General features: G+C 41.0%; 6 protein-coding genes and 4 non-coding genes across 16 annotated transcripts in view; 5 read left to right on the top strand and 5 right to left on the bottom strand.

Annotated features, from left to right (window-relative positions):
* Nucleotides 1-29,756: 29,756 nt before the first annotated feature.
* On the top strand, nt 29,757-86,882 carry m1ap (meiosis 1 associated protein). Of its 3 annotated transcripts, XM_076881905.1 has the most exons (13): nt 29,757-29,838; nt 29,949-29,999; nt 32,158-32,421; nt 32,599-32,796; nt 36,964-37,138; nt 73,669-73,824; nt 74,793-74,952; nt 77,683-77,824; nt 80,043-80,112; nt 80,209-80,351; nt 82,052-82,167; nt 82,402-82,456; nt 84,161-86,882. In XM_076881905.1, exons 3-13 carry the CDS (start codon nt 32,164-32,166, stop codon nt 84,392-84,394), a joined length of 1,707 nt encoding a protein of 568 aa, XP_076738020.1. In that variant the 5' UTR covers nt 29,757-29,838; nt 29,949-29,999; nt 32,158-32,163; the 3' UTR covers nt 84,395-86,882. The 3 variants fall into 3 exon arrangements, with proteins under 3 accessions (XP_076738020.1, XP_004554364.1, XP_004554363.1); XM_004554307.3 differs by having other exon boundaries at nt 29,763-29,999; nt 80,043-80,106; XM_004554306.3 differs by having other exon boundaries at nt 29,763-29,999.
* trnaa-cgc (transfer RNA alanine (anticodon CGC)) lies at nt 33,417-33,488 on the bottom strand. Its single transcript has one exon. It is a non-coding gene; the product is annotated as a tRNA-Ala (tRNA).
* trnaa-ugc (transfer RNA alanine (anticodon UGC)) lies at nt 53,165-53,236 on the bottom strand. The gene has a single exon. It is a non-coding gene; the product is annotated as a tRNA-Ala (tRNA).
* On the top strand, nt 55,815-55,886 carry trnaa-cgc (transfer RNA alanine (anticodon CGC)). The gene has a single exon. It is a non-coding gene; the product is annotated as a tRNA-Ala (tRNA).
* Nucleotides 56,259-56,330, bottom strand: trnaa-ugc (transfer RNA alanine (anticodon UGC)). The gene has a single exon. It is a non-coding gene; the product is annotated as a tRNA-Ala (tRNA).
* Nucleotides 86,883-94,611: 7,729 nt separating the features above from the next.
* Nucleotides 94,612-110,573, bottom strand: dok1b (docking protein 1b). The gene is made up of 5 exons (XM_004554308.3): nt 110,200-110,573; nt 99,041-99,361; nt 97,850-97,949; nt 97,573-97,745; nt 94,612-96,934 (listed from the first exon to the last, which is right to left on the bottom strand). The coding sequence occupies exons 1-5, from the start codon at nt 110,254-110,256 to the stop codon at nt 95,576-95,578; spliced, it is 2,010 nt and encodes a 669-aa protein (XP_004554365.2). The 5' UTR covers nt 110,257-110,573; the 3' UTR covers nt 94,612-95,575.
* A 1,748-nt stretch (nt 110,574-112,321) lies between these two features.
* nagk (N-acetylglucosamine kinase) lies at nt 112,322-115,083 on the top strand. 2 transcript variants are annotated; one of them, XM_004554309.4, is made up of 10 exons: nt 112,322-112,464; nt 112,861-112,945; nt 113,138-113,236; nt 113,322-113,463; nt 113,770-113,880; nt 113,953-114,065; nt 114,146-114,233; nt 114,328-114,425; nt 114,509-114,587; nt 114,695-115,083. In XM_004554309.4, the coding sequence occupies exons 1-10, from the start codon at nt 112,436-112,438 to the stop codon at nt 114,895-114,897; spliced, it is 1,047 nt and encodes a 348-aa protein (XP_004554366.1). In that variant the 5' UTR covers nt 112,322-112,435; the 3' UTR covers nt 114,898-115,083. The 2 variants fall into 2 exon arrangements, with proteins under 2 accessions (XP_004554366.1, XP_004554367.1); XM_004554310.3 differs by lacking the exon at nt 112,322-112,464 and having other exon boundaries at nt 112,861-112,967.
* A 692-nt stretch (nt 115,084-115,775) lies between these two features.
* On the top strand, nt 115,776-119,628 carry LOC101476152 (uncharacterized). Of its 3 annotated transcripts, none has more exons than XM_076882728.1 (8): nt 115,776-115,916; nt 116,624-116,722; nt 116,913-117,101; nt 117,197-117,256; nt 117,468-117,599; nt 118,582-118,650; nt 118,759-118,934; nt 119,026-119,628. In XM_076882728.1, exons 1-5 carry the CDS (start codon nt 115,893-115,895, stop codon nt 117,519-117,521), a joined length of 426 nt encoding a protein of 141 aa, XP_076738843.1. In that variant the 5' UTR covers nt 115,776-115,892; the 3' UTR covers nt 117,522-117,599; nt 118,582-118,650; nt 118,759-118,934; nt 119,026-119,628. The 3 variants fall into 3 exon arrangements, with proteins under 3 accessions (XP_076738843.1, XP_076738842.1, XP_076738844.1); XM_076882727.1 differs by having other exon boundaries at nt 118,582-118,663; nt 119,026-119,627; XM_076882729.1 differs by lacking the exon at nt 117,197-117,256 and having other exon boundaries at nt 118,582-118,663.
* A 1,998-nt stretch (nt 119,629-121,626) lies between these two features.
* Nucleotides 121,627-133,993, bottom strand: paip2b (poly(A) binding protein interacting protein 2B). Of its 2 annotated transcripts, none has more exons than XM_004554315.6 (4): nt 133,761-133,993; nt 124,526-124,692; nt 123,723-123,905; nt 121,627-123,634 (listed from the first exon to the last, which is right to left on the bottom strand). In XM_004554315.6, exons 2-4 carry the CDS (start codon nt 124,679-124,681, stop codon nt 123,578-123,580), a joined length of 396 nt encoding a protein of 131 aa, XP_004554372.1. In that variant the 5' UTR covers nt 124,682-124,692; nt 133,761-133,993; the 3' UTR covers nt 121,627-123,577. The 2 variants fall into 2 exon arrangements, with proteins under 2 accessions (XP_004554372.1, XP_004554371.1); XM_004554314.6 differs by lacking the exon at nt 133,761-133,993 and adding an exon at nt 130,230-130,427.
* Nucleotides 133,994-141,005: 7,012 nt separating this feature from the next.
* The window catches only part of hspa12b (heat shock protein 12B), an 18,125-nt gene continuing 15,480 nt past the window's right edge, over nt 141,006-143,650 (top strand). Inside the window, exons 1-3 of the mRNA XM_004554316.4 lie at nt 141,006-141,464; nt 142,754-142,817; nt 143,392-143,474. Coding sequence (XP_004554373.3) covers nt 142,772-142,817; nt 143,392-143,474 — 129 coding nt within the window. The 5' untranslated portion in view covers nt 141,006-141,464; nt 142,754-142,771. The remainder of the gene's footprint in view (nt 141,465-142,753; nt 142,818-143,391; nt 143,475-143,650) is intronic.

The following is a 143,650-nucleotide window of genomic DNA, read 5'->3' as shown; positions in this document are numbered from 1 at the left end:
GGTGTGTCTACAAAAGCCTCAAGAAGTGGCACCAACATTCTCACTGTTGCCATTAGACTCAATTACTGTCGGTATTACAGTGCACAATATCATAAGACGAGAGGACGAGTAACTCAAGTACTTTACTGAATACAGTTTTATTCTAGTATTTTAGTTTTACGTTCTACCTGTATGCTGCTAACTTTTGAATATTAAAGTTCTAGTTACTATATCTACTAATATATGATCTTGTATTATTTTAGGCAAAGCTACCCAGAAGTGTAGAAGTAATTAAAATACCTCCAACATTAAAGCCACATTAAAGTCATGTACATATTAACAAACTGGTCATTACCAGTAATCCAATTTTTGAGTGAGGGCACTATACACTATACGCTATATTAAGATTTCTGGCCTTTTATTCTGATATTCTGGGTTATTTTGCATTTATGTCTCCTGATACATGATGCAGTTTATTTATTTGCTCGTACTAAATAACTAATACACAGCCAAAAAAAATTGCTACTCAGTGGATCATTTGATAGAAAAGACTCAGGTTTGATGAAAAGCAAAGCAGCAAAAGGGAGAGGAAAATATGACACTTTCCAAAAACAACGCTACAAATAATTGGCAATATCGCTCCATGTCTGTGAGGTATTTAACTGTAATAACAGTTTGCTAAAAGTTTGGGACATACATTTTTTTGAAAGATTTTCTGTTTTCATTTATTTTGGAGGACCTTCTGCTTTCATTGAAATGAATGAATTGAATGAATGCAAGGCCTCGTCATTTTTGTCCTCGACAAAGTGCCACACGGAGCTCCACAGGAAGTGGAAAAATGGCATTTTCAATGGAGAGACCACACTCGTCCTCGAATCTCTCATTTCTACATTGTTCTTCTTTCTTTTTGCCCCCTCTCTACTCTCCACCTTCTCTTTCTCCCTCTCTCTTTCTTGCACCGAGTCTTTCATGTTCAGATCAGAAGAGCCCGCCACTTATCACGGGAGTCTAGAGAGGCTCTCCTATAAAAGCTGGCGTCACATGCCTGATTTAACAGGGCACACACAAAGAGTCCTCTATCTCTCCTTCCTTCCCCTTCTGTAGGATATCCCTCTCTCTTCCTTTATCAAACACATTTTCTCCATACAGGAATAATGTCGCTCACACTTGGACTCTCACACACACATATTGGACTGCCTCGCCTCTTGTTCTGTCACAATGGGATTAGTGGTGTGATTCTTCCACTCCTTTTAAGTGGGCACACCACCAATCCACTTACGATAGACTCGGCTGAATACTGAAAAGACTGAAAAGGGGGGAACGAGGAGGGAAGAAGTGGACTCGAGAAGACATGGACAAGAACGAAGGAGTGAGCAAAAGAAAAGGAAAGTGGATATGAGTTAAGGAGGAAAGTTAGAGAAGATGAATTGTGCTTTGTGTTTTAAAGGGCGCACACACTTTTTAGGGGATAAAACCCAACTTTACTTCAGAAGAAAAGAATAAAGGGAGGGCATCGAGAAAGACGGGAAGGGGAGACTGAAAGAGAACTGGCAGCACACTTATTGGCAGAAGTGAATTAGTGACTGCATAACTCTTAACAAGCGCGCGCACACAGACACACAAATGAACCTGTTGCCAAGGTGACAGGAGGCAGCAGAGGCCTCCCCGCAGTGTTTCATACAGTGATGTCATCGGTTGCCGCCAGCACCGGGTGGGCTCTTAGCCAATAGGACAAAGGCACCAGAGGGCGCAGACTGTCCTTGTGTGTGTATATGTGTGTTTTTTTTCTTCTACTTCTTTTTACGAGATCGTTGTGTCCTTTCATCAGGTGCTCCCTCACCCGCCCTCTCATTTTCCGCACCTCTTTTTTTTTTTGACTTGTTCAACTCGGTCAGCGGGCGGCTGCAGAAGTTGAAGCTTTAGGTCTTTCAACCTCTGATGAAAGTGAAGCTGATTAGTCTGGCCGGGAGAATATTTCACAGCGGGAGGAGGCTGCAGTGATTGTTCCACTCGAGTTAGGGAAAGGCTCGAGATGCAAGTTTGTTTGTTTCTTTAGTTACCTGCTCATTAAAGCATTTTTTTCTTTTTTCAAATCAGGCTTCACTGTGAGGCTGGAACACTCAAGGAAAACAAGACTGTTGCACACATAAATTACAACAAAAGTCTGACGCATTTATGGCTCCAGATAAGAAGTGATCCCACCAATTTTCAAAGAACTATTTGTCAGCCCTGAGCCTCATCGAACCAACAGTTGTTCATGTATTTTGTTCTGAAAGTCGACACTCGAAGGAGCTACTAAATGTATCGCATATCTATTTAATGGTTGTTCTTGCTGTTCTTTTCTTACTTATTGATCGCACTGTATTGCAGGCTTGATGTTCACTTTCCCAGCACATGCAAGATGAAAGAGACCTTCTCCAATTCCGAGCCTTACTTTTCATTACCTGGCTGAACTGTATTTGAGATTGCACATATCTGGCTGGGTTAATCTGACATTTAACAGTTATTAACCTGCAAACTCCCTGGGACCAAGTCTGAGTAATCTCAGTTGCACATATTTAAGAGTTGGAAAGATAACTGGCAGGTAAATTCTTAGTAAGCCACTGAGTTTCATGTGTCCTGCTTTAAATCTGCATGCCCTACACAACCTGCCTCTTAGCCTAGTTGTTTGAATGTTGTGTGCTGTGTTTGAGGACTGTTGTTGACCTGACACTGTCTGGGGTTCAGGTGCGAAAGAAGTTGCAAAAGTACAAAGGAGTTCATTGTTCCTGTTGACTACTTTTTTTTTCCTGCTCTGGTGGCGTGATTGTCTTTCTTCCACTACATTCGAGTCTGCAAGAGCTGCTCACTTTCTGCTGTCAGAATCCTAAAAGCTCACTTGTCAGGAGATATTTCCCTTTTCTTAGCTGATCTTCCCCAAAGAAGTAAAGTAGTCGGATGCTCTTTCTTTTTCCACTGCAGCACAAGAATATCATTTTTTTGGTGATAACACTTTAATGGCTCTGGTGTTTCTTCGTTTTGATGCATCCAAATGAGACGGAAAGCTGATTATAATGCAAATGAACCTATTGCTAAAAGTATCTCTTTATTTGGTATTATCTTTGGAGATTTTCTTGAACAAGTACGTGCCCTACTCATCCATTATCCTGTTTCATTTCAATATGTTTTTGCTTTAACCTTGTTTTATTCTTTGTCTTTATACTGTCTGACCCTCTTTCCATGTGCTCTTGCTTTCTGTAATCTAATTTCATTTGTGATGACTCTCTCCTCTTTGTAATTATCTTGCGTCTCTACTGTGCTTTTTGTCACAAGGGAGAAGAACAGCTAGTGCTGTTTTGCCTTCCTGCCCCAAAGCTGCAGCCTACAAGGACTCGACAAAGTAGATAAAAACATTCTGCAGACACAAGTAGATAAGAAACCTTTGCTATAACGAGGCTGTCCATTAAGCAAGCTAGTGTGTGTGTGTGTGCGTGTGTGTATGTGTGTGTGTGTACCAGGTCAGTGAATGGAACTGTTGGGGCGAGACTGATTGCTAATTATTGCGTTGGATGTTGGCGGCATGTGGAGAGAGGAGAAGATAACAGGTGGAACAAACAGCAGAGAACTCTGTCGACGTCGTTTCCTGACACATGCACACAAGCCATGAAATTCAACATGTCCTCCGATGACATGATCTCATCAAAAGAAAAAACACGTGAGCTCTGCTCCGGAGTGTTTCTTATTTAAAGGAATAAAACTTACTTGCAACCAGAAGGTTGGAATTCAAGTTTCTTCTGCGACCCGGTTTATCTTTGTTTTTACTTGCTAGCTTGTTCGGTACAGACAAAAAAAGTTTGGTTATTACTGAGCAATTATGTTTGAACGGTATAAAAAAGTGTGACACAGTTATCTCTCATTTGTTTGTGCAAAATCATTTAAGGTCTGGAATTTGAAGTATTTTAGCCATTGCCATTTAGGCTTTTTTGTTTCTTGTTTGGTTTTTTTTCTTTTCAGTTATTAGCTTTAACTTAACACTGGAATGCTAAGTTAGCATTAATAATAATAATAATACTAATAATACATTTTATTTATAGGCGCCTTTCAGACCCTCAAGGTCACCTTACAGTAGCATGTAAACAATACCATAAAAAATGGCCTAAGACAGATCAAGTGTATGCAACAGATGGGCTTTGAGTAGTGATTTAAAAGTGGTGAGACAGTGTGTGGTCCGGAGAGCAAGTAGAAGTGAATTCTAAAGTCTTGGGGCAGAACAACTAAAGGCTCTGAGTCCCGTGGTAGTCAGGCGAGCAGGTGGAACTGACAGAAGGGAAGCTCAAGAAGAGCAGAGTGTACGAAGGGGTGAGTATGTATGGAGAAGATCAGATAGATATGGAGGAGCAAAGTTATGAAGCGCTTTGAAAGTGAGAAGCAGGATCTTGAAATTGACACGGAGGTGAATTGGGAGCCCATGGAGCTGTTTAAGAACAGGTGTTATATGTTCACTGGATCTAGTTCTGGAAATAATACGAGCAGCTGTATTTTGAACCAACTGCAGTTTATGGAGGGATTTATGAGGTAAACCATAGAGAAGAGAATTACAGTAATCCAGACGAGATGTGACAAGAGCATTGACAAGTATGGCGGTACTGTGTGGTGTGAGTGAGGGACGAAGACGGTTAATATTACGGAGATGAAAGTAGGAAGACCGAGTGATATTATTTATATGTGCTGTGAAGGAGAGAGTGCTATCGAGGATGACACCAAAACTCTTAACCTGAGGGGAGGGTGTGACAACAGAGTTATCAATGGATAACGAAAGACTGGTTGGAACTGTAGTCAGTTTTGATCTGGTGCCTATTAAAATTAATTCTGTTTTATTGCCATTAAGTTTAAGAAAGTTGTGAGTAAACCAGACCTTGATTTCACTTAAACAGTCAGAAATGGATGTGGGTGGGAGAGTAGCTGTGGGTTTGGAGGATAGGTAGAGCTGGGTGTCATCTGCGTAGCAGTGAAACTGGATGTTATGCTTCCTAAAAATATTACCTAGGGGTAGGAGATAGATGATAAAAAGTAAAGGACCCAGGACAGAGCCTTGGGGTACACCGGAATTAACTGGAGTAGATACTGATCTGTGAGGAGTAATTGAACAAACTGTGAGCGGCCAGAGAGATAAGAAGTAAACCAGGCGAGTACTGTACCATTGATGCCAATAGATGCTAATCTGTGAAGGGAGATGCAGTGGGAGATAGTATCGAAAGCTGCTGTAAGGTCAAGGAGAATGAGGATGGATATACTGTAAGTCCAGAATCAGCTGCAAGCAAAAGATCATTGGTGATTTTTACTAGGGCTGTTTCTGTACTGTGACATGAACGGAAGTCGGACTGAAACTGTTCGTACAAGTTATTTCCAATGAGATGATGATGAACCTGTGCAGCCACTATCTTTTCAGGAATTTTTGCTAGGAAAGGGAGATTTGAAATTGGCTTGAAATTATTTAGATTGGAGGGATCTGAACCATTCTTTTTCAGTATTGGGGTTATTATTGCAGTTTTACGAGAAGGAACAGAACCAGATATAAGAGAGGAGTGTACGATATTAGCAATCAGTGGGGCAAGCGACGGGAATGAGAGTTTGACAAGATTTGTCGGCAGTGGATCAAGTTTACATGATGATGACTTTAAGTTAGTAATTATGGAAGATAGCTGAGTTATTGTGGGAAGTTCAAAACTTGATAGAGAGGATGACAGCTGAGAAGGACAAAAAAATGCAGATAGAACAATTGACCATTTCACAGGACGAGGGCAATTGTTGATGAACATTCTCATTCTTGGAGTAAAAAAAATCCATAAATTTGTTGCAAACTGTGGCAGAGTGTGTATGTATGGCAAAGGTATCTGGGGGTTTAACAATATTATGCAATGTAGAAAACAAAGTGCGAGTGTTTCCTTCAGCAGATTCAATAACAGAGGTGTAGTAAGCAGATTTAGCATGATGAATAGCTTCTTTATAGTGTTGTATATGACTGAGATACATGTCCTTGTGAATAGTAAGTCCTGTTTTCCTGGTGAGATGTTCTAGGCGGCGTCCAGTAGCTTTAAGTTGGCGAAGTTCAGATGAGTACCATGGCGCAGAGCGAGAGAAAGAAACAGTTCGAGTTTTTTGGGGAGCCAAGGTATCTAAGAGGTTGATAAGTTCATTGTTATAGTGAGATACCAGGTCGTCTATGGAAGCTGAGGTATCAATGGTAGGTAAGTTATTAATGCCATGGGAAAGAGCTGATAGATCAATGCTCCTAATATTTCTAAAAGTAATTGAGTGGTTTTATTTACTTTTGTATAGTGGGAGACTGAATAAAACTAATTTAAAGCTAATGCTAGCTATTTTGCTAGATTTTATATGTACAGTACACAAAGCTAATTACCACTTATTATCTGTTAATTTGTGCGAATAAATAATTAAAATGGTGCTATAATTTCATCAAAAGGAAAACTGGGCCACAGACTTCTTTAATGCTTACTCCAGTTAGCTGAGTCGATACCTAGCTATGTGCCAAAAGTGGCTGTTCCCTCAATTGTTCTCTCCCTTAGGTACAGACTGAAACTGTTATTTGTATCGGTTTGCAAAAAATTTTATAACTCATTTTAAGAGACAGAGTCTACTTTTCATTTCATTTCATTCTTTTCATTTTCAGTTGTTATTTGGTTTAGCACGTTTCATCACAGAAAAGTTTTTTAACTTTAAAACACAGTTGAGCCAGAATAAACACTTTCACAAATGACCTATGGGGTTGTTTTCACTGGGAAGACGGCATTGTCAAAACACACTTTCAAAGACTATTCTAATCCACTTGCACGCATTACAAACATTTGCAGTTTGTGGTTCTTGGATTTTCAGGCCTTGACTGTTTTTACAGATTTACTCAGTGAAATCCAGATTGGATATGTTTTCGTTAATGGCTTTTTCAAGGGCTGTCACCTCCAGCAAACTGTATCAAAGCAAACTTTCTTAATCTGGTACGACATCAGCTTGAAAGACACAAACATGCACTTGCTTTTTAAAGACTCATTTGTACATGTGCAGTTGATACTTGTTGTTAGCTTTCTCTAACATAAAGTTTTTTTGTTGACCTCTCTGGCAACTCCCAATAATATTTCCCTCTTTGCTAAGCAGAGACTGGAGAGGCAGGTGCTTCTTCATTTTTCAGTGTTAAAATAGGGTGAGCTGAAGTTGATTAATTCACTTTGCTTGCTTCCCTGATACCTACTGTAGCCATAACAGTTACTTTAGAAAATCTCAAAACTGACAGCAGATCATGGTCAACCTGAACCTACAAGTTTATCTATTTAGAAATAAAAGTACTGTTTTCAAACCCTGTTTGGTCTTTGTTGATTTTATTTGCCTACTGAAGGAAATATACATTTGCAGATCTCTCATTTAATGTCATTGCAGGGTGTTTCACTACCATGATTTTGATGTGCGTACAATTAGGCCTACACTACATAACTATTATGTTAAACCTTTGTTGGGGCACAGGCTCCACATTACCCAGATCACACTTTTTTTTTCTTGAATCCTTAATTTTTTAAGCAGTAAAATATTACCCTCAACTCCTCTTTTGGCATCCAAGTCTGTGAGTTGATTGTAGCTCAACCGTCACATCTTGCAATCATATCTCGCTTCTGATTCCTGTTTTGCACAGAAACCCTGTCAATGGAAAACTACATGACTGCAGGTTTGTACAAGACACACTTCTAACCTTGTATTTTGGGTTGAATAGTGTTGCTTTGAAATTGAAAGGTTTCATAAAACTCAAATGCATGATTTTACTGGTGATTTTCACACATAACAGATCACTACTGTGCCTGAGTAAATAGGGTTTAAATTTTAACAACCATTAGAACTAATTAGCTAACTACATGGCAACATCTCAGTGCATTTAGAGATGCAGACATGGTCGAGACGAGCCGCAGAAGTTCAAACTAAGCAGATCATAAAGGTGATTTAAGTTCTTTGAATGTGTCATGGTTGTTGGAGCTGGTATTACAGAAACTGGTGATCCACTGGGACTTTTCCTCACAACCATCTGTAAGGGTTTACAGAGGATGATCCAAAAAAGAGAAAATATCCACTGAGCAGCAGTTCTCTGGGTGAAAATACCTATAATGATGCCAGAGGTCAAAGGAGAATGGCCAGGCTGTTTTAAGCTGATAGGAGGGCAACAGTAACTCAAATAACCATTCAACAAAATCATGCAGAAGAGCATCTCTGAATGCACAACACGTTTAACCTTGAAGCAGATGGACTTCAGCATGAAGAGACCATAGGAGTGCCACTCCTGTCAGCTAAGAACAAGAAACTGAGGCTACAATTGATTATTTTATTTTTTTTCATTGAAACTGCAAGAAGGAAACTGGAAAAATAATACCTGGTCTGGTGAGTCTTGATTTCTACTGTGACATTCAGATGCTAGGGTCAGAAATTTGGCATAACAACATGAAAACATGGGTCCATCCTGCCGCGTTTGGTGGAAGGTGGTGGTCTTATAATGTGGAGGATATTGCCACACTTGATCCCCTTAGTACCAATTAAGCATTGTTTAAACACTACAGCCTACTGAGCATTCCTGCTGACCGTGTCCATCCCTATATGACACATGTGTCCAACTCCAGGCCTCGAGGGTCGGTGTCCTGCAGGTTTTAGATGTGTCCTTGATCCAACACAGCTGATTTAAATGGCTAAATGACCTCCTCAACATGTCCTGCAGTTCTCCAGAAGCCTGGTAATGAACTAATCATTTGATTCAGGTGTGTTGACCCAGGGTGATACAGTGGGGCAAAAAAGTATTTAGTCAGCCACCGATTGTGCAAGTTCCCCCACTTAAAATGATGACAGAGGTCAGTAATTTGCACCAGAGGTACACTTCAACTGTGAGAGACAGAATGTGAAAAAAAAATCCATGAATCCACATGGTAGGATTTGTAAAGAATTTATTCGTAAATTAGGGTGGAAAATAAGTATTTGGTCACCTCAAACAAGGAAAATCTCTGGCTCTCACAGACCTGTAACGTCTTCTGTAAGAGGCTTTTCTGTCCCCCACTCGTTACCTGTATGAATGGCACCTGTTTGAACTCATCATCTGTATAAAAGACACCTGTCCACATCCTCACACAGTCAGACTCCAAACTCCGCCATGGCCAAGACCAAAGAGCTTTCGAAGGACACCAGGAAAAGTATTGTAGACCTGCACCAGACTGGGAAGAGTGAATCTACAATAGGCAAGCAGCTTGGTGTGAAAAAATCAACTGTGGGAGCAATCATCAGAAAATGGAAGACATACAAGACCACTGATAATCTCCCTCGATCTGGGGCTCCACGCAAGATCTCATCCCGTGGGGTCAAAATGATCATGAGAACGGTGAGCAAAGATCCCAGAACCACACGGGGGGACCTGGTGAATGACCTGCAGAGAGCTGGGACCAAAGTAACAAAGGTCACCATCAGTAACACACTACAACGGCAGGGAATCAAATCCCGCAGTGCCAGACGTGTTCCGCTGCTGAAGCCAGTGCATGTCCAGGCCCGTCTGAAGTTTGCCAGAGCACATGGATGATACAGCAGAGGATTGGGAGAATGTCATGTGGTCAGATGAAACCAAAGTAGAACTTTTTGGTATAAACTCAACTCGTCGTGTTTGGAGGAAGAAGAATACTGAGTTGCATCCCAAGAACACCATACCTACTGTGAAGCATGGGGGTGGAAACATCATGCTATGGGGCTGTTTTTCTGCCAAGGGGACAGGACGACTGATCCGTGTTAAGGACAGAATGAATGGAGCCATGTATCGTGAGATTTTGAGCCAAAACCTCCTTCCATCAGTGAGAACTTTGAAGATGAAACGAGGCTGGGTCTTCCAACATGACAATGATCCAAAACACACCGCCCGGGCAACAAAGGAGTGGCTCCGTAAGAAGCATTTGAAAGTCCTGGAGTGGCCTAGCCAGTCTCCAGACCTCAACCCCATAGAAAATCTGTGGCGGGAGTTGAAAGTCCGTGTTGCTCGGCGACAGCCCCAAAACATCACTGCTCTCGAGAAGATCTGCATGGAGGAATGGGCCAAAATACCAGCTACTGTGTGTGCAAACCTGGTAAAGACCTATAGTAAACGTTTGACCTCTGTTATTGCCAACAAAGGTTATGTTACAAAGTATTGAGTTGTATTTTTGTTATTGACCAAATACTTATTTTCCACCCTGATTTACGAATAAATTCTTTACAAATCCTACCATGTGGATTCATGGATTTTTTTTTCACATTCTGTCTCTCACAGTTGAAGTGTACCTCTGGTGCAAATTACTGACCTCTGTCATCATTTTAGGTGGGGGAACTTGCACAATCGGTGGCTGACTAAATACTTTTTTGCCCCACTGTATTACCAAACCTTGATATTCTGTTTTATTATTCACTGACATCCATTATTCTTGTTTTAGTCCATAATTAAAATGATCAAAATTCAGATGTTTTATTCATATTTCTTAAAAGCGCAGTTCCACATCACACACTAAATAAAACAAGACGCATTAAATAAGTTAATGAAGCTTTATTCGTAGCTTGTAAATGACATGAAAACAAACATTTAACCTCCGGTTTTCTGTTACAAGAATCCAACACAATTATGGTATTTGTCTGGCAATCATCTACTTAGATGATGGATCTGCTTCAAAATTCAATAGAAGACATGAGTTCATCTTTTGTGCTCATTCCAGAAATCCGTGCATTTTGCCAATGCAGCAGATCACATAAGTGAGGAGAAACTGAAGTGGATTCTTATTTCCTGATGTTATCAGGTAATGAATGTTGAGATGTAAAACTGCAGCTGACAGACTTGCTTCAGCCATTAAACACTGGTAAGGGCGAGCACAGGCAGCATGCTCCCTGTCATGAGGTGGAAGATCATTTGATGAACAGGAAACTGGAAAGTTGGGCGTGTTCTTAAGACGCATGAGAACTTTTATATAATCCAGTTTTTTTAACACGCACAAAAAAGTCAGAATCTGAATCACACGTTTGTCATATGATAACTCCAAGTCTTTGCAACCCACAAACAAACAGAGATGGAGTAAAGCTTCTGGCACAACAGATGATGTTTCATGAAGTTAAAAGGGAACACAGGGTTCACTGAACGGTAATTAGAACAGCCTCCTCTTGACAGAAATCAAAGGCACCACGAAAGAAAACAACATCATATGACAGGGAACACAGCTGCAATAATATTTGAGCTGCATCAGCAGGACCACAGTTCACCGGAGATAGCATGATTCACAGGGACAGGCCTTCTTTTTTCAACACACAGGAAGAAGATAAATATTGATTAAGATACTTTGCAGTCGATGTCACTGTTAGTCTTTTTGCTGGCAAGTCATTTTAAATTAATTTTACTGCATTCTTCACAATACTCTAGTGTCTCATGCTTAAATTTAACGTTCAATTTAACTAAAGAGCCGCATACTGCATTTGACTGCAGATTCGGGCTTACAGACACATCAGCTTTATAGAAGAAACTCTTTAAGAGCTCTGAAGTTCCAAATGAATGTTGGTCCCCTCACTGACTGCATGGTGAAGACTCAAAGTTACATTTTAATCATAACATATAGAAATTAGCATATAAATGGTAAATGGCCTGTATTTATATAGCGCTTTACTAGTCCCTAAGGACCCCAAAGCGCTTTACATATCCAGTCATCCACCCATTCACACACTGGTGATGGCAAGCTACGTTGTAGCCACAGCCACCCTGGGGCGCACTGACAGAGGCGAGGCTGCCGGACACTGGCGCCACAGGGCCCTCTGACCACCACCAGTAGGCAACGGGTGAAGTGTCTTGCCCAAGGACACAACGACCGAGACTGTCCAAGCCGGGGCTCGAACCAGCAACCTTCCGATTACAAGGCGAACTCCCAACTCTTGAGCCACGATCGCCCTATATAAAGATTGCAAGTATGACATCACATTTGACCTCTGACTTCTCCTTCAAGGTCAATAGATTGATCTTAATGTAAAAGTGATAATAATGCAATCCAGAGCTATTTAAATTAACAACAGGTTTTCGAACTGACAAGATGTTGGGATGGAATTCACAGGCGATTAAATTTGTGATCAAAACCATTTTTAACTTGATCTTTATTATTAAAATTGAAACAAATTTTACCAAACAATGAAAAGAATGCCACACTCATGCGTCAACATAAACAGAAATAATGATAAAAGTAATAACATTCAAATTTATGTATATTAAATCGTAAATTAACATTTTAATAATTAAAGTTTATTAAAATGAGTTTCAAGCAGCCTTCACTACTTGCTGATTGAGATCACAGTCATTGTGTGTGTTGTAATTATCCGTGGTACTAATGATTCAATGGCTGTATGACTTTGTAATTAATTTGTGAGTAAAATGCACGACTGCGAAATAGAATGTGTCACAGTAATTGTTTTATCTCAGTTAAGTTGTGTTTATAATGAAATCGCAAGCAAAAGTAAATCAGAGTGTATTTCCCAGCTTTACAGATGTTACAGATGTTGGGAAGGAGCAATATCAGTGATGCCTGCAGCTGTAATTTTGTATGCACTGCGCTTTTTAAAAAAAAATCTTAATAGAAATTTTACAACAACTTCTCAGTTTGCTTGATATGCATTTTTGACTCTATTTTCTTTTATAACACATTCAAGAAACAAGAAGAAACACTGAACACAAAGTTGAAATGTAGGTTGATGGTGCTGATTGAAAAATTACAGGACTGTGTATCAGCCAACCCACACATACACACACACAGAGGCCCACACACATACACACTCACTCAAACTTGACACACTCATTTCCATGTTCCTGTAATTAAGACAAAGTGCCCTATTAGTTTTCCATTAATGGCTGGAACAACTATATGTCCAACCAACTGATTGGGTCTATTCATTTTTTGTTTCTATGGTAACAGACCTACTGAACCTCATTCAACATTTGATTAACAGAGAAGACTGCTCCATAATGACGTCCACTATGACCTGCCTCTTCCACTGCTAATCAGAGCAAAATGAGCACTCTAACGATTTAATAAACACAAAAAATTATCCGAAATATTCAAGCCACCTTTCTGCCGCTCTCTGGCACTCTTTCAGTTCAGTGTGCATTTTTGACATGAGCTGTCACAAGTTGTTACATGCACAGAACTGTCCTAAATAGCCAACCTTGAGATATTTTTTAAATTTTTTGTGATGAAAACATGCAACAAATTAGCCTGTTCAACAGGTGCATGAATAAAATCTGTTATTAGTGAGACGTGTTTGCATTAGTCTCAAAAATATGACATCTGCAACGGCATATTACAGCTTATTGAACCATAGTGGAGCTGCTGCCTGTGACAACCATCCATCCACCAATTATGTTGTCAGACTTAGGGTCACAGTGTCTGGGACCTTTCCCAGCTGGCACTGGGCCAGATGTGGGTGGGGTACATCCTGGACAGATCACATTTATTGTCTTTACATAGTACTTTATATATATTCACAATGCACACCACATTTATGAGAACTGTTTAAAGAAAAGAAAAGTTGGGCTTTTTGTCAGTTTTCCAGCTATAAATCATTCAGTTGACCTCAAAGACCCTGGTGGGTGTAAGCCACATTTCAATGGCTTGTTAACATGACCCAACTTTAGACCCCCACCAAGTTTTTAGCAGAATTCATTTGAAACTCTTCCAGCTGTTGTGTTTACACACAGAATGACACACACGCAAATGTTACCAAAAACATAACGTTTTTGGCTGAGGTAATTTTTTTATATTAAGTATTCGACTTACTGTGGCAAGGGTGGTGCTGTGAAGAAGGTAAAATAGCAGTTAGCCTGTTGTACTGATTCTACTCTGTATGACTGCAAGAGAAAAAGTCAAAACATGAGAATATCAGATAAGTTAGTGTATTTAATTTTTTAAAAGACAGAGAAAAGACAGATAATTGCGATTGCAGTGTGTACGTTTTAACCTTATTTAGTCCAAAATTCATAATTTTATTCAATAAACATTGCATTGACAGTAGCAATAAATATTTAATAGACTAACAGGCATCATAGTCTATACCCTCCCTCTGATTTATTCTCCGTCTGTGTGTGTGTGTGGCAAATAATAATATAATACTATTTAATAATACTGTTTTAGAACTGTTCCCCTCTATAAATAAGATAATAAAAATCATCAGAAAACACAGCAAGAACAGAAACATTAAAGAATAAATAAATGAAACATAGAATATAATAAAAAATGACTTGAAGTGAAGGAAAGTGAATCTAGTACATCATGTGTGGAGGAATTCGAAAGCATAAATCAGCTGAATCAGTCTTATCGCTGCACACTCACTCACCATATTTCAGTCAGAAGGGTTATTAAAACTGGGCAATTCACATCAGCACCAATCAGACTCAGGCATTCAGCTCTATCTATCTTGAAGCGCCTAGCCTAGTTTTTCTTTGTGGACTGAGCAGTTTTGAGCCCAGAGCAATTAAACAAACCCACTAGCTCTGTCAGCGAATGCAATGAATGCAGTGAATGAATAAGAAAAAAAAACAGCACTGAGGAGATTTTTTTTTTTTACCTTCCAGCCTCCATTCACTGCATCGTTTGCTTCTTCTTCTTTACCCCTCTTGTCAAGAAATGACTGAAAGAGTGATTAACTGCTGAAATCCGTCCACTGGCCTCCCCTCGCGCACATTCAGGGACACACACACGCACACAAAACTTCAAATTCATCATTCATGTTTTATGTGAGAGGGGGTTGAATGTGACGGGGTGCTATTTGGAGAGCCCAATTTCCATGACAACAGGTCTGAGGATTAGGGTGAAAAACTGTCATGCCAGAGCAATTGTCAGAGCACCTTGAATCAGAGGAGCACTTAAGAGTGAAGGGAAGGAGGAGAGGACGGGGGTGGAGATGGGAGAATTTGGGTCGGCTGGAAGGATCAAGGGAAGAACGAGGGAATGGGTAATGATCGTGGCAAATATCGCTTCACCCCCACATCTTCTCTCACTGTAAGTCACTATGGAAAACAGGTAAAGCCCTATAATGCCGATGTAAATGTATGCAGCGGTATGGTATAAACAAAGTGAAGAAAGATAAACAGCAGTCAGCGAAAACAGAAGAGGGAAGATGGGCAGGAAGAGGGGGAAAGGGTAGAGGAGAAAATTGTAAAATGTGAAGCAACTCTTTGTCGGTTAAGAACCCTAAAATAAAGAGCAAATGACATTAACCTCACACTGGTGTGCACTGTTCACTGGCCTCTGTGTCTTCGGTTTCAGTGCAATTTAATAATGCTGCTGGCTCATTTCCTGTGTCTTGATTGTTTTCGGTGTTAAAATGTTTTTTAGATATGACCAGAAATGTTTGGACGGTGACACAACTTTCATAATCTACCCTCCGTGTGACACCAAAAGAAGATTTCAAAAAGAAAAGAAAACAATCACACCGGTCCCTTTTCTCTTTTAAATTTAATTGGAAAATGATTTAAAAGCTGTTTCACGGCTACATGTTTTTTTATTCTTTCAACACGTGAGTGGTTAGGAAGGGCTGCCAGGAAAAAGACTCTTTTCCTTAAGAAGAACTGCACAGCTTCAGGTTTGCAAAGTTGCGTCTAAACAAGCTGCCTTTGCACAAACGAGACCTCAGTGGAGATTTTTTTGCCATAATGCACCACATTTGGCAAAAACCAAACAGCATATCAGCACCTCCTACCAGCTGTGAAGTACAGTGGTGGAGTGGTGATGATGTGGGCTTGTTTTGCAGCCTGATAACCTCAGAACAACAAACTCCTCTGAATACCAAGGTATTCCAGAGTGAGTGAGGACATATGTCTAACAGCTAAAGCTGAAATTGGGTCATCCAACAGGACAATGATCCCATGCACAGCAGCACCGATTGAACCACTGTTTTGAACTGTGCTTTGAACTGTGCATTAAAAGAATTCCTGCAAACCTCAATGAACTGAAGCAAGGCTATGAAGAAGAGTGGGCCAAAATTCTTTCACAACAATGTGCGAGGCCAATAAAGCCGTACAAAATACCAGTCTTTGCTGCTAAAAGTAGTTCTATAAGCAACTCAGTCATGAGGTGTTTTAATTTTTTCAAGACTGCATAGAGAAAGTCATCTTTTTCACATGTTCAATTCAATTCAATTTTATTTATATACCACCAAATCAAAGTCGCCTCAAGGCGCTTCATAGATACAGAGAAAAACCCAACACTCATATGACCCCCTATGAGCAAGCACTTTGGCGACAGTGGGAAGGAAAAACTCAGGAAGAAACCTCCGGCAGAACCAGGCTCAGGGAGGGGCGGGGCCACCTGCTGCGAGAGCTGCAGGGGTGAGAGAAGGAAAACAGGATAAAGACATGCTGTGGAAGAGAGACAGAGGTTAATAACAGATATGATTCAATGCAGAGAGGTCTGTTAATACATAGTGAGTGAGAAAGGTGACTGGAAAGGAAAAACTCAATGCATCATGGGAATCCCCCGGCAGCCTACGTCTATTGCAGCATAACTAAGGGAGGATTCAGGGTCACCTGGTCCAGCCCTAACTATATGCTTTAGCAAAAAGGAAAGTTTTAAGCCTAATCTTGAAAGTAGAGATAGTGTCTGTCTCCTGAATCCAAACTGGAAGCTGGTTCCACAGAAGAGGGGCCTGAAAACTGAAGGTTCTCCCTCCCATTCTACTTTTAAATACTCTAGGAACAACAAGTAGGCCTGCAGAGCGAGAGCAAAGTGCTCTAATAGGGTGATATGGTACTACAAGGTCATTAAGATAAGATGGGGCCTGATTATTTAAGACCTTGTATGTGAGGAGCAGGATTTTGAATTCAATTCTGGATTTAACAGGAAGCCAATGAAGGGAAGCCAAAACAGGAGAAATATGCTCTCTCTTTCTAGTCCCTGTCAGAAAGAGAGAGCATATTGTGCAATGTTTGTGCAATATAAATACTATGAGCACTCTAGACAGAGTTACAGTGAATTGTTGTGCTAATCTAGCAGTCCTCAACCCCCGGGGCAACCCCACGAGTCATTTGGTACCGGGCTCAAGTACGAATTTATGTTTTTCAGGGTTTTTATCAGTTTTTATCATTATTTTTTTAATTGTTTTTATCGTAAACTTGGTTAGCCTGGGTCTTTTCCTGTGTGATATGAATGAATCTTCTTTTTTAGGTATCGGTACTGATTTTATTTTGTTGTATTTATCCGCAGCATCTTACAGGCCGGTCCGTGAAAATATTGTCGGTGGCGCGAAAAAGGTTGGGGACCGCTGACATGGCCGAATACTAACAAGTGGACAAATCGCAGTATCATGCAGTCTACCCACAACATGCAGCTTTTTTTGTGTGTTACAGAATAGGGTACACTACACTACACTGCTACACTGTAGACCTAATGCCGTGCATTAAATCATCAAGCTCGAGGGCTCAAAAACCAATCTATTAGAGGAACAGCAGGAGCATTCGGAGCGCATGAACAGTTTTGCTATGGCACTTTATTGCGCATGCTGACAATGACCCGAAACATCTTGGCAAAGCGACCCACAGCGACTGAGTCAGTCCCCTGAAGTCAATCCAGTATCGAGTCGCATTTCGTGAGCCACTGAAAAAACGTAAAAGCAGAAAGACCCACAAGCAAACAACAGAAGACAGCTCCGGTAACAGCCTAGGAAAGCATTACAAAGGAGTAAACCCTTTTTTTTTAAACAATTTTCATGGCTTCAGGCAGACAAAGTATAAAAAAAAATTTACATTTCATTTTGTTCATGGTAATTTTGTCTGCTCCCTTGAAAATAAGTGACTGTGCATGAAAACGGCAGTAATTGTTCAATGGTTATTGCAATATTTTGTGCTCAGAACCTTGAATTAATGTGAGGAGTCTGCGCTTTGATTGCATCCTGATTGCTCTTTGATTTTAGTTCTAATGTAAGAAGAAGAAAATAAGACTATTAACATGCATAGCCAGAATTATGAAAATTGTGAAATGATCCAACAATAAAAGAGGGATAAAATGAATAAAAATGGCAAAGATTGTTTTTCAGTTGGGGAAAAAAATCAAAAGCACTGAATCCACACATTTATTCTCATCACACTACATTATAAGTGACATAAATCTGCGTATTAGTTTATGAATTTCATGTGATACAGTTGCTGGCTTCCCTCTTTAGCAGATGAATGTGAAGACAGTGTGATTTGGCTTTAATTATCTTTTTATTTTCCACTTTCATGACTAAAATATCCAGATTAATATGGTGTATTTACATGTGAGCATGAGTCTTCGTGCAACATGTACCGTTGCCACGTGTGTGCTGAAAGGAATGATTCCAGGTGGGTGGGAGATGGAAGAAAAACACGTTTCTTGCCTCAAACACGAACACGACCATGAAGAATTCTCAGCTTCAAAAAGTAATTTTAGGGATGCTTCATGAACCTGGAGGAGACTGGAGGCAGGTTATAGAAACACCTTGACATTCAAAATTTGTTTCCTTTGCTTCGCCTAATCTTGCGACGACAGAAGGATCGCCTCCTACTTTCATAGCCGCTTTTCAAAGCTGAGCCAGAGAGCAGAATCGCTTTGTGTGAGCACGTTGCATGCGGTTTTCTCCAGGGCAAATTGTCAGTCACTCCTCATAAAGTGTATAACTAGTTTTATACGTGTGTTAATTTTATTTTTACATTTGCAAAAACACTTCTCTTACCTTTGACGTGGTTCTTTCATGACACCGAACCTGCAGATTAAGAAGATGTGAAGTGTGTCATTCACACCGGGGTCTTCTGAGATGATCAGTTTTGTTTGCCACCAGGCTGCAGCTGCTCTTCAATTAGCTGTATTTGAGCAGATTTTGAAGATAGCAAGCGGGTTATGTTCATCTTAAAACATCTGTGTTTTTCTTTTAAGTGTATCCAACCTGTAGACACTTTTTCATAGGAAATATTTCTATGTCAGTACATCCTGTAACTTCCACCTTAGACTTAACGTTAGACAGTGACTTAAAATGCACATCTATCACTGAAACAGTGACTAAGGGAAACTTCTTGCTCCCTTGAGTAGTGCGTTGACATTTTTGAATACAGTGCATCGGTTCATTGCTCCGGGAAAAGAAAACAGGAAACAATCATTCATTTGTGTAAAATAGGAGAATTTAAGACGAAGACTGTTGCATGTTTGCAATATGCATGCGTACAACATGAATCATCAAATTATGGCCATCAGAGGAACAAGATTCATGATCGTGTTAACAAAGAAACCCCCTCAGGGCACTATGGATGCATCCATCTAAACGGACAATGACCTGATGAAACACAGAGAGCAGCGACATCGCCGCCATGATGCACTCAGCTCCAGTATCAACCTTTAGCTCGCACACGAGAGAGAGCAGGCAAACACTGATGGGAAATTAAACAAGGCCTTGTGCCATCAGATTAACAAGATGTGCTTTTAATTAAAAAGAAACCCACTTTACACTTAGTGGCTCATCTCACATTTGCTAATAAATCTCATAAGTGTCCTTTTTTATTTTTTTAATCTCCTTTCTAACTTAGTAATCACCAAGTCTTGCATTGATCAACAAATGCATTGATCAGCAGTGCAGTCAATAATGTAATGTGTGACCCTTAAAAAGTAAATGCAGAAAGCAAATCCATTAGTTTTAATGTATTTGCACGTCACACTAGCACAGCTGGGCCTGTCTATGCTGCTGCTGCTGCTGCTTCCCGTTCTGAGTGTGTAAAACAGAGTTAAGAGCAACAACAGAGTGGATTGTTCCAGAGTCACATGACCCATCAGGAGATTAAAAGGGAAGATGCGGTGCTGTTACTGTTACTGTACAGAGCTATACTGTACATACTGTCCCTCTGCAGAGATGAGATGGAAGTGTTTCCGGACATCTCAACATTACACGCGAGACACAAAGAAGATCAGCGTGCATTTGTTGCCTACATCAACAACAGAGAGGACGGTGTGCTCTGATTGTTGTCATTTCACCACATGCAACAGATTTCTATTACAAATCGTGCATCTATAAACTTCTGTGGTGAATTTTTGCAGATCCCGTGACGTAACCTACGTATGCGGCTGATGTAGTTGGCGAAAGTTATTGGTGTATCCATGCATTACATGTTAATTACTGTGTGGTCATGTCCCCGTGTTTTATATATGGTCACAGCCAATAGAAAGAAAATAAAACGCTGGCACTTTTTTCCTTTGTTTTTCGTGGATACATATTTTTGTTTTTTGACTATTCCAATATTTCCCCTCCAAGGAATATCTTGGTCCTTATATTGGGAGGACGATTGTTATTCTGTCACAGATACGTAAGGAGGATTTGGTGACACTGAACAGGCCCAATGTGTAGTTACATTTCTAGGCAGGTGTACGTTGTAGGTTACGTCAGTTTCAGTGGGTTTTGCGGTTACAACATAGCTATGATGTAGATTTCCTACTGAAGTATAAACCCCTAGTTTGTCACTTCCAACACAAATCTTAGCATCTTTAGCTCAGTTGTCTATACTTATGCACCCATTTAATGTAATTGTACTCACTAACATGTTGAAAACCTCGTCCTTTACTCTTACTGGTCTCACTTACTGGTGAAGTACCAACCATTCTCTTTCTGACTTTCATTACTATTCTTTCCAGGCTCTCCTAAACCTGTTTCCTACTCACTCTACCGATCATTAAAACAAACATTATAATCCACAGAGATTCTTGGCTGACTTCAACCTGTCTATCACCCTGGCAAACAGAGAGGGCTTACAGGCAACCCCCCGTGTAATCCCCCCTCCACCTTGAACCCATCTGTCACTCCTACTGCACACCTCACCACTGTCTCACTGCCTTCGTCCATATCCTGCAGCGCTCTTATCTGCTTCTCTGTCAGCTGAATTCTTTTCTGTGATACTGCGCCTCGTCTCTCTGCACTCTGTCATGTGCTCTCTCTAAGCCCACAACAACAGACCAACTCCTTCTGGCCTTTTCTATCCTCCTGTAGAGTTCTCCCATTAGTGCTATTTTTTCACCTTGGACAGATTACCAGTCTTTTGCAGGGCTAACACACAGAGACACACAACCACTCACACTCACATTCGCTTCTATGGGCAATTTAGATGAATCAATTAACCTATCCCCACAAACTGCATGTCTTTGGACGGTGGGAGGAAGCCGGAGTACCCCGAGGGAACCCACGCAAACACGGGGAGAACATGCAAACTCCACACAGAAAGACCCCGGCCTGATGGTGGAATTGAACTCAGGATCTTCTTGCTGTGCGGCAACAGTGCTAACCACTGTGCAAATGTGCTGCAAAAGGAAAACTTTTCTACTTTAAATGTTTGAAACCCAGTGGGCAGGAGGTCAGAAGATCAGCAATATATCTTGAAGCTGTATCAAAAGTAAGCAATACAATTTTAAAGTCAGCTCCACAATAATCTGGGATCTATAGTGAAGTGACTTTAAAACCACTCAGATGTTTTCTCTCCTGCTGGACTTGCTTATGAGTTTCTACATCTGAGGCTTAGTGAGGCTTTGCTGCATAATGCACAAGAGCACTCCAGTGATGTAACAAAGATTAAATGAATGTATGAATTGCTATTTTTAAATTGTAGCAAGTACATTATTTTTTTACAACAGATTTTTGAACCACTTTTTTCTTCAGGGGAAATATGATTGGACAAAAAGTTAAAGGTCCAGACTGAGGTGTTTTTCAAAGATAGGGGACCCCAATGGGAGAAATGTGATAGGGAAATAGCCCTTGTTAGCTTAGAAGTCAAAACTTTGATATAATGGTTATGTTAGAAGTAATGTGGTAATAATACACTTAAAGCGAATAGAACTGAGAAAGATGACCTGATAAGAATAACGTCATCTGACTCACGTCATCAGCCCTGGAGATGTTTATGTTCAGTCAAAGATGAGTCATCCATGTTGAACTCACTCAGGAGTTTTCCTCCAGAGAGCATCACTCCTGTTCATGTGGTACATTAGGAACACTAACTTATTGATGAGGCTGAGGCTCCAGTCACAGGATCATCAGGAGCTCCCTGTATTCAGCAGACAGCCTGTTTCCCCGCCATCTTTTCACAGCGCTGACACAATGCCCTTTGAAATGAGCTCCTGCCATTGGAAACAGACGTCATGAATCTGTTCCAGTACAGCCCAGAGGACGACAAGCAAGTTGTTAAAATAAAAACAATAACGGGAAAGAAAAGGCTGTAAAAACAGCTTTTATCATTACCAGCCTCTGGTAGCAGATCAGCTAAAGCTCTCCATCCATCATCCCATTAGAGGTGGGGGAGTGTCCCCTGATTTTCAAGAACAAATTAGATTGCTGCTTGATATGTAATGGATAATTGCATTTAGCAGCGATTTTAATGGTATCAGTTACATGCTGAAGAAGCAGGTGGAGAGCTGCAGAATTCACTGCTCCAGCCTTTTTAGTATTTTACCAACCAAAGTACACATTAAGTCCATTATGCACAAGAAGGAGAGAAAGTGACAAACAAAGGTTTAAACACTGGTTTAATCAGCCAACATTAAACCTAATTTAAACATGGGAAAATAATATTGTTTGTCCACTTAGAGTCAAGCACACTATCTGTATAGGCAGCACTGATCCTTACCTTTTAAGTCACGTGTCTCCGATTTGCATAAAAATTTTTACAGTCCTGCATTGGGACTGGGATCGTACTCAAATCTCACAGGAGCAGTCGGTTTCAAGCACGAGTGGGCGGCTAAAAATAGACAAAGTGTACCACGAGCCGTTTTATTAAGTTGTGATTTTCAACAAGTTTGAATGTATTTCTTTGAAATGTGGCTCAGGGTTTTCTTCTGTTTTAAAGCTGCTATTATTCACAATATTATGACATTTCCATGTTTGTTTGCACACGTATTTGCACTTTTGATTGATTGTCAGCCTCAGTGTATTTGCGATTCAAAGCTGCGGCACATGACTACTCTTGCAAGGCTGAAACGACCTTGTAATTTCCCAAAATTAGAATATTCCTGAAACTCCAGAATTTTGTTCTAAGCTGATATTTTTGTTTTCGTGATGAACAAAATTTGATGAAAAAATTGCATTTGCTTCATTTTTTGATTTAAAATTTCATGGTAAAATATTTTCCATATTTTGTAGTATTGTGAAATTGAACTGTGTACTATTCAGACATACTCACTAGTTATCTTTTGCCATATGAGGGCTGAAATGTGGGCCTTTTTTTTAACCATCCAATACTCATTTTTTCTATATATATGTGTCCCAAATTACAGATCACGATTCATGTTGATAATGAGAAAAATCAGTGAAAATTTCAGGCTTTATGTTTAAAAGTGCTCAAGTTACTCAAGTTCACACCTGAAACTTGGTCGATGGATGAGTTTTCTAAAGAATATATGTTGAAAGCTTGCTAAATTTCACAGCACTCAGTATATATGTTCAAACTTTGGATCATAAATTGCAGCAGAAAATATTCTAAAGATTTGCTGACTCGAGATGGAATGACTCTAGAGTCTTTTAATCGCAGCAGCTGTTTCTGAGGAGGTCTGGGATTTGTGCCCTTTGACCTCTGTATAGCCACCACTGTCATAACTCTTAAAGCCTTCAGGTTATGTAAAGCTCTGGAAAGAGTGCTGAAGGCAGCACTTGGTAGCACTTACAAAGACATTAGTAGTCCATGGTGACCTACTGGTAACATAAACTGTGCTCTGAGATTGCTCATGCTTTTGTCTTCTGTTGAAAACATCTGAGCTCGTTTGTTTCGGACTAAACTAGAGACCAACTGTCTCTCACATTTGATAATGGCCCTCTCCTCCTCAAAGAAAGCTGAATTTCCATTAGCCCTTTTTGAAAACATTCCCATCCAGGTAGTTATGCACCACTTTAGCTTATCCAGAGACCATATACAGTCAGCGCTAACCACAGTTACAAAAACACACACACAGTAAGCAGCTCTGGCTTTGTGCTCCACACACGGCCAAGAAGGATACCAAATGAACTTGCTTTCCCACTGAGATTAGTGCAAATGCTCAAAGAATTAAAGCTTACCATCTCTAAGCTCCAAGCACGCACACACACATATACCAGAACAGCAATTCCAATAATGCTTGTCAAGTAACAATAGGACTGGATTGGCTCCAAAACAGTACTCATGCAAATAAAAGAGCAGCTTGACTTGTCCTTAGTGGTACTTCTGAGAAAAAGCAGGAGATTGGTATATTAATGATTCCCTCAAAACGCCCAGTGATATATTTCTTTCTTTCTGATATATGATATATTTTATGACCTGAAAGACTTACAGAGGGAATACCGTCATCCTGAGTTAACGTTAATGTAAGAATGCTATTCTTTTGCAAGTCAGTCCCAGTTTCTTCTGAGGGCAAATGGCTGTAGGTGCTTTATGTAAATTCCTTCCACAATTATGCTTCCATACTCACACGTTTACACACATGTGCTCTACATGTCAGGTAGCATTTTGTTGCTCTTACTGTAAATGGCATCCCACGCGACCCTGCCGTGCATTTGAGCGCACGTCTTTATATTCTCAGGAAATATTCTGACGAAATCCTTCAGAATTATGATTACCTCCCTCTCATGTCTTTCGTGCCCTCGAGGAAGACAATCTAGTTTCAACAAAACAAAATCAAATCTGTGAAGTCCCACTGTGAGATTATATCGCCTGAGTCTACAAGAAAATACCTGCAGTAGTTCAGTGGAAGTCTGTCTTGTGCAATCAAGGATGCATGATCGATATGCTGTTCTAATAATATAAACAAGCAGATTTCACAGTTCCTGATTACTTGTTTTTCTTTAATGCAAAGCATAACATGCTGAAGCATGCTTTTGATTTGTACACTGAAATCTTTCAATGTAATAATTGCGGTGGCTGAGGGTTTTTGAAATATAGTTGTTTAAGAAAGAAGAAGAAGAAGTAGAGTGCAAAAATGGCTTCCCTGGCTTAATCCAAAGGGAATATAATCCAATAAGTATATAATAGGTATAGAAGGTGGATTATACAACCTTATATGATTATTCTGTGCACATTTTTCTTCTTCAGTTTTCATCCTGATTCATTCTTTCACCCAATAAGGCTGTGCCCTTTTTGATGATATCATTGTTTTGGGCAACTATTTTTCTCCTCCTGACATGACATGCAGCTGTTAGTCATCCAAATCACACCTGTTGGCAGACGTTAATTATTGCACGACAGACCACTCTCTGCTCAAGATAAAACATGCCTGAAACATCTTGCCCAGGAGGTGCCTAGGAAGCAAGCCTAATCAAATGCCTGAAACACTTTAGTTGGCTCCTTTGGATGTGGAGGAGTCAACGGGTCTATTTCGAGTCCTACCTGGATGACTGAACATCTCACCCTATCTCTAAGGCTGAGCCCAGGAACCCTTCAGAGAAAGCTCAAGATGTATATTTCGATCATTACCCAGAGTTCATAGCCATCGATAAGGGTAGGGATGTAGATATACTCAGCCTTCTCTTCATCATAATGGACCAGTACAACATCTGCATCACTGTAGATCAGGGGTGCCCAATCCCAAGCTGTGTCCCAAAACGTCAGCTGCATCCTTCGGAGGACCCGGCCTTCGTGGTCTACGTGGGCCGGGTCCTTCGAAGACCGAGAAGGCCGGAAGTGCGAGGCTGTGAAATGGGACAGTCAGATTTGCGTCACCGCTGTGTCGGTGGAGTTTAATAAACTCGTCCGTCTGCTCCTTGCTATCTAAAAATATAACAGGACACTGGCGTAAATTCTCGACCGTCTCACACTTCTGTTTAATCAGTTTTCTGTTTAACGTTTATTCAGCTGTGTGAAAATCCCGGAGGAACCTGATGAATTAATAAAGTTTTATTTAATCTAATAACGTTGATCACAGCCAAACCGATTTACTCCGGAACAAATAAAACACCGAAAAAGGGTAAAAAATTTAATTTTTAAGTTATCCGAGTGACTTATATATCATGTTTAACCTGAGTAGCGAAAGAGCAGGGGTCTGAAAACGATGAAGCCGGGAGTCCGCTGCTCTCGCCGGCTCGAGTGACCATTGAACCCCCCGGCTTGCTATCGAGCGGGTGGGGTACAGACGTCTCCGAAAACGTCGGCACACTTTTGCAAATATGCGATGTCTTGATAAACCAAGCAGATATTTGAAATTTACACAGCTACTTTCTCGCCTGAAAATATTTTAAAAGTTTATTTTGTGACCCAGAAAGAATAATAAGACTAATTTTAAAACTCAGTAGCGGCCGCCATTGTTGGCAGCTGAAATTTGGCTGGGCCGCGCTATGAATTCTGGGATATGGTGGGCCACGAAGGACACACCCGACCCATCCTTCAAATTCGGGGAAATGAAGGACGCATTTGTCGGCCGCATTTGAAGGAGTCGACGAATTGGAACAGCCTTCGTCGCCTAGCTGTGATGTAATCGGCCTTCAAGTGCGGCCTCCGAAGGATGCAGCCGACGTTTTGGGACACAGAGCCAGTCCTTGAGAGCAAGATGCATCCCTACTCCAACACAGCTGAATCAAATGGTTTGATTACCTCTTCAGCGTGCCATCAAGTTTGGCAAAGGCCTGATAACAAGCCATTCATTTGATTCAGGTGTGTCGGAACAAGGATGCATCTAAAAGCTGCAGGATGGTAGCTCTCGAGGACTGGGATTGGGAACCTCTGCTGTAGATACTGCAGCAATCTGTCTGTCAATCTTCACCTTTTAGTTTTTGGTTACAAATTAAATGTGTTTATATCGTACATTTAATTTTTAGCTTATATACTTACTTCACTACGTAGATGAAGTGGTTCAGCTAGCTATAATTGAAGAAAGACTGTGGCTGAGCTTGCAGCTAGGGAGCCCCCGAGTGCATGTTACATAAAGAAATTACATTACAATACAAAAGGCAGAATCCCTTGGATTCTCTGTCAGACCCACCTATTGCTCATCACATCTAAATTCACATCTGAAAACACTTCAGACTTCACTAATGCATGATACCACAGGGCTACATCCATCTTTTATTTACAGTCTACAAGCCTTTATGCTCTGCTGACTTTAGCTTTATATTTAGTGCACAGACATCATACAAATATAAATATCCTCATCTGAGTCTAGGCAAACTGATACTTCCGTAAATATATGTATGCAGCCATATTTTGAAGAGTATAATATAAATGGGCTAAACATTGATAGGGGTGTGGAACTAAAACAGGTATAATTTAAGCTGTTTCCAAAAATAATGTGATTTGTCCCAGTGCCTTTTTTCAGATAATTAAAAACCTAAGTTATGAAAATAGCTTCTGTCAACAGCTTCCATCTGACCCCCTTCCGCCAAAACTGCTAGGATGTAGAGGATTTTCTAATTTCATGCTCTTGTTCCCATCTTAGGGAATTTAACTAAAACCTCTCAAGGAAGCAAACAACTTAGCAGAACCGACTTAATGTTCATTTAACCTCAGTTGCTCAGTGAATAAAACTAAGACGGAAGTGAAATTCAAAACTGGGCAAAAACGAGCGAAAAGAGCAACTAGTGTGCACGAAAAGTGCTAAAAACCACCGGGCAAACTTTGCCTGATCCCCAGGAGTAAATCAAAAAGACACAGCGGATTAGTATGTTGGTGCAAAGCTCCTATTGACCTAGAAGTGTGTGCGTTCATCACAACAAAATTGGGAAGCAAATTCATGTGTGCATTTTGTGCACATGTGTGTGTGTGTGTGTGTGTGTGTGTGTGTGTGTGTGTGTGCTCTTTGTGTAAGACTGATTAAGCTCCAATCATATCAGTGCACCTAATCCCTTTACACAGACCCTCATAGTTCAGACTGACTGCTCAACATCCATCCCAGTCAAGCTCCTCACAGTGAAGTCCCTGCAACAGGATGCACAACATATACATTTAGGATAAAAATAGAGCTTTGAGCAAGGGCAGGCAAGTGGGATGTTGACAGGAGGTATAAAGAGTGACTGAAAAAAAAACCCTGGAAGATGGTGCAGGTGCGTGGGATATGAAAAGTTTAGCCAAAAAAGAAAAAGGCAAGATGGAGAACTGCCAGTGCCTTCAAGAAGCCACCGCCCAATGGGTGACATTAAGCCCTAATCAGCTGCTGACACGCAAACACACACATAGATATACGCACAGAAAGACAGAGTGTGTTTTCAAATCAGGACCGGCTACATATTTATCCCCAAATGGTTTTGCCAGGTGCAGTGGGTTGGCAGAAGTTAAGTTTATTTTATTTTTTTCCTTTTTTCCACCAAAAAACACACATACCTCTTATCTCCCTTAAACAGATGTGCATGTTCCAGTTTCTTCATGACAAACTCATATACCCTGGCAGTGACATGTTTCACTGGGAGCATTTGTGTGTGCCTGAGAGAGAGTGACGGGGAGCGAGAGAGAGACGGCGAGTATGACTGTGCACGATTGCAGCAGCTCTCATTTCACGACAGAGCTCTCACCAAAGCCTTTTATGCAGACCCCTTTACAAAGCCCCTTCATCCACGCATACACACACATTCATCAAAAACCTTGTATTCCATTTTCCAAGACTGCAGCTCCCTGCACATCTTGATTGCACCTTTACAGCTCGGACCGTCTGGCTCTCTCACATATAAACAGCCACAAAGTCCAAGAAAGCACTTGAATCAAGCAAACCAGCAATCAGGAACACATTTCCATGCCTTTTATTCTGTCCCTGCACTTTGTCTCTCATTGATCTTTTTCTGTATTCATCTACAAATGATGAATAGAAATAAACACAGAAGCGGGGCAGAACAAGATGCAAATGGGGTTTTTGAATTAACATTTCGAAAAAAGTTATGGGGATTTTTTTATTCTTTAATATAAACTTAGCTCAACAGGTAAGGAAATTTGTATTTGGTTGTGTATTTCATTTCTGTAACAATGCTTCTTTGATATAAATCTTTTACCATTGGAAAGCCTGTTTATGTCCTCTTAAGTGGTACTGCATTTGTAAGAAAAATACAACTGTGGGTTGAGCTGCATAGTTGCATATGTAAGATGCCTGTGAAAAACTTGCCAAATCTTCTCTGTCAATGCCAAACAGGTTATTCTGATACTGACTCTTGTTTTGAGCTTCTGGTACCCCTGGAGCTAACAATCAAGTGCCTGACTGGTACCTGATTAACAGTACCTGCTACAAGCATGCCATATTTGACTGATCTGGATAGGGCTTGTGCACAGAGAAACTTCAAGCATTTGTTCTGCAAAACCAAGTTGTAGCGTCGTTTGGAGTGAGCCATAGTACATCTCCAAATTGAAGGCCAGTTTCCATACAACAGAGGATGTCAGAGGCAGACCGCAAAGTGGTTGTTCTGAGAAGATAATACCACAATGTATTTAAGGAGTAATAACAATCAGTTGGGTAGATGAAACATTGAAATTGCTGCTTACTAAGATTAAAGAAATTTAACACAACAACTGAAAATAATAACGTCTCAGCAACTTAATAAAAATCTGTTTGTCTTGAATTTAAAAAAAAACAACAACTCTCTACCATCTATTACAGATGTTTAATTCAAATAATATTAAAATGTAGATGAAATTCTCTAAAAATGAATTATCAGTTTTATATACCTGCAAAATTCCCCACATATGTCAGTTTTATTCAGCATTAATAAATTAGCAGAGTAAACTAGAAATTGTTTCAAAGTAAGTTTAGTTAACTCCCAGTGTAACATTATTGGTGCTGTGTCTCTATTATGTTATTTATGCCCTTTTGTATTGAAGCTGTTCTGGATTCAGGTTACAGGCCTACTGTTAGCTAGCTAACGTTAGCATGCTAACCGACTAACTCTCAGGTCTAGGTTAGCTATTTTGTTGATAAGAAGCAGAGCCTGTGCATGTTGTATCGCAAAAGTTTGTTGGTTTTCTCTTTTCTATATACTTTTATTAACCTGTCTACTTGACATAACAGACCGTCCAGCAGAAGCTATTTTGAGAGAAGTTGGAACTTAAACTCAGCAAGGTAATGTTAGCTAAACTTTGCAAGGTATAAATTGCTAATCCTAGCTAAAATTAATATAACAGCTTTCTAATCTAAGAATAATCTAATTTACATGTGTTTAGTTTTTAAATACTAATAAATTAATGTTTCTTGCCACCTATTATTTGTGTCAAAATCATTTAATTAAAGACATGACCACAGGCAGTATGGACTGCATGGCTTATTAAAGCTGCACAAAAAGAGATGTGTTTGTGTCACTGTAGTGTGATGTTAAATTCACACCACTAAGTAATGCCTGAAATATTTTTTTAGGTCAGTGAATAACCAACCCAAAACCCCTGTGGCAAAAGGATTCATTTTTTTAGCTACTGGGTTGAATCTGATTACATTTATTTGTCTTTGAACAGTAGTCTTAGAGGTGATGCAAGATCAAGGTGTGAAGGTGAAAGATATTTGATCTGGGTGGTGGGAAGCACAGAATTTGGCTTAGAAGAGGAGAACTGAGTCAGAGGTAGATGAAAAGGGCACACAATCAAACAATGCACATATTTACACAATGTGCCCTTTATATTGAAGACAACAATAGAGCAGGGCCTGGGGATACAGGATTAAAAGACCTGGGATGATAAAGAGTGCTCGGAGCTCAGCCTTTGAGGGATTATTTCTGTCAATGGTTTTGCCCTGATAAGTCCACTCCAAGCTCTCTAGTAATGGCTCTAAATCTGTTGTATTTGCTTCTGTTTTTAGCCTTGAGTCAGGCCTATGACTTGCCTTTACTATTTCAGGTTTTTAAGTGTGTTTTACATAGACATGATCTATCCTATGTCTCAGAGTAATTTCATTTTGTAACATATCAGTCAAATAGTGTGCTAATTTGCACATCCCAGTCAAAGCTTAATTACTATAACAATCAGTCCCATACCAAAGGATATTCTGTTTACAATGAATTGAAAAAATGATCAAATCTTCATATTTGACAAACAGCAATTAATTCAGCAATTTAATCAGTTATTTGCTTAAAATGAAATTCACGTCACAGTCCCTTATGTGTAAACTACACAACAAAATGCCATCAGCTGCACTCAACAAGCTGTGGAAATTAAACAACCAGCTGAGTAGCTGTGTGTCAGTAAAGGGAGACAACGATGCTGCAGATATATATTCCATAATGACGGGTTTCTGATGGAGTAACTGTTTATAGAAAGATTAGGGGGTTTCCCTCTTTAACCCTTTGGGCACATCCTGTGTGATGGATGACTGATTGCTTCCTTTTGACAGCCACACAGATGGCCCTTCTTACAAAATATATATGTTCAGACTGTTCAGTCATCTACCCCTCTGAAATCTACAGGAAATATTGCAAGGATATGTTTGGGGGTTTTCCCCGAATGCGGATGCAAAAGGAAAAAATGAGGTACTGATATTTTTCAAATGTGTTGTAGTCCCTTTTTTAAGTGGGTTTTATTTTCTCAAGCATGGAATTGTGCTTATGTGCATAGTCACCCTCACAAAGACCCATTTCCCAGCTGTCAATTACTACATTTCATATTATAATGGGGGGGCTTTTTTGCGTTTTGGATTGCTGGTTATGCAAAACAGATAATTTAAAGGTTCTAAAATATTAAACATGTTGCCGGTATCATATCTTTAAAACAGCAGTGATAAAATTGATCAGTATTTGGAGCATTCGACACATTAGCGTTGCTTACTTTAGTCTTCTTTATATGCTCCATTTTGTCCATTTTGGTTTTACATATTTTCATTTATGATTTATTCCAGCATAGTAACATGATTCTGATTAAGTGAACATTTGAGAGCAGCAGAGCTGGCTGTGTTATCATTTCAGATTATATTCTTATGTTTTCAGTGTTCAACTACTTCTTTTCCCACCATCCTCCTCAGATCTAAAGGAAAGCCCTGAGTTATGTAAGAATGGACTGATTTATAACCTAGTTTCTCGCTACATATTTTCATATGCAGCATAACTCATTTATTCTGCTTATTTTGTTCTGTTCTAGTTTCCCTACTGATGATTAGGACTGCAGATAATGTACTTATTTAATGAATCTTGTTAATTCCTAAGGGTGATTGTCATTACAGGGGAAGAGACCTTACATTTTTCTTTTGTTGTCTTTGTGTACTTTATGTGTTCCTTCAGCATTGTGTTTGTGGTTTGCAGGCTATCATGGAGAGCAGAAAGAGGGCAGCAGCTTCTTCCAACTCTCCAAGTTTGGTTTTCTGGTCCTCGTCGTTCCCACGGCAACCAGCCAGGGTCCTAATTGTGGAGGCGCTGCCGCCCCGATGGTCAGAGACCCGCACAGTTCTTTGCGATGCTCTCGACAACTTCTTGTCTCTGGCCTCTAGTCTGGATGGGCCCTGTAGGATACCTCTACTGAGCCTGTATGCCGTCAGCAGGCAGCGGGAATGTCTATTGCCACTTGTGGTAAGATGGATAAAAGTGTAATATTCCTGAAAGCAGTGCAAAACACATTATTTCTCTCCTATAATTGCTTTTTCTTTCATACATAAATATCAGCCCTTTTCCTGCTTTGCATTCTGTCATCCACATTATCTCCCATTTTTATCCATTTTTCATTCCCTGTCACTTTTGTTATTTTAGCAAGTTCGTGGTAACTTCGCCAGGCTGCATTCCTGTGTTGAAGAGCTGAGGTCTATTCCAAGTGAAGGTTGTATCAGAGGAGCAGCCGCGGGAGCTGATCTGCTGCGACAGGCAGTGCTGGACAGTCTGCAGCAGTTTAAACAGTACATCAGACACACCAGCGCTGGCAGTCAGGCCGGCAGCAACATCTCTGTGGAGGTGAGAAGCGACACTTCACAGCAAGAAATGAATTTCTATGTAAAACTGCACATTTGTACAAGTCACAGGGACTGGGTAGCGAGCTCCTCTCAGAGACCACTCTTACCATTGACTTAGGAATCAGCCCCACAGTACAAAGCAGAGAGCAACTATCCTGATCATCTTCCAAAGAAACACACATGTGTGAAAGCTCTGTCTTTATAGTGAAAGAAGACACAAACACCGTACACACTTCTGTAACTTTTAGTGAATAATTTAACTTTGGTTTTCATTTACAGTTGGCAAACAGCTTTTAGAAAGGGTGTCACACACAGCCTGTTTAACTTTGCTGATGGTTAGTGGAGTAATAAACACATATAAAGCCTCTAACTATCTGCACAAAGAGGTTAACAGGCTCTTTCAGTTACTATTTTCAAAAAATTGCTTAGTAGGTTTGTAAGTGCTGATCGATTATACTGAACACACACTGCTAGAGAGCCAGTTAGATCTGTGGTATAAGAGTACCCTGGTAACTGTTACAGTAAATACAAAGCATTAAACCATAATCGTGTTTCTTGTCCTCAAATTCCACTTTGTAGCACAGAAATCTGAGTCTAAATAGTTCTAAATGGCAACAGAAGTGGAGATGCTGGGGATTGAACCCAGGACCTCATACATGCGAAGCATGCGCTCTACCACTGAGCTACATCCCTTATGAGGCACAGGGAGCATGTTGATCATAAAAGCTTTATGAGATTCATCAGCGCTTTCTAAGTAGGAGAACACATTGAGAAATTTCCATCGAAACCGAAGCATTACCTGCGGCAGGTAAATTACTTCTTTCCATCCCCTGAACTGTCAATTAGATCTGTGAGGAGAATAATAGGCACAGTTTTTCATGTTTTTTCATTTACATATTTTTCTTTCTCTGCAGTTGTTGTCACTGGATTTCTTTTTTTTTTAACTTTATCTTCATTTTCATTATCAAGGATAATCTTTTCAGCTGCAGACCAGCTCACGCTAAATAGATCCCCTTTGGATATTCAAGATAGAGGTTCCACTCATACCTATTAAATGAGCTCCAATTCAGTGTATTAAGCAGCTGCAAAAAACAGACTGAACAAGGCAATCTCATTAGCATGTCTCTGTTAACAACCCTCTGCTAATGGCTCTTCATGTTTTATATGAAACAGTGCACTTAAAATAAGCCTGTCCACATATGAAATGGAGCAAAAGAGCTACTATTTATCTGCTTGTTAACCATCTCTGTAGAAAGAGGACATCGCAAAAAGCTTTAGTAGTTTCAGTGTTTCCCCATTTGAAGGGGAAATCGGATCAGGTACTTAACGCCAGTGTACGAAATAGTGAAGCCAGTTTCCTTAGTGAGCTTCGTGCAGTCAGTTTCAAAAAGTAAATCCTCTTGTATCCTGTTGTATTGACTCATTATTGAACAGTTAAGTGTAACATTACAAGTTTCACTAAAAGCTCATATCTGCTGCTGAAGTTCATAGATCCGTTCAATTCTATTAATGTTGTGTAATGTTTTTTGCTAATGGTATGCAAAAACATGCAGGCTCATAACGCACCGCAGAAAACATTTTTGGTGTCACCAAGTGATAGTTTATGGCATGTGTTCACTCTCACTTTAACAAATTAGATGCTTTCAGCTCACTGAAAACATCTAATTTGTTAAATGTACGGGTCAGGCCGGCAGTCAGCCAGTAAGAACTGTGGTAGCTGCTGAACATTGTGTCCTCTGGACACCAGGCTGTAGGTTGTTGACGAGATTTTGTAAATTCCAGCCAGCTTTTTATGAGGCACTGGACAGATGATTGCACTAAGACCCACTGCTTCCAAGGGTAGGAGATATGAATAACGCTGTTAGGAGACAGTGAAGGAAAAAACAGAAGCATGGCCCTTTGCATGTGTGTCTGTGTGTGCCTTGCTAGCCCACCAATACAATGCATGTTTTCATTCAGATACATGACGCTTAATGCATGCATGTGTTCTCCTTGAGCAGCAGTTTCCATCCACTTTTTCTAAACAGCCGGAAGCCGAGAGCAGCTCTCATCAATAACCGAAATACAATCATCATTTCCTGCTACTGTTAATGTGATTCAGTAGAATGCTAAATGTCAGCCTAGCATTATTTTATCTTTTTTCCCCCATTAGGCATGTAAATGACACAGAAAACTAATTTCATCTCTTCCCATGATCACATTTTTCTGCTTATTTTAAGTTGCTGTCTTTAGTCCAAATGTTCAGCCGAAATCTTCATTATTAAAAAGATAACGGATGAGTAAAAACATTTTAAAACGTATTACCAGTAGTTTTGTTCATTTACAGATAATGAGAGCTCAGTTAGAGAAAAAAAATAAATTAAAGGGATAGCTCGCTCCCAAATCGAGTTGACATGTTTTCCCTCTTGGGCTGTGATGCTGTTTATCTGTTTAGATTGTTTTGTTGTGTTTTCCAGTTTTATCTGCTGTAGAATACCGCCTTCCCTTGAATATAACAGGACCTGAAGGCATCTGCTTTGGTGCTCAAATACATTTGAAAATCTCAGCAGTAATGTCTCTCTCTAGAAATCTTGAGTAACCCAGTTACTCACAAAGACCCTCAAACCTTGTTCCATACAGAACCCAACATTACAGGTCATTCAGAGGGGAAGCCATTAATCTTCACATCATCTTCAAATGAAAAGCCATTAATAAACTCAGATGAGTGACTAGCTCAGGATTTCTGCAAAGAGACAGTTTTTAAAATATTTTTTGTCAAGGTGCAGTATTGTGCAAAAATGTTGAACTGCCCTCACTTCTTTGTGTTTTTGTAAAACAAATGCGAGGTAGTTTACTGAAACATGCAAATAGAGATACAGAAATGCAACTCTAACAACTTGAAAGTCAGTGTGTGATGTGACCATCTTTGTTCTATAACACAGTGTGAACTGTCTCAGACAAGTGTTATTGCAGTTTCTTGAAGTAGTCTTCAGGAATACTTTTCCAAGGTTTTTAAAGGACATTCAAAAGTCTTCTTTTAATGTTGGCTGACTTTTGTTCTGTTCTTTCCGGCACTACCTCAATAATGTTGAGGTTCAGGCTCTGTGTATGCTAATCCATCACTGATAGTAGTCCATAGTAGTAGTTTTATGTTTTTCCATCAAGGTATGTTTTTACCTATAATGTAGGCACTATTCTATCATTATCCTTCTTCTGAAATATTGACGATAGTTTGAACCAAACATGTGGATTTATCAGCTGTTGCTTCTGATTTTCAAACCAGTTTATGTGTAATTTAGCATATCTAAGTCTTTTCTAGTTGTTTCCCTTCCTTAAATTGGGATTGGCTTCTTGACAGCCACTCTTCCACTGAAATTAGTTCGTATGAGGCTTCAGTGAATTGTAGATCGAATAACACAAGGACCAGCTGTATCTCTTAGGTCGTTTATCAGGTTCAGCTCTTGAGTTAGTTGCCTTTATATGATTGAATGAGTGTTAAGAGGCTTAACACATAACAAAAACTTAGAGATACAGTACATACAGTCATACACCTTTAGAGTGTCTTTAAATGTAGAGTTGAGTATGCATGTACCACTTTCCTTTTGGGCTGACATTGTTTTGTATCTAGTGGTTGTGACATCATATGTTCATTTTAGTAACTGTAATTTACTGCATGTCATGTCCCCAAACTCCCAACAGACACAGCACTGTCAGACATAAAGAATGCTTTGTTGTGGTGTTGCTGTGTCCTGTGACTCTGATATAATCCTTCATAAAACCAGCTGGAACACTTCAAATACAGAAAGGTTTTGGAAAAGAGTTGTGGCAAAGAACATCAATGTGGCTTGCTAATGAAAAGTGATAGTGTTTGTGTAGTGTGGTTGTGGAAGAGCAGCGAATGGGTTACATCATCGCAAGACATCACAGATTAATTGCAGCACACTTGAGTTGAAGTAGTGTGAATGGCATGGATGTCATTCTCATCAGTCAGCGCATAAAACAAGTAGTGGCCAGAATATTGTGCAGTGTGGTTTAAAGAAGCATTAAGAGGGCACCTCTCAGTTCTTTTTGAGCCTGATGACTTTTTTGCACTGTGTTGCATTGAGGTCAGCTTGCCCCTTGACATTGGAAACCTAATGAAATGTCTATGTCTGTGCTCCTGGGAGCAATATTTGTGCTGCTTCCCCAGGTTACTCTGGTGACCAGCCAGCCAGGCCGTAGCATTGTTCATCAGCTGGAGATGGGGCTCAAAGATGCTGACTTGGTTTCACTGAAGCGACTCCTGGTAGTGCAGATCTACAGTACAGGAGACTGGGGCCAAGACACTCTCTCACCTGAGGCCGCCGCACCCTCAGAGACTGAAGGTAGGAAATACAAATACACACACAAAACACAAGACTGGAACATGCACACACACTCAGACCCACACAAATTGAGACTGTAGGGTCATTAAAGAGGAGACAGGCTGTCAGCTGTTACTGCAGGCTAACCAGGAGTGCATGTAACTCAGTTTAAAACAACAAGCAAAAAGCATTAACAAACACTCAGTCCTCATGAAGTCTGTTATCTATTTCCAAAGCAGACTTGACTCCTCCGCACTTTCCACATATCTCCCCCCCCCCCCCCCCCCCCCCGTGCTTTCTTAATCATGCTCTGCGAAGCTGTGTAGCACTGACCCATTTATAACACCCTATTTTTACTATTTTTTTACTGTTTTCAGCATATCTGCGCGCCACACTCATCACATATGTCACGGTTTGTATAACTTGGCTACAATCCAAACATTTGCCAGTCCTCTCTTAGAGAGCCTGATTTCATAATCACATGTCATGTTTTTTAATTACACGAAGGTTCAAGTGATGTGGTTTGGTTTGAGTAAGTAGAGGGTGCAATGAGGGCTGCGTAGGAATAAAGGGGTGAAAAGGGAGAAGAACAGAAAGTGAGAAAGAAACATCCAAGTGGGAGCAAATAATGAGGACTGAGGCGTTTCATATAAAACTATTTGTGCATCGTCTGTTTATTCCTTGATCATAAATAGTTATTTGTATCTGTGGAGAAAATGACTTAGCAGACTTTAAGATTGGGTTGTTTTTTTCTCAGAAGTGTGTGTGTGTGTGTGTGTGTGTGTGTGTGTGTGTGTGTGTGTGTGTGTGTGTGTATGAGAGAGCGATGCTGGAAACATTATACTAATGATGTTTCAGAGGAGACAAACTGTATTATGCAAAATCCACTCTCATTGTTCTTGAACATAATTAAGTGTCCCCACTGTGTCTAGAGGCCCAGAAGTCATGAGAAAGTTTCTTTGCTTTCTCCATAGATCAGAATATGTGTCTCTGAATGAGCCATTCAGATTTTGAGCGGCTTTTAACGTTAAAAGGGGATAACCACAGCTCCTGACTGCCAAAGAGAGCTCTTAAATCATAAATAAACAGATGCAGTTCGCCATTGTTATTTTCTTGCTGGAGTAGTGTTCTGTTAACTTTGTTGAACATACAGCCTGCAGGTCTGAACTAACCCATCAAAGAGTAGAGTCTGGCCCTCTGGATGGATTTGCAGAGTGTGAAGATTGGAGAAGGAAGGTGTAATTTTGGACTTTCAACTGTAATTTGCACCAGAAAGCATGTTCCAAGGTGTTAAGAATGGATAGCATAGAAAACATCATGTTGCCAATCATCTGTCTGAATCATAATCAGTTTTATAGCCTTAAATTACCTATAATACCACAAGATAAAAAACTTGCACGGTATGTACCACCGACAGTTAGAGGAAGTGGCTGACATCCAGAAATCCTACCAGTGGCTGGACAAAGCTGGACTGAAAGACAGTACAGGCACTAATCATGCCAGCACAGGAACAAGCTCTGAGCACAAGATCCATAGAAGCTGGGGTCTACCACACCTGGCAAGACCCCAGGTGCAGGCTGTGTAAAGATGCCCCTGAGACAATCCAGCACATAACAACAGGGTGCAAGATGCTAGCAGGCAGGGCATACATGGATCGCCATAACCAAGTGTTCAGCATAGTATACAGAAACATCTCCCGAGGTCAAAATGGGAGACGCCCCCTAGGGTGGTTGAGAATAATTGAGCTAAGATCATGTGAGACTTCAAGATACAGACGGACAAAATGGGGATGGCTAACCAACCGGACATAGCGGTGTTAGGCAAACAGAAGAAGACAGCCATAGTGATAGATGTAGCCATACTGAATGACAGCAACATCATGAAGAAGGAACACAAGAAGCTCGTGAAGTACCAAGGGCTCGGAGAAGAGCTTGAGAAGATGTGGAGGGTGAAGGTAACAGTGGTCCCAGTGGGAAGCGGAGCACTAGGACTCCCAGAGATCTCTGTTCAGAAGAGCGCAGTCCTAAGAACAGCTGAGATACTGCACAGGATCCTCAAGCTAGAGGATAGAGAGAAATTCAACCTTCATATTTTTAACATTTTCAGAGTTCCTCATGGTATACAGGGCTGAAACAAAATTCTGTACTTCCTATTTTATTCTTACTTTCAATTTCATACATTAAATTTGTACTTGATAATTGCTTCTAATTGCTGATAATGGACGCTCTGCGGTCCTAGTTTTATTGGATTTATCCTCGGCCTTCGATATGGTAGATCACAACATCTTATTAGCGAGGCTTGAGCATACTGTAGGCATTAAAGGTGTTGCCCTTGATTGGTTTAAATCATACCTCTCCAATAGGTTCTTCTCTGTCAACCTGGGCACTTGCTCTTCCTCCGCTGCACCTGTCTGCTGTGGTGTGCCTCAAGGATCTGTGTTAGGCCCTATTCTTTTCTCACTGTATATGCTCCCTCTAAGTGCAATCTTTGAGAAATACCGCACCGCTTTCCACTGCTATCATTTGAACTAAATGATGATCTTGCTTTGTCCTTCCATTGTTTCCAAGAGTGCATGCGCGAGGTCAAAGAATGGCTCCTAGCAAACTCTCTTATCCTAAATGATAAGAAAACTGAAATCGTGGTATTTGGCAGCAACGTTCCTCGTGGCCAACTTCGTGAAGCCTTTGGTTCCCTTACCAGCTCCCTTTCTGACACTGTTAGCAATCTGGGCGTGTTGCTTGACAGCTCGTTCAAACTCGATAAACAAGTGTCAGCTGTAGTCAGATCTAGTTTCTACCAACTCCGTCTCATCTCTAAGGCTAGGCAGTATGTTCTGCATAAGGACCTGGAAAAGCTCATCCACGCCTTTGTGACCTCAAGGCTGGATTACTGCAACTCACTTTATTTTGGTCTTCCTTCTGCCCTCCTTCATAGACTGCAGACAGTCCAAAATGCTGCGGCACGCATTCTGACCAGAACTGGGAAGTTTGCCTGTATCACTCCTGTTCTAGCTGACCTGCATTGGCTACTCATAAAATACCGCATCCAATTTAAAATACTGCTGCTTACGTTTAAAATGACCAACAACACAGCACCGAGCCACCTCAAGGAACTCCTTAAATCGTATGTTCCTGCCAGAGCATTAAGATCATCTACTCAGTTACTCTTGGTGCAGCCTAGATCTCGGCTGAAGTCTAGAGGTGACCGGGCGTTTGCCCTGGCTGCACCAGAGTTGTGGAATAACCTTCCGATTGTGATCCGGACGTCCGATTCTATCCAATCTTTTAAATCACGGTTAAAAACCTATTTGTTTAATCTCGCCTGTCCTGCTTGTTAATGCTCGCACCTGACTCTTAGACTTACTCTATTTTTTCTTATACATATTTTTTATGGCTTGTGCTTTTATTATGTTTTTATTTTGATATGCATTTTATATTACCCCTGTGTATTAGTGGCATTGACCTGTGAGTATATTTGATACTTTGCTAAGGCCTTATAATACTCGTGTTACTTCTCTGTCTCTTATGTTAAGCACTTTGGTATACCGCTGGTTTTTAAATGTGCTCTATAAATAAAGATTGTTGTTGTTGTTGTTGATGATATTCAAAACTAGGATATATCCCATGATATTGATGGAAGTTGGATATAGAAAAAAATCTTGTTTACCAAAAACAAGATTTTGACTTATACATGTTATACTAGCATTTGAAATGTAACTTCTTGTAAACGTGTACAGTGTTATACATACCCTTTAACTCATTCGAGACAGTTGTATCAGTTATGCAATGCTGCCTGCAAAACTGCTCTTATACCTGATCCCCTGCTACAGCTTTTATATAATATCTAAGGAAAAACGTTGTTGCTTTGTTCCATTAGTCCTCGTGAGAGCCTTTGCTCCCCATGGAGTCAATGTTAGCGTGAAGCGGCCTTTAAAAAAACAGAGGTACTTAGTCCTTGCACAGGCAGTCAGGTGAAAGAGAGGATAGTGTGTTACATGTGCGTTTTTTAGAACTAAAAGTATTTAGAATAAAATATTGAGGAACCACAAAATAAGTGTCCCTGAATCAGTGCCTCAAGTACACATTTTTTTGTGTTTTTGTGTTATTGTATTTGTAGATCAATATGCGGGGGCACTCATTCCGATCTCTCCCCTGTATCTAATCAAACAGCAATGCCATTCAACATAGAGATGTTTGGAAAGAGCCTTGGAGATGTGGTTTTGTAGTTACTGCAGTCTGATGATTGACTTTGATGAGGATGCCACTGGGAATACATCACTGTGTTCCTCCGCAGTGTTGTTGAAGTGTTTATAGCACAGAGTGTTTGAAACATGACAGTCACTCTAACTTGATGATACTACGGCTTCCATCATCAGAGATATATCAGTACCAGTGGTCCTCCTAGACCTTTGATGTCCCACAAAAAGCTGTTAGCATTCATTCTTTCCATAGTAGAGTGGGCAGGATTGTTGAAACCCTAATGTCTGCACAGAGTTATTGGTTCCACTAGTTCGTAGTGGTTCCACTCTTCTGTGCATTTTGATTGTTGTGCAATCACGCTTAAAGAGCTTGTTTGACTTATTTTATTTGTTTTAATTAAAGAACTTGAAAGGGGCTTGTAATTCCCAGCTCATTCAACAGTTCCATATCTTTATTCTTAGACTCGACTAGAGTAGCTTTCCATGATTCATTTAGAAATAATCTTTATATATCTTATACTGTGCCTTGGTGCATCCTCTTACTTCATCCTCTGTCTTAAATAAGTTGTTTCAACACCCTTCAGCTGCCTTTTAGACCAGAATTCTTTTGATTGGCTGCTCGTCATAAACAAGAAGATTAGAACAGCGGGTGGAGCTTATGTACCTGACGCGACCATATTAGGGATATGTGCTGTAAATGACATCATATTGATCCAGTAGGAGAAAACCACAGATTTTTGAGCCTGACCTCATTATTTGAGACTCCGGCCAAATTTAATATGAACATCTATTGTAACAGAACATACAGTACAATAATTTATTTAAATAAAGCAAGAGAGAGATTATAATACATCACATGCTCTATTTGTATGATAAACTTTGACATGAATGTGTTACATTTTAGTCTCTTACTAACAGGAAAACCTCAAATGTTTTGGATAAGAGTCAGCCAGTACAGAAAAGGGAATGGGGTCAGTGCTTCATCCAAGAGCTACACTGACCTCAGAGTTCATCTGGCTGAAAAACCAAAGCAGGGTTTAATCAAGACATAAGAAGTCTGGGTGTCTAGCCAGTATGAATTCAACTCACATTCACTGGATGCTCTAAGAGGTCCAAATTGTGTTTAGTCAGTCTGTTGAACACCCTAGTGGAAGCGTGACAGGTTGATTGCTGCTCTGACACCTTTGATGGGGTCTAACCCGCAGTAGTAAATGCAGAGCTGCTCAGATGTGACACACAGAGAGATACTGCTGCTGTACCTTTTCAGTTATTAGTCGATTTCTTTTGTCATTTCTCCATTTTCAGTTACAAAAAGCAGTGTGCGGCTAGACACCGGCCCCGCTTCACAAACATTTTTGGAAGCCGTGTTGATACTCTTGAATCTGGGCGCATCATTCAACACCAGACAATTTGGTTTAGCTCTGTTTGTGTTTGTGTGTGTGTGTGTGTGTGTGTGTGTGTGTGTGTGTGTGTGTGTGTGTGTGTGTGTGTGTCAGTTATTTATTCCACAGAGTGAGGCATAGTGCAGGAAATGGGTGGGATATCCATTTTTCTTTTGTACAAAGTAAAACAAAAACCATAACTATTTTTTTCCCTCTGTCTCTGTTTCGCTTGTCATTCTAACTTGTTGTCTTATATCATGTCTGAAAGGGCATGCGGCAGATTTATACTGTCATTTTCTGTCTGTGTGCATTTGTGCCTGAGAAGCAGTATTTGTTATTATTATATCTGACCTTACAGATGAAAAATCAGCTCTTAATGGAGTTGTTAAGATTTCTCACCTTGACACTCAATTTCAAACATAATTTTTAAGTGTTCCAGATTTTGTTTGAATCTCTCTTACGAGCACTTTTTAATTTGGTTTTACAGTCAAGGTTAGGAGAGGGCCGAGTTAACGGTCCTCACAAAAATGAAAGTATAGATATGTGAGTGTCTGTAAGCCAACGCCTTGACGAGCATCCGGTTTTTGTTGAAACTCCACCGATGTGTCCTTAAATGTTAGGTCTGTTCTGTAATTTTACAGCTGAGCATCAGGGAGACGATACAGAAATGGGTCACGGAGTGAGACAGAGACAGGGATGATTATGGCACCAGTGGTTTTGGTTTCCTCTTCAAAGCTAAGCAGCAACATTGTTGACTGAAACAGAGTCAACAAGCTGTCCCACTCTGAATGCAGCTGCTCCTAAGGGATAGTCAGAGATAGTCAGGCGTGAAAACTAATTATTTCTGTGCTGATTGATGAGCGAAAAATTATATGGCATTGTTTAGCTGTATTCAAACACATCTCATCCTTTGTCATTCGTCTCTGCAAAATAGTGCATCAATCTGATGCACTATTTTGTGATGTCAGATGTCAGTTTATTATAAATGTTATGCATTACATTAAAATCTAGTGAAGTGTGTGTTTTAGATTGAGACATTAAAAGGTGTTTATCATTGGCAGTATCAATCTGATTTTTATTAAATATGATTGTAATTGTAAACTTGACATTTAAGTTGACATTTTCTGCAAACCATATTTCCAGCTGCATTTTCAAAGTACACACACAGGATAATGAAAGCAAAATCAGATGGTTGTTTCCTTTGTGAAAGGCTGCTTTTTTTTTTAATCATTTCATTCACTCATAAACAGTCTAAAAGGGCCTTTGTGTTATAATTCATTATAATACTGATGTCAGAATTTGATGAAAGTATCCTAATTTATGTCACTCATCAATTTAACCTCCATTCAACAATTTAAAACTACAACTGTGCTCACTGAAGCTGTACCTGAGCGAAATGGTGCATTGACAATATAGTGTAGCTTGACAGTATTGTCCATTCAATCCAATTTCCACAGGTGTAAATCGAGTACCTAGCCTTTACAAGCATCTGTGAAAGAATGGGTTGTTGTTCACTGAATTTGAGCTGCGATGCTGTCAGGTCGTGAAATTTCTTGTAGGAGAAGGAAACCCCCGACTGAGACAGCGTGTAATATACGTGCAGGAGTTGCAGTACCAGCAGGGGGAGATGATATATTTAAAGCCACGAAGGTCTGAAGTACATTCCAGGATCCTTAATCACCAGAAATGATTAAGCTAGATGACTAATATGTATTTACACATAAATGTGTTCTTAATGTCTGTTTAAAGCTTTCCTGTGGTTATTTTAATTTTGGCTTGAAATAAAATATTTTTTCCTTTACTGTTACTGCAGCTTACTGCAGCTTACTGCAACTTCTGCGCGCGTGTCCATTTCACGTTTTAGAAAGGCAAAGCGTGAAAAGAACACGGTGGACCGGTGTGTCTATTACATGTTTTGCTGTCATACTGGGTTGAAAGCACACTGCTGTTTGTGTCTTATCTCTGTTTTCTAGTTACTAGCATTAGCGCTACTCTGCTAGCCTGCGACACTGTCTCATTTATATGCATTACGCTTTTTTCCTCTACTGTCTGTCTTTGAAATATGAAAGATTGTCATTTTTTTCCATTGAAGTTTCTATCTATAAAAGACCTGGACACATGCCTGGCTACATACTCTTCCTGCAATTGATTCTTATAGTTGGATTTTTGATCAAACGACAACTGTTGCTAAGCTGCATGCTAGGCGTGGACAGATTGATCCAAATGTCAGTAATATCGATGCCAACATTGGTATTGGTGTCGAATCAGTACTAAAGTGACCAGCTTGATGATTTAGTTTGTTTCAATGTTTCAATACATTGTTTGCGTTTCATGAAAAAGTAGCTCTGTCTGTGCAAACACAGCTCCTCTCATGCTGGCACTTTATGCTCCGCCCCCTCCTTCCGGCTCCGATGTGTTTTGCTGATGTGCGGTCGCTCAGCTGCACTGAAAAAACACATGTGGGCTGCAGAGTGAGAAAGAGGAGCATTGTGTAGAGAGACTTTACAGCTGTTAATGAAAACAGTGCAAACAGCAATATATGTATGAAAGAAATTTCATACTTTGTCAACACTACTGATTTATTAAATACATTTTTATTTTCCCCAAAACAGGCCACAAAAGAAACAAAGGAAGAGGGAAATCCTTTAGACACACCTAGACCTCCACACAGAGGTCAGAGGTCACTGACAGAGTCCTGTCAGAGATACACAGAATATCCAGGTAGCTCATTTAGTGGCAAAAGTAATGTTTCAATCATGACTCTTCAACATTAGTTAAGGTTAGTTACCACAGTGTTATTGGTCATCATAACTGTTACTTTACCAGACTGACTACCTATAAAAAAAACTGCAGTCAGACATTAAAATAATATATTCAACCCATATGAAACATACTACATAAATTATTTTAATGAAATTGAATAAAAAAGAAAAATACTTCAAACTTGAAGTATGAATATGTCTGAATATAATACCCTTTTATGGTGACTGTCAAGTTATTTTTATTTATGTAGCACATTAGAAGTTGATCTAAAGTGCTTTTCATGCAAACACATTAATACAGCAAAACACACTCACAGTAGAAAACGAAATTCAGACATCTAGTTGTCATTAAAATATATCCACATGAAGTATATTGATGATGCAGACTTCATAAATCATGGCCCACTGCTCTCCCCTGCATACACTGCTTTTATAACTTAGAAGTAGGAGTATCTGTGATAACCAAATTGTATTTTTTGCAGTATCATACACCACTGCAACTACACAGAGAGAGAAGCAGAATGGTGGTATCTTGTAGAATATGGGTTACAACTGACCATTCAAAGAGGTTTCAGTAGAGGGAAAGTCTGATGAGGAGGCTGAAGTCTGCCAAAATAATATAGTATGTGACATGTTTTTAAAAACATGTTTGCTAGTACAGTATTGTACAGGACTCCCTCTACCAAGACTCAAGCATGTATTTTGGTTGGGTGTCCAGATGCCAGTTAATCTAAATGCCTCTTTGGCAGCAGAGCAAATATCCTCCAGTTTGGCTGAGCTGAAATTGTCATTTTCACATTATGAATTATTAGAGGCACTAACAGACAGATGCTCTGCTCCTTTGCAGAGGAGAAATGGTATGTAAATCCATTTCAGTTTCAAGTGTAAGGTCTTCACACACCTACCACAACAAATCCCTGTGAATATTTTGTGTGTTTAAAGGATTTTTCGCACTCACCTTTCTTAATGTAGTAGTTCGAACTGACCATTTATTTTTATTGCACGAATTAGCAGCATTTAGTTTTGCGAACCAAGCCGGATTTTAATGATTTTTTAGATCCGAATCCAATCAGATCACTGCATTTAGCTCATAACTCAAATCGCTTACCAGGCGTGAATATACGGTGAGATGAAACTAGTAAAAAAAAAAATACTATTTTATCTAAACTACTTTTTAGAGCATGCAAAGCTCATGTGAACACACAACAAGTAACAACCAATTACAAGAGAGAAGATTCAAATCAACCAATTAGATGTAAAGATTAAATGAATTGGCAGCTAAAGTTAACATATTGATTGCATTCTGTGTAACTGACAGCAAAATCTTGGTAAATTGCTTCAGCACCACCCGCAAGATACTGATTGTAAAGTTAGAGGAGCAAGTTGTAGCTACAAAAACTGTCCTGAGAAAGTTGCTCTATAGACCTGTGGGGTGTTTCTGTTTGTGTTCCTAGCTTTAAAAACATGTCACAGATGCAAGGTAAAAGCTAAAAAGCCTTGATCAAATTATAATGGGTCTACATAAAGCTGTTAGATGGCACTCCTCTCACTCAAGTGCCTGCAGAGCAAAAGGCTCAGGATGTTGGCTTTGTGAACAACGTTGTTTAAGAGAAAACACATTTTTGTTTAGTAAAGAAATCATCATGTCATCCACGATAATACCAGAATAATTTTTTACGTACTATATAAATGTTACATCGTAATACCATTGCTATAGCAACACCATCTATGTTCCCGAATGTGTGCAGGAACGAGAAGAGCCTGCGCTTGTCTCCAATGACGTTTAGTACCTAAAAAGGAGGCTACTTAAAAACCTTCTAAAAGCACAATACTTTGGTAACAACAATCTTTGCACCACTTAAGGCAAAAACACATCGCTGAGTCATCCAGGCCACGAAGCATGTGACAGTACTGTGCAGCTCCTGACAAGTAATTCGTAAAGAAGGCTGGAAAATAGCCTTCATTTACTTATGCGTATAAATGCAAGCTGCAAGCACTGAAAAAAACTGTTTTCTGTATTGTTAGAAATGTCGTTTTCACTGTTATTAGTATTTTGATTAAATTGAATTTTGAGGCTATATCGCCCATCCCTAATGGGAGTCCATCTTAATACCAAGGATGCTGATTTGGTACGAGAAAAATTTTACAGATTTCAACAATTAGTGAGAATGTTTTCTTTGCAGCAATCCCACCAAAAATAATAAACACATTTCCATACAGCAACACATAATTGGATTTTTGCTTTGCAATAGTTCCACCAATAAGAGGGGAGGAGGCAATGGTATATATAGAAGTACATAGAAAGAGTGATAAAGGCCTGATTCCAGAAAAAAGAAGAAGAAGAAGGAAACAGGAAAAAAAGACCACATTTTGACTGACAGGTGTTGATAATGGTATCAGTAGGTAGGCAGATAGCCTCTTGCTTTTTACCTGATTGAAGTCAATACATTGGGGTCACTGGAGGCTGACTGACTATAATCCAAATAGCCATTTGCAGTTTATACTACATCCTTTGTGTGAGAAGCAGGAGAGACCAGTCAAAGATTCCTCTGGAAAAAAGAAACTCCAACCAAGGTAGAGGTGGAACCCTCACCTTATGCTTACCTAATAATTATTTCATGTAATTATTTCACGTAACAGATATCACACAGGATAACTTGACCTGTAAATTGTATGTGTTTCTCTGTTATTTCCATAGCCTGGAAATGCTAAGGAAATACATCTATACATCATATATGCAAAGCTTTCTTTACCTCAAAACTCCTATTGTTAGCACGCCTATTTAAACTCCTATAGATAGATAGTAGATGTATATGTGACTGGTTCACACCATCTGGGGCTCAATAATATAAAGAGATTGTCACCAAAAAAAGAGACTATGAGATAAAAAAAAATCCCTGTGTTCAGGAAATGAAGTTAATTTTTGAGTCTGTTTGCTTTTCTACACCAGTCTGGGATTTTTTTCGTTGTTGTTTTGTTTTGCCATTAAGCTGGTCGTAGATGAGCAAAGCAGGGTAATCCGTTACTAAACAGCTGCAATTAGTAGTTTTATAATGAAATACAAATGTCCCCAGTAGTTTAAAAATACTGATTATCTTAAGGGTTTGTGGCAGACAAAAGCAAAGACAATTGGGATGTGCTTGCTAAAAGTTAGGAGTAGATAATATGATGGACTGGATCCAAGATGAATTCAGCATGCCAAATCATGTTTCTGCCAGCCTTAACAGGGTAACACTTTCCTCCCTTCAGACTGGAGAAATATGAACTCTTCTGCAGCTCTCAGACTTCATCCATCTGTTGCTGTTTCTTAGTTCCTTAGAAAAAGAACGTGCAGGTGCATGTTCAGTCTGTTACATACAGCCCATTCAACAGTTTCTATTCACACTTTAATATTAGGTGTTGTTTTCAGCGCAGTGCAACTTCTATACACGAGTCTTGATCGTGATTGGGATTCATGAGAAAAGTAAAATGCTTTAGTGTTTTTTGCAAAGTCACTGTTGGCACTGGAGGCCACCTCTGTGATAGATACCCATAGTCACTCAAAAACACCATCTGGAGCAGCTAGACTGACAGATTATTACCATCTGTCTCTTATGAACACCTGGACCTTTGTGATCTGAGCTCGATCTTTCTCTCTCTCTTTCTGTTTCTGGGCCTGTTTAATCACAAACAGTATGATTGCATAGAGGATTTAATCTCCCGCATTTAGTTGGTTACCCAAAGACTATTATCACTAGTTGTAAAGTGCCTATGTGTTGTCATCTGTTCACACTGCTACTGCTTGCATAGCGTGCATGTTATCATGCAGTGCTTAGACAACAGGCATAAAAGCACCGGCTATAAACAGACATATTATAAGAGAGAGAAATGGCACTTTAAGATTCCTGCATGTAAATTTATTGGAGAATTCCACAAGAGAAAAATGTAAGTGTTGCTGTCAGATTTCAGTGGTAATTATATACATGCATTCTTTATTTGACCACTGAGATTAAGTCAATACATACATATTAGATCAAAATAACTGCTTTGCGATGCTGCAGGCTTGTTTCTATAAATACTGTAAGATATTGAAGGGAAGTTTGTGTGGCTTCTGTGTCGTAGACACAATGCAAGAGTTAAATTACAGGAACACTAATCGAGAGTGCCAAGATGAAGTATCATGAAACACTTTAAATTGTAAATAGTATGAGATCCTGCTCTGTCCTTAACAATATAGTTGTTTTTTGACTAGAAAATTTCAGTACAACTTCTCTACCTTACCTCTTCTATATGTTTGTGTATGTGTATAACAGAATATCTGGGATAGGCTGCCAGGTCACCAACAGTCGATCTAGACTGGAAAGATTCAATTTTCTTTTTTTTATAAGTAAATCAATTTTCCATTTCTCAACTACCTTGAGACTCTGTTGGATTTAACTTAGTCCCCGAAAGACTTAATGAGACACTATAAGCCTCCAGCTTCAGATTTAAAGAATATATTTACTTCATAGCAGTAGTGAAGGTAATAGCCTATTACACCTGTGCGATCTAGGGAATCCAGCACTAAGAGGGTCTTCAAAGCTTTATAAATGACTCTAACTTAACTCAGCAAAATCATTGGCAACTACATCAGGGTGATTCTGTACACAGATTAATAAAAAGTAAAGTAAAAAATCTGATTTTTTTGTCAGTCAGCTTTACACCAAACCTGAATATAATATCAGCCAAATGTTCCCTCCGTCTCTCTTCTGCTGCATTCGGTGCCAGGTGCGGTTTTGAGTGGCCCTGTGCAAATAACCTAAATGCAAATGCAGTGGGACTAGAACAAATAACAGGCTTCAAAACTTGATGTGTTGTGCTGTATCTTACTAATATCTCAGTCTGTGTTTTTCTCGCTGTTTTTCTACGGGGTGCATAAAATCTTGATTGGAGCGGCTGTTGACATAACTTAGCATATCTTTGATTCTGGTACACTTTTAGTTATGTCTAAACTAAAGTCTGTATGCATCATTACATAAAATATATGTATATCTGAAACTAAAAACTAAGCTGAATAGCACAAATCAACTGACTGGAGCAGTCTTAGCTTTATAGGAAAAGGAGTTTGCTGCTGTTCTGCTGATTTTTGGCTTTACGAAACTGTAACAGTGTTACGGGTCTGTTATGTAATGGTGATTTGCTGTGAGACACAGTATGACTTCTTTACAGCATTTCAGAGCTGTGCTGAGTCTGTCTTCTGAAGCATAAAGACACTGTGAGTAAAAGAATTCAGCCCAGATAAAAAATTAAAAAATAAATTGCACCTCTCTGTGAATCGTGGAGTTAGCTGGCACATGAATGGCTTGACTCAAAAATAGACATTTCCAATTGTATAGTTTTCTTTGGAAAAAAAATACGCACCTGACAAACAGTTTGTACTTCTACTGAGTTTCTTCTCCTATCTGAAGTATCTCTATGCAATAGCTTGCAGCTATTGGCTTGTTAAACTAAATACACTTTAAAACTCCCTTAATGGAATGTGACACCTTTTCCCCACTGAAAATGTCATCATTTGGTATTTTATAGTCTCACATAATGATTCTGAACAGCTCATCTCCTGCTGTTCCTCAGGGAATCCCAGCAGAGCCTTTTTACTTTATAAGATTCTCACTGGAGAGAGCTTTTTGCTAACTGTGCTCAGCAAGACACTACATTCAGAGAGTGAACACGGACTTATTATTACATATACATGCATTTCTTAATTCTGCAATTATAGCCACATACATAAGCTTCTGTCAGCCTCTGATTGTGTGACAGCACCCTGATGAAGGGCTGCCATTACGCATGCACAGTGATTAATTATGCTTTTGTTTTTTAAGTGTTTTTAGTTCGGCGTTGGTGAGGTGATTAAAGCCTGTTTTTAAATGTGTGATTAAAGGAAATGGAGATGCTGGAGATTGTTCCCCATGCCTCATACAACAAGCACACACTGTCACTGCTGCCCCCTTGTGCCACATGCCTTTGCTGGGTAGTGTTTCCTTCCCTCGTCTGCAAAACAGACCAAAGAGAAGACAATAAATTCAAGCTTGATATGCTGGAGACTGATTCAACTAATTGTGTAATTAATTTAACTTAAGAGATGCTGAAAGCTTTAAATATTAGTGGACAGCAGGGTGAATTTCACTGTTTTCCTTGCTGATTATATATATATATATATTAGATTTGTAGTCAAGACCGCCTAAACCAAGACCGAGACAATACCAAGACCAGAGGGTATCGAGACCCAGACAAGACCAAGACAGACTGAGTCAAGACCAAGACAAAATCGAGACGAGACCAAGACCAAGACAAAAAAGTCTTTAAACTGCAGCCTGACACCCGTAAACGAAGCAGTTTACGGGTGTCAGGCATATTTATGTGTTTTTGCGATGCACTCGCGCAGCCCTCCTCACCGCTGCCTACTGTCTCACTCACTTACTGAGAGGACAGACGCTCGCTCCACTTGACTGTCGCGTCGCTCACCCTCTCTGTTTTTCACATAATGATATTGTCCTATATGCTCGCATGTGATTGGCCACAATATGGAGGGATTGGAGCATAGCTGAGCCACTGTGTGAGAGCTGAGCAGCGAAAGGAAATTAAGTGAGGAGCCGGCTCTCGCTGAATGGGAGTCGACTCTTCTGATTCACTACAAAGCACTCTCTAAGCACGGCTCTTGGAGCTGATGCTTTTGCGCATGACACATTATCAAACGTTACGTTGTGTGTCAGGATACTGTTGACTCCAAATCTCCCGACCACTATGTCGACCGTGTAAAAGACCGGTCTCGAGACATCCAACTCTAATATGTATGTCTCTTTTTCCAACCTGTCTATTGAGTTAGTGACATTATCATTTGTGATATTTATTTTACTGAGTTGTTAATCCCATGAGTAGTTTCTCGCGTTTTTAATTGCAAATCAAAGATGCTCGACAAGTGTGCTCTTCCTAGAGCTTGACAGATGTGTCTCTATCAGCGCAGCAGGATGTTTAATGCAAGAACACGTATGTTGCGATCCTTTTTCCAGCAACATTTTGCTCTTTTGCAGGGCAGAGCCATTCAGCTATCGCTAAAAACATCTGAATTACAATGCAGTGCTGATTTTTAGACCTTAAAATGCCATTGCAGCATATACAACAGCAGAGACTGACTGGGTCATTGTTAATGCCTCTGTTGTATATTAGTGAATTATCTGGAAAGTGACGAGGGCACCATACACTTACCAGCCACTTCATAACTTAGAATTTACCAGTTCCAGGTTGTTCATCTTTTCTTTGTTTTAATTCTTCACAGATTCAACAAGGTGCTGGAAACATGCCTGAAAGATTTTGGCTCATATTGACATGATAGCATCACACAGTTGCTGCAGATTTGGCAGCTGCAATCATGATACAAATCTCTCGCTCCACCACATCCCAGATTTGCTCGATTGGATTGAGATCTGCTGACTATGGAGGCTGTTTGAGTACAGTGAATTCACTGTAGAAAGCAGTTTCAGACTGAGTTTTGTGAAGTGGTGGATCGAGCAGCAGTTTCTTAAAATACTCAGATGAGCCCCTCTGGCACTAACAACCATACCATATTCAAAATCAACATTTTCTTTCCCATTCTGATACTCAGTTTGAGCTTCAGCAGGTTTTCTTGAGCATGTCTACCTGCACTAAGCTGCTGCCAACCTCTTCTGTTCACATTAAAAAGCGATGAGGTTGGAGACGCTGGGGACCGAACCCAGGACCTCATACATGCAAAGAAGGCGCTCTACCACTGAGCTACATCCCCAACTCTGCTTATACTCAATGTCTCTTTGTCCTGAGCTTCACTTTTTAGCTTACAGAAACGTTGCAAAAGCGTTTGACAAGCTATTTTCCAGTGGCCACGATACTCACTTGTGCAGTAACTGGCCTAAATTTTTTCAGGCACACTTGTCTGTGTTCACCACGCTAGTTACCACCAAGTTGGCAGCACTGAGAGGCACTGTGCTTTCAGCGAAGAAGGTGAAGTGTGGAGCTGAAAATTGTTTTGAAAGATACTAGATAAACACTGACACAAGCACTCCTCCTTCACCTCCACTCTACACTTTTTATTGGATGCCACAGTCGTAGTAAATTAGCACATACCAGGGAATAGCTGTGTTTTAACCATAAAAGCAGTATTTTATTTTTGTAGCCTGTTTTTTGAACTTTTTGAAGTTTTAACCTTCACATTTATTTCTGAGCTAAGAACTGTGGCTGATAAATGCTCTACATAAAGGTAATGCATTCACACAAATATTGTGTAGCTGTTTTGTTTATGTGACTGAACACAACTTTTGTGTTGCTTTTACACTAGTCATTTAAATCGGCATGCCAAACTGTGCTTGTGTATGTGTCAGATTTTAACATCTTTTCTCATTTACAATTTGCCTGATGATAGAGTTAAGTCCTATGAAAATCCATGTGACGCAGGCTTCTTGAGCTTCTCTGAAAATCCCTTTCAAATGGCTGACAAAATGCGTTTCCTTATCGTCATATTTTGACAAAATACTCATTCAAACAGTTCTAGTCTTTTGCACATCACTTCTGAGCTTTGTCAGAGCATTTATCTTATTCAAATATAGAATTTTCAAATGCTTCTCGAAGTGACAAAACAACCATTTCACCCACATTTAGTCCCAAAATCCAGCTTTCAAGTGACAGCCTTTATTCAACTAAAACACCATCCACAGTGTGTTTGTTATGGATTGTGGAGGTTGTATATTATCCCGTCATTGATCTATCCTCCATTCCTCCATGCATTAGTCTCACATCAATAAGCCTCTTTATTGCTTCTCTGCTGTAGCTTGGAGGAAAACCTATTTTCTCACACAGACTCCCAGGCCTGCACCCAGGTTCAGCAAGGAGCACATAACCCTATCACTTTAAAAATATATAGTTATGGTGTCAGTGAGGGAAAAAATGTCAACATTGTATAAATTAACATTATTTTATGAGTTTTTACAGCCTTTATTCCTGATTATAACTGTTCAGATGCTTCAGAATTTTAACCATTTACTTATTAGTTTTTATTATGCTGTTAATGTTTTTTGTTGTTTTTGTTATTTTCATTTTTTAATGAAAAAAAACCAAAAATGCATTATTTTATGTATATCAAGTATTACAGAGAAATCTATACATATATATAAAAAAAACATCAGCCTGGTAAAGAATGCCCAGCAGCAGCTGCACTTCCTCCGTGTCCTGAGGAAGAACAACTTGGACCAGACGCTGCTCCTCAGTGGAGAGCGTGCTCTCCTACTTCCTGGTTTGCAGGGGCCACAACTGAGAACAGGAAGGCTGTGCAGAGGGTAATTAACACCACCCAAAAAATCATGGGCTGCCCTCTGCCACACCTGAAGGTCATTGCCAGATCCTCCTGTCTCAGAAAAAACACACACAAGGGTTGTTGTTTTTTTATCTTTGCTTTGTGCGGTCAGCTTTGTATTCTTCTAGGAGAAAGATCTTAGATTTGTGTCCTCATTAGGGATTTGTGTTGGTGTATGGGCTTGTAGCCTCAGGTTTATATTGTTAAATGGTGATAATGAGACTGTGTTTCAGCTATTTTAATGAGTAACGTGAAAGTAATACATCGAGTAGTATAACAAATTACTTTTTCCCGGGAGTAATTAAGAAACATACTACATTACTTTGAAGTAATGTGTAATATGTGTAATATATGTAATAAGGCCGGGGTGTTTCTCTGTGGAGTTTGCATGTTCTCCCCGTGTTTGCGTGGGTTCTCTCCGGGTACTCCGGCTTCCTCCCACCGTCCAAAGACATGCAGCTTGTGGGGATAGGTTAATTGGATAATCCAAATTGTCACTAGGTGTGAATGTGCGGATGAATGTGAGTGCGAATGGTTGTCTGTCCCTGTGTGTTGGCCCTGCGACAGACTGGCGAACTGTCCAGGGTGTACCCCGCCTCTCGCCCTATGACAGCTGGGATAGGCTCCAGCGCCCCCCGCAACCCTGAAAAGGACAAGCGGAAGCGAATGGATGGATGGATATGTAATAATGACTTTTGAGTGAAGACTGATCACAACTAAGGGAGGAAATAAATTTGTAATTTATTTATTGCTGCTTAGCAAAGGTGGTGACTCACAACAGAGCCAATGAGAACCCAATGACAATCGATAAGGAATCGAATCAATGAGGATAATGGAATCAAAATCGCTAAATTCTTATCAATTCCTATCCCTAGATATAACAGTGGTGACAATAAGATTCAAAATTGATACTTTGTTATTATTTTTGTAGGGGGTTCACTTAAAAAAAATCAAAGTCAGGATGTGAGAAGACAAAATGTCTTTGACATAAAAGCTGCCATAACAAAAGCAAGGCGAAGGGGATGTAGCTCAGTGGTAGAGTGCATGCTTCGCATGTATGAGGCCCTGGGTTCAATCCCCAGCATCTCCAGTTTTTCAGTCCTTTAATCAGCTTTAGACTGTCAAAATATATACAATTTTCATATTCACCGGGGTTAAAGTAATACAACATGAATCGTCATCATAACTACCAAATATAAGTTGATTCTCTTATAGTATGACCTGAGGCTGAGGTCCAATAAATTACAATAATTTGTGAGACCCAAATGTTAAGGCAGTCACTACCTTTTAACAACAGTTCTTTTTAATAAAATGCAGAATTAAGAAATAGAGAAAACCAACTTCATTAGCATGTCATGCCAATCAGTATACTGTGTTGGTGACCTATATTACTACAAAGCAGGCCTAACATATAGTTTATCACAGCAATGTCAATCCAAAGCTACTTACAGCATTAAAAAGTTGGAGATGCTGGGGATTGAACCCAGGACCTCATACATGCAAAGCATGCGCTCTACCACTGAGCTGCATCCCCTTGTAGCAGGTACCTGATCCCATAATATTATCCCGCTGTTTAGCCTTTGGTTGCTTGTGAGATGGTCATACAAGAGGTTAAACTGTCTTTTATTCTTTGGACTACAAATGACTAGTCTGGATGTCCAGTAACTGAAGATGAACAGGTGATACATATTTTGTATTTTTGACTGTTCTTCTAAAAGTCCTAGCTCAAAGTCTCCGCACTAATTCATCCAAAAGGTGTTCTAGATGGTTGAGGTAAGGACTCTGTGCAGGCCAGTCGAGTTTTTCCACACCAGATTCGTTCATCCATGTCTTTATGGGCCTTGCTTTATGCATTTGCTGTGCAGTTGAGTTGGAATAGGAACGAGCCATCCCCAAACTGTTCCCACTAATCTGGGAGCATGAAATTGTCCAAAACACCTTGGTATGCTTAAACATTAAAGAGTTCTTTTCACTGGAACAAAGGGGCTGAGCCCAGCTCCTAACAAGCAACCCAAAACCATAATCCCACAAAAGCAACCGCCAAACCCAGAATCGTCTATCCGATTGCCAGATGAAGAAGCGTGATTCATCACTTCAAAGAACACATCTCCACTGCTCTAGAGTCCAGTAGCTTTTATCACTGGATCAAACACTTTGCAATGAACGTGGTGATGTAAGGCTTGGATGCAGCTGCTTGGCCATGGAAACACATTCCATGAAGCTCTCTATGCACTGTTCTTGAGCTAATCTGAAGGCCATGTGAAATTTGGACATCTGTAGTAATTGACTCTGCAGAAAGTTGGCGACCTATGCGCACTATGCACCTCAGGTGGCCTACCATCTTGTGGCACTTTGTTAAAATACCATTAACTGACTATGGAATATTCATAACAAGGAAATTTTACAGCTGGACTAGTGGCATCCTACCATAGTACCACCCTGCAATTAACTGAGCTCCTGAGAAGGACCCATTCTTTGATAAACCATTGTAGAAGCAGTCTTCTGGAACAAACAACTGTATACCCACTAGAGATGGACCGATCCGATATTACGTATCGGTATCGGTCCGATACTGACCTAAATTACTGGATCGGATATCGGAGAAAAATAAAAAATGTAATCCGATCCATTAAATATCACGAAAGCACCTCACAAAACTTGCAACACACCGTAACTCACCTCAGAACGTTAGCAGTCGGAGCAGTATGCATCACGTGATAGAGCGGCTGTGGCATGCGGGACCTGTCAGTGGTCTGGATAGCATGTGGAGCTTCGCTAGCAACCCGGCATTTCATCTCCGACAAAGTTATCCCGAGAGAAGTAAAGCAAGTGTGTAAGTCCATCTCTGAATGTTTGTAAAGCATTCCTGCGTTAAGCTTAACGAGCGACTGCCTCTCCTGCTGCTACTTCAATCATGAAACTGCTTAACGATCAGCTGATCGGCTTTTCTGTGCGAGTCCGTGTCTCTAGTTTGCTTTTGGCCCACGTTGCACCAGAAAGAGGAAACCAGCGGCTGAACAACAGCAGCACGTTTAAGCTTGATCAGCTGTTGTTAGAATTTATTTATTATTACTTTCTACTCCAGGATCTTTTTCTACGTAGCTGACGCTGGTAACTGTGCAGGGGCGGATCTAGCAAAGTTTAGCCAGGGGGGCCGATAGGGCATTAACTGGGAAAAGGGGGCACAAAGACATACTTTTCTTTCTTATTCTCATTTAAAATGTCGAGCTTTTAATAAATAATTATCTGACAGCCAAAGTTTTAATTTGATGCAAAATGTATAGAAGTCCATTACTGTATATAGTAACTATTAAGTCTAATATATATACCCTAGTAAGCTATAGTACTTTTTCCTTTGGGAAGGTACCATCTGTGCAGTCTGCAATTTTGTTGAAGAAAGATGTTGAATCTATTTAATATTTCTTGAAAAATAATTGATTTCTGTGCATTTTTTTTCACACTGCATCAAATTAAGGTTGATTACGTCGATTAAGCATCATGAGGTGGAGTGTGAGGGGTGGTTCCCTATTTTTTATTTATTTATTTATTTTTGTTGTTGCTGGGAGTTGGAACCCTATTAGTTAGGTTGCTTAATATTTCTGCTAAGTACTCTTTAAAATACCAGAATAGGGAGGATGGTGTAGGTTGAAGTTTATTAGATTGATCAGTATTGCTGTACTATGAAATATTTTTTTTGCATACAGGTATAACAGAATAGCTTTAGTGTAGTTGTTGTTTTAAACTTGAGTATGAACTTATACAAAATGCAGCAAGATATTTAAAAAACAGTTTTGTTGATTAAAAAACACTATATCGGATTCATATCGGTATCGGCAGATATCCAAATTTATGATATCGGTATCGGTATCGGACATAAAAAAGTGGTATCGTGCCATCTCTAATACCCACATAGTTTTCATGACTGTCTACTGTGCAGTGATGTAAGAGACAAATTCTTCTCAATAAATCATTTTCATGTCATTCTCAAAGAGACTATTAGTACGACCATTACCAACTCACCACTGAGGAGCAGAAACTCATTAAGAAAATGGTCACTAATATTTTTTTATCATTAGCCCTGGTATTATTATGTTAGGTGATAACTTTAACCCTAACCTTTTTTCTAACCCAAGGCAATCAGAATATGTCATTTTTGTTTTTGCTCCCCCATGTCTTGACAGTCACGGATCAGAGAAAAGAAAAATCATTCTGACTGACGCACATTAAAAATATATTTTTTTGCCTTTCTCTAAAATGTAAGAAAACCATTTCACACCAGACTTTTCCATCTCCCTGTTAGTACAGGGAGTCTTGAGTTGTAGCGATAAAAAGCCTGTTACATGGCTGGGGATTTTCTTCACCTTGTCAAATCATCCCATAACTACATGTAATTTTACATCTATAGTGTTGACAGCTTACTGATCATAAGCAAAATAAATTAGACTTTGTTTCAATGTTTGAATTTCCTATAGTTCCTTCTTAAAAACACTAATATGACTATTACTAATGTATATGTTCGATTATAGTAATGAAAATTATTACTAAATTAAAACAATTCATTTAAAAAGCATTAAGTGAAATAGATTGGTCTCTTTGTGCTTTTGTGTTTTGGGGTTGTTGGTTTTTTTTCCTAAGACCTCAGAGCTGAAGGTAGAAGCAGTCTAAAAGCAGTCTCATATCTTGGGCAAATAGCTCTTTCAAACTGACACCCTGTCAGCGATTCTGGGATCCATCTCTCAATAGAAAAGGATTATAGCCCATTATATCTCCCCTAATCCTCTCTCTCCTTTTCTTACCATCTCTCACTCCCCTGTCCTTTTCATATCTTTCTCACTGTTCACAAAACCACAGTGCTACAGCTCAGTCTTTTCCCCTCCAGATTTTTGTTTTCTCTTGCTGTCTGTCCAGTTTGTACAAGTGATAAGAAGCTTTTATGGGGGACAGATGACAGGTCTTGTTTTTAGGCCTAAAGGAACACAGAACTGTGTGCGTTTGTAATTCTGTTTATATGTCTCCGTTTTTGCAGGTTGTGTTGTTGCTTTTGTATTTTTAGATTTGCTTATGAATCATCATACACTTTTGTGTGTCCTATGTGCAAATATGTCTAAATGACTCATGAGTCTTTCTTTGAACCTTTCTCCAGTCTGTGTGTGTGTATGTGTGCACATATTTATATATATTACAAGCATGTGTGGTCCTTCCCAGTGTTAATTTTCACTTTTCTTTTAATCATACCCTTCTGCCTTGCTCTGTCAAAGCGTAACAGAAAGATGATAGGACTTTTTACCTCATTTCGTCTCTTCTTTCTCCAACTACCTATTTACTTTCTGCTCCTTACCACCTCCCTTTTCCTCTTTCCCGTTCTTTTTTGGAGAAGAAAGTTTTGTCTCTAACTGTTGCCCCTCCCTCATACTTCTTGCTTTCTGTGAAATGGGATACTTCTGTGAAGTATTCCATTTCTTCTTTCTTTTTATCTTTTTATCTCTCTTGTATTACCATAGATTTACGATGTATTAACCTAGATTTATTGTGCCTCTCTGCCTTAACCATCTGTGATTTTTCAAAAAGTGGGTCTGCTCAGATTAAAACTAAACTCCTTTCAGCAAAACGCTACTTTCAGTCTATAACTGTGGAAGATAAGCTGCAAGGGAATTCTGCACTTTGTGCATGACAGGATGAAATGATCAGCATATTAATGCTACAAAAAGAGAAGTATGGCAGCATGTATACAGTCAAGGAATCCTGTCCACAGTCTATACATTCTGCATCAGATTACAATTATATAATGTCCTTGTACTTGACCGTTTTCAGAGGAATGTTTTTTTTAATTTCTAAGCCACTTAACACTGAACTATAAATCATTCAAACATAAAAAAAGAGACCTAACTCCAGGGATCTACATAAGACAGACAACTTAGCAAAGAACCAATTTTAAATTTTATCTTTAGGCACTTTGTTACTAGTAGTCGGTTGCAAAAGCATATCATTTTTTCCCCATTTTGTTAGTTGCATCTATGAAAAATACTAAAGAAAACACAGTTTGACAGCAATAAGAGAATATTTTTTGCGCCAACGAGGTAATTCCCAAAGAGTTATTAGCTGAAAGTCACATATCTCAACAGGAAGGAATGCTGGTTTGAGCGGTCCCACTCGTGGGACTAATAAAGGTATATCTTGTCTTATCTTGAGTCAAGGGGAAAGACCATCTCTGAGTCGAGGAGGGGGCCTAAGGGTACATCTAAGGGTACATCTTTCACCATCTTACAATGCTGTGCTTACAGCTTTTCTCTAACTATCTGTGAATGGTACTCACGGCCATTGATCAAATGCTCACAATAAAAGGCACCAGATGAATCATCAACTTTCGTACTGAAGTGTAAGACTTCAGTCGAAACCTACATACACTGTGTTTGGTCATGCCAAAATAATTAATCCGATTGGATAGATATTTTGCAGGATATGGAAAGAATACTTGAAAGTGGACACTGTATCTCTGCTGTTGGGACATCCGAGTCGGGATAATATTACTGATGGCATCTTTAATAGACTTTACGATATCCCTGCATATGCTATAAGGAAAACATTTTTTCTATCTTGGATAAATGACAAACCCCCAGCAAAACAATCTGGTACATAATTCTTATGGAATACTTTCCTATTGAATATCTGACCTGCCTGCTCCATTCCTCAAGGAAACTCTTTAGAAGAATTTGGGTTCCATATCTTCGTTTCACGAACTGTGGTGGGTGTTCTGTATTGTGTAATCACATTAACTGTTACAGTGCCTGGAGTATGTGCTGTATGCCTTGTTATCGTTGTGGCTGCCACCTCGGATAAGAAATGCTCTTTTTGTTTAGAAGTGTTTTCCTTCTCCTTATTTGCCTCCTTCAGAACACTTAAGCCATTTCCACACCCCACACAGTTGCACTTGGATCAGCACACATCCCACAAATCCATTTCGAGTCGCAAGAATAATAACTGTGAAAATTTTTGTCCCTTGAGAGGAGGATTATAATCCACTGGCCCACAGTCAAGAATTATAAAAAGAGTAAGGCAAGACTTCATCCTCAGGGCTCACAATGAGTCATATTTCTTGTATTACATTACAATGATAATATGAAACTTCATCGATCCCCAGAGGCGACTACTCCCCTCAGTTGGCTTCCTCTGTACAAGAAGTTAATACTAATATAAAAGAAACCTGTGAGCTTTTCTATCGATGCCTTAGCAAAATCGATGCTTGGAGATGCTTTGCCAGAAATGATGCTTGGAGATGAGGCTATGTTAACTCTGGTCATTTGGAGTTGTGAAGAATGTTGTCCCTTCATCCTGATGCTATATGTTAGGTCACATGAAGGAGTTCTAGTTGGGCAGGTAGCCAGAATTTTTTTTTTTTAATGAAAACATAATTTGGTATTCCGTCACTGACAGACGCTAGGGCACTGTTAGCATTTTGTCATTATGTATAAAGGTGGTTAGGAAGTTGACTAGGGATCTAAACGTCATTCAGAAAGCTTCAGATGTTCTCTGCAGAGACAGCAAAGTTAGGAGCTCAATGTTAATGAAACCTTAGGCTACAGTCCCATACACTGGTTGGCACAAATCCGTATCCTAATGAAGGAAAACATACAGTCTTTCTTTTAGTGTTTAACTTTGAAAAAAAAGTAATATTCATATTTCTATTTCTCAAAAGTTGTAGGCTGCGACACCATTACTGGGTTGTACTGTAACTGTACTTATTCAAGAGGTCGAAAGTTGGAAATTTGCAACTGGAAGCTCCCAATGAGAAATGTATAGCCCACTTATAAAGAGCAGACCAATATAAAACAATCCAAGATGGCGGAACTGAATGTAAACAGTAGTAAAACTTCACATCTGCACTGCCACTGTTGTGTATTTTTGACTCATTAAAAAGTTTAATATGTGCATTGAAGGACATATCCTGGTCAAAAATGACTCCAAGGTTCCTCACTGTGTTACTGGAGGCCAAGGTAATGCCATCCAGAGTAAGAATCTGGTTAGATACCATATTTCTAAGATTTTCAGGGCCGAGTACAATAACCTCAGTTTTGTCTGAATTAAGAAGCAGAAAGTTAGCGGCCATCCAGGTCTTTATGTCTTTAAGACATTCCTGCAGTTTAGCTAATTGGTGTGTGTTATCTGGCTTCATAGATAGATAGAGCTGCGTGTCATCTGTATAGCAGTGAAAATGTATGCTATGTCTTCTAATAATACTTCCTAGGAGAAGCATGTATAATGTAAACAGAATTAACCTCAGTGTGTGAAGAGGACTCTCCATTTACATGCACAAATTGGAGTCTATTAGATAGATATGATACAAACCACTGCAGTGCAGTACCTGTAATACCTACAGCATGTTCTAATCGCTCTAATAGGATATTATGGTCGACAGTATCGAACGCTGCACTGAGGTCTAGCAGGACAAGCACAGAGATGAGTCCACTGTCAGAGGCCATAAGAAGATCATTTGTAACCTTCACTAAAGCTGTTTCTGTGCTGTGATGAGCTCTGAAACCTGACTGAAACTCTTCAAAAGAAGCCATTCCTCTGCAGATGATCTGTTAGCTGTTTGACAACTACTCTTTCAAGGATTTTTGATATGAAAGGAAGGTTGGAGATTGGCCTATAATTAGCTAAGACTGCTGGGTCTAGAGATGGCTTTTTGAGTAAAGGTTTAACTACAGCCAGCTTGAAGGCCTGTGGTACATAGCCGATTATTAGAGATAGGTTGATCATATTTAAGATCGAAGCATTGATTAATGGCAGGACTTCTTTGAGCAGTTTTGTAGGAATGGGGTCTAAAAGACACGTTGATGAATTACAGATACAACTCCACTTGAGACATACAAACCACGCCACTCAGTTCTATTTAATGCTGCACTACAGAGTCAAATGTGAGAGTCTGGTATAAATTAATTTTTTCCACCAAAGCACCTCAACAAGGAAACTGAACAGTGAAGGTATTTCTGATCGGGTCACTTCTTGAACCTCATACAGCTCACTCCAACTCAACTCTGAGCTGTTAATAAACACCATTTCTACACTTTTGTGTAGTTGGCTCTGTGTAAAAACAACTTTCCACCAAACCGTTTCCTTCTCAGCTACTATTTCAACATACCTGCAGTCTTTCACCCGAGGGTCTTTTCTCCCTCACAAACTTTTTTCTTCAGTTTCTCCCCGTCTCCCCCATTCAGTTCATTTTCCATCATAGTCAGCTAGTTCAGTTTAGTGCATTGTGGCTAAATGTGCACAGAGGTCCTCCAAAGGAAACCCCACCCAGACCTCCTGAGAGACGCACACACTGTAGCCATCGCAAAGCTTTCACCAAGAGAGAAAGCACATGCTTAGATAATTGTGTCTTTAAATGCGTACAGAGGACAGAAGGAGAGAGAAACCTTTTTTTTATTGTCTGAAAATCAGAATCCGTATTTTTCTTTTCACTACACACAGACATCGGCAAGGTCAGGCGGTTCACACCACTGTATTAGCAGAGTAGCAGGTGGCCTCACAGATGGAGACTGGTATCACCGTTCACACCAGTATATGGTGTCTATTAGTATCTTGCTGAGATTGGCTGGTTGCTCAGGTTCATGGTCACGCTAAAATACAAAAAATCATTTATCTAATCTCTCCTAACACTTCTGTCTTCATTCTTCTAGATCTTTTTAAATCATTTTAGCCCCACCTGTTTGAGAAAAGAAATCTACAGTTTCTATTCATGAAAGGAAGCCTCTGGTAAAACATAGGGTGGGGTCCCACATCGTTTTCCTGTAGTTGTGGTTTGCAGACACGTGCAGTATTTTGGCAGCCAAAAGAAGCAGTTTCAGTTATCTGCTTTCTTTCTTTCTTTCTTTCTTTCTTTCTTTCTTTCTTTCTTTCTTGGGTTCACACAAAGTTGGAAAAGAGAATGTCAAAAGAGTGAGCAGAGAAAGAAAAAAACAAGGTTACTCAAAGTGGTTCACAGCAATTAAACACCATCCTCTATCTACCTGCCACTGTCTGTCACTGTCCTGCTCCATCAGTCACATCTCGCCTCTGCCATCAGCTCCATCAGGACTGGAGGCAGAAGGGTGCATAACCAGACTTAAAATTCTGATTGTGGTGGAAAATATAAGGCAAAGTAAAGGATCGTGTTGTTTTCTTCTTTTTTTAGCATCTGCTCTCATTTCTTTGCTATACCCTGTTGTGTAGGTCTGTTCTGTCGCCCCATATTTTTTCCTGCCTGTTTTCTTTCACATGAAGCCACATGTGCTTATGGTCCTCTATGGTTTGAGGACAGAAGTGTGTGGGTGTCACTGAGCCTCTTTCAGACATGCATTCATGCAATCTAAACGGGCTGGTTTCATGTCTGAATGAGCACCCTGGTCATTTTTCTGTACAAGTCACAACAGCAGGCACGCACAAGATTACCACTGCACATGTCTCTCAAGCTGTTTGTGAGTAGCTCACTGAGAAACTGGAGAATTCCCTAAACAGAAATACCATCTACATAATAACATTTATCCTGACCAATTTGTTTCTAATTTGCAGTAATATTAATAGATGGTTGTTTCCAACATTCACGCCTGAGTTTTCTGAGACATTACCCAGCATAAATTGTGCCAGATTGGACATTAAGCAGTGATAATCCTTCCAAGTCCCATGGACAGAGTCAGTTTAATATCAGTTGGAATCCATATAACAATATTTGCAGTCATATATCCCGCCCCCTGCACACTCCATCCAAAGAACACCCTCGCCTGAACCAAACAAAGTATTTCCAGTAATGAAAAAGCATCTCTAAGGGTCAGCTTCCTGTTGTGTGCTGTGTGTATAAAAGGGCAGCTTCGGACAAAAGTGAGGTCTCTGTCTCTCAGCTTGTGTGCAAGGGTAAGCACAGCTCTCTCACACCCTGCAGCACTGTGCAGCACATACACAGGCTGACCTTTCTTGTTGTTCCTATGCATAATTGTATATGAGAACACAAATAGCAGCTTCTTGTCTGAGATCAAGTTTTTTTTGTAGTGAAAATATTTCTGTTGTCTTCTGCATGCTGCACTCTATTTGACATTGCCCAGATTTTCTATATGAATACAGGGTGAGATGCACAAACTAAATGTTCGTGTGGTTGTACTTATTTGGGGTCAATGCTATGGGTTCCACAAGGTTCATCAGTCTTTAGCCCCTATGGTAAATGTTGTGCATGCACTTTTACTCCCTCAATCACTGTCAGGTGCATCTCACCGAAACCAGCAAGGAACAGAATGACAGAATGACATCACTTTGACACATGCACACAAAAAACAAAAGCAGTTTTTTGATTCCTGGAGCTTTTTAGTGTTTTTTTACTCGTTATTAGCTGTTGTCATTTTTAGGTCTTATAAAAAGTATGCTTTGAAGGAGATTATTTGGTGCATCATCTTTTATGGTTTCCTTTCATTTCCTCTAACCCTCTTCTCTCTTATGTGCCTCCATGAAGTGCAGTCTGCAGAGTGCTTCCTCTCCTCTGTCCTCTTGTCTTTTTCAAGTGCTTCAAAGAAGTCACCCAGCTGCCATCCTCTCTGGCTTTCTGTGTCTTTCTCTTCCAACTAACCACCTGCTATTTCCAGATTCTGCTTGTAGTGAGGCAGTTGATCTTTTGCCGTCACTTTATTTCCATCCATTGGCCATCTTCAGTGTACCATGGCTGGTTTGGAAATAAAACCAAAGTTTGTAGTTTTCTATGTCATTCATATACGTATCCCCTGGTTTACATAGCTGTGAATAATATCCTTGGTTTCAATTTGAATCTGGTTCTCAGATTTATTGAACTGGGATGGGAACAAATCTCTTAAGAGACCTTACAGTCATGGTAAAAACAAAATGCACCCTTTTTCAATTCTAAGGTTTTGTGTATCAGGACTTAATAAAAAATAATCTGGTCCTGAGCATGGCTTAAAATTAAGTAAATACAACATCAGATAGCACACCGCATGGAATATGACACTGTCGATATTTATTCAACACAAACTAAGCCTATATCGTCAAAGTATTTACTTTATAGTAAGTGAGCAGTTGGGGTGTTTTCTCATAGACTTCTATACAGTCTGATGTTTTTGCAACCTGACAAGTCTCCCTCTGGTTGCCAGTGGAAAGATTGCAAGCTTTAACACTTGACTGCTAAGATTCATAGGCTAAGTTTTTTTCTGTGGTAGCTCCATCTGACTTAAGTATATCTTGGTGCTAATTAATGTAGCATGTTGTGTTCAAATATTTTTCACGTTACATCCACTTGCAAATAAATTCTCCAGAATCCTGTAACACACCCAATCAGCCATCAAATATGAATAGTCCTATTATTCAACCAGCTCTGTAGTATTTCTTGTTCTGGCGCTCCCTTTTCTCTCTCCCTTTGTTCTTCCTCTTAAGATGACAGCTAGATAACAGGGCTGTTCTTCCCCCTCATCCGCTTGTACTCTTCAAGTGTCTGTCTTCCTTAATTGTCCCCATGACCGCATGGCTTTAACACAAATGTCTGTGAGGCAACTGGGTCACACAGCGGCTGGTTTGTTGAGTGCCCGTGTTTCAGACCATATGATCAATGTCCTATTTGTCACAGTCTCAAAGTACATCAGTGAAGTATTCATCATTAACGCTCACACAGACGTACTGACAGAGGACAGAGTGGGTGCTGAAACAAGGATGTCAGAGGGAAATTCCACAGACAGACGTTCATCGACCCTTCCTTTATGTTTATGTACATTTATCAGAGTTCATTTCAGGTTGTTGCTCATAGCTGTAATGCCTCCTCTCTATATTAATTTGATAAGAGTTCAAACAAAACATACTTTTGAGTTAAATGAAAATTATTGCTTACTTAATATCATTTTGAAGGAAACAAATTAATAGAGGTAACTCTGTGATAACTATGTTACTGTTATTTGTATGTAACTGTTAAACGAATGAAATTACTTATTCAAAGCTTATTACTTATTAAAAGTAGTGGCTGTGGCTCAGGAGGTAGAGCAGGTAATCTACCAATCACTGCTGTTCAGTCTGCATGCCAAAGTATCCTTCGGCAAGATATTGAACCACACGTTGCTCTTGATGCATTTGCTGGAGTGTGAATGTTAGAAATAGAAATAGTATTCACAAAGAAATAAAAAGCAGAAGGCACGACTTTAAAGATAAAAGCAGTTCAAAGTAGATTGGTACAGATTGGTACATTGTGCTCATAATATGAAGGAGATGGTCAGCACCAACACTCAGCTAGCCTGTGGTGTTTAAATGATGTTTAGTTGGTACTGAAGTGTTACTCCCGCCAGTCACCATGCGGACAAGTTCTTTGTTTACAGATGGCTTATTCCAAGCTCACCAACAGGATCACTCAGCATTGTCATCGTGAGAACTATTAAAATAAAGCAATTGTATTTAGAAACATCAGTTTCTTAAACATAAAATGATCATTCTCTTTTAGCTTGTCTCATATATCCAGTGAAAATGAAATAATTTAAACCATTATGTGTGACAGGGTTTCCAAAAAGCACTGATGGCAAGATAAATCCAGCAAATATAAATGTACATGTTTTACATGGAAACTCAAATTAACAGAGACACATTGAACGCACCTCATTGACTGATGTAGCCAAACAGGAAAGCATGTTCATCTTGGAAGCTGCACTTCATACCTCACAATAAGCGGCTCATTCAAAATCACAAAAATGTTTCCAACAAATATAAAACAAAGAACGTGAAATTAAATCACTGTCAGTTACACTAAATGGCCCAAAATGTGCCAAGATTTCTTTAGCTAACAGGTGCTGATGTAGCCTTCTGCTGCTGTAGCTTCTGCTTCATTCCTATTGTGGGTTCAGAGATGCTCTTTTGCATACCTAGCTGTAGCATATAGCTTTGAGTTATCGTTTCCTTCCTATCAGTCCAAAGCAATCTGGCCATTCACTCAATTAGTTGACATTTTCTCCCTTTTGGACCATTTCAGACCGTTCTCTCTGGACTGTAGAGATGGTTTTTGTTGGAAAATCCCTGTAGATCAGCACTTTCTGAAATACTCAGCCCAGCCTAGCTGACACCAACAACGGTACCACATTTAAAGTTATTTAAATCTTCTTTCTTCCCCATTCTGATGCTCGGCTGAAAAAAGCAGACATTTTATTCACTTAATTAACAGCTATTAACCACAGTAGAATACACTACACATAATTTATGTCACCCACATGCATCAGGTAATTATCTGGTAAATGATTAAGTTTAAAAAAAACCCTCTCAACTTGACTCCAGAGATGATATCTCTGTGTTGGTTATTTTGCTGCAGTCATTGTTTTTGAAGCAAAGAATTGTCTATGTTTGGGAATATGGGATAATAATTTTGATAAATGTACTTTAAGTGATAGAACCATATCTAACAGATGACTAAGACTTCTAAAATTATAGACCACATCTACAAAATTAAGATCCAGGTTAGAACATTTGTGTCCTGTTCTTCAGTGGTGGGGAAGTTAAATGGCTTGTTTTGCATAAAATTTAAAATGTTGCATATAAATGTTCATATATATGTTGTGATTGCATTAAAGGAATTTAAATGGCTAAATATACAGGACATAATTCCAAACTATTGATGTGCATAGTAGCATACTTTAAAACCCCCCATTTGCATGAGCTCTCTGGAATTAGAAAATGACTGTCAGAAGCTTTCATGGCATTACAGGCCACAGTGTCCATCATGCTGATCCATATCTCTATGAAGGGGTAAAAACAGGGCTCCATGGAAGAGCTCAGCTTTCTCTTCTAATTGAGCATTAGTGTCATTAATTTGAACTCACAAGCTAATGTTGCACTGGTCAGCGGTCATGACAATGATGTGCTCTTCCTAATGCACAGAGTAAAAGGACGTTTTACTGGACGTGGAATGGAGATTTAGAAGACGCGCACACATAGAGTCAGCAGGGTAGTAATCTCGTACATGACCAAGGTGAAAAGCAAAAGGAAATAGTTGCATTAGTGCATTAGTAAAGATACACCAATGTGTTTGGTGTTGCAGGTGGCCAAATCCCTTGGCATCTTGCAAAAAAACTGTCGGTCAAACTCAAAATGATTTCTCCTCCCGCCCTTTTCTGAAAACAGTCTTGTGGGAAATTTCAGCAAAATCTGAATTCATTTCATTTTCATCGGCTGAATTATTCGACTCTTTTTTTTTGTGTATATATATGTGTGTCTGTGTGTTTGTGTGATCATTTTTTTAAAAATTACATCCCTCTAAGATGTCATCGGAAGCAACTTAGTTGCATCTATTTGGTATTTAATCACATATGAGTCAGGAGGATATCAGAGAATTGGATCAATGGAGACAGACGAGGAACACTAATGTAAAAGGAAGCCATCTTGCACTTGACTGCGTTTGGTAAGTCAGCATCAGATTCATCAGCTATTGAATGTAACCCCTCACTTGTACAGCACTTTGGTCAACGCTCCTGTTGTAATTAAATGTGCTATATAAATAATTAAACTATTAAACTATTAATGTGCGACTTATGTTAAAGAAACAGAGTTTCTGCTATTTGTGCAATCTTATTTAACAAATACATAGAGACTACAAGACTGAGAGGGATACAGCTGCTATGGGATGCTGCTCAGTATAAAGTAGAGACACTTTTAATGTTTGTTTTGGACTTTACCAGGGAAAATAAGTGGCTGTTTGTCTGTCTGGTATTTGGTGCAAGGAGCAAGTGTGCAATGGGCTTAAAGCACCTTTTTCAGTCACATCAGCTTTCTGTAGCTGCTGGGAACAGGTTAGTGAGTATATACCCAAAGTGTTAATACCATAATAATGAGTTGAGAAAGAATTATACTTGTTGATGTGCAAAAGCGTCTGATTGAAGAGCAACTTGCTATGGGACAGTTGGCCAAATAGAAGTGGAGGTGTAGGTATACTTTTGACCCTGTGTGGATTAGTTGTGTGCCCATTAAAGATGTCTGCTGTGCAATCATTCCACCCTGGAGAAAAGAACAGTTCAAAGAAGTGATTAAAAGCCCAAAGTTACCATTAAAGTGATGTCCATGATGAGTGGATATAACTGTGCCTTTATTAAACTTAGATTCGGAGTGTTTTTGTATATTTTTGTAAGAGAATCTACAGTTATTATCATTTAAAAACACGGAAATGATGTGTGCTAATGTAAAAACACATGACGGGCTCTTTGGAAGAGAAACCACACCCTAACTAGATACGCATTTCTCATACTAAAGCAGGTTGTAAACGTTAATGAAAATGTGAGTATGGATGCTGTTTTATTGTGTTTCTTAAATAGAGCTTCATAATTCTGTCTTTAAGTACCACATTTTGAAATGTGATCTCATCCATATGTAGTATTGAGGTTTATTCAACACACAATTGTGTGTTATGCTTTTGCAAAAAAATAGTTTTGTGTTAAAAATGAGCATGATCTGCAAATATATAAAGTTGCAGTGCACTGAAAAGTCAAATGAACGTTTAAATTTCCTGTTCATGAATTTTACAGCTGACACAGAAACTGTTTATTTTGACATCTTCACATCACTTACTGTAGATCTCACTCATTTATTAGTCACATTTTTAGTCTTTTTGCTGGATTTAAACACCGCGGTTACAGTGCAGTGCTTAGTGTAAGAGGGGAGCAATCATAAATCCCTTCGTGACCACCCTGACTTTCTGACATCTGATAGAGACACACACACACTTAATGAGATTCGACTGCCACCCTGCATGCTTACCTCAGCATGCATGTCATGGTTTATCTTCTCAGGTACACACACACACAAGCAAATGCTAATGAAATTCAGGAGCACTATTAGACTTGTAGATCAGCGGTATGGGTCACTTGCTCTGACTCACAATTTAATGGCGTCTTGGTGTCTCATACCACCAGATCACAGAGAACAGAAACAGAGGGAGCGAGAAGAGATAGCGATAGGAGGATTTAACGATAACACATAATTGATTTTTTTGATCTTGCACACTTGCAGTAAACACACACACTTGGTGAACCGAGCAGAGGGAGATCTGTGTGAGGATTTAGCAGTGTAAACACATTCTTCATGAGCGCTGATAATCCTGCCAAAGAGAAACAGAGAGCATCATTACTTCAGCTCATTGCCATCTCTCCAAACACACAGACACATATATCAGGGTTAACTACTTTCACCTATTCTCTTCGGTCTTCAGTGTATTGCTCAGCAAAGAGCAGACACAAAGGGTGCATCTCGAATTATTTATGCCGCAGTGAAAAGGAATACACCTCATTTTCTCTTTCCTTTTTCCTTCTGGATGGACCACACAGCTAGAGTGTGGTCCACCATCCATCACCCACCACACCCACCCGTCTCTTCCCTAACTCATCTTGTCTTCATCTGCCTCCTCCTCCTTCCTCCTCCTGGTCTTGGTCTTTCTGTATTTATACTTTCTCCCCTGTCTCTTCTGTATACACCATTCTTTCTCTCTATTTGTCTCTTTGTTCTTTTAGACTCTTTTTCTGCAGTCGCTGGGTTTTTGCTCAGTAACATTGCAGTGTTGTAAAGTGAGATGCACAGCTCGCCCCGAGTACCAGAGAATTTCCAAAACTTCTTTATCCGTGTTCAGAGCAAGAGCAACATAGCATGTGTCAGGACAGTGTGCTTTCCCTGACACATAAAAGGACAACTTGTAAAGCTAAAGTGTCATTAGTGCATGTTTTGTTATCCTCTAAATCCTCCCTCTCAGCCTTCATCCTTCTCGGCTTCACACAGCAGGAATCCTACCGCAAGTGTCCATCAGCAAAAAAAGTAGCAAACCTAATCTCCCCCTCCTCCCCCACCCTCAGAGGATGTACTTATTTCTAGATAAGGCACTTTTGCAAACTTTGGCCAAGAACCAAAAATATCTTCTGTGCTGTAGTTCCATCTGACAGATGAAAGAAGCATCGGCATATTTTAGTCTAGGAATTTCAACTTTCTTACTTTCTCCGCAGTGCTCCTCACAGGATGAGATTAAGCACTTTGCCTACTCTTCTCCATCCTCCCTTCTGTCAACCTTCTCCTCCGTCCTTCCTGATCTCCTGCTCTCCCTTTAGTCCCATTAGTCATGTCCTGATGGCTCATTAACTATTAAAGAGCAGAATGAGGGAAAGAGAGGAGAGGGGCATTCTGCAAGGCTTGCCTATAGTCATTTGGTAATGGATATCAGGGGGTGAGATAAGCGAGAAAGCAGGAGATGGGGGTGGAGCAAGTCCGTGGGGTCTCTTTTGCTCGTCTGATGATGAGTGGGAGTCATCAGGCAAAAAAGGAAGACAAGTTAGGCCTTTTAGTATGTTGCGTCCTTTGGGATGAGGGAAAAGCTCAGAAGCAGAACAGAAGCACATTTGTTTGCATAAAAAGCTTCAAAATATAACCATCTTCAGTCTTGGAGGCTTTTATTCATTCTTAATCAGACAGGCTGAAGAAGGCTTTCAGATAATCCACAAACACTGAACCCTTGTACTGATAAGTTCACCGAGGCCATTTGCTACTGTACTTTGGATTTATCATATGTTGCTGCCATCTAGTGGCTAAAAAAATCCTTCTTTGAAAGTTGGGGAGTTGTTGAACAAGTTTATAAAAATGTTAAAAATGTCAAAATACAGGTCAAAAAATTTCCTAATGTTGTAAACCTGCTCAACATTTGGCAATAAACCCCTTTCTGATTCTGATTCTGATTCTGAAAGAGAATGTTAGTGTCAGTTTGTTCTAATTGACATTGTTTAATTAACATATGTCAAACTAATGAAAGAGGTTAAAATCTTTAGAACAATGCACTTATCACATACAGAGCCTCAGACAGTCTGATACAGCTTTTTAACACTATGTGTGTGCATGTGTGTTTGCAGACTCTCTGATGCTGGGGACAGAGGTCGACCTGCAGCAGGTGGAGAACACTGTGTTTGCCATAGAGACTGTGTTCAAGGCATGGCTTCAAGAACAGGGTGGAGACAGAGAGCACCTTCACCTCTTGCTACCAAGCCCCATGGATAACCTGATTCCAGGTTAAAATCTACAGCCACACACAGAACTTGAACACACTGATGTTTTAGGAAGTCAGAAATGCATTACAGTTTATGACTTTAACAAATACATGAAAGAAAGAAAGGTTTTTAATGCACATAAATACAGCCACATGACAAATACAGTTTTCACATGACTCTGTGTAGTCGTGAAAAAGTACAAATTTACAGCTTCCATAGAAATTAAGAGGGTAAGTTGCAGCCAGATGCTGCTAATCAAATGCACTTCATTACCTGATCATAAGCAAGTGTGAGCATCTCATTAGGAGCAGAGGTTTTGGCAGCAGAAGCAATTGTTTCTTCTGTTGAAAACCCTTCCCAGTAGTAGATATCCCAGCATCTCCAAAGTGCTCAGAAGAACTCAGACTCTACAGACCTCAGTTAGTGTGTTAAATGTTAAAGTTCATGGCAGTACAATTAGAGAAAGCCTAAAAAACTGGGTTGCCTGGAGAAAGCCTCTTCTTTCTAAAAAGAACATGGCAGCATGGCTTAGGTTTGTAAAGCTACATCTGAACAGTGTGACTCTTGGAACAGTGTCCTTTGGACAAATGAGACTAAAGTTGAGATGTCTGGGCACCTTATAGTTACTGGGTTGACCACGAACTCCTCTGAATACAGAAGTATTCTAGAGTCCGATATGATCTACAGCAGAATAGCTGAAAAAGACAAGATTTAAAGTTTTTAAAGGCCTCAACCCGACCCGAGAGCAGTTTAGAAACAAATATCCATAAACCTCAATGAACTGAAGCAACATTATAAAGAAGAGTTGGCCATTCATCAACAAACACCCTAGACTGGTCACCAGTCTGTCACACAGAGACAAACCATTTGGACTCACTTTCTCACCTATGGGGAACTTAGAATTTCTACAGTTCTAAGTTCTACAAACTACTGAATCATGGCGTGTACTTTGTTTTTAACATGACTGCATGTTTCTGTTGCATGTGCAGTGTGCGTGAAGTGTGACATGCAGGAGCGCATGATAAGCCCGGCGCTCATCCCGCTGACCCCGAACCTGGGAGTGAAGACTGAGAGCATTCGGGACTTCCTGCCTGGCCCTAAGGGCTTGGCCAATCAAAGCCCAGCACCGCAGACACTGAAAGTGATCAAGTAAGCGTGGGCATCGATGCTGAGGGCCTTCGAACTATAAGCACAAATAAAAGTTTTTAGGATCAGCTCACAATCACTTTGTTAGGAGAAAGGAAGACTTGTGTGTGCAAGATCCAATAACACGCGTTCTCTGAATGCACAGCTCCTTTGTTTGACTTGGGAGCATCTGAGTGCACTTTGTTCTGCTGGAGTTAGTGCTCCGAGGCTGTAAAAGCAATATGAGCACAAAGTTCAGTCGCTTTTGTAAGGAATTTTGTTGGCCTCGTAAATGTACAATCAGCATGATGGACGAGGAAACCAGAAGATAAAATATATTCCAGAGGACAGGAAAATGCTCATCGTAAAAGTCTGACAAATGAATAAAATCTTTCATACCAATCACAAAACAAATATGGAGAGTTTTACAAGCTTGTAGGTCAAAAATAGCCTCTGTGGACAGTGTCATACAAAAAATGAGCTACATTTGCTTCCTACAAAACAAACTCGTCATGTTATTTTAAACCTCACAGGGATTGTGGACACATGAACTGAATGTAGCGCAGTACATTTTCACTTTCTTCTCTTTCCTACCTGTCAGTAGAGGAATGTGTACGTGCCATTTTTTTCTCACAAACTCATGCAGTGCACTGAAGATTGTTTCATGGGCCAGCGCAAGGCCAGTTGCAGACACACTGGTGGTCCTGTGCTGGCCCATGTGTGGGCCACCTCTGACAATCCTGATCTGGACCACCAAAGGGCCGTCACTCTTTCCGGTATGTAATGTGTAGGTTGTGTGCAGCCACGGGCCAGTTGCAGACACACTGCTGGCCCTGTGCTGGCCCATATGTCAGCCTAATGTGTACCTTAATCAAGCCATGTAATAACAACATGTGCCGGAACATAATAGTGCAAAAGTAACATGAAAAACCCTGTTTAGACAAGGAATGTACTGACTCTTTCGTAGTGCTTTTCTACTCTCCCAGATTACTTAAAGTGCTCTATACAACATTCACACACTTTCTCTAAACTGAGCGCTTCCTAACTGCATTCATACTCTTGACATGCGGACTGGAGAAGCCAGGGATCAAACTACTAACCTTCCGATCAGTAGGTGACCTGCTCTACCTCCCGAGCTACAGCCACCCACTGGCAAAGATGAGTGTCATGGTCCTGGGTCGTGCGACCCAGTGTTTTGTGTTTAGTCTATTTTGATGTTTATTGTTTGTTTAGGTTCATTAAGTTATTCCAGCTCATTTGTAATTATATGACCCTTGTATTAAGCCTCCCTTGCCCTTCATGTGTTTATGTCTGTGTGTCTTGTGTTGTCAAGTTCATGCTGTCGCTTCTGTCATCTTCCCCTGTACTCCGTCTCCCTGGTTCGTGCGTCTACCTGTCATGAGTCATGTCTGCGTGGTTATGTTTAGTTCATGTCATGTCTAATCTCCATGTTTCCTGTTTTACTTTGAAAGTCTGTATTCAAGGTCAGTGTATTTAGTTTCACCTCTCCTGTCCTGTCGTTAGGTTCATGTGTGTCAGCTGTGCTCCCATGTGTGGCCACTTCCCCTGATCATCCCTCTTGTGTATTTAGTCTCTGTGTTTCATGTAGTCTGTGTCGCGTCGTCTGTGTTCCCACCCTCCGTGTTTCCATGCCCAGTCTTTTGTATTCCAAGCCATAGCCTTACCATAGTTTGTTCCCAGTTTAGGTTTCTGTTTAGTTACTGCTCTTGTGCTGCCCTCATTCTTGTTTGTTTCTTTTGTGTTCATCAGCCACAATAAAAGGCTCGCTTTTGTTTAAAGTTCACTCTCGTATCCTCACTTGTGTCTGCACCTGAGTCCTCCTCACACTCTCCACACGGTCTGCCACTGTGGACCGTGACAGATGAGTAAACCGTCACTAGGTTTTGGATAAAGTGTACAGTCACAAACCTGTCAAACCTTATTTTGAAACGTTGGCTACTATAGCAGTATTGCAACATGGCATTTGGTTCTTCTAATTAAAATAGGAAAATAGGAACATAAATAGTGCAATCATTGCCAGACCTGGCCCACATCTGGATTGACATACACCCTGCTGTGACACCAGTTAGTCAGAAGTGCCAGCTTGTTGCCAAGTCTGGCCCAGACTTGTTTTCTATGAGCCTGGGCCACATAAACCAAACCACAATCGAGCCAGATATGGCATGCCATCACATAGACATTGCCATCTATGCCGGGCCTGGCCCATATCTGGATGACATACGTCTTATCATGCCAGAAGTCAACCAGCAGTGCCGGCTTGATACCAGATCCGGGCCAGACCTGCCTGCTGTGTGGGGTGGTAATGTTTTCATGCAGTTGAGGTAATGCTGAATTTATTTCCAACTCGGTGAACAGCTGATGTAATTTTTCCCTAAATGCGCACACGCATGCTACACACACGCTAATGATAGAAAGCAGGCGCTGAGGTAGAAACTTGATTTGCATTTGTTTTACATTTTCAGGACCTACAGTAGGAAGTAATGTGCGTTTGTGTGAACGAATGGGCATTCGTTTTGCATACCAGACGGTTGGAAAATTGTGCTGTTTATGTACTTGAGTTAGAAAATGGGTCACACTGCAAACGCACCTCAGCAGGGATGATGTCATTCTCTCTGCTCATGATGTTTTCCATATATTTGCATACTTACAGTTTTCTGCTGGAGCTCATTTCAGAAATGAAAAGGATTTCATTGTTTTTTCCATTGTAGGCGTGTGTGTGTGTGTGTCTTTCAGAGTTCTGCGTGCAGACGGAGTGTGTGAGAGTGTGTTGTACGGCCTTCCGCTGGTGATCCGCCCAACCACCTGCTGGCAGCTGGACTGGGATGAAATGGAGAACAACCAGAACTTGTTCCATGCCCTCTGCCACACACTCAGGGTGTAGTTTCTGTTTTTTCATCTTGTGACAATTGTCTTTATTAAGAGAAACTGACATTTTATGGCCGCATGTGATGCAGAAGTAAAACCCATTTGACCAGTCTACATGAAAGAATTTGCATAATGCAAATCTGGTTCCCGTTTTAGCGAATGTGGGAACGTGGGAGTCATGGTAGAATAGAGCAATCATATTCATGTTTGTGCTTTTGTTTGACGGTTGTGATTCTCAACTCATACAAACCAACACCAAAAACACTGGAAAGTTGTGCGAATTCAAGTACAAATAAAATGCAGTGGTTTGTAAATTTCATAAATCCATATTTTGTTTACAGCAGAACATAGTAAACATATCAAACAGAGAAAATGTGCCAGTTTAAGAACAGTATTAAATAATCTTGTGGTTTATGGTAGTAACACATCTCAACAAATTGGGACAGCTCCATGTTCAGCACTAAAAAGCATCGCCTATTTGTTTAACAACAGGTTTTTTTACCCCTCGGCTATAAAGGGCTGATGGAGTATTGACATCAGTCTGCTGGGGGGGGGGGTGCAGAGGTCACATTTTCTGAAAATGCGATTTCTTGAATGTGATTGATTGATCATACTTTATTCATCCTGAGGGAAATTGGGTTAAGGCTGCCAGCCGTGCCAGCGCCGTCTTACTTAAGAACGAGGTGACAGAGGACTTTCAAATTGATAGCTCAGGTGGATCTACTTAAAAATCTCAGACATGTTAGAGGTCAGAGGTCAACTTTTCTGAAAATCATCTAGAATTTTTAATTGTTACCAAAGGTGCATCTAGGGTTAGAGGTGGCGGGTATTTTTAACTGTCTGCAAGCTGCAGAGACCGGTTGCTTCACATGTTGTCCCGTTCTTGTCTGATAAAGGATTCTAGCTACTCAGCAGTCCCACGTCTTCTTGTTGTATTTTCATTTCATGTTTTCAACTGGTGAAAGGTCTGGACTGGTGGCAAGGCAGTTCAGCACCCAGACTCTTCTGCTGCGAAGCCATGCTGTTGGATTAGCTGCAGCATGTGATTTAACATTGGCTGAAAATATGACTGAAATATGCAAGACTTTTTAAAATGATAATGATGATAACAAGCTGTCAGGTCTCTGCTCTTTAGTCTGGATGATGTAGCTTTTTTTCCCCAAAGGAATTTCACAATAAATTCATCTGACCACACGACAGTTGTCCATTTTAGCTTTAACCCAGAGAAGAGGTTTCTGGATCATGTTCACATACTGCGCAACTTCTTCTCTGCATGATAGAGACAGGAAGGGAATTTGTGGACGACTCAGTGAACTTTCTGGAAGTGTCCCTAAGCCCATGTAGTCAAACATAATCATAAAGAGCTGGTACCGGTATGTCCTAATGCATAAAAGCTCAGAAATGAAACTGTGTACTTTATATTTACATGATTCTGAGTATCTGTAAATAAGAGCCACATTGAGCCTTTTTCTGTATTTGGATTCCAACTTTACCTCAGATATAATGGCTTATATCCCTCAACTTTAATACTTCTTTGGTTCCCTATATTAATGTAACTGGTGCTAATACACTACTGAAGTTAATGTATCTGCTTCTGCTTCTGTTTTTAACACAGTGCTGCCCGAGAGCCCAAAGATCACAGGCATACAATGTGGATTTTCAGCCTTGTCACTTGCACACAGAGATTTCTCCAGATTCTCCGAATCATTTGATGATATAATGTACTGTATATTATTGATGAGATGTTCAAAGACTTCCCAATTTTAATGTTGAGGCTTGTTATTCTGAAAGCAATCCCCGCTTTGTAGATGCAGTTTTTTTGCAGAAAGGCGAACGTTTGTCCATCTTTACATCTAAGAAACTCGGGCTCTCTAACGTGCTCTTTCTCTGTTTCCAGTTAATATAAATAGTTCCAAAATGTTCCTCCAGCTGTTTTTCAGTAACACTTTTCCAGTCTTTTTGTTGCCCTGTTTTTGAGATGTGTTGCTGCCATTAAATTCAAATGTTCTCTGTTGTTTTTTTCATGAAATAGTCAAATGTCCCAATTTGAACATTTGCTGTGTTTAAGATATGTTTACATTTTACACAGCATCCCAGTGTTTCTGCAGTAATAACATAGCATAAAATTGTTTGGACCGTTTGATCGTCTTTTCATTTTAGCTTGTCAGCCTTGCAAGATTCTGCATATCCCTCCACGGTTCGAAAAGTTTTTGATTTCTCTCTTTCAGAGTCGTGACCTGTTCCTGCTGCTGCAGGTGGAGCCGGCTCAGAAGTCTGCAGCTGGAGCCTCAGGTCCATGTGTGTATTTGTGTTTATGTTTATGTGTGAGAGAGATGACTGTTTATCAAGGTCATTCGTGAACAATCATAGGCCGCGTGTATGTGTCCAACACAGGTGTGTATTCCCACTACATCCTCCAGCCATCTCCATCTCTGTCCCTGCTGCTGAAGCCTGTGGTCTCCAGAGAGTTGCTGCTGCCGTGCTCACAGCTGGTCTCGGCTCAGGACCCTGCACATCACGCCATGCAGACTATACAGGTTAGATGAGCTCCGGTTGCTCTAAACAATTTAGAGAAGTAGATAGAGACACTGAGAACCTCAAAGCAGAAGTTGATGATTCAACTTCAGTAATCTATCAGCACTGGTTACCTTTACATTAATACAAGGCAAGCTGTGAGCCAAGTTAGACAGACATCCTCACATCTGAATCTACAATACTTTGGCATACAGAGGTGTTCATGGTCAACTCTGTGATTGCAAGCTGCCCGGGTCTTGTGCCTGCAAAGCGAGCCTAAATCATCACGCCTCCATCTCCATGGTGAAAGCTGATATGAGGGGACACTGTGCATTGTGGCCAAACATCTCCACTTGGTTCTCACCTGTCCAAAGCTGTGCTGTTCTTTTTAGGGAGAAAATGCCTTCTTATGACAGCCTTTACAAATAAGCCGCACTTGTTCAGTCTTTTCTAATTGTACTATCATGAACTTTAACATTTATCATGCTAACTCAGGCCCATAGATTCTGATGCAGCTCTAAGAGTTACATCTTCTTCAGGTGGATTTGCTGCAACGTCCCCTCAATGGAGGATTTCGGTATCATGTTAACACTCGCCTGAATGACCAGTTAACCTTTTAAAGACTGAACCATGGAATCATCATACAATTCTATTTGTATATACCTGGAACTAAGGACCACACCATTTGTTTATATGTCTTCTTCTTCTTTCACCTGTTGGATCACATACCCATCAATCACTTTCTCTAGCATCCTCTTGTGTCACTCCAGCCTTCTTCATGTCCTCCTTCACCACATCCATGAATCTTCTCTGAGGGTTTCCTCATTTCCTCCTGCCGGGCAGCTCCATCCACATCAGCACTGTCTCACTGTCCTCATGTCGCACCCTCACCATTGCCATTTCTTGCTTCCTTCTCTTCTTCCTTCAAAATTCTAAAAATTTTGTACCCTAGAAATCATGTTAAACAATCTGGTTAAAAAGTGCCCTGCTCTCTTTCACAGACATCTCCACCTTGACAGGTAGGTCTTCTGGACCAACCACCTTTCCACTCATTCTCTTCATAGCTGCCCTCACTTCCTCCTTTCTAATCTGCACTTTGTGACCAACTGTCTTCCATCTGTCTTCCTCTCTCTTACATTTCCTACACCCATCAGTTCCTCAAAATTACTTCTTCCATCTTGTCAACACACTCTCTTCACTCATTAGCACATTTCCATCTTTATCTTTTTTCCACCTCGGTCTCTCTATAACCAACTGACAAAAGGCCCTCTTTTTTCCTTCTTTTAGCATCTAGTCTCACAAACAACTCACTGTAAGCATTTTCCTTTTCCTTTGCCACCTTTCTCTTTGCCGTATACTCCCACTATTCCTGTCTACTTTCTTCCTTTCCCTGTTCCTTCGAACACTTTCCTCACATTATCACTTGCGCCCTGATATTAAAGAATTATAATAGTAATTTCATATTATGACCTTTACTTAAACTGCACACTCATCATCGCGAAGGCGAAGCACGCAAAGTTTCGATGACGTCTCAGGATGACGCTTCTGTGAATGTGATGATGACAGTATTAGACGTCATGTGTATTTTTGACAGGACATTACAGGACACGGTGCCTCGTCATTTACTGTGACTCACTTTTTTATTCTGAGTACTCGCTAAAGGTCGAAACAGGTCGCAGTTGAAATATTCAAATGATACTCGTGTGCCTTCTGTCTCTGTCAGAGCTGTCTCACTCAGCTGGATGAGGAGTTTGTTTTAAACCCTCTCACCCTGAGCAGTAACCTCTACCAGCACCTCAGGAGCCGAGGCCTGCTCTCCCAGCCACGATACCCATACAGGTCAGCAACACGGGAGGATCATGATGAGTCTGTGATGATATTTATAGAGATGATCAAAGCTCTAATTTAAAGAATGACGTGATCAGTGCCGTTAGTGAAGATGTAGCTAAGTGAAGGTGATTGTAACCACAAGCTGTTGCCAATGATAAAGAAGCTTATTAAGAAGATTATGTTCAGGTTACAGATATATGTTAAGGAGATGATACTGAGGAGCTAAGCTGTTTGTGTTCCCAGGATTCAGCCACCACAGGAGGGCCCTAAAAGCACAGGCAGCAGACAGCCACGGCAGGTAAACACAGCAGCTTTATGACAGTCTGAAGGTCACTCTGCGATGCTTATATATAAGATGGGGGAAGTTTATGGTTCAAGAGCCATTTGACCGCATTCTGATTAACCACATTAAACATCTTTCTGTGGAGCGTGTGCTTTAGTAATGCCCTTCAGCCTCACGTCCTCATTTGATCACTAGATGGCAGCACTCGCTGCAGTCAGACACAAACAAGCCTTTTGGACAAAAACGTGAAAATAAACATGAGAATGAAAAATGTGAAGTAAAGCAACATAATCCAATAAAACAACCGCATTGTTGTTTGGAGGCAGCGATTGAGGACGAGCAGATGTCCGAGTTAAAGCAAACAGATAAAGGTGTTGTGCGAGCGTGCCCTCCGGAGGCAGTTTAGATAATCGGGCATTATTGGTGCACTCGGTTGAGCTGGAACTAGTTTTAACTGCTCAGTTTGTAGCCAGGTAGTCGTAAACTAGAGGTCAGCCAGTCTCAAACACTCTGAGGGTATTGTTTTTGTAAACTGTTGTGTGATGTCAGCAGTTTTGTTTGAATGGGAGCATCTGAGAGATGTATGAAAGCTGTCAGATAATGTGAGAATGCTAAGTAAAAACAATCACAGGTTTTTAAAGGAGGCCACAAAGTGAACTTGTGGTTAATGTTTAATGGTGCTTTGTGTTTTATAATCTTATCATGTCCTGGAAAGAAACTAGAAACTAAAAGTGCCAGATAAAAGTTTGCGAAATAAACATTTAAGCAGCTTCAGTGCCTAAAGTATCACAAGAATAATTTTGGATGCATATGAAGTCAGAAGTTTAGTTAAAACCTAAAAGTTAAATTTTATTTCAGGAAGTGGTTAAGTTACCTCATTGAGTCTGAGGATTACTGCGTTTCTGATGTGAAACAACGATAGTGTAGTGAATCATTCTTCAGTTTTATTTTAGAGTTTTCAAAGTGAGTCATAAACTCTGATTAAACGAGCACACAGTCTGTGCTGTGGTGCTTTCTGATACTCTACAATGTTGTCAAAGATAGCACTTTTGAGATGAAGTGGTTTTATATCACAAGGGCTTCTTCTAAAAGGTTCAGACTTTCCAGAAGATCATTCGACTCGAGGTTTGTCTGGTGTTTTGAATGTATCGCTGCTGTGGTGGCATCCTATTGGGTTTTTTTACTGTAATTCCAGACCAATATTCAGTGCTTCGGAGTATATTCCGAGTATTTTCTAGTAGAGTGTAGTATTTCCTGTGGATTTCACAGGCAGTGTATCGCTCGTGAACTTTCACCCTAATGTTTTTTTTTATGTATTCCCATCAACTGAGGCCTGCTGTGTCCTGAGGGTGTATAGCTGTTGGCAGGGTGACTCATCGGGGCTGATAAGGCTGCTCACATGCAAATAGTTCACTTCAGTGGGAAAACGCAGGGAAAGTGTTTATTCGCTCTGTTCTGTGGCGAGCTGTCACTCCAGCTGACCTCAGACTTAAAGTCCAAACATAATGTTCCTTTTTGCTGCGTTCACATGTCCTTCCTCCCAACTCCTTCACATCCTCCTCTTCCACTCTTTCATCTCCCGTTTTCTACAAGAAAGTGATCTTGAGTTTGAAATTCAGAATGTGTGTGTGTGTGTGTGTGTGTGTGTGTATGTGTGTGTGTGTGTGTGTGTGTGTGTGTGTGTGTGTGTGTGTGTGTGTGTGTGTCGCCTCCATTCAGCTACAAAACTACAGTCGCCAACTGGGAATGAACAACAAGGTCAGGGCCACCGTTGCTCCGCTACCCTCCTCCTCCGCCGCCTCCTCTTCCTCCTCGCTGGGACCTCCTCCCAGCAAGGCCTCCCGCCCAGCTCTGAACTTCCTCAGCAGCAGCAGCAGTGGCAGCAGTCGGGCCCCTACCCGGCAAGAGGGAAACGATGATGATGATGATGATAACTCTGTGCTAATACAGTAAGAGTGCTGCAGGGTTAGTAGCAGAAAGTGAGGAAAAGTCCATTGTTGCACACTTCAAAGGGGTTCCAGTGGAATTAGCGCACCTGCAAATATATAGGCCCTCACACACACACACACACACACACACACACACACATATTTGGCTAATTGGTCTCCACTGTAAAGCTGGTGAGCAATCAGGCAGCTCATAAAGGCTTTAAAGAAAGGAAGAGACAAGCTAATTTGCACGTAAATGCACACAGGAGGCCGTGCAACACGCTGCGAGCACACTTACTCTGCACTGCACTCTGGGTGGTTCTTCTGACACTTTCTTTCATCTCTATTTATTCTCACCGCTCGCTCGAACAATATTAGTTAGATCTGAATTTAACAAGCCTCCGTCGCTGCATTTGCAAGCATGTGCGTGTATGTGTGCGAGTGTGAATGTGAGAAAGGAAAGTTTCAGCTCGCTGCCATGTGCAGATTGCTGAGTTAGCAAAACGTCAAAATCACACACCGTAAACAATGAAAAAGAAAAAAGCAGGATAAAAGATGAAAAGAAGGGAAGCGGCAGGACAATGAAAGCCTTAAACAGTCACCCAAAAAAAATGGGGGGAAGTAATAAGAAGTTGCAAAAAAAAAGAACAAACGTGGGTGGTGTGTGGGAGATCAGAGGAAGATTAAAAGCTGATGGATGTATAAAAAGCAGTGTCTGCGCGCTACAGCACGCACGCTGGCACGCACAGCTTTAAGTCAAAAGGAAACTAGCTACAAAACTACAATTGATGCATAATAAACGAGACGTGCTGCATAAAGACTTATAGCGCGCACACATGCACATTCCATCTTGAGCTCCCGTTCGAACACAGCTTCACTGTTTCAACGAGCCAGAGACAGAGAGGCCTCTCTGCTCGCCTTTACCCCCGCCGCCAGCTCTCTCTCAGAGGGTTTAAAGGCAGCGTGAGGGGGAGGAGGGTGGATGGAAGAAAACTGATAAAATCTCCAGTGTGTTCTGTGAAAACGTGAATATGACAACTTTGCATTGGAAAAAAACACTCCGTTGTGTCTGCGAGTGAGTGTGTGTGAGGCGATTTGAAGTTATTACATCACTGCTGGTTTGTGCACAGTTTTATATTTACACCCCGACAGTGATTCACATTCACACATTAGTTACGTTTGTCCGTCGTCACTGTTATGAATTCCTTTCCCGTGAATGAGCCTTGTCACACATAAGTTTAATGAGTCTCCCGCCATTCCACCCCCTTACTGAACCTTATAACATTTGGCACATCCCAGTGGCCAGTGACTTCATGACGTTGTGATGTCACACTACTTCCGCATTCACGACGACAACGATGCTTTTGTCTCTGAGAAGAATTCACCCGGACCTTCAAAACTAGCCACTAACATTTTCCCCACTTCCCCCCCTCTCTCTCTCTCTCTCTCCCCCGTCGCTTCTTCACTCTCGCTCTTCACTTTCTTTTTGATTCTCACGAGCGCTGGAGAGCTGAGTCAACTGGTGTGAATTTCATAAATTTGTTCAGATGCAACGACAGCAGTCCCTCTGTCCCCGGAGAGGTCAGAAGGCTAGAGCCGGAGCTCTTCTGCGTGACCTGCACACTGTTAGACACACTCCTCATTAAATGTCACAACTGTTACAGATAAATGTGATATTACCAGAAACTGACAAAAGTTCAATTGTTTTTGAAATTGCAGGAAGTTTAACAGTGTCCCGCTTGTCAGGTGACTTTTTCGATTCTTCGCTCTAAAGCAAAAGGTCTTCTCTGAAAAATGTTTTGCATTTCTCGTTGTTCTTTTTTTCCTCATCTCACAGTGTTAATTCAATCGTGTTCCTGTTCAGCTTTCTTTCATATATATGAGGTGTATGTATATATATATATATATATATATATATATATACACACACATGTATAAACCTGTATCTGATTTGTTCATCTGCTGTGGAATAATAAAATGCCAGTTTGTGGGCGGATGATTGCAGTAACATTTCTGTAGCATAAGGTGCTGATAGTAGAAGAAGGGCACCTAACCGCCTTTAACCTTTTACCTCCCACAGGTTTCCCTGCACATTAATAACATTATTGAGTTTCCCAAGGATGAGAGCAGAATGAAAAGGCGTATAAATATGAAACTGTTGCATTTATTATTATTTAATGATTGATTGTCTTTGTCATCTTCATCATTATCGCTTAAAAAACTCCACCGCACAATTAAGTGCATCCAGTGTGTAACTAAAACCCTAAAAACGCTTTTCGTTTTAAGCCATTCACCTATTGAAATTAACCTTTTTAAAAGTGCAGTATGCACCTTATCCTTACTCATGAGCTCTGGGTCTTAACTGGTGCTACTTTTGTTTTGTCATCGATATTTCTTTAATTTCTGTGGTATGTGACAAAGGAAGCAGCTGGGTTTTTTGTCTACTATCACCAGACATCACTAGTAGGTGAGGACAGGACATTGAAAATAGTGTGCTAAGCAATAAACCAATCCTGCCCAAATCCTGCTCTCAAGTGGTCTGTTGTCAGGAGCTTTACCCATCGTTACATATAATGTTTCTTTCACCACCTTTTCTCCAACACAAAACACACAGTGGAATGTAACCTGACACGCTCCTCGACTTGTCCAAAAAGGAGGGGGGGGGGATAGAGGTAGAATATTATATATATAACATATACCTTAGGTGAATGTGCAGTAGTAGCATCTATGCTGTAGTAGCAGTAGCATGTGGTGATAGTGGGAAGGAAAAACTCCTTTTTAAAAGGAAAAACCTCCAGCAGAACCAGGCTCCAGGAGGGGCCGCCATGACCGGGTGGAGGTAAAGGAGACAGGTGAAAACTAAATGCTGAGTGGTGTATAAACAGGTGCGTGAAGAAGAAATACTAATGGGTGCGTCATGGGAAGCAGCCTAGGCCTATTGCAGTGTACCTAAGGGAGGATACAGTATCACCTAATGTTGTATGGTGATATGGTACTGTGAGGTCTTTAGGATAAGATCTGGCCTGATTGTTCAAGACCTTGTAAAACACTTTTAGCTACAAACTAGCATTACATGTGGTTAGTTACTGGAGTTAACTGGTTAGCATATTTATTTCAACACACACACAAACGTCTTTAGACCTAAGCTGTTAACGCTCCACACAAAGAATGAACTTTGGTCTGCAGAGAATATTTGTTGGGTTTGGTGGTTAATTCCCACATTCTGTTATTTTCTTCAGACTAATAATCATACACGCTGACATCTCTCACAGACTGTTACTGTTAACAGAAAAGATAGTGATTATATAGGAACCGACAAACATTCAGCAAGGGTGCTTCACAGTAAAACTTCTCTATTTGTTACCGAGCACGAAGTGATATTTTGAGAAGCGATGGTGTGTGCAAGTCTCTGTGTTGCTTTTGTAAGCTTAATTTACTTTATTTATTTGTTTGTTTTTTTAAGCGTAGGAAGCTACTTTCTGCCACTGTTATTTTTAGTAGTGTCTATTTAACCTTTTTGGTAACGCTTATTGCTCAAGAACAGACTAAATCATTGTTTTTAGCAAGATGAATATAGACAAGATTAAATTCTCCAGAAGTATTGGTTAAAGTTATAAAATAAAATAAAATGTTAGCTTTTATTTGTTTTCACGTCAAAGCTGCACCATCAATAGTGTCATTAGCAATGCATCGTCACCTTGCAGAAACCATATTGGAAAACTTCATGTCCAAGTTATTCATTCTAATAACTTCTAAAAGGGTGGTGTTTTGTTTTGGTTTGGGGTTTTTTGGGGGACGTAATTCGCAGACGTGTCTGTGCATCGAACTAAACTCGATAATTCTGAGCCGCGTAAAAAGGCTTTTGTGGTTCAGCTGTCTAAAAATGCGGTTGTATTCTTTTTTGTGCCATCTATATCTGAGTCAGGATAATATTAGTGCTTTGACTTCCTGCTTTATGCTCAATGTTCCATTTCCTTTTTTGCTGCAATCTGCAGAGCACAAAAAAAAACATGCATCAGACTCTCTGTCTGTCCCACAGACTGTAACGCATTGTCTCTTTCCTGCGATTGTCCTGACTTGCCACAGGACTCTGATACTATACACATGGAAGAATAAGCACAGGAGTCACAGTTCATACACAGGCAGAGAATAATTATCTGTCTTACCAGCAACGCTGAGCGAGAATTGAAAGAGGAAGTTCATCTCTGTGAGGAGGAAGTGAGGAGGTGAAGTCAGAAGGTTACAGAACCTGAATTGGAAACCCGTAAGAGAAATCTTGAAAGGTCTCTACTCCTACATGTCTGAAATGCATGCACATGTGCACATGTGTGACATAAAGTCAGGAGCACAAATCTCTGAAGAGTATGCGTCCCAGTGATTATCATCATGAAAAGCACAGAAACTAGAGAACCTGAACCTGAAGTGTGGTCCACTGAAGCTCGCTGAGAAAAATCACTTCTTCACCACACATAACCTCTGTGCAGATAATCATTGAGGTTTTGCAAATGAAGCAGCATGAATGAGAAACTGACATTTCCTTTAGGTAGCACTGAAAGAGAGCGAGAGTGAATGAACCTCTATTTCAGACACACATGACTGAATTGGTTTGCCCACGCAAAGCCAAAAATAGAGCGCTGGTGGTCGACCAAGTCAAACACGAGAGGAAACCGGACAGTTTCATGTGTGTCCCGTGTCAGAAAGCACTAACGTCTTGTCAGATGCCCACAACAGGAGTGTGTCATATGCTACGCATCGCAAAGTTGAAACAGAATGAGGAAACGATGCTCAAAGTCGTTTTTATATTAAGAGGTGCAGCTGACAGGTGTCAAGTTTTCACAAGACCAAAATAACCCAGCCATGTTTGACATAAAAAATGGCATTTGCACAGATCTTAACATTTGAAGCCATAGCCTGACAATACTGTTGTTATTCCTTTATTCAGTAGAGTAACTACATCATTAAGAGGCTATTGGGATTCCTGACCTGATGAATCTCTCGGATGAAGTTTCCTCTGATTACATCAAAGCTGCACCATCAATAGTGTCATTAGCTATGCATCAGTAAATCTTTCGGCTCATTATTTTCCTTTTAGAGCCTCATTTGATGCAGTTGAGTCAGTTCACAGGCATTAACACAGAGTAGAGACCATATGTAGACCTTTGTATATTGTGTTTTGTGCGTTTTAGCAAATTAGGTAAACTTTAAGTACTAATGCATGGAGGTGGTGAGATAATCTGTAACCACAACTGTCCACAATCACACAGTTTTATAGCCAAGCAATTGACTAATAATGAAGTGGACAGATATTTCAGAAGCAATGAGCTAGGCTAGCAGCTTCAGTCTGGAAGGCCTTGTTCAGCAGCTCATGGGCCTTTGAGAATAGATGACAAGTGGATGGGGAATGAAAACAAGAACTAACTGGTGTGTAGGGCAGGAAAGACTTTATATCATAGTTTGAAATCTAAAAAAATTAACAAGACAAGGGAAGCACCACAGCAGGGAATCCAACAAAGACTACAGACACAACAGGACCATTTATACAAAGAAGGGTAATCAGGGAAAGAAATACGAGGGTCATGGCAAAGCATAATCAGGGACATTGCATAAAAAGCAAAAGCCTGTCTTATTTTGGTAGTTCATTGTTCACACTGTCTTGTGTTTTCCCTCCCTGCTCTGATTCTCTTAATATGACCCCCTGTGTGCCTTTATCGCCAGTCGTTCCCACTTCCCTCGTTACCCAGAACCCAAAAGGATCACAAGCCCCTGGAACAATCATGAATGCAACTAGAAATAAAACCCATCCACCCATTAAATAAGAATACACAATTCTAAATTAGGCACAGAACCCAGGGGCTACGTCAATTTGAGGTTACTATACCGACTTCCTGACTTTGTTGTGTCCTAACTGCAAACATGCTAGCTGTGCGCTAGCTAACTAGCTAAACTATGGATGGACGGATTTCTGTTTTGTTTCTCAGACATCAGGGACAGATGTTTTCCTCTGCTCATAGTTTTCCTCTCATCTTTGGAAAGCTAGGATAATATGAGTGCAGCAGTTTCGTTTCTTTTTGCTGGTTTGTGTTCTGTCGTACAGGAACAGAGAAAAACCATTACAGTGAGCTATGTATATATTATCTATTACATATTTTTATGATTCATTTGGTTGCACATTTGCGTATCATAGGGCACTGCCCTGTTGGCCAAGCACCTACTGCCCTTCAATATGAAGCCTTCTGGAAAGGAGTTTTGTTTTCCTTCTCTCTTTCCACAGAAGCACGTGTTTGCGAAAAAAACAAAACAAGTTTCAGTGCCTCATGTTGTTGGGCTGGTCCTTTTCTCTTTCCGAAACTAAACTCTGACGTGACCTTTGACTAAAGAGGACGAGCAGGAGACCTTGGTGGGAAGAAGACAGTCACGCAGTGTTGAGAATAGACAGTGAAAAGAACAGGAAGGCTGTGACTGACATGATAATAGTTAATATAGTATGTGTGAGTGTGTGTGTTTGTGTAGACATGCAGTAAGTAACACATAGACCTCAAAGCTGCAGATAAAACTGTCTGGCCAGAGAGACTCATGTGTCTAGAAATGGTGCAAACACACCCACACACATACACAACTGGTGTCATGTCTGGTAGAGTAAAGCCTCTAGATGTTTCTGCTGTCTGTTGATCATTCACAGCATCTTAACTTCGATGCTTTTGGTGTCACATAACCTGCAGCAGAGCGCTCACTGTTGAACTTGTCATTTTTCTCCATTTTACGGTGAGAAAACTCACAGAAGTTGATCTGAAACTGTGAAGTGAAGTCTGATAAAGCCTTTCAGTATGAGGCTACCACACACACACACACACACATACAAGACAACAATGTACACAACAAGGGACAAATGGTGGAATCCATGCAGATGCAAATAACACCCTGATACACATCAGTATCGAGTTGTTCATACGTGTTCGTGCACCTTGCCCGTTGCAGATGTGTGAAAGGTCAAACAGATGAAGAGCAAAGTGTGAAGAACAAAAATGAAGAGGAGGTGACAGAAAGAGCGGGGTGCTTTCTGTAACGTCGAAATAAGATCTGAATCTTAGCTGGTGATAACGGATAAATCCATCGGTTTGTTGTTGAGCATATGTTGACGGGATACATGCAGATTTAGTTGTGACGGCCTAGCCCTCTTCTGCATACCTGTTAAGAGGCAGTTTAGCTTTACAGCCTGTCGTGGAGTTCATTGCGAGGCTGCGCTGCAACTGCTTCACACTTCAGGAAATGCACATGACCAAAACAGGCTTGATAGCCCAGCACATAAAAAACTGTAAAACCACAAGCTGATATTTTAGCGCACTGCTTTTTGAACACATTGAGCATTTAAGTGCGTCACTGGGCGAGCTTCAAAAGTGACGGTAGCTCAAAGTTGTTAACTGGCTGCCGGTTGTAGCAGCATTTGAAAGGGAGATATATGCATGAAATCGTGCTTTCATGCATAAGATACACATCTATGCAAGAAAGCTGCTATACAAGTACAGTGCTAACCCTAACCCTCCATTTTTTATATTTTGCTTAAAGATTTTTTTAATTAAGTGGTCTTGAACAATAGTTCTCCAGGCTTTCTGAAGGTCTGGACATTTGTACCTGACATTTTCAGAGGTTTCTTTCGGTTTGTTTTTTTCTGTTAATGATTGACCTTTGAATCAGTAAAGCATAAAAAGTACAGCTAATGATTTGCCATGATTTGGGGCTAAAATTCAGCCAGTGGTGTTGGAGATCTCATTAAAAACTGGAAATATGAATACACAAAAGTACAATCAGATATTCATCCATCGCGCAATACCATCTGGAAAGTGTAGGATTAAAAAAGGCTTCATTGACAGCATGCATGACAGTAATCCCAACTACACCACCAGTGCAGTAAAAGTATTCATGAATAGAACAACATGCAGTGGAGCACTAGCATTCATTGGATGGCTTTCCCCCAAATTTCTGCACCAATTTGCCATTTTCATGGCAAAATATAAAGAGGGTGGCTCAAGACTTTTGAGATACGACAGCATGGCTGACATCTCCATAGGGCCAGAGCCATGTGACATATGGGTCACCTGCTCAACCCAGTGAGCTATACCAGCGTAAGTTATCAACTTGCACTGAATTATGTTGATTTTCTTCACTAACTTTAAATAGTCTAAATACTATTAATATAGTTGCTCTTTTCCAGTTTTACTGACCAAAACGCTTAAACAGACACATTCATTGAGGACTTTTAGTGCTACACTATTGTGTTGTGCAGAGCTTTTCCCTTTACACATTGTGTTGCTTTCCATCTGTATTAGTTTTCCCACCGTATAGATTTATCGTCAGGCAACATAAAGCGATACTAAACTATACTAATCAGCCAGTCTGTTGCCAGCTGCAGCACTTATCCGTGATTGGCCAGATGCCGCTAACACCATCCTTTTCCTGTGAATACACAGGGGAAACTCTGAGTTGATTTAGTGAGTTGATAACCAGCTTTGTGTGACTGCTGAATCCCTGAATGAATCCAGATAACGGATGGATATCCTGCATTTATTGAAGTTGTTTCAAAGTACCGGGCCCGGATGTTTGGATTGCGCATTTATCCAGCACAGAGTTATCCACGCTCATAACTCTGTGCTCAGTAACACTGATGTTGTTGTTGTTATACTGAAACAGAGAAAACGGAGAAAGATGGTCTTTGTTTAGGCGTAACTGAAAGGATTAGCTCGGATTACATGAAAAAGTCCAGTGTCTTATGTTTTAAACAAAGAATGAATGAATACATAGCGTGACTGGATTTTCTTAATCTGGTCACACTAACATCTTCTTCACATTTCTTTGCTTACCACATAATCGTTCTCATTTAGCTCCGGGGACTTTTTATGCGACCGTTTTTAAAAATGAGCCTAAAATTGCAACACACACCCGCTCTCACTGACAATGACATGAAAGAAATAAAATGTGTGTCACTTTATTACCCAAGACACTGCAAAGAGAGAGAAACAAAACTTTTTATGTCACTCGTGGTCTGCACATTTACACAGACAAAAAAATTAAATCACAGTTCCTGTTTTGGTAAATGATACTCAGTATTTCAAAAAAGTAAAAAGAGTCAGTTGCGCGTCTAAAATGCTAAACTGAACAGCTGAAATGTGCAAAACTGTAGCTTTTTTTAAAGCTCGAACAAGTGGAGTCACATGAGATAAAGAACGCATTGAAACCGAACTCAGCATGAAAGTTTGCGCAGTTTGCTTTATGGCCAGAATTTGGGCAAAGTCTTCTCTGGAAACAGACACTGTAAATGTGTAAACAGCTTGTTTTGGATATTCCAAAGAGGAAGTGCTGAACCGAATAAAAGAAAATGTCGACTGCATGAAAACAGTGCCGTAATGTGTGTGTGTTGTGCCCTTTCCCCAGCATTTTTTTTTCTCGCAATTGGTTCACTGAGAGTTTAATGAGAAAGACAGAAGCTCACTGCCGCTCTTGTACTTTGTTTTTCTTCCCTCGTTCTGTCTGAAAGAAGAAGGAGTGTTAGAGAAGTTGGGAAATTTACTTTCAATATGTAATCCAATTACTCCAGCAGCAGGTGAGGGAATAAAAAAAAGAGGGATAAAGAGGGATGAAGGGGATAAATAGCAGCAGTGGCTGCAAAGAGAACAGCCTGTACCTGTTTGCAAGCCAACCAGACACAACTTGGCTCATCCAAGCCAGCATTCATCATGTCAGCGTTTCTTTTTTTCCCCCCTCCGTCTTTAAATCTCTTTGTTCCGACTGTTTTGTCACCCTCAGCTCAGAAGAAACCCTCACATCTTCCCATCTCGTGTGCCCGCCGTCCTCTTACGGTATCTCTCAGGAGTTAAAATGCACAGCGTGTCTGACACAAACCAGCCACCGTTTTAACTGTCACCAGAGCAACCGGACAACAGAATTAAAGCAGAGATGGAGAAAGGAAGGAAGAAAGTAAGAAAGGACGTCTTTGTGCTTCTCTTACTTTTTTTTTTTTTTTTGAGGCTGGGCTTTAATGGTGTGATTAAGTGGCTGGAAACCGACAGAAACAACAAAAACAGAGCGTGGCAGCAGGAGAGAAGCGGAGGATGAGGTCAGACTGCGTCGCTGTCCTGTTTTGGTCCAGACCAGAAAAGTCTTTTAAGCGTCTGATTGGCTCCTGGCAGGACAAGGAGAGCGGGGTGGTAATCGAGAAACTTGTTTAAAGAAGTGACTTTGAAGAAATCGTTTAAATTTGTAGAGCCACTTTTATTATTAGTTATATTTACAGAGAGCACAGCTTTTTTGGACACATACACACACATACTTATTACACTGCGGAGGACTGATTAGTTTCATATTTAGTTTGTGAAAACACAGAAATATACAGGATTTTACCAAATGTTAAACAGGAAGTTGTGATTTAACGGCCACAAGATTGTTTCTGATTCTGAAGCCGTCTTAACAGTTCCACTTTTCAGGCTTCACTAAATCAGCTGCTTTTTTTTTTGTCCTTTTTTTTTTTTTTTTAAACAGCAGCTCTTCCAGTGCGACCACATCTCATATTAGTGTCCTGGCCTGAAAAAATTCATCTTCCCACTTTGGTGAGATTTGAGAGAATATATCAGCCCGGAAAACACAAACAGAAAATGACTGGTTCCTTTTGGTGTGTCCCTCGTCTCACTGTCAAACAATGACTTGTGTCCGTCACGCATTTCAAAGAAACGGAGAAAGCAGCAGTGCAAAAAAACATGTTCTTCGGTCACTTCGCAGCCACAGCGGATGAGAAAAGAAGAGCCAAGCCACTCTCCCAGCGTCTTCAAGTCAAGCCCGTAAGCAGAGACTCTTGTTGGCACATCCATTCGGCTCCTTTATGTGTGCGTGTGTTCGTTCAAATGAAGTGGCTGGCTTTGACCACACTGTGGCTTGGGTACGCCAATTATGGGTTTGACCAGGCAAACACTCACTCTCTCTTTCTGGAACACACACAAGCGCAGGGTGGCCCTGCTATAGCTGCACAGCATGTTTCAAAAAATACAGCCATGTTGTGGTTTTCTCGTGGCTGTGAGCTAATCCGCTGTCTCAAATCATTATTCCAGTCTGCCGCTGGAAGAAATGCGAAATGCACTCAGTCCTTTGGAAAAGCCCGCAGGCGCTGACCAAAAATTTGTCTTTCAGCGTCATCTTACCTCTTTGAAAAAAGCGATTCGTGTCAAATATCTCCCAGGTTGTCATAAATGATATCGGGTGCTCTCAGCCGTGCTTGTTGGTGCTGGCTGTACCACATAGCAGTAGCTGGAGCCTTAGATTTTGATACTTTGCTGTACACCACTTTCCCCCTGTCTCCACTATCACCACCACCCCAAATGTTGTTGTTGTTGTTCACGTTATTGGCGGGACCTCCATGTTTTCCAGGGGGCAGAGGAACTGGCTCCTTACGAGTGAAACCACCCCTGCCTGGCTTGGGAGCGGTAAGGGGCTTGGGGAACCGCGGCGTCGGAGGCTGTGGCGTGCCACGGCCCTGGCCAAACTGGGGAGGGGATTGTCTCTGAGGCTGCTTCCCCTCCTGTCCTGATGGGGTCACCGTCTCCTCTTGTCTCCTCTGGCTGTGAGGCTCCGCGTGAGCTTTGTCATAAAAAAGCATTCCTAAGCTAGCGGGTATGCTTCCTTTTGCACGACCCTCTGGTTCGTCATATATGTGCTCCTGGGAAGAGGCGGGAGGTGACGGAGCTCCTTCTGCGTTACCTCCCGGGGGTCGCCTGCTATTGTTCACCGCCCGTCCTCCCCCTCGTCCTTTCCCTACACCCCCGTTTAGACTCAGTGCGTTCAGATCCATAGTGATCTGATCGTACACATGCGAGTACAGATCTGGGTGCTTCCTGTGGTTACTGCCTGACGGGTGATCCCCTTGGACGCCCGCTCCCACGGAATCGTCGCCTACTGGTCGTTGGCGTGGAGTGGGCACTGGAGCGGTGGCTGTGGATGGGCTGCTGGTTTGGTTCTGAGCCTTGATGCTGTCCACCGGGTCAGAATAGAGACAATCAGCGATTTGCAGAGGCAAACGGACTGAATCAGCTGGTTCAGAATAAAGGCCTGCGCTTTCATCAGATAAGGACACACCTTTGCCCACATGTCCTTTGGGAGACCGCGGAGGTGTCCCTGCACCTCCCAACATCCCTGGAGGCTCTGGTAAACTCCTCCCTTTAAGTCCCGTTCCACCTCCTTGCACCCGTCCTCCGTCTCCTCCGTCTCTCTTTCCGAGCACGCCGTCAGCCGAGCCTGGTTTGCTCCCGCCCGAATCCCCGTCGGCCTCGCGACTGCTGCAGCTGCTGCTGTCGCCGCTTCCCGTCGCCATGCTGGCAGAAATGGTATTGCGGAGATGTTGAAGCGATGCTGAGCAGTCTGATTCAGAGTTCAAAGGGCTGCTGAGGCGGCGCTCTTCAGCTAGAGCTTTCTGTGACTGGATCGCCTGGTCGACCAGTATGAAGATCTCGTTCCCTTGTTTGGTCTCAAAGGTGAAGGTGCCAGGGCCTGAGTCGCACCGTCGGCCCGCCTCGAATGAAAACATGACCTGGAAAAAGAAGAGAAAAAAAAAAAGGTTAATTGGGTTTCATCCAAAATTTAGAGTTAAGTGTGTCTGTTACAGAAGGGATTGAACAAATTTCAAAATGAAACAGAAGCAACAGAAGCTAGTCGCACAAGTCCCAGCACTTCCTTTTTCCAGTGAACTTCGCTTCATTTTCAAGTTTTCTGATTAGATCTGAATAATAAATTTACTTCCAAATTCTAACTGAGGCAGAAAGTTGAAAGTCATTATCTGTTTCCCTTCCAACCTGCACCAGCGATGGCATCAATACTTAAACATAAACATCATGAGTAGACAAACTAAACAGCCTCTTTTAAAGGTCATCTGCTAATTTTAAGTCCTGATCTTGAGCTTTAAAGCATCTAAGTGACACAAAACAACCACAGAGAGTCGGACCTTAAATATATTTAGTAACGCTGAGGCTCAAACCACATATATACGCGCTGTCATTGTTTTCACTTCCTACGTATAATCAGTCGTGCGCCGTGCGTTTAAACTTAGGACAACACACATCCTTTCCAAGTTTGTCAGAGATCAACACGTTTTGATGACCTGAGGAGATTTTAGCCATTTCTCTGTTGCTCTGATCGTTTTTCTGCCTATCAGAGACATATCTCACTCACCCTGTCCCTGCCGTATCTCCTCAGCAGCTTGTAGGGCCACACCAGAACCTGCCTCTTGGTCTTTGGCTCCTTCAAGATCAAAACATCGCTTTCAGCTTTCAGCCAGTAGTTGCCCGCGAGCCCACAACGCTCTGAGGCCTCGGTCCGTTGAATGGTTACCCAGAACTCGTTCACTGCAACAAAATGAGAGCAATTTTTTTCATAAATCTTCTAGAAAATATCTGGCTGGATTAGATTAACCCCTGAGCCCAAAAGACTGGACTGCTTTGTGACTTACCCTCCTCTCTGGAGTAGTAGATGAGGTTCTCGGCCATCTGCAGGTCCTGGGGTCCTCCATTAGAGTCTACAGCACCGCTGGTACTGCTGCCACTTCCGCCCTGTTGGTCACATAAACACAACAGACAACCAGACACTGAATTAGGATACTCACAGCATGTACACATAAACATATGTAAGCTATGTGTTGCCGAGGGTTTCTTCCCTTTTAAAAGGGAGTTTTTTCTTCCTATTGTCGCCAAGTGCTTGGTCATAGTGAGTTGCTTGACTGTCTGGTTTTTCTCGTCTTATTGCAGGGTTTTTACCCAACAATGTAAAGCACCTTGAGGCGGCTATTGTTGTGATTTGGTGCTATATAAATAAAACGGAATTTCATAAAAACACAGCAGACGTGAAGGACCAAGTAAAAAGAGTGAGAAGAGAAAAGAGTAAAGCGTTAGAGAGGCTGAGTGTGCAGTCTTCCTCCTGGAAACTCCCTCTGGCTTCCTTTCTGCAAATATCTGCTACGTTCATGTTTGTGTATATGTGTGTAGGCGCTCACATGGTGCAAGCTGCGGCCTACATAGACACTCCAAGGGCATGTGGGAAAATCTGGAAGACTCACGCACAAACAAAAAGAAAAGTCCACATTGCAGTCGATACTGAATTGCACTAAATCCGCTTTTTCATTAAATTTGTGCAAATATTTGTCGTGACGTTTAGGCTTGTACACTACAGAGCAGAGAAGCTAGGTGCAAAGAAACATATTGTAGATACAACAAGAGATAAAGACATTAAACACACACACAGGAAGCCTTAAAAAACACACACACATCCACCCTGGTATTAGTCACACACTGCAAACTCTGCTTCCTATAGCAAACCGAGCATCAGCCTACGGCGCTGAAAAATAAAGCCGGCGGAGAAGTGCGAAAATCGACAACTTTCTAACGTCCACATGAGGCTGGTTACTAAAGTGAGTCGGTCCCCCATAGGCGCCCATGCTAAAATGACCAAGTTCATTTAAGACAAATGAAACGTTTGAGGCCTGCAACAAAAAGGTGTTGGAGGCTAGGTGACTTCAAAGCCGCTTATAGGAATGACTGAGCTTTTGACTATAACACCTGTATGGTTAGTCAAGTCCAGTATTTTATTTGTATATTACTTAGTACTAATTAGCAGGTGTACAAGTCTTTAAAAACTATAAAAATACCTGAAATGCAATGTCACACATGGTATCCATCCAATCCTTGGCAACGGCCTTTTCTGCTGAAAACACGTGCATCTTATCGTTTGTTTCCACACAAAATGCTGCCATGTTGTCTTTGGGGCAGCTCTCTGTCAGTGCAGGCAGGATGGAAATGCACTCGGACAAGCGAATGATCTTCTTGTCCAGCTTCCTGGTCTTCTCATTGGACCCGCCTACGGAGCCTCCGCCACCTCCACCTCCACCACCAGGAGCGTCGAAGAACTCGAGGCGGGCGATGCCATTTTGGCTGGCAGGGTAGAGGACGAACCAGTTCTTCTTCCATTTCTGTGGAAGTAACGAGAAAAATCATTAAACATTATTGTAGCTAAAACCGAGAGAAGCGTTTTAGCACCTTTCACCTGCTTATTTGCAGTGACAAAGAGGGAAGCTGCAGAGTACCCTCTGATAGAGTATGTCACAAAAAACTTGGTTGAAGGGTGTTTCTCACTTTTTTTTAATTTTCATTTACTGATGGTTATAAATGCTGACACAGAGACTGGGAAATATGGGTCTAAAATACTGACCCACTAATAAATCAGGTCAGCCAAAGAGCTGATTAGGCTGCTGTACACTCTGACCATGCATTTCTTGCATTAGTTGTGAAGACCAAATCAGTAGTAACAGGAAACTTTGACAAATATTGCCATGTGGACAGAAGCATGACTCCAAATGCAAATTGTCATCACTGCAAAACATGTGAGGAGGTTACACATTCTTAGGTTAGGTCATATTTCAAGTACAGGGTGTGTAATATTTACTTTCTTCTGAACATTTCTGTCGTAGTTTTTATTTTTTAAGTTTTACTGACATTGTTCACTTTACAGTACAAGTCTTTAGAAACACAAGTTTGTTCCCACCCCCATTCTCTGCGGCCTGCTGGAGCGGGAGGGCTGGGTGGAGTTGGCCGTCCGACTGCGGTCTGGAGTGTGGGGCCTCCCTGCTGCTACGGAGTCGGGGTGGTCTGCCTCTCCCCACCGCAGGGAAAAGGGTAACACCACCTGGGTCTGGGTGCAGTTCCCCCCTCCAGGAGCAAGGGTACCTAGACCCGGTTTGTAGAGTACGCTTGGGGAGTGTGATCGTGTGTACAGCGTCTCTTTATGTCTGTCTCCACGTTGGTTGAGTGTGGAGTGAGTGCATATCAGAGCATGAGGGTGGGAATGGATGTTTGTGTCTGTGTGTGCCTGTATGTCTGTGTCTATATGTCAGGTTGGGTATCAGATGCCACCTCTCTGGGGACATCTCAGGCCCTCCAAGGTTTGGAGGCCTATCTCCACCCACCACCACTTCCCCTGCCGGTGGCGGACTCCCTCAGGTGTCGGTGCGTTGGTGGTTCTTTGTGTCTGGGGGTGGGCGTCCAGGTACACACCGGCTCACTCCTTGGCGGCCGCTTATCGGGGCCTGGAGCCTGGGGCTCGCTCGGGCCCCTTCGGGGGTGGGGTGCCCCCGGCCTCTCGGCCTGGGGCTCGGTCACTCAGGCACAGCTGGCGGCCGGCGGAGCTCACGGGCGCGTCACTGCAACTCCCCCTGGCTTCTGCTCCGCGGCTGCTGAGTGAGCCCTCATCTGGGACTCTCCTCGGCTCTTACTGGAACAGTGGCGCGGCTGCCCCTCTGTTGGTCTTCCTTGGTCTCTTGTGTTCTGGGGGCCTCTGGATGTCTGGAGTTTTGATCTCCTCCATACCTGCTTCACACCCTGGAGGACGGGGCTGTGGCCCCCCCACACTCCCTAGCAGATCGTTACATGGAGAAACCTTTGGAATACAAGCACGCTGATCCACACAGGTATGCACACGGGTGTTCACTGCTCGTAGACCCAAATTACACCTTTCTTGGCTGCTACTTCGAAGCACATCTGTCCTGCGTGCTGCACAACAACATTGAATATTTAGTATTTACTGCTGTTTACACTTAGCTAGATTAATGCGATGGTGTTGTGTTTAGTATGTTGCTTTGTTTTTTGTTTTTTTTGTCTTTTTTTGCTTGTTTTCTATTCTTCTCTCAACAGGTGATCCAGGAGATTTTTATTTTTTTTCTCCCCCCCTTTCTCACTGTCCCTCTCCCCTTCTGTTTTTCCTTTCCTTCCTCTTTCTTTCTCCCTTTTCTATCCCTCACTCATGTCTGTCCCGTCTGTAACATCTGAAAATAAAATATAATAAATAATAAAAACAAAGATCGACCAAATGGACCAATACGGCAATGCCACGATGATCCATTTGGCAAAGTAAATCCATTGGGTATCCTTGTTGGTCTTCAGACAACAATTCTGATGGCTAAAGAACCAAATGGGACAGGCGAAAAAAAGAAAAGAAACACAAGTTTGTTTTTCATGTAGCGATCAGACAAGTAGGCTGAGTTTAAACTAAATCTGAAAGCTGCCTAAGTGGGTGGGACAGGCTGAAAGGATAGAAAAAGGTGAATTTGAATTGAAACACAAGATATGATTTACATTATGCTGTTAATGTCTGTCGAACGAGCTAAAAGTGTGTGGTTTGATCTGATAGCAGTAGAGGGGAACGCAAAATTGTCCACAAATGATTAAAAACTGATGAAGAGTAAAGTTAAGGTTCAGAAATTCTGAGTCAAAATGAGATTTCCAGGCTGTTCTGTTACTCTACCGCTCTGCTGTCTGAGGCTTAATGTAGGAGGCATGTGGTGATGACTCCAGTGCAGTTTAACTCAAATCTGTTGCACAAGCCATTGTTTCCTTTACATTCAATCAGCAGCAGTTGCAGACCTCAGCATTAGTCATCATTGCTCATACAGAAAAATTATCTTAAAAGCATTTACTCATCTTGAGTTTACACATAGATTAATTTAGTATATTAAGATTAATTTAGTATATTAAAATAATTCTATGAGTTTTTGAGGTTTAACAGTTAGTTCATTTTAAGCTAACTACTCCAGCTCTGACTGCATCTGTACATCACTTTAGTTTAAAAATTAACTAAAAATATCTCATTGAGGAGGTTTTGGGTTTACGTGTCTTCTGTGTAAAGAAATGTGCCTGCTTTATCTTTTATCTCCCGGGATAAAAAAAATGACCCGGACAAAATTTGGCAACAGGTTTATCATTTCTACCCCGAGGCCAGCGGTGAGGAAGCAACAGCTAACAATGATCTCTTCCTCCACAAACAAGGACAGCAGCAAACAACGTGGCACGCGATCCGACGCTGAACAATGAGAAGCTCGGCAGGTGTAAAAGAGCCCCGGCGTTCACTGCTGAAAATAGACATGAAGACATGTACGGCTGCATGTAGTCAATGCAGTGTAGACTAAAGTAGTGTTTGTCATGAAGCTGATAACTTATTTTATTTAGAAAATTCCTCCAAGCTTTTTACTCTTAAGTCATATGTGGACATTTCTCCTGAAAAAGATGTGTTTCCCCTTCAATCACTCAGCGAGGCCTGACAGCCAGACAGCTGAGTTTGTAACAGGAAGGTCAGGGGTAAAGTCCTTCGACCAGCAGGGAAAATCCAGCGAACAGAAGTAAATGAGAAATATGAATATTACAACGGCAGGAAAGGTTCTACTTCACTGATAAGAAGCGAAAACATTATTTAGTACGTCAGAAAATTAAAGCCCAAAGAACCTGAAAGCTGAGTGGAACAGCAGCCACAGCCCAGTGTGTGACTTTTGACATCGATTTAAAGGGTTAAAGCTTTTTAAAGAAAAGTGGTATTATGACATGATATATACAACTTAACAAAAATACTTTATCACGGCACATTCATTTGTCATGTTGGGAGACACACAAGGGTTAAAACCATTTACAGTGGCTTCATGCCATTCAGCTGTCTTCCATAGAAGTGTGAGAGTGAGTCAACGGGAATTATAACAGGATCCAGAAGCTAAAGAGATTCGAAGGAATTCAGCCAGCTTCTATTTTACTTACACCTGCTTTTCCTACTGACACATTAAAGACCTTTAAAGCTAAATCGCTATAGCTAGTTATTATTTATCGTTTCTCTTTCTAGTCTTCTCATATTCTGAGTGTCTTGACCAAGCAGCAAGTAGGAAAAACATAGTTTCCATTTGCCAAATATGTAATCAGCTCTATTCTGACGATAATTTAGCTTTATTTTGAACTTGTGTGGATTAGCAAACAAAGAAAAGGACTTGTTGGCTTGGACATCTCCTAGCTATCCAAAACCTGCTAAAACAGTTGGTATAGCATATCATATTGTCTTGAAATGAAACCAGTATAGTTTTACATGATATAAGTTTACGTTTATGTAGCATGCACAGATATGTCTGACACTAAGGGTAATAAAGGAGCTACTTTAACTAACTTCAACAAGAAAACTGCTTCAGCTGAAGGCGGAAACAACAAATTGAGGCAAAAAGTCACCATCAAGCACAAACAGGCTACGGAGGCATGCAAGGAGGAGATATAGAGCCAGCTGATGTGTGGGCCGAAGTAATTAACTCAACTGAACATCGCTGGAGCGCTTGCTAGCTGCACTCTATACGACAGGAAAAGCAAACGATGGATGGAAACTCCTGATGTGGTCACAGTGAGGAAAAGGAAGACTTAAATCAGCAGGTTAAAAAACTCGACCCGAGATATTTTTATTTTACTCTACATTTGACTTCTGTTGTGTCACTACTGTTGCTCCCCAACGCTGAAGCTTCTGTTACCTTGTTACAATAGATTCACGCTTTGAATTAGTTAGACAGCAGCTCACACAAGCTGGATGCCGTCCTTCACTTGATTTTGCTGCCTGCAAGCTGGGAACATCAATAAAACACTGTTAAATATTATTTTTCTTTATCGTCAGAAACATTTTAGTAAATTCCATTTAAATATTGTTATTTTATTATATTGTTATCATTTTGACTCTACAGAGCCCAGGCCAGCAGACTAGCCCAGCAGTCAGATTGATGTAAATCATGAAATACTCATTTGCATGTCAGCTAAGAAATTTGTCAACTCCAGCTTGTGGATTCTTTGGGATTCGTTGATTAGACTGTAATAGACAGTCTTTGGATGCTATACTTAAGGAAATGTAGTGGAAATGCTTGTTAGGACCAGTAAAAGCTCTCAAAGCGGTAGGTGCTGCATCTAAATATTTGTATATAACATACTGGCGAAGTACACTTAACTGTAACTGACAAATAAAGGACTAATAGGATAAAGAAGAAGAAATAAAATAGAGCACCTCATGTAAAATGAAGTACTTCCTAACTGTACGTCAGTAAATGCTCTGCCCGTATTTACTGTCAACCATCAGTACTGCCGTACTGAATAAGCCCTAACAGCTTTTTCATTATCATCCGCTGCATGAAAATCATCAACGTGTGACTCAGTATGTAAAGGTGGAATTATGATATTTGCATGATGCTTCAGATACAGCTATAGCAACAGGGTTTGTGTATATCTACAACCTACAGGGTCCTTAGTTGGTCTTTCTGAGGTTTCCTGTAAAAGCTGAGCTGGATAACCTCTGAAGGCCTTGAGGTAAATGTGTTCATAATAAATGTCTTAATATCCCTGTCAAATGCAGCCATAAAAGAGGTCCCCGCATTAAATAAGACAGCTTTACCAAAGTCCTTCACGCACACACACCGACACACACTGCAGCCTTTAAAATGAACTGCCAAAACAGACAGGAAATGTGTGGGATTGTCATTACTGAGGATCCTCTTTGCTTCCTTCATCTGAATCCTGGTCTGTGTCAGTGTATATATGTTTGCTTGTGTGTGGGTCTGTGTGAGAATGCCCAACTGTTTGCCGTGGACCATACAAGCGAGTGCACGCACGCAGACCGCGATCAGCCCTTCTTACAATGTGATGTAATTCAGTGGTATACATGAAAAGGATGTGAGACTTTAAAGCATGTGCGGGTGTGCGACTGTGTGTGCATTATGTCTGTCTGTGAAACAGCTGCTCCATATAAGGCAACCGGCCGTTATCAGCCGCTATTACACAGAGTGGAAATTATGCAAAAGAGATGTATTTGAGCGAAGGAGCGAAACTTCCTCAGTGATGTCCTGTCTGTTTGCAAGAGCTGGAAGAATCGAAGAGAAGCACATGGCCCATACTTCATGACTGACTACCACTTTAGGGTAGTATAAGAAATATAATAATATATAATATATAATAATAATAATAATATAATTCTTCTTCTTTCCTTCAGGTAGCTGTGCACTGAACATAATGGTGAAAAAAAATAATGAATTTTGCACTTCTTACACATATTCAACTCTTTGTTTGTTTATATGCCACAGATTCCACTGTGTTTCCAGTCAGGATTACAAAACTTTGGGTTTCATTTGCTTGTCCTTCCAACTGTCATTAAAATAAGTGTTTGCATACAGACAGATGCTTTCAGGCAGGTAGATATACATTTAACCAGTCTGTCGCTGCGTGAACACGTGATGCTCTTTGTCTGTAATAAACCAGTGTAATAACCCACTCCACCATCCTCTTACTGGCCACAGACAGACCTCAGTGGCACATGCAAGGCCAGTGTGTGTGTGTGTGTGTGTGTGTTTCTTTAAGCATAAAAGTTTGTCTGTATCATGCCGTGTGTTGTTGGTAATATGCACTAAAAGGAATCTGGTGGAAAACAGAGGGCTCTCTGTTTATGTGTGACTTTATGTAAAAGGTAGACAAACGAGGAGGACGTTTTATAAGAGAAAAGGAGATGGCCAACTGCTCTGACCACAGGTCTGCTGCCCTAACCTCAGTGCTCTGTGGTGTCTATAAACTCAAGCTTTTCTCAACTGTTTGCAGATTCTCTCGACCCAAAAACCAAACGTGAATCACAATGAGCTCAGATTTGAGTGAAACTAATGTGAGACAATAACATTTGAGCAAACCGCAATAACTGCCTGTTCGGTTCATTTACGCTTTCCGTTACTCGCTCCCAAACGATCTGCTGATTTGACTCAAATTATATTCGCGCTACTACACGGTGAGGCTGGTACCATTGTGCACACGCCGTATGGAAAAACAGCTATGTGTGGAGTGGAGATTTTAAGGGCAATAGTAATGTCTGTGAAATCAGGTAACACAGGTAAGAGGTCGCTCTCAGCGCCAACGCGGTTTTCAACAATGACGTCGTCGCAAAATGTGGAAGTTGAGGTCTAAGTTTAGCCAAATCGACCAGCAGATCCAATAGGAACAGGCACTCTGGCTACCGATTAATCCTCAGAGAAATTTTATGATCATCATTTGGTCTGTAAATGTCAAGAAATATTACAAGCAGTTAAAAAGATCAAACAGAAAATCTAAAGATCCTGGAACCAGTGGATTTGTTGGAATTGCTGCATAAAAAAGGACTTATTATTAACAAATTTCTGGTGACCAGTTAACTCATCATTATCTTAGCATTAACTATCAGATAAAACAACAACTCTCAAATACTTTCACTTCAAACCAAGAAGTATTCCCTGGAAAGCTGGAAACATTGGATTTTTTGGTCTGTGCTTCAATCCTTCGCATCAGCGATGACATGTTACTCAAGTCGCTCCTGACAGGGATGGCTACCAGCTTTCATGACAGCTCAACCATCACCAGCGTGTGCAAACATGAGAATGAGGACCTTATTAAGACGCTGAATGTTCAGTTCTGTTTCAGCGAGCACGTGCAGCATCGGCTTTACATTAACAAATGACAAATTCTGCGAAATGTGAAGACTTTCTGAAATCTATGTCTCGGAGGAAGTCTGTCAAATATGATAAATCATTTCCAGCCGCAAGAGTACCGAATTTCTGATGCGCAGAGTCAGAAAGTTAGACTGTTAGTAAACGCTAGCTTGAACTGGCCAAATATGTGCCACATTTGTGCGTGCCTAAATGTTCATACAGTAAACTGTTTAGCTTACTTTTATTACAAAATTAAAAAGCTTTACTGTAATATCGTAGTCCATGACAAAGTTCATTTATATGGTAGTTTTAGTCAAAAGACAAAAAGGGTAGTTCTGTTTTCAAGTATTCGTATTTTTAGGGGTGGTAACAATTCTGAAAACGTCACTGTGCTGTAACACGATACCTGTACAGAAGTATTAATGCTTACTGAAGCATGATGACCTGTTGACTAAAGGCGACAAAGGGGGGGAAAGTGCACCGGAAATAAATCAGTATAATGACGTTGAGCTTTTCTCTGTGTTCTAACCGAGTGATCGGGAGAGTGACAAGATTTTAGTTTGGGGGGGTTTTATGCCAAGATATGAACCAAACTCCCTGAAGTACTGTTGTGCCTGTAGATGTTGAATGGGAACGAGGACTTGATAAGAACAGGGAACGATAAGCACAATGACCCTACCCCAACATTAAAATGTACGCAAAGAAATTGCGTACATTCAGTGTAAAGTGCAGTAAATGTTTTGTAAATTTCTCTAAAATTTACAGAACTAACACTTTAAAATACTCACAGTTACAGAGTTCGGTCCAAACATATCAGGTATTTGTAAAACCAGGAGGACATGAAAGTAAATCATTATGCAAAGAGGGGAAAATATCAAATCTAATGCATCGATGGGGATTTTCAATACTGCCATCATGATCCTTTGTACTATTCTTGCAGACTATTCAAGGAAAACTGCACACCTTCCTGTATGCTACTTCCACAAACTACAAATGATTTGTTGTTTCTTTTCCGAGAAATGTGATGTAGCTACTGAGGTGCTACCTGCAAATACAGACAATCTGACACACAAACCCATTAATCCACCGCGAGGACCTTCAGACATGAATCACTGTTGGATAAATGTAGTTGCCTCCGGGCATGTAATTCCACTTCATTCTGACACACCCCGTCTGTTCAAGTGGCAGCTAGCTCCTGACTTTAGAGCTGCACCGTCATGCCCACACCTGCACTCTTTAAACTCAAAGCTTTGTGCAGCTCCAGCATGAAAGTGGACTGCAATCTGCAGGTCCAAGATTTATAAATCCAAATATTTATCTCAAACATGGTTTTCCAATAAACCATATTTACAGTGTACATAAAGGTGCATCACCCCAAATATTTGCCCTGTTTTACACCTCTGCATTGCTCAAATGTGCTTCTGATTGGTTAAAACAGAGCAATATGCCATATTTTGGATCCTATGAATACCGCTGTGACACAGAGTGGCATCAAAGGAAAAGCAGAAATATTTGTCTCGTGGGTAAGTTATAGAAGGATGATGCGCATTCTGGTTATCTTGCGGATGTGGGCTACTTCTGGTAAAGACTTGGCACTGATGATAAAATGAATGAATACCAAACAAAAATCATTGTGTGACCTATTTTGTTTCAACCAGATCAGCAAATGGGGCGCCATCGCAGTGCCATCACAGCATCTACAACACTGGTCAAACAAAAGTGCCCACAGTGGGCCAGATCTGCAGAGTTATCTCTAATTAAATTTTACCCATCACAAGGAGCCAGCCTGTGGAAGCAGCTGTTCTCTGTGAAGACGTTTTTTTCTGAAGTTGACAGAAAAAAACCCTCAGATGATAACAGGGGCTATCAGCATCTTTCAGCTTCAAACAAAATACTTTTGTTTGTTTGTTTGTTTGTTTCAATCCTTTATCTCTAGCACGTATTTACCATATAGGACAAAAACATTAACAAGTTAATTTAATCAGTGAAATAAACAGCTGATTAGATAATAGCTAAATATAAAATGCGGTCTACGGTCTACTTAATGTTTGACAAGAAGAACAGAGCGAAACAGAAACTTGGGTTGGACGCTGCCACTTCACTCTTAAGTCACATTTTCCAACCATACACGTGGGAACGTCCTACCCTGTCCACTGACAGCTCGAACGATTGCATAATTCACCCACCAAACCTCGCACTAGTTTCAACACTTTCAGATCAGCCAGCATTTTGCTTCCTGTTCTATTCTGCTCAATTTTGATACTTTCTTTATACCCTTCAGGGTACTTCTGGTCTTCGGTCCTCGACACTGTAAAAGACAACGCCTCACTTTTGAAAATGGAAAGATTTAGGTCTGATCACGCTCTATTGAAAACAGCCTATAAAAAGGCATTGAAACTATGTTTTGGGCGTATGAATATGCATTGTGAAGTGTTGATTCCAGGGCAGGAAATGGAGCCAGAATGTTTTGTTGGTCCATGTCATATGACCACAGAGAAACGGAGAGACAAAGACCCTCTTACAAATCTTAAAGAGTAACCCAGCTCCTATGCAGTGGTGCTCTGAGGCCGAGCGCTGACACCAGCATGCACACAAAAACACACAGGTAGCTGTGCTGCTTGTGTGTGGCTGCGAAATGACACAAAGTCTGCATGCTGACAGCGAGTTTAAATGGTGTAAACAGCAAGTACAGACAGCTGAGCTGAAGTGAAAGTAAAGACTGCCGTCTTTGTAGAAAATAGATTTGGTTTCCGACTCTACTTTAATGGTTTAACACACTTTTATCATGAGTTGTTGTGGAAAGTCACATAAAGCTTGTCACTAACACGCACACACAACCAAACTTCCCTTCCTGACAGTACTCGGGGAGCTTGAGTTCACTTTAGTTTCATGTGTTCTTGCATTTAGCCCAGAGATGAATTTGCATGCACACAGATGCACATCACCTTTACTCTAAACCACCACACCAAAAAAAGGCCAGATCACTGAAGGCACAGCCACTGACTTCCTCCTTCTGCAGGTACAGTAGCATTATCTTTGAAGCCACTGGCCTGTAATTGCACCAGTGCTCTGTTTACTTGCCACGAGGTACAAAAAAAAAACCATCTGTCTGGTGGAGGTACAAAGTTAACATCACTTAGTTGTGATTTTTTAAAAATCAAAATATGACAACATAATGCTGTCACGAGCAGTTTTAGTGCCTCTTTCTTCCCCTAAAAGGCTTTATTTGCTTCTCAATAATGAGCAGCAGCTATCCACAAAACTGGCTGAGTATAGAGTGGAGTTTGTGTGGTTGACGGATCTGTCATTCTTTTTAGTGACCCTGAATAAATTACATGGAATATTATCTGCTGAGATAAGAGAGAGAAGTTATGGCTTGTTTATTACAGGCTCTTATTAAAGTACCACCACTTCGTTTCATTTGCCTGTAATATAACACTGGCTGTGGCTACACGCACTTCCTTTATTTCTGTGAACGCAACATTTTATCAATAAAAGCAGCGTTTTTTCTTTTCTTTTCTATTCCTGGGTCTTACCTTTCCAAACTTTTGGTGTTGCACATAAAGCTGTCCCTCCTTAACGTGGGTGTCCATGCCCCCCAAAAACGCTAAAGCCCGCCGTCCTCCACAAAGATGAAACTGGACTTGAACTTGACAGAAGAAAATCACCTTTTTTTTCTTCTTTCACCCCCTCAACAACTTCTCTCTTCTCTCACTTCCGCTCCACAGGCCTTAAACCGTGTTTATCGCGACGCTCGCGCGCATGTAACAGTGTCATGGTGATACTAGAAGAAGAAAAAGTTCCAAACTGTCACCGAGAAGTCCTCACAAACTTAATGTCCAAATGTTGTCGGCTGCTTTGACTATCTGTCGCTTCTCACTCCTCCTGTAGAAATGGACCAATGAAAAGCCGCGCTTATACGACAACGCGTCACTTCCGGGTATCGGTTTCACAATAAAAGCGCTGAATAATGTCTTTTGACTTCATGCGTATGGTTGCAAAAACCACAAGAGAAGTTTGCTGTAGTTGTGTGTAGCTTCTCCAGCGGGTGGAAAATGTTCCAAAGATATTTAGATAATTAAATATAGACAATTTATGTTGGTGGTGGGGGGAATTTTTTGTATTTGTTTTTTTTGTATTTGTTTGTTTTTGCACTTAAAAGTGTGGAAATTGTTTGAGAACAGCCTGCTGAACCCAGTTGTGTCCTTATCAGCTCCCCCCACTGCATTGCATCAAATATTTGTTGAATACTTCATTAGAAGTGTAAATGATTATTGTTTTTAAATTAAAACAGTTTTATTTTAGTATACACACGGCAAAGTAAAACAAACGAGCTGAACTCCTATGACAGTAGGCTTTACTGAAAATCTTGCTGTCATATCAGTTCACAATGTGCTTTATGTTGATCGTGAATTTGAAACCGACGAGTCTCCGGAATGGGGAAATGTTTATTCTAGGATCCTCTAAAAGTGATATCCACCAGCCCCCCAAAAAAGAAACTCTAGAATATCTGTAGTCAGGAAATTTCACTTCTCAATTTATGAGCTTTCTCTGTAAAACATGGAAGATCAACATTACCCATGAAGAATCATTATTCATGGAAGTGTGAAAAACACGGGGAATATTTATACATGCTTTCTTACTTGGGGGAAAAAATGAGTTTTACTGTTAAACTGAGTTTTTTCGCCCGTAGCGCACGTTTATTTTGAAATAATAAGTAACAACCGGTATTGTATTAAATGCGTTATACTTGTCGCAACTCACTCCCTTCATCTGAAGGAGTGAGCAGCGTGGTACGCGCACGGAGCCACTCATCTCCTTCTCTCCTCCCACCTCCTCAACCTTGTGTAACATGTGTGATAGAAAGCTTTAGTGGCTCATTAAAAATATGATGAACTCATATGGTGATTGATTAGTTTGGGATGAGTATTTTTGGCAATTACACAAATTTGGGTTTTGGTTCAAAATTAAATCCCATAAAAAGTTCATAAATACATTTACAAGCGACTGTTACTGTTCATTTCAAACCACCCAGCTTTCTGAGAGCTCAAGATTAGCACTTAAAATACTTAAATTACATAAACATCACAGGAATTGTGAGTGATGCAGGCTATGCTGGCAGGAGAAGCTGGCCCCCAAAATTAATGCTTTGCAGATGCCTCCTGCTGGCTTGCAGCGCCCCAGTTTTCAGCCAAATGGCGCTAAATCGCTCAATCGTGATGTTTAAACTATGACTCAGACGCAAAATGGGTTTTTTTGCTGGCTCGTGTTCCTTCACATGTCAAAAAAACCCCTGTACTCCTGCATTGCATCTTATTATTTAAACTTCAGCAGACTGCCTCACATGCTGGCGGAGTGCATATTTTCTTTATGCACTCATTACAGAGGCATGATGCCACTATCAGGCCAATGCAGCTTCTCTCTAATAGTACCGTCCTGTAAGTTATTGCAGGATGCAAACACTCGCGTGTAACTGTTAAAGGGAGATAAGAGCTGTTGCTAAATGTTATTTTTAACGTCTCTGTAGGGAATCTAATTGTAGCGTACATCACGTGTTTGTTCGTGTTCTACCTGATATTGTTTTCGCATCTGTCTCCTTGAAGGCCCCTGGTTTGTTTCATGATTGTAGCCCTAGGCTGCTGCTGAATTTCTCAAATAGAAAGACATTGCTGCCATCTACTGGTCATTAGTCATAATTACAGGTTGGAGGGCGTTCACCCTCTGCTCTCGCGATATCTGCGCAGTTGCCCGGACCAAAACAGGAATTGAGATATGGAGCGAGTGTTCGGCGGAGTTGAGGGGTGAGAATCAATTAAAATAAGCAGTAAAACTCTTCTAAGTTTATTGTGATGAAGTGTCACGTAAGGCTTGTGTGTATTACAGGCATTTATTCAAGTTTTTAGGTCAATTAGAAAGTGAAGAGTTTTCTTAACGGCTGTGCGCGAGTATGTGTGTCTCGTGATCACTTCTCTTTTGTGGGCTGTTTCTGTCAGTTAAAATGTCATCATTTATTTTTTTTAAAGTATGCTATAAATACGTATTTGTCTAAATGAGGTTTGTGGGGCCTTTTTTGTGGATCTATTTAAATTGTGTGTGTGTTTCTATCAGGGAAGATGCATACAATGGTCTTGTATAGTGATGTCTAGTTGCTTTGGTGGTTAGCAGCTCCGTTCATGTATTTGTCAATTCCTTATTAGGGGAGGAACGCACTCCAAAGCAGTGTTGTTGTCAGGGGATGGGAAGGTGTTGGCAGAGACGGCGGGACCATCCACCAACCACTGGGTGAGCGGAAGTGCTGATGGAGGCAGGTGGAGAAATTTGGAAAGGGGAAAGAGGGGGCAGATGGTGGCCGGATGAGGGGTTTGCACATTAAATAGACTGTCTTTATACTTGTCTTCTGAGTGAATACATTGTTACATTGTGTTATACTGTAGCAAGTTCCATTTATTTTGCAACACTTTTTGTCTCTCACAGCTGGTCGGCGTGGACAAGTGTATCTCAACCATCGACGACATGGTCCAAAGAGCCAAGGTCGAGGCGGGGCTGGATCCAGGCACGCCGTTATACTCCCTGGTCAGTCTGGCTGTGTGCCGGTGCAGGTTGCTGATTGAAATAATGTGAGCCCTAACATCTGATTTGTGTGCATCTGCGTACGCAGGGCATGTCTCTGAGCGGAGGCGAGCAGAAGGATGCCATCGACAGACTCATCGCTCTCATGAAGGAGCGGTTCCCCAGCCTCAGCGAACGTTACTTCATCACCACAGACGCCATCGGTGCCATGGCCACGGCCAGCAATCGAGGTAAGCTGCCATTTTCTGTTCTCGCTTCATACAGCAGCCACTCCTCAGCAGGAAGACAGAGCTGCCCCAACCATAAATGTGTTCATGTAACAAACACAATGACACTGTCCTACGGTATGATTGTTAAATATTTGACATAACTTGTGTTTAAGAGCTGCTCTTAGCCTAAAATGTTACAGCAGGTCGCAGTTTAATACTTTACTGTTTTAGGTGTGGCTCTATGTATCATCTTTACTGTCTGACCCTGAGCTTTATGGCTTGATGGTATCAGCATATCAGCGTTATCATCAAGATCTTTGTCTTCAGGGGGCATAGTCCTGATATCAGGGACCGGATCAAACTGCAAACTAGTCAATCCTGATGGCTCGCAGATCGGCTGTGGGGGCTGGGGTCACATGATGGGCGATGAGGGATCAGGTAACTATGTCGGAATATGTGAATTATTCATATCTTTATAGATCAGACTGAGCTATCTGTCCATCTTCCCAGCCTTCTGGATAGCTCACCTGGCTGTGAAGACGGTGTTCGACGGCAAAGACAAACTGGTCGCTCCTCCTCACGACACCACGCATGTTAGAAAAGCCATGGAGGAGTACTTCCAGGTCAGAGTCCCAAAAGTTCGGAGAGATGTGTCGACATACACAGCGATACCGTCTAATGGGTAAAACTCTGTTTATCGTAGGTGTCAGATCTGATGGGCATGCTGCCACATCTCTACAGAAACTTCCAGAAGTCTCATTTTGCAGGGTTCTGCAAGAAGGTGGCTGAAGGTAGGAGGGTGTAACTCCCTGGTCTGCTTTGAAATGTGAAAGATTAAGCGGTAAGGTAGAAGTCAGACTTTGTGTGTGTGTGTGTGTGTTAAAGGTGCCGAGGCAGGGGACGCTCTCTGTCGGCATGTGTTTGCTGAAGCTGGACGAGTCCTGGCAAAACATGTAGAAGCAGTCTTACCTGCAGCGCAGGAGGTAACATACCCACACAGTCACGTGCTGTCACCTGTTTGTGATCACGTTTCTCTGAGTCGCGTCTTCTTTTATTTTCCTGACAGCCACTATTGAGCGGCGACCTCGGCCTGCCAATCCTGTGTGTGGGCTCGGTGTGGAAGAGCTGGGAGCTCCTGAAGCCAGGTCAGTGTCTCCATGGACCCTCATCATGAAACCCTTCAACATATCCACTTCCTCTGCCTGAGTAGCTTCTATCCTGAAGAAGTCTGAGATTCTCCGTCTCTCCCCAGGTTTCACTGAAGTCTTGGATAAACTGGCATCATCTGACAAGCACAAGGGTCATTTCTGCAGCTACAGCCTTCTGATTTTGCAGCGGTCCTCGGCGCTCGGTGGCGCCGGCCTCGGAGCGCAGCATTCAGGTGCTACCATAGCCATGGATTATGCCGCCAATGCCAAAGTCTTCTATCAACACACCTTCAGCAGCAGCGCATGAGAATGAGTTGCAGGAAGACTTGCCGGCCAGTTTTTTAATTTTTAACGTGATTGTTTTGCACTTGATTTTGACACTAAAGAGTCAGATCTCAGTATGCTCATGTTAATTTTATCGTACTGTGCAAAGACTTTTTAATGCTCGTTTGCATTTGTGATTTATAATAAAAATGAGGTTGAATTTATAGAAGATCTTTGCATTGTTGTGGATCATTTTAGACTGATTGATGTGGGCTTTCCTTCATCGTGTTTACCTAAATTTCATCTAGTTTAGTGTCACATTTAGAACACTGAGGTGGGTCACACTTAGAGGCAAACAGCCACACTCACATTCTCACCTATAGCCAATCTAGCATCAACCAACAGCCCAACGGTGTCTTTGGAAGAGAATCTGACTACCCAAGAGAACCCATGCGGACACTGGGAGACCATGCAAGCTCCGCAGAGAGGCCTCTGCACTCTGCACTTCGATGCCAGTGTGTAATTTGAAACTGTTACTATAAACCCAAAACTGAAACTACCACAATGAAAGTGGAACAGGCCAACAAATAACAAACATTTTTTGTGACAGTGCAGATGCAAAACAGCAACCTAGAAGATTTTTTAATATAAAGGTGGAGCATTCCACTTTTTAGGGAGCCGTAGATTTGATCACCTTAACCAGCTCCAACTGCATTTCAACTCCTGAGGACAAATATGTAGCAATAGCAGAAGAAAAGTAAAAAAAAAAAAAAAAGTACCTAAAACATGACAATAAGTATTAAAAAAAAATCATTTCTTACAGTCACATACATTCACATTTGAGCCCCTGAAGCAGGGAGCTGTTTGTACCAATTGGCTGTAATTCCACAGTAGAATTCAGTGGAATAAACAAATTCAATTAAAAACATTTGGCTTTCACTCAGAGACACGCTGGATAGTCTCTAGTCTTCAGTTTGGCTTTAATACAGCGATGAAGCACTAAGATTACTCGAGGAGGAACCAAAAAAACCATCAAGCATGCTTACATTGGAGCACCGGAAGGTAAATATGTAGCTTGATGGGGAGTTGGAGTGCAGCAGCAACATGTTGTTGTTCAACTGAAATTCACAGGTTTAAAAAGTCCAACAGAAAAGGAGAATTAAACTAAAACTTTTATTTCAATTTGAAATAAGATCCGATCTTAATTGTCTAACCTAACAGTGGGAAACAACAGACAAACAAATTGTTATTTTTCTTTTAAATAATGTGGCAAGACCCCACCAAGGCTTTGTCCTTGTTTTTTAATTCATAACATTGAGAAACGCGTATTGAAATCCTCACTTGCAGTCCTGTTATTTGGCCACCAGGGGGCAGCACAAACAAGCTGTGAAAACAAAACAAGCTGGCATAAGGTCTATGAGATATATAAGCACAACTACAATTATTATCTTTATCTTTTGGCGAATTTGGAGTGTTGCATCCAGAGTTATGATTTAAAACAAACGATAAAAATCAGCATCTACCTACATTAGTGCATCAGTGGTTATCAGTGCAATACTATAAAAATACTACATCAAGTTCAGGACATCATGGTGATGTAAGTAAATATGAAGCGTGCATACTGTGGCTGAACAAGCTCTTGTTTCTGTCAGGATGTCAGGTTTGTTCACATTATACACTCAGACTGACTATCACAACAAGCTAAACTCCTATTTAAACCCCCCAAAATGCCCGTTTGTGTTTTGTTTTGTTTTTTTTCCCCTGACCAGACTCATGGTTTCAACAGTGCAGGGAGATTTCTCACCACTTACAAGAAGGACTATGGACCCGTCAGGGAGCGCTACCCACATCTGAACTCCAGAGATGAGGTGAGCGAGCTCCTTTATTACAGGTTGGATGAATTTGTGCACGTATGAAGACACGACAGGTCCATTTTATTTTGTTTGTTGTTTTGAAAGAATAACCTTGAAGCCACCTGGGCCGGCTGTTGGTTTTAAAACTCCTTCCATTAGCAGTAGCACCACCACAGGCCCTCACATGCTGTGCTTTGTCCCTCAGCCTCCTCCTTCTTCTGCCTTCATGTCTTCATTTGGCATCCTCACACCTTCCGTTTCCGTGGCAAATCAGGGCGTTGGCTCCGCCCTGGCGGTACACTGGATGCAGGAGTTGCCAGGGGGACAGAGCTCTTCCTTGGTCAAGAGGATGAAAGTCAGCAGTGCGGTGTTTGTGATGGATGTGGTGGAAAAGGTAAGGACTGTTTGTGTGTTTCTCTCTGAAGCAGGCATGCATACTCAACATGTAGCCGGCAGGTGTAGAGACACTCAGCTTTCTTCTGTTGGCAGCAAACATGTTGCAGCAGCAGGAGGCAAACGATACCAAGACTGAGATTGTCTACAAGGGAGGTTAGATTGCTTCTTTTTTGTTGTTGTTTGATTTGATTCGTGTGGTGTTTGTGTGCTTGAGCTCCAGGTAACAAACCCGTCAAACCAAAGCCTTTGTTGTTCTGGTTTCTAAAATAGCACTCGTGTTCGTGTTTCGTAGAGTTTTCAAACTGCAGCCGAATCCGTGGCTGAATGTAGTGAAACCCACTTTTCGCTGTTTGTGCACATTCAGGTGTGGTTGTGCTGTCTTCCACCGATGGTCCGTCCAGCTGTAATGATTTTCTAAGAAATCTACTGAGAGAAAGTGGACTGCAGCACCTGCTCAGCCCTCCTCAAGGCTGCTCTGCTGTTGACACAAACAAAGGTAGAACAGATTTTTATGACCATAAATCAGGGATGTGAAACTCACCTTGATCTTATGTGTGCCAGGCCAGTCAAACTGCGCTTTGTGTCAGTGTACAGAAGCTTAACTACACATTTAATCTCTGAGGTTTCGATATAAGTAAAGAAGTGCAATTTCAACTTCATGCCCCCGTTTTTTGAAGTGATAAAGAATTTCTTGTGTAGCAAATGAGAGAAATTTGTAACCACGACTTTTTAGGCTCAAATTGTAACTATTAAATGTGCAAAATTACAGAAATCTATTACTGTATCTGTAGCAAAAGCTCGAAAATGCATGAAAATACAGTTAAAAGTCCAAAACTTATGTTCTCCTCTACATTTTCCAAAGCCATCCAGTGGGCCGAACTGGAGTATTTGCCGGCCCGATTCAGGCTCCCGTGCCTTATATTTAAGTCATTTAATATGGGCCATGGGCTAGATGCTTTTAGGAAAGCTTGTGAGTATAACCCACTTAGTTTGTGGGCTTAAGTGTACAAGCAAAATTCAATTAAAAAAAAAAAATTAGCCTACTAGGTTATTTTCCATCACCACTACTAATGATCATTCTTTATGCTACGATGGACTTGATGTAACCTCTCAGTTCATCTACTGTGTGAAACAGGAAGGTTTATCTCCCTTCACCCTCGCTTTTAGCCAGCTTTCTTCTAATTGGCTGCCCCTCCCAAACAGGTCATTTGGCTGAGACGACCAAATCAGGGCTATATGACACCATGCACACCCAAGGGTAAAAAAAACCTGTTTAAAATAGTATTTTAAACCAGTCTAAAACCAGAGATTTACATATATGCTATTATAGTTAGACTGGTAAACGATATATATGCAGACAATAAGACAAAATCGAAGTACATTGTTGTTACTGTTGTTGAGTCATGGTGTGAAATATAGTCTCTAAATTGCAGAGGAAGCTGTATTTGAATGAATGTGCTTTGAAACTTCCCATTTAGATGACCAGCACTGGGATAAGAGTGCCTTCTTGTGGGGTTTGAGCGCCTCCTCCCTCCAGAACTCTTTAGGTCAGGGCAGCCGGTGAGGCACAGACACAAATTCCACCTTTTCATCGTGTCCTCTCACGCTCTCTGTGCTATTTTCAGACACTTTCTCCCCTTTCTTCTTACTCCCAGCTGTGCAAGGGGACCTGAGTGCTTTGAGCTGAAAACCATCTGTCAGAGCAGCGCCCTGCCTCAGGCCCACGTACAGCCAGCAACTTACTGCACAGAGACTAGGAGGAAGCTGCCGCAAACAAGAGTACCAGTTCAACTATGGCCCTAAGATACAGAGTGGCCAAAGGAAGCTCTGTGTGAGTAGCCTGACACTTGCAGGCTTTTGCCCTGTGCTTATTCTGTTTATGTTCTCATGTCTGTCCCTTTATCTTGTGTATTTCCACCTAGACTCAGCAGGATGCCTTCTCTGATCGCTCACCTTGTCACTGGTCTACAGTCTGAATCTTGACTCAATACAGATCATTCAGAAAAAAATGTATTTTTTGTATTTTGATTTAGACTTAAAGTGCAGCATGTTAGTATGAAATGTTGTAGAGCTGCTTTGTCCAAACACCTCCGCAGAAAAGGGAGATAGCGGTCATGGCTTTTGTGCGTGAGTCTCGGTTATCTCGCCGAGGTCACAAAAGCTGAGTCACAACGTAGCAGTAAACCATCTGCTGGCAGGAAGACGGTGAGCTGTGAACTTGCTGGCATCCTCGTGCTGGGCAGAGGCTTACGTGTCCACACAGCTGTGGTGGATGATTTACTTAGTTTTTGGGGTTTTTTTTAAGTTAAATAAATGTTAACAAATGCCACAAAAATTCGAACCATCATTCCCCATGCTAACTTCAGTGTCTCTGCTGAGATGAATAAGATTTAATGATTCTGATTGGAGCTCCTGGGGTTCCTAAGGCAACCATTCCCAACTGAAAGAAACCTGAAAACCTGTGGCCCACCTGTAGAGCTGGAAGGCTGCTCAGCATCACAGTAATATCATTTCATGAGTAAATTATCGTAGCAATATTGTGGGGTGTCTAGTGATTCCCATCTCTGCTGTGTGAGCGTGTAAAAATGGACAGTTGTGAAGAAAATAGCTCCTTTCACTGGTCGCACTTTATTAAAGCAGAGGGGCTTCAAGTGGTCTGGAGAGGAGGATTTGTTAGGTTAGGTTAGGTGAAGTGCAAAACTAGCTGCACAGTCCAATTAAGCTCTTTTTCATTCTTATGATCCATCCTCATAGTGCTGCACACAGTAGTGTCCCTGTGCAATGACCTTGGTTCCACCTGGGTGCTGTATGTAGAGGGTGTGGTGACTTCAGGGGTCATATATCTCTGCTCCTTCATATCAGCACACAAATCGAGGGATTTGCAGTCTTTGCCGTTCACATTCCTGGATTTCAGGCTCCTCTAGTCTGTTAACATTTCGATCGTCTTCCTTTTGTTCCTGTTTCGCTTTGGAAATGAGCACCGACACAGTCATGAGCTCATTTTCAGGATAGTCACCAAAAACCAATCCTTCATCTCTTTTTCTGCAGACGTAATCCTGATGTCACTCCTCCAGTCTGCTTTCAGATCCACACTGTGAACTTCAGTTGAATTAACCCTTTATTCAAAGATGAAATGTAGCACCATCCTATGCATCTATATATTTTTTATTTACTTGGATATCACTGTTCTGTGCTGCTCTTTAGTTGCAAACCTACCTAACGCCTGCAGGGCTCAGAGTGATTTGAGATGGTTTTGCCCACCAAAGGTCAGCATCAAGCATTCTCCACGTCCTCATGTTTATAAGTGAAAGGTTATCTCCGGGTGATCTCAGACAGTCTGCTTTAAGGGCAGCAGATCAGGTTCTCCAGTGAGGCCAAATGGCATGCACAGCTTTACGCAACAATCAGATGACCGTTTATCAAGCTGATGCTAAACAGACTGATGGTGCGCCGCCTCCTCGAATGCGAAAACAAAACAAATATATTCTTAGACAAGGTACTTTGTGCAAAAAATAAAAGACAAGCTTAAACGACTGAGAGTAAGTGACAGTGAAACATATTCTGGAGTTGAGCGTCGCGCTGTTTAAGCAGTCGCAGCTTTAGTAGATGCGCTTATGTAACCAAAAACTGGCCATTTGTTAGCAAACAGTCAGTCTAGATAGATGATCATTTTTAAGCAATTAAAAGCTAATAGTGGCTGACCAAGCAACCGCTGCACATTTGGGAGCTGCTCATTTTCAGCGGTATCCATCTACAGCTGGACTTATAAACAGAAATATAATGAAAACCACACGCTGAAAAAGATCCCGTGATATGATCCAAAGCTCCAGAGGGAATGAATACGAATACTCATAAATATCTTGGACGATAGCTCACACGGAGCAGTCCCGAGGAAGTTCACAGTAAGAGCAAAGCGGACATTTGAAGCGATAACTATCTGTGAATTCCCACTGAAATGTTATTCTAACTTTAATAATCTTGATTTTATTCAGTATTCCCTGTAGCTCCGACTTCTCGAGTGTTTAGTTCATCGGCACATTCCCATTAACTTGGCCACGTACGTTGACCTCACTTATCGATCCGTGTTATGATCCAACTTCCACGCTCTCAGACTTGAAAGAAAGTTTGGCTCAGGCGATTAGAGGATCATCAGGGGGTCCTTTTGTCCCTCTGTGGGGGGTCACTCCCACTAGGTTTATATCTGGGACTCTCCACCATTTGACCTTAGAACTGAAGAAGCTTCTCGGATGAGAGGTGAAACGTCTTCAAGCAACTCAAAGAAGTCCAGACGCTTTTCTTTGCAAGCTCCTTTGACTACGATGACCTGGATGACTGAGAACCTTCACAGACAAAGAAAGTGAATATCGTCCTGAACCTTTGAAATAAGAACCTTTACAATGAACTCAGCTGTGAAACATTTTCGATATGATTTTCTTGGACTGTTCAGAATTATCACAGGAAAAGTCACGTGTGTGTACAGATTAAGAGAAAAGGGGGAAAGAAAAAGAAAAGCAAACAAAACATTTGTCTTTAGCTGCTTTATTCAACTTTTTTCATCATTTTTGTTTATCTTGAAATTCATACACTTTTATTTATTTTCTTTTTTTTTTTTTTTAACGGCTTCTATCACACAACTCAAAAAAAAAAGAAAAGAAAATGAAAATCACCAAAAATGATTTCATGTTGTACAATCCACCTGGCGGACATTCCTAACGGCGTCACCAGGGTGTCATTTGACATCTGTGGTCCAACACTGAGGAAGTTCCCCTTTAAACCCACGCTTCACCGTCTCTCACAGAAACCTCGGAAAGCAGCATGAGTGGACAGAAGCACTACCTGTCAGATACTTTGAAACACAATGTAAATAATCTCTGCTTACCACAAAAATACACGAGATCTTACTTTTCCTGGGACAATACTACGTCCACGTTCAAGCCAAAATGGCTGAGATTCAGAGAAAGAAAAGAAAAAAAGAAACAATTCAGGATTACTGGTGATAGGAATCTGGATTTCCTGAAGAGTATTGTCACATGTAACTTTTTCCTACTGGCTCACGATTTAATGGATATTATACTCGCATCAGGGAGAGACACTTTGAACTCTAGACCGCAAAGATTTAAAGTAGAACTTCCTCAAAACAAAAAGTCAGATTCCTAGGGTAGGACAAGACCGGCAAGGATTAAATACTGACCGCCACATCCTCCATACTGCCATCCCCATGGCGATACAATCACCTCTCCCTACTTGCTTCCTCCTACCAACAGGACTAAATGGACACCACAGGCTACTATACCCAGTAGAGAGCCTCATCCTCAAAAACAAAAAATGTGAAGGAAAAATAAGGGGAAGGATGAGATGCTATTTGAAAAACCCGATTTGGATATGGACACTTTATCTGATCCTAAACAAACCAAGCTGACAGAAAGAGGCAGTGGCTGCGTTCCAGACCAAGTACCCCCCGCCCCCGTAAGAAGGATGAACACCTTACAAAAACTGAGCCGTGAACTAAAGCTGTGCACACACACAAAAAGATGACTGAGTTTTTAAAAGATTTAAAAAAAAAAAAAAAAAGTTTGATGTTTGACAATTTTATTCAACTCCTTTATTTAACTCATGATTGGGATACTTGATGAAAAATAAGCATGGATGTCAACACAAATTGGGAAAACAAGTTCTTCTCCATGATGCCACCCATCCATGAGCGTTCGGATCGATTCAACCGGCAGGGAGAGAGGGCTGAGGGGTTTGCACGTGGTATGGAACAGAGCCGCTGCAGATACAAATAACCATCCATCGTTTAGATAAACATGAGCCGTGATGTCACAGGACATCGTAGGAGCAAACGCTAACGGGTTACTGTGATGGCTTTACAGAGCAACGGCAGAAGCCCGCTGCAGTCCCCTGAAATGTTCATCCTTCTGACCTCAGCAACATAGTAACCTTCAACCTGCTGGAAATGTGTTTTTTGTTTGTTTTGTTCACCCAATTAGACACAAATTAACACTGAAACAAAAAAAAGACTAAACTTTTGGAATTTAGACTTTGTCTTGGCATCACTCCCAAGTAGCTGCCTATTTTTCAAGGGACTTGCTGAGATCTGCATGCTCTGTAAACATCAACAGCGTGGTGTGAAATGCAATGATGAGCTAGCGCCCACAGAAGGGCAGAGCTGGTACTACACCCCCTCTCCCACCCATCCCCAATGTCCCTCAGTTTACAAGAAACAAACAGGAAATAAAAAGATTGAAGAAAAAAAAAAAAAAAGAAAACCCCCCACCCCCCAATCGGGCCTGGCAGCACGCCACTGACTTCAAGTGTGTGCGTGTGCATGCTTGCGTGTGAGGATCAGCGTGTGTGCGGCCGTGGCCGCCAGAGTCTCTGAGAATATGAGAGGACTGGTGCATGTGTCTGAGTGTGTTTGTGTATGCATGTGTGTGCGTGCGTGCTGAGGCTCCATGGGGGTGAGGGGGACTCCTAGTATTTCTTCCCCGGGACAAACTCCTTTGCTTCAGGATTCAAGATGCTCTTCCTCTGCAGAGAGAAGGAAACAGAATAAAATTACTCATTTTATCAAGAACCGACAAAGTGAGCGCAGCGCAATCAGACGCATCTGACTCACCGCCACTTCCTCCAGGTTGTTGTGGTGATCGCTGACCGACAGGCCGTTGAGCTGCTGCTGCAGCTGCCCCACCCCCTGGTTGTTGAGGTCGCGCGAAGGGATGAACCAATCCTGGTCCTCCTCCTCCAACATCTCCTGGAAGCAGCGCTCCAAGAATTCCTGCTCCAACAGCTCCTCCTCTACCTGCAAGACAATGACACAGGAAAGGAAATGATAAATAATAAGATAAGCAGTAAAGTGGAACAATAAGTGAAGGCGTGGAAACGTTCAGACGTTACAAATTCACGCTTAAGTCACAAGCTGACAAAAATGCTCAACTCTCGGTAAGAAACCTTGTATCTGATGCAGCATAGGCATCAGAGTTCATTAGTGGCAGGGGAGAGGGGTACGAGTCTGCCAAGAATTAACCATTAAATTAATCTTTAATAACTCTTTTTATTAGCATATCATCCAAAAACATTGTTTTTCAAGTACTGTTGACAAATAAATGAGCAATAAATCCACCTGTTCTCAGGTGAGCCTCTCATCCTGAGGGTGAATAAAGCATTATGTTATCTCAACAGCAACTTCACCAGCAGCTCAGGGCAGAATCAAACTTTCAAATTAAGAGTGGAGGGATTGCAGGATGGTGAGGTTTAAAAACAAAAACAAAAACAAAAAAAAAAAAAAAAAAAAAAAAAAAAAAAACACAACAACAACAACAACAACAACAACAAAACAGGATGGACTGAAAAGAAGAAAGAAAAAAAAAAAGAGTGAGTTGGACCTTCAGGAGTTAAAGTATCCATTTTTGTCACATGTACCTGTCTGTTATACTCCTCCTCATTCTCCATCCACATGTATTCAGCAAACGGGTTGGCGTCATTGTTTTCTCCCGCATGGCCATTGGCAACCGGCTCTTTCCCTTCCTTTTCTGGAGCTCCGCCTCCTGGTGTCTTAGCCACCTCCGGACCGCTCATCTCAGCTGGCTCTGTGTGAAACAAGAAGGCACAGGTGTGACTGTCAGCGAACAGTCTGGATCATCCTGCTACAGTATGCACGCAATCAGACAACCGAAGAGCAAAGCTGCGCAACTCCCGTTCGCTAGCCCACAGCTGGGTCTCATTCTTGTTAGTTTACATTATCATATTTAAAATCAAGGCTCCATTATTTAAGCCTGGGATTCCAAATCGAATTGACCATCAGCATCTCAATCAGCATTGTCGGAGCAGTTTTCCAGCTGTAACTAGAGACGCTCTGCTTATAAAGGAGGAAAAGACAAAAAAAGCCATTGAACAGTAATTCTGCATCTCTCAGGTTATGAGTAGGAAACAGACTGAAAGGCAACACCTGCCTGGACTAATCCTACTCGGTGATGTCTAAAACATTCTTCTGCAACACCCAAATGAGCCTGAAGACTTAATAGAGTCTTTGACATTTTATGACGTTGATCAATAGTTATTTTCCAGGTGGGTGAATTACAGCGCTGCAGTGAATGGCCACAGAAACACACACACACACACACACACACAACGGGTCCAGAGAGACATCAGTAAGACATACAGCACTATCACAAGCCAAACAAACACCCAGTTTTAAATCAGGTTTGTGTAGACCAATGAAAGAGAAAATACAGCCAAATGTTAAAGTCAATCCTATTTCCCCACTAAATACAGCTGTTCACCAAAACGTCCAGCCACATAGGGTTTACATCTAAAGTTTGAAACTCAACGTTACTTTAAAAAAAAAAAAAAAAAAAAAAGTTAAATAAACACTGAGACATGAAGCAGAGTACTCAGCTGTGTGCCAACATGTAATCCTTACTCAGAGATGCTGATGCATGTCTTTTTAACTTCGCAGTAATGACATGAGACTAAACTATCATTTAACCCCCAGCCTTACACCCAGTCAACACCAAAGTAGCAACAGTGACAACAGTTCACAACAATTGTGGAAAACTAAAACAGACTTGCATTTGTGGGCTAAAAAGAAAGATAAACGCACTGTTACAGTGATGGATGATTAGATAAGCCCCTTCCCCCACCACCTGGATGGAATCAGTACACAACTTTGCTCTTAACACTTCTTTTTTTCTTAAATTTTATCATTAACAAACAGCAAAGATGGAAAATAATGAATACAAAAATAAACAGTGCAAGTATTGTCCCATCAAATCCACAGAAGAGAGGACTTTATAAACCGCTATCTCAGCGTATCTAAGGAAGTCCCATATAAACAAGGCAAAGCCAAACCCAAGTGACGTGATCGGTGAAGAAGCGCAAACGTGTGTGTGGTTATTTTTCTGCAGTCAGCAAAGGCCTACGCATGATTCAATCAAGCCAAACGCAGCGAGTCATCACATGTAACAGGGCCGCATCTTGCAATGTAAAAATACAGCCGTGCTGCTGCTTTAAGAGTCATTAGAAAGACAACAGCTAACATCTGTGTTCAGTACACACCTTTGGCAATAAGTAAAGATACTTTTTTTTTTTTTTATTATTATCGATCATCACATCCCAATGGGTTAGAATAATTTACCAATACTCTGCAATAAAACTATTCCCTGAACACGTACTAGCATCCAGCTACATCTTTAGCAGATGATTACTTCCACCTGCACTGTGGAAGTGAAAGTAAAAACTGTGACATCACATCAGGTTTTCCCCCTCCATCCAAATACCTACTTCTCCTTCAAAAAGGGGCAGCCCCTGGATAACCACGCAATTTCCATCTAAAGCTCGAGACTGGACACGGCATCCACACCTGGCCTGAATTTTATCAGAATAAAACAATTCTCATTACAACAACTGAGTACAATGCTAAATTTGTGTCCACACCAATTGGCAACACCCGGGGCTTAAAAATGAAGCCAATGAAGATGTGCCGAAAACAGCAGTTCCTCTAGTGGCCACTTAAGGATGGCTTTAACCCTTGTGTGGTGTTCGTATTTTTGTTACTCAGCCAGTGTTCATGGGTCTGGTGGACCCGCTAGAGTTTTGGCTTTCCAAATTAACACTAAACAATTTTATGTTAAATTACTCAACAGATGTTTACTTCATCCCAATTACAAGACATATGAACAGCAAACATGGTTAATTTTTTCCCTTTACCTTTGTTAGATCACATTTATGAATTAATGTGCTTCTCGTTTTTCTTTTATATAAAATGTTATAAATAAATCAGTTATAATCAAGTGGAGTGAGTGGAAAGACACAACACATTTACACGTGAAAAAATAATTAATTGTTTAATTTTTCTTTTGAAAAAAACTGAACACGGGTCTCACAGACCCGAACACCATACAAGGGTTAAAAGCACAATATGGCTTTAAAAGCACAATGTCTCAATATTTACAGTCAGGCACCAAAACAACTCTATTAATACTCTGTCCTTTCATAAAGACTGTACCATTTAAATAAATAAAATAAATAGGGGTTAATGGGTGTGACCACTTTGACAGTTTTCCCAAAACACTATCTTTCAGGCCTCAGCGCTGCTAAATCTAGTCACTGAATTGGGAGTTTTTCTCTAGTCCATAATGGACTCTCTCTAGTATTTTATTTCCATGTTACTTGGCTACTACAGAGATCTGTATCTGTGCATGGCACTTGTGCAGTCAAAGCACAGAGCTCGTCAATCCTGCTTAAACAGTGAAAATGTATGTAGTCTGTGGTTCAGACGTGCAGCTTCACCTTTATGCTGTAAAACAGGCATCTAAAACAACAGGGGTGTCTGAGTGTAGCCTCTTTCACACGGGATACTTAAAACAGATGATTAAATTCATTAATTAAGCCTAATATTCTGCAGTCATAAGCACTGTTTAAGCTTGAAGCCAGTGGCGAGATCACAAGTATCCAATAATCTATTAAGAAAAGACAGTGAGTTGATGAGATTTGTGCGATTGCTTCTACGCACACAGGATTGCCACTATGATGAGACATGCCCAATCATGACATAATCCTCAGAGTGCCAGCCAGATGCAACAGACTTGTCATGACTCAACTGCAGCCTTGCAGCGGGGGGAGGGGGGATAGAAAAATGATGATCTCAACCGAGCTCTGCTCACAGCTCCGGAGGTCATCCTGATGAAGACTCACTCACTCATTGCAATGTGTTGTGACTTCAAAGAAACTTCACCCATTTCAAAATTCAGCCCATAATATTTCTGCAACACCCGCGCCTGCAGTCCCCGTCTCCCTCAGCACAACAAAACAAACATGTTTAAGCAGAGTGTGACCCGCAGCAGCCGGCCGTTCGACGAACGCAGCGACAGAACGGACACGCTGTTCCTCAGAAGAGCACACACAAACAAGCATAATCTAAGTAGGTCAGTAGACTAAGAAGAAGAGGTGTGTCTGTTTCTGCCCAACCGTGGGCGACGATAAAGACGTCTAACGATGCAGAGCAGGGACTTGAACAAGGTGAAGAAAAAACAAAACAAAACAAAAAAAAACACAAAGGGAAAAATTTACAAGACAGAGGTTGCAGAACATTTGAAGCCTGTGCGCTAACATTCACTTTTACTGCAGTCGATAAAGTGTTGTGTAATGAATCGGACTTACCATCAGCCAAAGCTTTAAAATAACAGTTGAGACGCTGAAGGGGTGTGAGTATGCAAGCAGACAGCTAAAAGCAGGTAAAAGCCATGAGGTTAGAGCTCAGGTGATATTTTTTCCCACACAATCAAACGAAAGTTATGTTTCCAGCTTCTCAGATTAAACGCCAAATGGTTATAAAAGTATACTGAATGCATGATCTAAACCTCCAAAAAGTTCAATTTGTAAGAACACCTCTAAGATTAATTTCCAAAAGTTGCCAAGTCACTGACATCATCCCACCCCCACTGAAGTATAACTAACAAGAGTGCAAAGACCTCGCCAGCATGTGATGCACATAGCACTTAACATGTTCACATTGCATAACCATGTGGTGGTTACCATGTAATATTTAGTTAGGCAAGCCTAGATCAGTGCTTCCCCTGTGCCTACGAGGGTGAGGGGTAAGCTGTAGAAATGTAAAATGCTGTTCTGCAATCCGGCCACACGGGAGGGGTCAAAAACAAAAATGTACAGAAAGTTTGAGGGGACAGAGTTCAACTTCTGAATCCAAGCAGCTTTATCTTGGAACAGCAATCATCATCAGCTGCAATAGAAGTTTATGGACTGGATGATAAACTCAATGTCATATTTCTAAGTTGTTGTTGTTTGTTTTGTTAGGGAGGGGGGTTGACTCTTCTATGAGCTAAAAACAACAAAACAAAAACCATTTTGCTGGCTTGTTTGTTGTGATAGTGAGAACTTAAGTCTGAAAACTGTATGTACTTTGTGTTGAGTGGGTGGAAATATGCAAAATTAATGACCATTTGACATTTTCAAAGCAAATTTTGTTCTGTGTCAGAGGGGGAAAATGTCATCAAAAAAAGGAGAAAAAAAAAAAAAGGAGAAGATTATTACTGAATTTGATTTTTTTTTTTTTTGTCCTGATCTGTAAAACTGGGATATTTTAAGGAAAGAAGGGCTTTGGGAAATTCTATTAACGCAATAGCTACTGGTTCCACATATTTAAAATACTTTTAGTAGTTTTCCCCCCTTGAGGCAAGGAACGAACTGGAAAAACAAACTGCAAAAGTATAAGTTTAGTTACTAATTCTTACATTTTTCAAAGTGGTTTAAAATCAAGCTGAAACAGCCGTTCAAATTCACCTTCAGATCCCTGGAACTGCAACTAAATAACCACTGAAACCTTTCAAATGTCCAAATGTCGGCTTAATAGTCCTCTTGACTCCGTTTGTAATGGATACTTTGTGTACCTGCAAGTGTAAAAATAAACTCTGAATGTCAAGCAGAGACATCCAACCTGCGGGGAGACAAATGCGGGGGGAGCTCCTACAGCCATGTCCAGTTCCAACTGTGCACAATGAAGACTTTGATATGCAAAAACAACCCGCTTCATAGCGGTCCGTGTAGCCTGACAGTCCGTGTGTGTAACAGGAGCTGTGCCGCGGTGGCTTACAGCCTGCTAACGGCTCTAAACCAGGTGTCCGGGCATACCTGGGAAGTTGGTTTAAAGGATTTGGTAGTTTCAGTCGAGGTAATGCGAAGTGGCTAGTTCCCAGCGGCTGCAAACAGACAGAAACGCACAGCTGCGCTGTCAGTGAACGGGCCTAAGGTGAAAGCTACCCCACCAACAACAAAGGGTAGAGGCTGGGTGGAAGAAAAGCTCTTTTTTTCCTTTTAAAGTCATTAAGTGGGTTTCTTAAAACGGCTTAAATGCGAACCACGTATTAAACGAAAATATACAATAAGCTACTAGAACAGGTAAAGCACGCATCTGGGGCAAACCCCGTCTCTATTTGAATGCTAGAGGCCAAACAAAGTGTGCTCCGCTATGAGCTAGCACGCAGCTACAGCATGGCAGCATCACTGAAGCAGGTCAACAAAACAAGGCTGAGCTCCGGGAACAACAGCAGCGGCAAACACGCACACACGACGAAGCTCTAACGTGTAACCGTTCGCGGGTCGCCGTTACCTGGCATTGTGCTCCTGCTGTGTGTCTCAACGCGTAGGGTAACACAAAGTTACTGTCAGTAAACTGCGAGCTCGTCGTGTCTTCTGTGGGGATTTCTCCGCGCTGCGATGCAACGTAGCTCCAGTCAGCTAAATCCTGTTAGCCACCTCGCTAACGTTAGAAAGCTGGGTCGGTTATGTGGTCTGATGAGGCGTTCATCTACTGCCAGGAATGTGGGAATTTGTACCTCACACCAGACAAACTATTAGATAAAAGCAGAGGCGGGGTAAATAATGTAAATCCCATCACCACCAACGCTATTGGAGTCGACTACTGTTAATCTTACAATCTTCTTTACCACTTGATGAGATCACAGATAGGATCAGTAGGAATGTAACAATGAGTACATTTGCTCATTTACTTTAATCAGCTTTAATGTACTTGTACTTTAAGTATTTCAATGCACTCTATATTGTGAGTGCAATTATTGCACTTCATACCCCATATACTATTTAATTTAGAAGCTTTAGTTGCTTATTATTTTGAAAATGATTTGCATTATTACAGCTCAAGCTACTGAGTAATAGAAATCTAATTAAAATAATCAACAGCTTTTAACATTAAAGAGATATACACATAAACAAATCAATAACTATAACCCAATAATTTCATGTATATGATTCTAAATGGTGCCGTTTGACATGAGTTAATTTGCTTAGGTGCAGCCTGTGTACTATTAAGCTTCTTAAATAGGAATATAAATCTTACTTAAGTTAAAGGTCTATAAATACTTTTTTTTCCACTTTGAAAAACAACTAATCATCACAAGATTATGTTTAAATTCTTATGCAGCTCCACTTTTCACTTTTCAACATAATAAATCTGCAAATGCAATAAATCTGTTGCACATGAGCTTGAAAATTGTGATTTTGTAGTTGTATAAGTTATGTTAAAAAAAGAGAGAAAAGGAATTGCATTGGTTCCCTCCAATCCATAACACATGAATACAGCTGACTGCTTTCAACAAAACCTATAATGATGCTAGTAAATATATCTTTTAATACCATGGTAATGACTTCAGCTAAACTTTAGAGGTCTGAGTGCTGACGTCAGTGAGCAAACTGCGACATTCAGCACACATTGATCTCCATTTAAAACCAGTAACAAATGTAAGCAGGGATGCGGAGAGAAAAACAAAGCACCACCATAAAAACTGGTGTTTGTTTATCGTCCAAAAAACTATTTGCAGAAATGCAATAAAACAGATTGCTCCGCCTATCCAAGCAGCTACAACATCTGGTTAAATTCCACCACAGTGTTTCCATTCCTTTTCCCCCCAGAGGTTAATGGTGTGTGTGATTAGAGGATGAATGCCAAGACTGAACAGAATCCAGCTCGGATTCAGTCTGAAATACACAGTAAATCATGGAGCCTCTCTGCTCTGCTGTCAATCCTGAGAATGAAACAAGCAAATGTGAAGGGCGACTTGTTTTCAGCACATCGTACTGAGTGAACTGCCAGTGTCACGACAAGCTCTGGCATCTTTTCTTCTTTGGCCTGCTGTTCGTTATGCTAATTGAGTGACAGCAGCTGACAACAGTTAAAAAATGGTTCCAAAAATAAAATAAAAAATGCATGTGGCTTTTTTAAATAAAAGTAAAATGGTAAATGGCCTGTATTTGTATAGCGCTTTACTAATCCCTAAGGACCCCAAAGCGCTTTACATATCCAGTCATCCACACACTGGTGATGGCAAGCTACATTGTAGCCACAGCCACCCTGGGGTGCACTGACAGAGGAGAGGCTGCTGGACACTGGCGCCACCGGGCCCTCTGACCACCACCAGTAGGCAACGGGTGAAGTGTCTTGCCCAAGGACACAACGACCGAGACTGTCCAAGCCAGGACTCGAACCGGCAACCTTCCGATTACAAGGCAAACTCCCAACTCTTGAGCCACGATCGCCCTGATGTATAAACCACTTAGCCTGCCAATGAACAGGACATTAACAGGCATGCTGTAAAAGCAATTTAAATCCTTTATTATCAACAAATTCAATTCACGTTTTTGTTTAATAAAATTTTGTCAGGAAGCAGTGAAAAAAGGTACAAGTGTCACCACTGGGAAGATCTTTGCAGCAGCCAGAGGATATATGTAAAAATGAAGTCAGCTTCCCCGAAATTATACATTTAAGGAGTAACAATTTAAATGAGAGGTGAACAGGTGAGAAAAGCGGTAAACTAAATGGAATGATATTTTGTAATGATTGTGAAGGCACATGTTTGAAATGTTGGAAATAAAAATGAACTGAACTGAACTGAAAAGTGCCCAAGGAGTAGAGACACGAGGACAACAGGAATTCAGAGTGAATAAATGGCTGAAACAAAAGTTTGGCTCAAACTGCTAACAGTGTGGACAGCAGTAAAATATCTAATCAAATAAAAACAGATTAAATTTAGTAAAGGGAATGTGGGAGATGTTATATTTGTAAGCACCCACTTAAAATAAATTAGCCTGATGTAAGTGTGAAGAGTAGGAGATATAGGGAGCAGTTGAAAGTAGTCTATAAATGGGATAAGTAACTGACAGTGTGTGAGATTACAAGTAACTGATACACAGCTTTAAGTAATGAGTACTGTATATGCAAATGCAGTTTACACTCGTTAAAAAAAATCTAAACATTAACAGTCTGATTGGGGGAGACAGTTTTAACAATATCTGCTGTAATTTAATCAAGTTAAACAGCATAAAGAAGAAGCTACTGATTGTTTTAACCCCGGATGCCCTTCCAGATACAACCCAAAAAGGGATTCGCGTTTTCTCCTGGGAAAGACAGTACACTTGTTAGGGAAATGTATAAACCCTACATGGAATTAGTTCCATTAAACATGAAAGGTGGTGTTGCTGCAGAGGTACGTGAGTCTTTGTGACATGATAGAGGAGCTACATAAAAAAAAAGCACCACAACACTGAGATTCTACCTGCTAGTTCTATTTTGCTAGTCAGCATTGAGAGCTACAGTATAGATGGCAATCAAAAATCGGGCAGCACTTGAATGCAGCATGTGCACAAACATCTCGAGCTCCGTCACACAGCACCTCTGTCTGTACTCCTGACTAACCCCAGAGACAAATGCCTGCGTGGCTCCGGAGAGAAACGCGCTTCTGGCGCTTCACTCTGGGAAGACACGCTTTAACTGATTTTATGCGGCTCAAAATACTCTAATAATGGACAACATGAGGCCTTTTGTGTCAATTAGCGTGATTTAAAAAGAGAATTATTTGAAAACTGCATATGTTCATAAACTTGGCTGCCCTACATTGTAGTTAGGCCACTGTTACTACTGTGGAAGTTTGTTTTTACCACCTTCACAACAGCCCCCTCACTCCTTTTTAGACTAAGCTCATGAAGGCAGGAAGTGCCAGCCTAGTGAGAATTTAGCGTAAAAAAAATTAACCACGTAAGGTTAATATTGTTTCATGTTTAGCTTTCTTTTTATATTTCTTGATATGAAGCAAACAGGTAGCTTCCCCTTTATCGCACCAACACTCACCACTCAACTTCAAGCGCAAATCGGTGCGGGGGGGCCGCAAGCCAGCTGTCTTGAGGGGTAAAATGCTCTTTTCCGGTCCTGGGTGTGAGAAGAAAACCACACAGTGAAGAAAATCTTCCTATAAACTCCAACTCGGTAAACCAGCGGTTGTCCCCTTGCTCGGTTTGGTTGCGTTATTAACCAAAAAAAGAAAAAAAAATTCCCGTTAAATCCACAAATTTTCTGCTAACACGTTGAGAGAAAAAAACAAACAGTAGTCGCGCTCGTCCAGCTGCCCGCTTCAACCATTGGTTGAGGTTTACGTCAACCAAGGCCTCCTGACGACGCTATTGGCTAAAAGTGTAGAAACGCCCGCCCCTACCTCGCCATTCACGCGACTAAAGAAAATACATTACAGCTTTTTTTTTCTTTCCACCATTGTTTTTGTAATTAACATTTCCTAATATTGAATGAAGCTCGCTGTATTTATAATATATATTCTATAATGTATAATGTATAAAATAAAGAAATTACCGGTTTTCCACGTGTAATTCTGACTTTATGTTATTTAATAGATCCAGTCCTGTTTGTCCGTTTAAAATATCTTTATAAAACTGTTATGTTATTTTTGTTGCGATTTCGGCTGCACTCTCGGCCACAGCTCTCTTAAAAAGGTCATTGTTAATGTCAGTTACATTTTGTGCACCGTGTTGTAATCGTTACACTTTGCGACACCTCGCACAGGGCAAAGGTATCAGGGCCAACTCGGCCTTCCCAGTTCAACTCAGACTGCCTGCTGCGCACAGAGCTGAGAGTGAAGCAGAGTTTCAGTGTGCTCAGCGGGCTCTCCATTGACTGTGACACCCTCCTATGAAGGTCAGTGTAGCTGATGTAACATATATATAAACATAGTGATATTGCATAGACGTTCTCTGTGTTATATATGTGTATATATATATATATATATATATATATATATATATATATATATATATATATATATATATATATATATATATATATATATATTGTTCTCCAGATCATATTGCGTGATATTAACATATGTAATGAGATTAACTGGGAATTGTCCACTCCCGTGTAAAACTGGAGTGAACTGAGGGAACTCTGAAAACCAAAAAAAGTTTTAGGGCTCAAAATGCGGCCTTGTAGAGATAACATTTAACAACGTGGCTGCTGTTTCATCCCTTTACAAACATAAACTTGAACTTTGTCTGAACACGAGCTTTGTCTCATAAACATGTGCAGGACTAGAGATCAATCACAGAGCGACTGTGTTTTTCAGGGGAGAGGACAACCAACGACCTCATTCGTGTTTCTGCAGGGGTCAACGTTTAAGGGACGAAATGATGTCAGAGCAGTAAACTGTATTTTGTGTGGAAAAAGAAAATAGTGAACGCAATACATTGATCAGTGACTGTCGTGAGTCAGAAAACGCTGTGAGAAATTGTTTTTAAATGTCACTTGCTTGCGTCAATACACATGCGCAGCAACATTGTTCCTTTGTGTGATATTACTGAATACACCGCTTATTTATTCAAATGTAAACACTATAATACCCTGTCTATAGTCTATAATAAATATGGACTTTCTAAAAAAAACTTTTTTTTCCCCTGAGTGCACTTACAGTATAACTGAGGTAAACAGTGCTGCTTCAATGAATGTTTTATCCATTTGGATTATTCAGAGCAGCCACCGCATTTGCATCCGAGCCCATTTCATCTATTTTTGGTCAAAGTCAATGACTCGTGTTCACCCGTTTCCCCCTCGTGCAGTTCTGGAGAGCTGGAAATGGTGTTGGTGAGAGCAGCTGTTGTGAATCAGAAACACTGGTGTCACTAATGACAGTGACATGAACATAAGTGACTTCTCACGGCGTGGTGTGTGCTGAAAACAGAAAATGAGCACTGCCATAGCGTGTCCAAAGGGTTTGAACATTTTCTGTATTATCATCTGCCTACTTATACATAATGCACATAAAATCTTAAGTGTTTGGTTGATTGTTATTTATTGTTTTCCTGATTTTCAACTTAGTATTTTTCTTCTTGCACTTTACTGGAATAGCTGCATATTTCCCAGTTTTTAAAAAAAAACGTATTTACCCAATACTGGGCCTTAGGTAGCAGCCATGGTGGCCTAATACAGCCTTCGTAAGCCAGGGTGTGGGTTTGAATCCCATCTAAGTGAAAGCAGAGTGGTGCAGCCAGAGCATGCTGGGCCAATTAGCCAGAAGGCGATGCGCTGAATCCATCTTCTGCTAGTGTGATTTTTCTGCAGTTAGCCCTCAGGGATTAATAACTAACTTTGCATGACTAGTTTAAAATAAGCTGATTTTGCTTTTTTCCCACTCACAAATAGAATTTGATCAGGTGGGCGGGGCTTCTGCACTCACAGCCACAGCTGTGTGCCTGAGATGACCATAATGTGGATATCAAGTCTCAGAGACATCATACACAAACACTGAAATAGCAACTTCAGGTCAAAGGGATCACTTTTCCACACGTAGTGGGAGGAGTCATCTGCTTCTGAACACGAATAAGACCGGGAAATTGGCGATCGACTTCTGAAGGAGGAGGACGGCTACATGGCCGGTGTCTGTCCTGCGACAGGATGTTGATGTGGTCGAGGAGTACAAGCACCTGAGCGTCCACAGCAACAGTGGGCTCAACTGAGAGATCAGCAGAGAAGCTCTCTCTTTTATTCTTTGAAACTACATTATAGAAAATAAGGAGTCAGTGTTGTCATTCACAGGTTATTTTTAGACACATTTTTGGTTAGCAGCATTGTTTCAACACTTAGGTTTTTGGCACTCTTAACACCTTGCTGAGGCTGAAAGCAAAGCCTTTTAACAGAATAACATTCAGCCTCCGTGCTCTGCCAACATTTCTTAATCCTGGCAACTTTCAGTAGGAAGGGTGCATTACTCTGACATCACAGCGGAGGGCGACTGTTGCACACAGGGTGGCTGTTGGCCTGTATGACGTGCCCTCCGACAGGAACATTATCATTATTATGAAGTAAGTTTGGATCCAAGTAGAGCAGAACAAAGGGAATATGAGCCTCCCGCAATTATTGAAGGAAGCGGACACAGCTTTAGTCACAAAAATGTGCCAGATGACAGAATGAGCAAAGTCATAAAAACGTAACAGTCCATCATTCAGGTTATGACTTTTGAAAACAGTGCAGTGCTCATGATTTGTGTTCTTTTACACACATTGCCCGAGTTCAAAGTCAGGGTCTGGTTTAGGTCTGATTTCTCTGGCACAGACAGGCCAGGTTTATACACCACATCACTGCTTTTGACTGTAATCACAGAGAAACAGGACTTCACCATAAATCCTAACTTTAACAGATCCCAAACCTGCTACATTATTTCTGCATTTCAGCTTTATGAAAATACATGCATGTGTGTGTGTGTGTTTAAGTGTGTATTCATATCTTTGTGGGGACCAACATTTGGAAGTTTACTATACTTGTGGGGACTAAAATCCTGGTCCCCACGAGTTTGAAGGCATTTTTGAGACTCAAAATGTGGTTTTAGTGTGAGGGTTACAATTGGGTTATGGTTAGGTTTAGGGTAAAGGTTAGGGTTAGTCATTCACTTTTCATGGTTAGGGTTGGGGTAAGGGGTTAGGGAAAGCATTATGTCAATTAGATGCCCCCATAAGATATGAATACCCGACGTGTGTGTGTGTGTGTGTGTGTGTGTGTGTGTGTGTGTGTGTGTGTGTGTGTGTGTGTGTGTGTGTGTGCGTGCTCAGAAGGAGATGCTAGACATAAAATGAGCATTCAAGCGCACCAGATGTTCCCTATAGTGTCAGCTTTTCTTATGATCAGGTTCCTTCTGTGTGTTGTGCACACGCCTTTCTATGAATAGCAGTTGAGGTAAAGTAACACAAAAGAAGCTGTAACTTTTAAACATACCACTTTTTGTTTGACTAACTCAAACTTCTAAGTTTCAGCTAAACTTTGCAACTCAGAACAAGGAATGCAGGTTTAGTCCCCATCGGGAAACAATCTTTTAATGGCTGCTATGAAACGAATGATTACATCCAACAAAAACGGTCTCAGTGGTCACATGGGTACCAGAGTGTTGCTTCAAGACGGACTTGGAAAACTGAGCATAGATGCACACCACATACATCCACACATATATTGTTATAGGAGTTTGTGGTAAAATAACGAGGTACGCACACATTTGCAGAAATGTTCCCCTCTGACTTTTCCCCCTTTTTCCCCCTCTTCATTGCTGCTGCACCACATCCCCCTCCCTCTTCCCCCTTTCCCTCACTTCCCTCTGCTATAAATTTCATCCCTTGTCTTTTGCTATTGAATCATAAATCATACACACACATCCTGTAACACCCCCACCCCCCCATCCCCTGCTCCCTATACTTTTTATTACACAATAGCGCAGACTTTATGTCAGAGGGCAGACATACTTAATGTGTTTTTGTGTGTGTGTGTGTGTGGGGGGGGGGGGGTCTTCCACTCCATCTACTTCAGGCTTTCCTGTGCTCTTGGTCCCCACCCCAGGCTGCACCGGTGACTTAGTCCGATGTAGCTCGCACACAGAAACACATTTGCATGTACAGTTTGTGCACACACTGTGGAACATCAGACACACCCTCACACACAGACAAACAGGACATGACTCGTTAATGCACACACACGCAAAGCACCCAAAACTCTAATACTGGCCTTTATTTTTCTGCAGAAACTCAGAATTCTTGCAATATTCCTGCATGCAGGTGCTTATGATCCAAGGTTCTGTTAGCACTGCAATGAACAACAGGCATGCACTGTGTTTAATTTAAGCATGACTAAAAAAAATCCTCATGTTGTACATTTGTTCCTGAAAGTTTGAAAGAATGAGAAACGGCGTTGCCAATACTGCTGCTTCACTCCCCCTCCAGTTCCCCCCGTGTGTTCTACACTGTGGGCCTCAAGTGTTCAGATTCGGGGGCCTCTTGGTTGCTGAATATACTTTGGCTCACATTTATTATGATTTCCATAGTTTATGTATTGTGCCATTGTTATTTACAATCCTGGAAGCTCATATACACACTGCTAAAGTGTCAAATAATGAGGTTAAAGCTTCATTGCTCTAGATGTTGGCAGAGTAGCCCCACCCACCTGCTTTTTTAAACCTTCTGTTTACAAGGGGCAGCCAGTCAGCAGGAACTTGGCTTTAATAGCAGAGAAACAGCCTGTTTTAGACAGTTAAGGAACTGTTGGCTGCACAAAGGTATATGATAAATAAGGATCAGTAAAGTTACTAGCTTTGAAGCTGGAAATGAGTAGAATATGTTCTCTTTAAATGGAAAGGTCTTGCATGTTCATGCTGCACAATCAGTTTGATCAAAGACACTGATAAGACTGAAGCCAGTAATGCCATCAGCAGTGACTTAGTTTATCATAAAACTTAGCATGCTAATTAGCAACATTAAGAAGAGCTAATAAGATAAGATATAAGACTGATTTAATTTATCCCAGATTTAGAAAATTATTTTCTTCTAACAGTTAAAAAAATAGAAGTTGAGATGATCTGGACTTTCTGGCACGGTAAGTTATCCCATGGAAGCAGACGTCTAAAGATGGCTTTAATACAATACTTGTTTGATACTAAGTACTTGTTTTTTAAATATTCTGATGTGTCTGGCACCAACAGCCATACCATGTTCAAAATCACCTTTCTTCACTATTTTGATGCACGGTTTGAACTTCAGCAGGTTGTCTTGACCATGACTGCATGGTTAAATGCAATGAGCTGTTGTGTTCAGCTGATTAGAAAGGTGCTATAAAAGTGTATCATTTACAGAACACAGCGACCTTGATAAAGGTCATAAGCGAAAGTGAAACACATTAGTTAAAAAATAATGTTGTTATTTATACATCGGGTATTACTGGAGTTTTAACTACTGCTTTCTTCCTGCTGTCATCGGTAACCTGAGTTAGCTGGGTGCTGTGACCAAGAAGGAAAGGAACTGTTGTTACGTGGCTCTTCTGCATCAACATTATATGGTCTGATGTTATCTTGGGAGGGAACAGGTTCTCATTCAGGCCGCGTCTGTGACCGTGAGCTATTTAGAGGAGCTGTCTTAGAATTTGTGTTATGGGTGTGTTTCCTTTGCTCGAGGACTTCCAGGGTTCCAGAGATAATGTGGAATTCATGAGAGGAATGCCACGCAGGGGTTCCTTCCTGTCACCTGACTCCATCACTTCCCGCGCTCAGTTTCCGCCGTCTGAATCTCGGAGGAGAATGGTGAGGCTGACGAAAGGGGCAGCGGAACCCGAGCGAGGCCCCTCTCGTAGATTTGATGATGATCGGGATGAAGCCGACTGCTAAACACAATCGAAATGATGAAAAGCGCAGATCTGAAATGTTACCGCTGATGTAAATGATTAGAAAATTTGCAGGAGCAAATGAACGTGGGCAAGAGATCAAATGAAAGGGATTAAACAAAGAAAGAGTTTGCTTTAAATGTGTGTGTGTGTGTGGGGGGGGGGGGGGGGGGGACATGTGCATGAAAAAAGGCAATAAAGAGAAAGAGAGAGGTGATGGCAGGATCTGTATGGGGCCTCTTGGTTTTTGGGCAGCAAAGGGGAGGCGTGCCAGGTAATGGTTTCCAGACACACACACACTTGCACACTAGTAAGACTACACTCTAATTTGATTTGGAAATCTGACGGGATAAGGGGCGTATATGTGGATGTGTGCGTATGTACCTGGGGCCATTTTTTCCTTCTCACTTCTTGCTTTTTCTGTGCATTGGGAGAGGGCCCAGTTAATCATAATGTGTTGTCTGTGTGTAGGTGTGTGTGTATGCAAGCACAAGGGGTTAATGTTTGCTTTCCATCACAGCTCTAGTGGGGAGAAATCAGATCCCTGCAGCGCAGAACTCAACCTCAATGCACGGACGGACACCCAAAGCATAAGAAAAACCGCCCCCTGTATCTGTATGATCTGCACGCCTGTGTGAAGAGGTTAAGAAGGCCAGCTGCAATATCAGTGAAAGTGCAAAGATATGAGATTGAGAATGAAAATAGTAAAAAGAAAAAACAGAGAAAAAGATGAAAAGAAGAGCAAAAAGGGAGACAGGAAGAGCTAATTAAACTGTGGAAGGATAGATGTGGAGGAGCGGGTGGGAGGCGAGAGGGCGAGATGACTTAACTGTTCAAAACGACTCCACCCTCAGTTGCCAACGCAAACGGCAATTTCCCATTGGGGTAAATCCCCCACCGTGCCCTGTCATAGCCCTCCTACTTCTGCAACTGGTGTATGCGTGTCTGTGTTTGCATGTGTGTGTGTGTCACCACTTTTCTCTGACATTCCTGTGCAGAGCAGGGAGACGGTGAGCTGAGCTGCAGAGAGGCTGAGCTGCAAACCCAATTCAGAAATCCATTTGAAAGCAACTAAGGATTTTCTTTGTTTTCCTGTCATTTTTCTTGCACAAGCCATTGTTTTCTTCCGATTCTTTCAGAGAATCTGCCTGCAAGTCAGCTGGGAAGAAGTCTTGCATTCTTAACACAGGATTCCTAGAAAAGCATCCTCTCGTTTCCTCCTCTTCCCTTTTTCTCTCCATCGCAAACCCCTGGAGATAGATTCCAAGTTTGCCAAGTTCCAGAGTTTGGGAATATTTTTGTGCTGCAGCCAGGAGCGGCTGAAACAACAGGGGGCACAGAGGAGAAAGCAGCACTTAAAGGGTGAGTTAACTTAAAAGATCAGGCTTTTTTGTGGAGTCCAGCTCTTGTTGGCATAATGAGGTTGGTTACTCTCTGAAGAGGAATGCAATAATCCTTCTATTCCGAGCTAAAAAACTTTTGTCTAAGATGGCAAAATCCTGTTTGTGCAGTCTAGAAACTGATAGAGCTTATTGTTAATGGTGCACAAAAGTGGAGCGTTTTGCAAAATCTGTCACTCAGGAGTTTTAGTTGCATGTTCTGCTGATCCACGGCTGGGACTCGGGTGGGTGTGAAGCATCCACCGCACATTAGGCTTAGGAGATGATGAGACGACAGAGAGAAAAAGAATGACATTACTTAGGGGGCAGGTATATGCAAAACGAAAAGGCAGGGAGTAGCTGGGGAGTTTCATCCTCTTTCTGTTTTTAACATCAAATAGTGAGGACAGCTGCTGGGAAAGGAAGCGAGCGATGCACACACACATTATATTCCAGTGTCCCAGGCACAGGCTCGGATAAATGCGCGCAGATGTTGCATGCATGTATGCAAAGAAAGGATGTCAAGATAACTTATGGTCGCTTTATTCTCTCTCTCTCTCTCTCTCTCTCTTACGCACACACACTCACAAGAAAGAGATTTAAACAAACACATCTTTGTTTCATTGCACTCATCTGTTTAGTTTACTCCTGGCTCAGATCACAGTATAATCCCAGAGCTGTAATCAATACTCATACACACATACACACATAGACACACATAGAGACACACACACACACTGGCCATAGGAAAAAACACACACACACACACACACATACAGTACTTGCTTTTTTTAGGAGAAATAAGTCAGTTCAGCAGATGCAGCATATGTACAGAGCATGGAGCAGATATACTCCAGCAACAACATAAACGGACTTTTACGCACTACGCGGCTCAGCACTCAGCAACCTCACTCTGCAACTAATTTGGAATCACAAAATAACCAAACATTTATATGTTTGGACTGTGGGAGGCGAGAACCCACGCTGGCACAGGGGAAGTATGCAAACCCCCCACACAAAGATCTCTGCTGCCCAGTGTACTCAAATCCAGGACCTTCTTCTTTTTCTGAGGCAACAGTGTTGCCAGTGCGCCTGCCAGATAAGACTTGCTTTAAAAAAAGCTAATGTATCCTATAAATATATCATGAAACTTGGGTAAAGTCCTTTTTCTTTGTGTTAAGAGTCAAATAGGTGATAATATGTATTACAGCAGTGTTTTCCACAGACATCGTTTTCCATTCATCATGTTATCATCGGTTTGTTTCTCTGCAGACCCTGGCTCCTGTAAAGATGGCTGACGTATTGCAGCCAGACTCCAACAGCCTGCAGATACCAAGTGAGATACACACTCAAACACTGACACGCACGCACACACACATCAACACTAGTTTGCTATTGCAGTCCTGTCCAAATGACTTCTCCTTCTTTATCTGTTGGACCGTGGACATGCTGACCTTTCCATGTCCCTCTCCCACTTGGGTATACTACGCACTTCAGATTCCAGTGGCATTCCCACGATTCCATTTCATTACGATTATCACTTTTTGATCTAGAGAGGTCAAGTGTGTTTACATTTGACCTAATCTTCTAACATCCACGGTGAAAAATGAGGTGTTTTCTGCAGTTACTCAGCAAATACACTTTCAGCATGTTAGTATCAGTAGCTGAGGACAGTTCAGAACCACCTCCTTTCTTATGATAATAGTGTTCCCATAACTGCATATCTCCTTAAACAGACAGGATGACCTTTATGTTTGTTCTCAGGGAGTGCATGTGGTGCTTTTCCAATATTAAGACTTAAAGAAACTTTCATATTTGAGAGGGGATTCACCTTCACTTCCCTCATTAGCCACATCCCCTGTTAGCACCACTGCATATTCACACATTTCATCTCCTCCCTTGTCTTCCAGGTGAAAACGTATCCACTCCATCTTCGCCTGCCACAGCCAGAAATGACTGCAGCATCACTCCCCTCACACCCTCACCCTCACCGGTAGCTACTGCACGCACACACGCACACACACACACACACACACACGGCCACTCACCACAGGCACTCCTACACACTCATTCCTCTCTTACTACTCATTTAACTTTATATAAAGTCCTTAAACGAGGCCTGCAATGCCACATCCACTTCTAACTGCTCTTAGTGGTTTACCATAACAT

This window comes from Maylandia zebra, linkage group LG3 (assembly GCF_041146795.1).
Source record: "Maylandia zebra isolate NMK-2024a linkage group LG3, Mzebra_GT3a, whole genome shotgun sequence".
Lineage (NCBI taxonomy): Eukaryota > Metazoa > Chordata > Actinopteri > Cichliformes > Cichlidae > Maylandia > Maylandia zebra.
Note: the sequence above shows the minus strand (reverse complement) of the source record. Positions and strands in the feature narration are given on the sequence as shown.

What these genes read in the sequence shown, in the direction of transcription:
- nagk (XM_004554309.4), top strand. Translation starts at nt 112,436, where the DNA reads ATGGAGCGAGTGTTCGGCGGAGTTGAGGG. An exon ending in GTGTTCGGCGGAGTTGAGGG is followed by an intron (nt 112,465 to 112,860) that starts GTGAGAATCAAT and finishes ATTCCTTATTAG; the next exon opens with GGGAGGAACGCACTCCAAAG. An exon ending in GACCATCCACCAACCACTGG is followed by an intron (nt 112,946 to 113,137) that starts GTGAGCGGAAGT and finishes TGTCTCTCACAG; the next exon opens with CTGGTCGGCGTGGACAAGTG.
- dok1b (XM_004554308.3), bottom strand. Translation starts at nt 110,256, where the DNA reads ATGGACACCCACGTTAAGGAGGGACAGCTTTATGTGCAACACCAAAAG. An exon ending in TGTGTGACATTGCATTTCAG is followed by an intron (nt 97,950 to 99,040) that starts GTATTTTTATAG and finishes TGTGACCAACAG; the next exon opens with GGCGGAAGTGGCAGCAGTAC. An exon ending in CTACTACTCCAGAGAGGAGG is followed by an intron (nt 97,746 to 97,849) that starts GTAAGTCACAAA and finishes ATTTTGTTGCAG; the next exon opens with TGAACGAGTTCTGGGTAACC.
- LOC101476152 (XM_076882728.1), top strand. Translation starts at nt 115,893, where the DNA reads ATGCTTACATTGGAGCACCGGAAG. An exon ending in TTACATTGGAGCACCGGAAG is followed by an intron (nt 115,917 to 116,623) that starts GTAAATATGTAG and finishes TCCCCTGACCAG; the next exon opens with ACTCATGGTTTCAACAGTGC. An exon ending in ATCTGAACTCCAGAGATGAG is followed by an intron (nt 116,723 to 116,912) that starts GTGAGCGAGCTC and finishes TTTGTCCCTCAG; the next exon opens with CCTCCTCCTTCTTCTGCCTT.
- paip2b (XM_004554314.6), bottom strand. An exon ending in AGGAGGAGTATAACAGACAG is followed by an intron (nt 123,906 to 124,525) that starts GTACATGTGACA and finishes ATTGTCTTGCAG; the next exon opens with GTAGAGGAGGAGCTGTTGGA. An exon ending in ACAACCTGGAGGAAGTGGCG is followed by an intron (nt 123,635 to 123,722) that starts GTGAGTCAGATG and finishes TTCTCTCTGCAG; the next exon opens with AGGAAGAGCATCTTGAATCC.
- m1ap (XM_076881905.1), top strand. Translation starts at nt 32,164, where the DNA reads ATGGAGAGCAGAAAGAGGGCAGCAGCTTCTTCCAACTCTCCAAGTTTG. An exon ending in AATGTCTATTGCCACTTGTG is followed by an intron (nt 32,422 to 32,598) that starts GTAAGATGGATA and finishes TTGTTATTTTAG; the next exon opens with CAAGTTCGTGGTAACTTCGC. An exon ending in CCCTCTGCCACACACTCAGG is followed by an intron (nt 77,825 to 80,042) that starts GTGTAGTTTCTG and finishes TCTCTCTTTCAG; the next exon opens with AGTCGTGACCTGTTCCTGCT.